The sequence below is a fragment of the Leucopleurus acutus genome (assembly GCF_964270905.1).
Source record: "Leucopleurus acutus genome assembly, chromosome: 13".
Taxonomy (NCBI): Eukaryota; Metazoa; Chordata; class Mammalia; order Artiodactyla; family Delphinidae; genus Leucopleurus; species Leucopleurus acutus.
Genome location: NC_139155.1, coordinates 20,473,133 through 20,617,311, shown reverse-complemented (window position 1 = coordinate 20,617,311; position 144,179 = coordinate 20,473,133). Strand labels below are relative to the sequence as shown.

The 144,179-nt window shown below is 39.9% G+C and overlaps 1 protein-coding gene across 1 annotated transcript; it reads right to left on the bottom strand.

Annotated features, from left to right (window-relative positions):
- Positions 1 to 34,176: 34,176 nt before the first annotated feature.
- Positions 34,177 to 111,097, bottom strand: MBD2 (methyl-CpG binding domain protein 2). The gene is made up of 7 exons (XM_082853163.1): positions 110,561 to 111,097; positions 95,539 to 95,698; positions 69,513 to 69,650; positions 44,383 to 44,473; positions 42,897 to 43,074; positions 38,657 to 38,795; positions 34,177 to 34,981 (listed from the first exon to the last, which is right to left on the bottom strand). The coding sequence occupies exons 1-6, from the start codon at positions 111,094 to 111,096 to the stop codon at positions 38,669 to 38,671; spliced, it is 1,230 nt and encodes a 409-aa protein (XP_082709289.1). The 5' UTR covers position 111,097; the 3' UTR covers positions 34,177 to 34,981; positions 38,657 to 38,668.
- Positions 111,098 to 144,179: the final 33,082 nt, after the last annotated feature.

Below are 144,179 nucleotides of genomic sequence, written 5' to 3'. Positions count from 1 at the left end.
AAGAAATTAAAGATGATACAAATAGATGGAGAGATATACCATGTTCTTGAATGTGAAGAATCAACATTGTGAAAATGACTCTACTACCCAAAGCAATCTACAGATTCAATGCAATCCCTATCAAACTACCAATGGCATTTTTCACAGAACTAGAACAAAAAAATTCACAATTTGTATGGAAACACAAAAGACCCCCAATAGCCAAAGCAATCTTCAGAACGAAAAATGGATCTGGAGGAATCAGGCTCCCAGACTTTAGACTCTACTACAAAGCTACAGTAATCAAGACAGTATGGTACTGGCACAAAAACAGAAATATAGATCAGTGGAAGAGGAAAGAAAGCCCAGAGATAAACCCATGCACATATGGTCACCTTGTTTTTGATAAAGGAGGCAATAATACACAGCGGAGAAAAGACAGCCTCTTCAATAAATGGTGCTGGGAAAACTGGACAGGTACACGTAAAAAAATGATATTAGAACACTCCCTAATACCATACACAAAAATAAACTCTAAATGGATTAAAGGCCTAAATGTAAGGCCATACGCTATAAAACTCTTAGAGGAAAACTTAGGCAGAACACTCTATGACATAAATCACAGCAAGAACTTTTTTGACCAACCTCGAGAAATGGAAATAAAGACAAAAATAAACAAATGAGACCTAATGAAACTTAAAACGTTTTGCACGGCAAAGGAAACCATAAATAAGATGAAAGGACAACCCTCAGAATGGGAGAAAATATTTGCAAATGAAGCAACTGACAAAGGATTAATCTCCAAAATTTACAAGCTGCACATGCAGTTCCATGTCAAAAAAACAAACAACCCAATCCAAAAATGGGCAGAAGACCTAAACAGACATTTCTCCAAAGAAGATATACAGATTGCCAACAAACACACGAAAGAATGCTCAACATCACTAATCATTAGAGAAATGCAAATCAAAACTACAAAGAGATATCATCTCAGACTGGTCAGAAATAGTTCTATGCCGTTGTTCAGGGTTCTGCAGGAACGTATCTGCTTTCCCTTTGCAGGATTTTACTACCAGAGAGGATTACAGGCTCAAACCAAGCATAATATCACTATTACTATTCATCACACTAAAGGGTTATTTTTCTGGGATTCATCTTTAGGTGTCTTCTCTGCTAATTCAATCCTGGTGAAGTCTTTGACTTCATAGGGATGTGAAGTGATAGATTTATATGAGTTGGTAGATGAATAAAAAGAAGTCATTCCAGATTATAGACTTAAAGAAATTAGAATGAAATGGAGAAAAGAAATGAAATGGGTGGTCAACAGCTCTTTCAGAAATGTATTAATAAGGTGCCCCAAACTACTATCTGTGCAATCATGTCTCAATTTATGTATTACATGCCATCTCAGAAATTGGACTGTAAATCAACACTTGAGTCAAATCCTATTTGAAATGTACCCCAGGGCAATTTAAAGAAATAATTTAGTAAATCTCCTTCTAAAGCAGAGACTCTTACAATGTGAATAATCACTTCCTCATTTTATGTCTTGTAAGTTGGAGTTTTGTCAAGTTTACTTAATGCAAGGCAAACCGCACCTTGTAGTTTATGTAAAAAAAAAAAAAATACTATGAAGGAAATGGCAGGACACTGGCCGACTTTATCTCCATATGCATTCTAGTCACTAGGTTCATGAGATCAGTTGTTCTAGTTTTTAAATCACTTGTACCAGGTAGATGAGTATCCCAGGACAGAGGCAGAATAGGAAGAGGAAAACTGAGTTGCAGACAACAAAGGTAAGGAAAGGAAAGGAAAGGAAAAGAGAGGAGAGGAGAGGAGAGGAGAGGAGAGGAGAGGGGAGGGGAGGAGGGGAGAGGAGAGGAGGGGAGAAGAAAGGGGAGGGGGGGGAGGAGAGGGGAGGGGAGGGGAGGGGAGGGGAGGGGAGAGGGGAGAGGAGGGGAGGGGAGGGGAGGGGAGGAGAGGAGAGGGGAGGGGAGGGGAGGGGAGGGGAGGGGAGGAGAGGAGAGGAGAGGGGAGGGGTGGGGAGGAGAGGAGGGGAGAGGAGAGGAGGGGAGAGGAAAGGGGAGGGGAGGGGAGGAGAGGGGAGGAGGGGAAGGGAAGGGAAGGGAGAGGAAAGGAGAGGAAAGGAAAGGAAAGGAAGGGGAAAGAAGGGAAAGGAAGGGAAGGGAAGGGAGAAAAAGAAAGAAAGGAAGGAAGAAAGAGAGAGAGAGAAAGAAAGGAAGAAAGAAAGAGGGAGGGAAGAAGAAGAGGGAGGAAGGAAGGAGGGAGGGAAGGAGGGAGGAAGAAAGAAAGGGAGAGAAAGAGGGAAAGAGGAAGGAAAAAGGGATTATCTAAGCCATCACTTATCAAAATTTAATGCACATGTGAGTCACCTGTATTTTGTTAAAATGCAGATTCTGATTCAGGGGTCTGGGGTGAGGCACAGAGGTTCTGCTTTCTAACAAGTTTCTGGGTGATGCCAACGCTGCTGGTCCATGAACCATACTTTAAGTAGCAAGGGTCTAAACTGAGTCTCTAAAATAATGGTTAGAAGGATACCTTATACTATGCAGTTTACCAGCAACTTGAACATCCAGGCAAAATGACTTTGAGGTCTTCATATCAGTGAGGGGAAAAGATCAAGAGAAAAAGGAACTCACTGAGACAATATTTCCTGTTCCTCATTTTTTTTTTCTATTGCACTTCCAACCCCACCCTCACTTTTGCTGGGGAGGGCTTTATTTGAAGCAGGAATTCAGCTACCATAACACTTTTCAGAGGAGTCTTCATAGTATTTCATAACAGCAATGAAAAGGCAGGGCATAGTGGGGCTGGTCAAAGGTTTTAGCTTTGATCTCACGCAATATCATTTCATTGAGCCACCCAAGCTCACTCTCCGAGCAAAATTAAGGCAGTGTCTTTTACTCTGGCTCTCTCCCCCTCCTGAGATGTCTCCGGAACAATAGTGCTATATAAGTAAAGTTTTTCCTTTGAACTAAGGCAAAGGGAGTACATAAGCCCCAGAACACCTTTGGGTTCCAAGCACTGTATCAACTTTGAAACTAACTATGAGACTATAGCTCTACATTTTTAGGAACACATATTTACTGAAAAATTGTAGGTATGCTATTGCACCAGTTTTTTTAAAAGCCTTGGCCCAAATAAAAGCTTATAAAGAACTTCCCCTTATCAGGGCCTCAGGATAATTTCTACACCTTGATTTTCTCAACAGCCAAAGAGAAATACATAATTAGTTGTACCTCACATTGCCATTATAAGGCTTCCATTTCTACATGGTTTAGAGAATTCCCTAAAACCACAAATCAGTCATAACATTCACCAGGATTTAACTTCCTACATAGTAGAAGTAAATTGGCAAAAAGGATACTCAGAATCAAAATAGTCCCACTTAGAAATTGCACATAGCTCTTCTCCAAGCTGATGAAAAAATATCTTGAAGTAGAAATAAATCAGTATATCAGAATTGTTATTTCAAATATATATCAGGCAAAACTAGGATATGACCGCAAATGTTCTTGCAAAATGGCATGCCATGCCAATTAGTTCAACATTTATTTCTTCTTAAAATCTCCTGCGATGTATGTTCTATGCTTCAAAGGAAATCTGGGGTAACACAAACCAATTTCTATTGCTAACTACCCTTTCCAGGTCCATAAAAGGTCCATAAAACCACTATAAGTGAAAGTATAAGTAAAACCACCATAAGACTATACATATTCACTTAGGATAGATATCAGTGTTATACATACTAATATACCCTATAGAAGCTTATAAATATTAAAGATATACAGAGAAAGATACAGGAACATAATTTTTATGTTACATTTTTTATTAACCTGGTCTTTCTTTATTGCAAAACACACGCTGAGTGTTTCAATAGCTATGACATATCTGCCCTCTGGTGGAAAGATGGGTTTAGCATGTCAGGCACCACTGTTGTGGATCCTGCAACAGAAATTTGCCTGCAACAAGAGGGACATCTTTATTGAACCAGCAGAAGAGTATAATTCCATCCTGACTTGACGTTAAAGACACATCTAGGGATGTCTTTCAGAATAATCAAGTCAGCTCTGCAGGGATATAGTTACATGAGAAATGGAGAAACCCTGGGTAAGAAAGAGCAAATCCTACAGGAAGCCAGCAGACCCTTATACTTGGTTGCATGACAGTGTCCTAGAATCTGAGGGGAGGAAGAATTTTGAGTACGGCAGGTATCCTTCACTCAGAAGGTCCTGTGTTAGGGTCTTAGAAAGCTAAGGGCTGCTTACAAAAACTGAAAGATCTATTTTCAGTATTATTTGGGGAGCAGAAGGTAGCACTGCCTTGGAACCAAGAGGATGCGGCAGAAAGCTAGGGAAAGGATGTCCCCTCACTTCATCTGTCCATGAAGCATGGTACTGTCGCATCAAGGGGGCTCGGCATCAAATGGCTTCAGCAGCATCAGTGCTTTAGCACAAGGCAACACTGCAGGGCCCCTTGGGGTTGGCACAGCACAACTTCAGGGGCATCAGCAGATGTTGGTACCCAGAGCAGCTCTGCCAGCAGCATCACCGGAACCAAGAGCATCGCCTTGGCAGAAAATGTCCGGATGTGTCGTCAAAGAGAAGAGACATGAGGATGCCTTGCAGGGGCTGAAAAGGATTCTATTCATGAGCAAAGTGAGATTCTCAGAAGACCCTTAGAAATAACTGGCTGTTGGAGGTTTTGAAATTGGAGGAGAGGAAAGAGCCAGAAGAGTAGTATTTACTATTATCGTCAGCATCTTTTTAAGCTCAAACTGATGTGGCCTGATAAAGTTACAACAGTCTTGCTGTGTACAGTTGAGAACCTTTAGACGATGTCATAGAATTAGCCTTGTCACGACTCACTGATATTCAACATAAATACTGTTGCTGATAAAAGAACAACAGTTCTTATGAGTGAACGTAGATCAAGAATGAAGGAAACAGAAGAAGGCTGGGAGAAACTAGTTTAGTTAAGGATGGAACAACCCAGTCTTCACAGAGAATAAACCCTAGAGAATCTTTAGTTGTATAAACTTCAAACATACAAGCAACCTGTCAGCATCTTCATTGTATTTAATTGTTCCCACCACTGGAATTCATGTTTGGTGAGTATATTTCAATAGGGCCTTTCATTCAGGTATCTGATTTCTCCGTTCTGTAAACTCTATCACAATTCCTGTTATACTGGTCCCATGAGTTTCCACCTGTAAATCTTTCCTTGCTCCTTCTTAATGTCATTTCCTCCACAGTGCCTGGCACAGAGTAAGGGACCAATAAGTTTTAAACAAGCACATTTTTATGAGTGAAATATTTTTTAAGACACAGAAGGCAAACCATTTGAAAAACTCCCATAGAAATCAGGTCTACCTTCACCCCTCCTGCTGTTCCACCTATTTCTTTAGAATTAATAGGCCATCAGGAATATCCCAGGAATGGGACGCGTCAAAATCACAAGATGCTGAAATCCTCTTCCATAATTCCTGCATTACCCAGGTTTTCGAAAGTAAGCATGTAGTTACTCTTAACATCAAAAGCAAATGCATTTCAAATTCTCCCAGCTTAATTATTTTCCCCCAAACCATTTCCATCTACTTTTTTATTCTCTGTTAACTTGGGGCCACCGCCCTCCCAGTCACCTACTGTCAAAACCTCAACTTTCCCTGGATCCTCCCTCTTTCCATTGCTTGCCTCCCCTATGCAAAAAAGTCTTCAGATTTCATTTGTTTTTTTCCCCTCCACAAAGTCTCTTGCAAACATCTTTCTTTCCATTCCTCTGCCACTCAACATCCTTATGACCTAATCTAGACTCTAGCTCCATCCTGAAAAAACTGCCAAGTCAACCTTAATTTAAATATATATGTATACATATTTGCTTTGTTTTGAGCAAATCACTTCACTCAAAACTGTCACTGCCTTGAGTAAGAAATCCAAATGTTCTAGCCTGACAGCTTGGCTTTCACCTTCCCCTCTGGCTTCTACACCCAACCACTCCACCCCGAGAATCACCACCTTCTGGGAACCCTCTGATCCAGGCAGATGGATCTGCTCTTGGCTCCTTTATACAAACCCTCGGTTCTTCCCTCATTATATTCACTATCACCCCCTTTTCCACACGTCAACATTTTCTCCCACCTCCTCTCACCAAATCCTTCCCTTTCTCCCCTTTCTTCAACTCCTAGAACAAGGTGCCCCTCCCCAGAGATTCTGTGACCCCCTCACCTCCTAATGATTGCGTTCTCCTCTGAAACTATGACATTTATAGTTCACGTTAAACATCTGACAGTTTTCCTTAGCGTGACCGTATGTCCCGGTGTGTGTGGGACACTCCTATTTTGCATCTATATTTCTGGTGATATACTTAATAGCGCCCCCTTTCATGCTCAAAAATGTTTCCGTCCAGATGACAAAACATGATCACCCTACTTATCAAACCCAGCTTTGCGAGAATCTTGCCTCCAGAGCAGGATTGTCCACGACTCAGTGACGAGAACTTTATCGCATTCCTCTGACACCTCTGCACGTGCTGCACATTTGCCCAAAGTAGCAGCTCAGACAGCCCTTGAAAATCAGCTGGTCTTATTTGACAGTGGGCAAGCCAGGAATGCTTATTTTGCTTATCAACAGTCTGCCCAACAGATAATTCTATGGGGAATTACCTACGCTACTCCTCACTACCGTCCCCTACACACACACACTCACACGCACACACACTCACAGTCTGGCCAGAGTACATGTCTGAGCTCCTTCCACAGACACTATCTTTACCGTGAGCCTCATTCCAGGTGGGTGGGGCTAGGGGCGCCTTTGTGTCTTGCAAAACCCAGAACTTCTAGATTGTAAATATCTTTACTAAGGATTGGTCTGAAACATAATCTTAACAGTCTGTCGCTGATGACACTCATTTCCTGTTTTAGCACAACCACTGGCTCCTTCATTCACAAAACAATTGATGGTCATCTGCCACGTGCTAGACACCATGCAAGGTGCTGCGGACTCCAAAAATAAGCAGACGTCCTTCCCTGTAGGAACTTAGAATTTTGGTGGCCAAAAAGACACCCAATCAGGATTCTGCACAGCACGTGCTACTGAGAAATGTATAATATCATATGCTAAGGGGACACAGAGCAGAGAATACCTAATTCTGATTGGCTACTTGGATGAGTTGGAGAAGGTTCCACAGAAGTGACCTTTGAGCTGGGGGACCAAACAGAGAATTATGAAGAAAAGCTACACCAGCAGATAGCTGTAAGAACAATGTCCTGCACGGAAAGGGGAAGGGTAAGCTGGGACGAAGTGAGAGAGTGGCATGGACATATATACACTACCAAATGTAAAACAGATAGCTAGTGGGATGCAGCCGCATAGCACAGGGAGATCAGCTCAGTGCTTTGTGACCACCTAGAGGGGTGGGATAGGGAGGGCGGGAGGGAGACGCAAGAGGGAAGAGATATGGGGATATATGTGTACGTATAGCTGATTCACTTTGTTATACAGCAGTAACTAACACACCATTGTAAAGCAATTATACTTAAATAAAGATGTTTAAAAAAAGTGTCCTGGAAACATGAACTAATTCAGTGTATAACGAACATGCCAGGCATGAGGGCTGGATGTGAAGGGGGGAAAGGGCAGAAAATATGGCTGAAAATGTGGACTGAAGCCAGGCAGAGTCTCGGATAACATGCCCAGAGTTTTGGGCTTTACCGTACAGGCAAAGAGAAACCAGTAAAGGTTTATTAAGTTGGGGAATGGTGTGATTAGATTTATGCTTTCTTGCAGAGAACTCCAGAATTCACATACAAGAGGTTAAGGGCTGCTTTTCTGTAAGGAGAGGTTGGATAAGTATACTTAGAGTGTATGTTTTCAGGGTATGACTGGTTGGGAGCAGTGGTTTAATAAAGACTATGGAGAAGCTAAAGCCCTTCCCACCAAATAATTACGCATTTGTCATTTATCATATAGAGTCTTTGTTACTGGGTGGATTTTGAGGGGAAAGCAGTAGTGATGTGGGGAGTAGGAATGGGGTGGGGAGAGATTGAAAAAAAAGAAGAGAAGCTTCTAGCTTGGGCGACTAGATGGATTATGATGCCGTTAACAAAGTTGGAGAATACAGCAGACCCAGATTTGGGAGGTATGATGACGAGCTGGGTTTGGGACATGCTGAATTAGAAGCACTCGTAGGCATTCCAGATGGGAAAATTTAATAGGTTATAGAACTATCAGTGTTAGGGGTCGGGGGAAGATGTGTTCTGGAGATAGAGATTGGGGTGTTTTCAGCATATGAGTACTCATTGGAACTGTGGGAAGGGATGATGTCATCCAGGGAAAGGATGGATGTCAAAACGAAATGGAATCAAGGATTGTAGGAGAGGCACAATTAAGGCAGGCTGAACGGGAGGTATCATCCATCCTGCCCACTTTGATCAACTGGCAGTGTCTGCTTGGAGCCCCAAGAGAGCATGCTAGGGCCACAAACAGGTGCCAGGATGGATTCACAAGGTCGTTAGTGGGCAACGAAGTGGAGACACCGGTGCCATGAGGCTACCATGCCAGGTTTAGGAGGTTGTGAAATGCAAAAGTGCAGAAGGCCAACAAGAAAGCACGTCGGAAAGAAATGTTCAACACGAGCAAGTGCCCCAGGGAGAGCTAATAGAATTAAGGGCTGAAAAAGGGATGCTGGAATTTGGACCTTTGTGATTGGAGAGTTGTCTCAGTGATGTAGTGGGGGCAGAACTGAAGAAGGTTGAGGAGTAAACGGGAGGAGTTGAAACTACTTCAATAAGGAGAGACTACGGCTCAAGAAATTCCCAGCATCCTTCACACGCTACAGTGCCTGCCCAGGGATCTCAAGTTCTCCATCGCCACCTGCCGTTTCAGTGTGTCCTGTGGCTGTTTATCGTTCTCTCCCCCAACACTTCCACACCATCTCCACTGCGCCCTAAAACTGAAATATCCTTTGGTAGCACAACAAAAGAAATTAGGACTTTTCAACGTTGAAAAACAAAGGCCAAAATGACATATGTATACAAAAGGGGACACGCACACAGACACACACACGGGTTCTTTTACTACGAGGGAAAAAAGGGGGAGTTAAAGTGAGGTGAAAAGGCAACAGGCTTCTGCCCACCCTGGGGGTGAAGCTTTGAAAGGACAGTGGGCAACCTTCCAGGTTCAAACAGAACAGGTGAAAAGCAACATATTTGAAAACAGCACAAACAGTCCTGAATTTCAAATTAGAGCTGCCTTTGATTGTACATGTTTAAAGTTACATTAAAGGAAAATGGCCATCTGGGGGATTGTTCTGGAGCCAGCCTCGGCAGGAAGTAATGGGACGGGTCCCTCATTATGATGAAATAGGGACAAAGCTGTGATTGAAATCTCTGGGATTCAGCTCAGCTGCGAGCCTTGGCCATGTTTTACGTTGCACTGACCCCTAGAGGTTCTTCATTTCCTTCAGAACATGCTAGGCGTTTGGCTCAGGGGAAAAGAAAGAAAGTATGGGAAAATGTTGCTTCGCTTTCTTAAAATCAGAAAGGGTGTGGAGAGTAGCGGTAAAGCAGAGAGCGGGATCTCACTGCCAAGTGCCATCGATGAAAACCGCCTTAGTAGGAGCAAACTTCATCAGCGTATTTCTCACGACCCGAGCGCCAGCAGTTAAGCTTGCTGCTGTATTAGTCAGACCGATTGGAAACAAGTGCTTGCATTTTAAATGTGCAACTTTGATTTCCTGCCCCGTGTAGCAGCTGAGACCCTAGGCCAGCTGCCAACCACTCCAGTCCCTCCCAACACAGGGAAGGCAACCGGGAGCTGTGTCCCTGCGTGGAGGCCCCGGGCTGCCTGGGATGCGGCATCACTCGCGTCACCCCTTGCCTTGCTTCATTCCTCATCGAGAAGAGAAGGTTGAGTCACACTAGATGGAAATACCAGCGCTGCCACGGAGGCTGGGGGCGCGGCGGACACAAGTTGCAGCACTGCCACCGAGTGGGGGGGAAAACAGCTGTGGCGTGTCAGCTTCTCCCAAGAATCTTAATGACACACTTCTGGCAACTGAAATTTTGATTTGTAATACACAGATCACCCAGAGATCTGTCCCCATATACAGGGGGGATTGAAGGAAAAGAAGCACATGGAACACTGAGGGAGCTGAGATTCCGAGTCTGCAAGTCTAACTTTGAGGGATGGGCGATTTGGGGGGTGCATTCTAGGGTTGCAATAAGGAATGAACCCCCCTAGGGGCAGACAGCCCACGTCAATCAGTCCGGAAGAAGCTGGGATTGTACTCTGAAATTCAAATGATCCGGAGTTATGGTCAGGGAATCTACATAGTGTCACAAATAGGGACAAAGGAAAAATATAAGGAACTTTGGAAACAGCTCCAAAACCATAGCTCGATCACCCTCTAAACGTCATGTAAAGCCTCTTTATCCTTGAAGCAGTCCAGACCTACCTAAAGGGGCCCTCCCCTTCCACGACATCTCTGGTTGAAAGCGGCTTTGTTTGCACCTGGTTGTACACCGGGGCTCAGGGCTACGTGATTGGAACTGGAGGATGCTCCCCAAAGGGATTGCCAACTAACCTGGAGAGGTCATTGCAGTCCATGGGTGAAGCAACATGGTGTCCACTCCTCGGTCCTCGATTGTCTTGGTCTGAGCAGGCAAGAGTTCGGATGAGGTTTCTAATCTATTTTCCTCTGGGCAATAATACTCTCACCTACAAGATCGCTACCCTAAAGCTCCTCTCCTCAGCAGTGGTAATCGTTAACATCTCAAACAAAGCCAGCCTCTCCAGAGCATACACCTGGGAAGAGGCTGAATCTATTGAAAAATGGTGAGTCTGAGAAATATAATCGCAGATAAATCTCTTTATCCCTATGAACTGTGGAAGAAGGAATTTTAAGCCGGTATATACGTAGGTGATTTTTTTTCTTTTTAAAAATGAATACCTGGTGGGGGGAGGGGGGATGACTTCTCATCTAGACACTTGATTTGACACCAAAATTAGAAACATAGGGCTACCCTGGTGGCGCAGTGGTTGAGAGTCCGCCTGACAATGCAGGGGACCCGGGTTCGTGCCCCGGTCCAGGAAGATCCCACATGCCGCGGAGCGGCTGGGCCCGTGAGCCATGGCCGCTGAGCCTGCGTGTCCGGAGCCTGTGCTCTGCAACGGGAGAGGCCACAACAGTAAGAGGCCCGCGTACCGCAAAAAACAAAAAATGAGAAACATAGACGGTAATTAAACAACTCGTGTCTTGTGGCTAAACCAGTTACCCATTTCATGAAAATAACAACTGTTAGTGTCACTATCCTTGATGTTATCCATTTGGAATTTCAGGCTGTCTTTACTACTGCTACTCTAATAATTGATCAGGCAGTGATCTGATTTGATGGGGGACTAGCTGAAATAATTGGATTGACAGTTTCCACAGATGAGGGGCTTACACACCATCTTTTGCCCATTAGGATCTCATGCATTCCCTTCAGTAGATCCACAGAGCATCATAACTATTCACAAAATTTTCCAGCGCCCCACTGCAGTTGTCACTTAAAAAGTATGTCCAGAAACCAAGGAAAAGAAATACATAAGTATGTGAGCATTTATCAAATGTTTCCACCTTACTGCCAGTCTAAGGGGTTCCCACTTTCATATACAAGGAATCCTGATGCAGTCAGTCCTAAGACTTATAGCACTGATTGTGCCTTCAAATATATCCCTTTTCCCCATGTGGAGTTTGAGTTCTAAAAAAGTATCAGAGCAAGCACTTGCTACCAACTTGTAAGCCTTCACAGTTACGTCTATAATTTCTAAAAAAAAACCTGGGAGAATACCAATCTTCCCAAATTACAAGAAGATGTGATTTATACTTATTTTCCTTTTCAATTGTGTTTTGTTAGTTAAGCACCTTTTGCCCAAGGGAATGAGGCATTTCTAGTTGTCCTCTGGGCTTGGAAGGTAGAAGAAAGTAGAAAATACAGCAGCTAAGTAGGCGGAAAAAGCAAGTGCTAGTTGGCTAACTCCTGTACCCACCCCAGTCCAAGGATGCAATTTCTCCTTTAATTTCATCTTTTGGACTAGAAATGATAGAATGTTGTTTGGTTTGCATTCTCAGGAGTTCCCCTGGTGAAATTCAAAACCGGCCCCAGTATGCAGAGGACAAGGAGTGACCATAGGCAGGCCACTCCAGATTGGTAAGTGGCAGGTGTAACAAGCAAGAGAACTTACCTACAAGGCTTGTCTTGGGCCGCTGCAAGATGAGTAACTCTCCACACCTGCGCACCAGAATCTTAAGTTTATATAAAGCCCTTAATGGAGTTCAGTCACATACATGGTCCAGGTGGTCTCAACCAGACATTACTCTCTCAAGACTTGTTCCTTGCAACTGATGCTAATATGAGAACAGTGGACGGGTGGAACATACACCCCAAGGACAGGGGACGGGGTGAGGAGCCTCTGATGTCATGGTCAACTGGTGGCCATATCCTCTCTGTGACCTCCTCCAATTGTATTTAAAGAAGCCTAATGCATGCACATGTATACACTACCAAATGTAAAATAGCTAGTGGGAAGCAGCCGCATAGCACAGGGAGATCAGCTCGGTGCTTTGGGACCACCTAGAGGGGTGGGATAGGGAGGGTGGGAGGGAGACGTGATAGGGAGGAGATGTGGGGATATATGTATATGTATAGCTGATTCACTTTGTTACACAGCAGAAACTAACACACCATTGTAAAGCAATTATACTCCAATAAAGATGTTAAAAAATATATATTACCTTCCTCTCAGTGTCCCTGTGAGGATTAACTGAGTCCATATGTGGGGCATTTGAAAGAGCGTTGGGTATGTTATAAGGGCTGTACAATGTTGCGTATGCGTGTGTTGAATGTGGAGACAAAATGTAGAGTGCTTGTTATTTATGGGAAAGGTATTCTAACAACACCACCCATATGTCAACCACTAGACCCTAGCATTTTTTGCACTACAAACGCATTAAGAGTCTGATGGAAGTGTGCTCATAATGTAGGACACAAGTTTTGCTTTATGATTTCAGCATGTGTATGGGCCCCAAGTAGTCCATGGGCTCCAGATAAGAAGCCTCGCCTTATGCTGAAATCAGGTTTACAGTGAAAACATGATGGCACAATGAGCATTAAGATATTTTTAAAACTTCAACATCTAAGATGTGGTATCAAGGATGTAGAGAGTTATGGACTGAAATGTGCCCCCCCACCAAATTCATGTCCATAAGTCTAGTCATAGCCCCCGGTACCTAAGAAAGTGACTCATTTGGAGACAGGGTCTTAAAGAGGTAAATGACTTAAAATGAGGTCATCTGAGATGACCCTAATCCAATCTGATTGGTGTCATTATAAGAAGAAACTGGACTCAGCCATATAGAGAAGGAAAATGATGGGAAGACACAAGGAGAAGATGGCCATGTACAAGTCAAGGAGAGAGGCCTCAGGAGAAATCAAACCTGCTGACAGCTTGATCTTGGACATCTAAGCTCCAGAAGTGTGGGAAAAAAACATTCTGTTGTGTCAGCGCCCCCACTTTGGGGTGCTTTCTAATGGCAGCCCTGGCAAACTAACACACAGGGTAATAGAAATAGTGACAGCATTGGGGTGTGCTGAACCGAAGAGCTGAAAAAGTTGCAAAGAAGAGGGGGAACACTTATTCCTTTGCATTTAGATGTGTGAATATGGAAAAGAGGTGAAGAAAAACAGTTGCGATTATGAATTTTACTGAGACATTGTTTGAAATACTACATCCTTGTTTTGAAATTCTCAAACTGTTATCCCACGTGAGACTCTATGAGACTGTCCGAATGAACCAACAATAAATACAAAACCTTTGTATCCGGATGAACTTAATTACGTGGCAAGAGGAAAAGATTCCATAGGCAAGTGTATGCAAGCATGGATGATGTAGATGCAGATGTTATATTTCTGAGAGGGGGAAAACTGTCGCTGTCCTTTGTCAAAACGCTAATCACGTTTGGCCAGAGAGCAGAGATTGAAATCTCCCTGTACAATACTCAAGCTACGGCCATGCATAATTGAAGGTAATGGTAGGGCTGCTACTGCAAGCAGAAAGGACATGAATGTTAGCACCAAATGTTGCTTCTAGGAAAATAAGAGCCCAAGTCTGTGAGCCAGGTTGTTTTTCTCTTTTAGAACGGGTCCTGAAACAAAGCCCTGCATGCCGTGGTGATGGATAAAGAGAGGGAAAGGGAAGAGGAGAGAAAAAGCAAAGAAGGAAGAGCAGCCCCATCACGTCAAGGCTTCCCTTCGATCCAGCCTGGGCAAGAATTGCCTATTAGCTCTGGAAAAGACTCAGGACAAAATTCTGAAAGAGTGTGGTAAATGGAACCTCAGAAGAGTTCTCTTGGAAACTCAGCACTGACTTATCAGCACGTGCTTCTCGGAGCACATTTCATTGTAAGTAATTCGTGGACATTGATGCGTGAGCTGGCAATGCTCCTCTTAAATTTTCTTGAATAAAAACAATTCAGGAACTAGCTTGCATACATTTTGTATATGCTTTTTAGAAAGAATGTAGCATTCAGGAAATATATTATGTTGATGACTTATTCCCAAGAGTACAGAAAGTTTTCCATTTACCCTGCCTGGGTCATTACCTCGGCTTGGCCTATCTGAACCTGAGCTATCTCGACAGCCAGTAAAAAATAAAGGTAATGAGGCTGCCTCTCCAACCAAAGGCTAGGAAAAGTGAAGCATTAAAGAAATAAAGCATGTCATTTGAGTGAAGATGCAAAATGCTAAAGAAGCAACATTTTCTAAAATATCTAAATGTGGCTTCTTTCAACATGGGGCTCTTGATCCTGTTTTCTTTCCGATTTTTTATTATTTGTATTTGCAGTACGCGGGCCTCTCACTGTTGTGGCCTCTCCCGTTGCGGAGCACAGGCTCCGGAAGCGCAGGCCCAGTGGCCATGGCTCACGGGCCCAGCCGCTCCGCAGCATGTGGGATCCTCCCGGGCTGGGGCACGAACCCATGTCCCCTGCATCGGCAGGTGGACTCTCAACCACTGCGCCACCAGGGAAGCCCTCTTTCATATTTTGACACAGGCTTTTTCTTTACAATTTTCTTTACCATTCCCTGTTTAAATATATATATATATATTATTGAATATGAATTAATATATATATATATATTTCTATTTCAAGTCATATTTTCTCAACTTTTCTCATTCCCAGGTCCACTACTCCACTCAGATATCCCTACTTTCCATTCACTTGAGTTCATGCCATTTCTCTCAGTTCTGGGGTTTTTACAGAAATGTTGCCAAAAAGGTTGTTCTCCCACTTTAACATAATCCATTCCTCTCTAGAATTGGGGCACTCCCTCATTCTGTTCTTTCTGTGAATATGCTAACCCGATCCACAGAGACAGAATGGAGAGGTGAAAATGGTGTCCTGAATGGACTCTGGCACCAGCTGGGTGGCCTTGATGAAGGTCCTCTAAGACTCAGTTTCCTTATCTGCAAAATGGGGATAGTAATGTCTTTCTTGCAGGGGATATTGTGAGTCTAAAATGAGTGTATGTAGACATCTGTCATTATTATATGTTATCTCATAAGCTATTTTCTGGGAGTTCTCCAACTCAGAACTGATAAGCCTTTTCATGGAAAGAAAAATGGATTGTAATAGGAAACAGAGTAATGCTTCTCCTGGAAGTGTTTGGTCTGTGTCACTTCCCTCTGTGCCAGCAGAACCACATGGAAGAAGGTCCAGTCACTGCAAAGATCATCTCCCTTCCTTACGTGACATCTTAATGTGATCACAAGGGTGACCCTGGGCTTATGCCCCATGGATCCTTACCCCCGCTCATTTGTATCTTCATACACAGTTCTAAACAAATTGGATCTTTTGAAAGCCCATCATTGGGTCAAACTGAAAGTTAATTATTAAGTTCACTAGTCCAGCCTGCCAATTTTCCATTAAACCCCACCATAGAGTGTGAAGTCAGAAGTCAGCATTTTTCTTCAGGAGTTAACCAAAACCGCCACCAAAACCATCCAACAAAAGAAAGAAACTGGTCACAAGGAAGGAAAGAAATTAAAAACTGAAATTTACAATAAGGGAGATGCTATGGTAACATAAGTTCCATATTTGACAACTGCTGACCAAGATCCATCTGCAAAGTCTGCCTCTTCACGGAGATTCAGGAGGGTCACACACTGATAGATGAGAAAGGCAACACACTCCTTTCCAGCCAGATCAGCTGGATCCACCCTCTGGATCTACCCACTGGATTAGCATCTCCTATAGGAGATGTTGCAGCCAGAAAGCCCTCCTATCCATGTTTGTTTAGTACTAGAGCAGCCAAAGAAATTCTGATTGCCAAGGGTGAAAGTAGCTAAAACAAGAAAAAGGTCACTCAAAATACTTGGTAGGGAAATGTTCAGGTGCATATACAGTTATGATTCCAAAAGAATATCATTAAGGTTATATAATAGTGTTTTTTCTTTTCCTCTTTAGACCCACAATGACTGTGACTACCAAGCAAACAGCATTCCCGTATTATGCTGGGTTAGGCCAGAGGACAAAGATGGTGTCTAACTCATGTGCTGCATTTGGAGAGTATTTTGTACTTTCTTTACTGTATCCAGCACAATCCCGAGCATATATTAAAGTGCAACTCTCTGAAACAAAAAGCAGAATGATTAAAAACAGAGCAATTGTCTCCTATTTGAATTTGACTTACATTGAATTTGGAAGTTCACTATGCATAGAATATGATGCTGCTCTTTTGTTTGAACCTCTCAGCCATAAGATGTGTTAAGATGATCAAGTTTTGATCCTAAAACAAAGTGGAGTAATGTCCTTCAACAGATGAATGGATAACCATGGATAAACAAACCTCCACAGCAATAAAAGAATGAACTTTCAATACATGACTTATTCTCAGATGTATTATGCTAGGTGAAAGAAGTCAGTCCTGTAAGGCTACATACTACATGATTCCATTCATATGACATTCTGGAAACAGCAAAAGGCTATGGACATGGAGAACAGATCAGTGGTTGACAAGGGTTTAGGGTAGGGAAGTGGTTAACAACAAAGGAATTAGGAAGGGTGATGATGATAGAACATTTCCATATCAACTACGGTGGTGGACATATGACTTTCTTCCTTTGTCAATACTCACAGGCCTGCACATCAAAAATTTTAGTGTATATAATTTTTAAAATAAATATTTTTTAAAACCAAAATTATATGAAATCCTCCAGGCAGACAGCAGCACTTTAGAATTCTCTACCCACCCACCCATCTACCAACCCCAATTCACATCTAGAGAGCGACATTTACTTGAAAGGCAAAATGCTCCAATATATCTACATTTTGACCATATGTATTTTGGAACCTCAGGACCCCCCAGAGATCATGACTCTATTGGAGAAATAATGTGTCAAGACTTGTTCTCCTGTCCTATAACCTCACTCATTGGTTTATCCCTTTTACTAGATTTTTATGCCTAGCATCATAAGATTAGCATCAAGAAAGTTCTAATGTGATATAGATGAAAGGATGGATTTTTTAAAAGGTCTAAACAATATTGAATTAGAGGTAGGAAAGACCTATGACTTTGTAATTGCTGCAATAATTATTACTGTTAAAGTTTAATGGAGATTATTGCTTTTTCTTTCTAGGAGGTAAAGTGTTTGCATGATTACTCAGTCTGTGGCCTTGTTGTTATTCCTACACCATTTATTTGCTCCAGATTGAGAAAAAAGAAAGCAATTATGTCTTAATTATCTTATATAACTTGTGAAGAAAAAGCAACAGAGAGATACTCTTGCTTAGTTTACATTACAAGTGCAAGGAATTATTCCTGTATAATAAGAGCAAAGTTGAAAAATAAGGTTTTAGTGGAATGGCACAAAATGCTAATTGCTGTTTAAGTATGATCATTCTATAGCATATCTAAATATTAATTTGATTATCACAGTTCATTGCTGAAGGCTCTAGTAATAACCAGGTTAGTATTTGTTATTACTAAAATACTTACCATGAAGTGTGTAGTAAAGAATTTGGCCTTGCCTAGAGAAAAGAGTGGCCATTGCCCTTGGCTTCTGGGAGGTAATCTATGTATACCTGAAGGGAGTCTCTCTTTTTATGGGAAGGCCTGGTCACAATAGATTTTAGAATGAGGCTGACCATGCCACACTGTCTTATGGGGAGAGGGGCTAGCCACACCAGAAAGAACCAACCGTGTGAATTGGGTAGAGGCTTTGGGTCAAGCAGTATCGTGGAGACTGAGTTTGACCATGTGGGCAATCAATCAATCAGCCATGCCTAGATAGTGAAGCCCCAATGAAACAATGAACCCTGAAGCTCAGGTGAGCTCTCTGGGTTGGCAATACCCAGTGCATTTTATCACGTTGATGCTGGGAAGGTAGTGTGTCCTAACTCAGCAGGGAGAGGAAAATGGGGATTTTGCAATTAATGCCAGGTATTAAACTGACAAACTCACCCCCAAATTCACTGCTCACATCCTGGAGGAACTTAACACCTAGTTAAGATGAGAAACATTTGAGGAATGCGCCATATGGAGTCAAGGGTGTGTCAGACAGTGTGTCAGACAGAGTCATGCTATCTGCAAGGGACAGATTGGAGGGAGGGATGCATGAGAAGCACTGCGGAAAGCAACGCGATGTTCTCGGGCTTAAAGGAAATATAGGACTTGGATGATTGTGAGAAAAACAAGCTAGTTTTTACAAAGAAACAAGTAAAACTGAAAGCACAAATGTGGGGAAAGCATGACACAGAAGTATAGTGAGTCGTTTGAAGCAGGTATTGTGGTTGACTCCTAACAGCCATGTCACTCCGATATGATTAATCTAAGCCATTTGGGGTAATTCCAACCCCCTTCTTCAGTGACTAGTTTAGGAATGGGCAGGTACCCAGATCCAGCCAGTGAAGTAGGGAGGAAAGTGTGTGGGGCTTTTAAAATGCAGACGTAGGAAGAAACAGTCTGTCTTCTTCCTCTGGCCACTGTCATGTCTAAACATGTCATCTGGAGCCATCCTGCTACTGAGATGAGGATGTAGCTAATACGTGGAGGGGAGGCCAGAAACAGAAGACTACGCAGAAGCAAAGCTGGGGGGCAGCGCTGATGGTGTGCCCTGGGTGTCTGTCCTCCACTAGGATTGTCTTTAACATACATTTAATATTTAAACCACCGAAGTCTGATTTTTCTGTTACTTGTAGCTAGCAGTATGTGACAGACAGAATGGCTCCTTCAAAATGTCCATGCTCTAATTCTTAGTAGCATCAGTATATTAGGTTCCATGGCAAAAGGGATTTTGCAGATGCAGTTAAAGTTGCAGACCTTAAAATAGGAAAAATTATCCTGGATTATCTGGGTGGACTCAGTCTAATCAAATGAGCTCTTAAAAGCAGAGAACTTTCTCTGGCTGGAGTTGGAGACATGAGGCAGAAGGGGAGATGAGAGAGATATAAAGCGTAGAATGGATTTGACCTGCTTTTACTGGCTTTCAAGATGAAGGGAGTCATGAGCCAGGGAAGGCGGGCAGCCTCTAGAAGTTGAGAATGATCCCTGGCTAACAGTCATCAAGGGGGACCTCAGTCCTATACTGCATGTACCTGAATTCTGCGGACAACCTGAATGCACCCGGAAGCAGATCTCCCCCAGAGCCTCCAGATAAAATCTCAGACCAGCCAACACCTCCATTTCAACCATAATACTCTGAGCAGAGAACCAGCTTGTCACACTGTGCTGGGATTTCTGACCCACAGAAACTATGAGATGATAAAGAGATGCTGTTTTAAGTTTCTAAAACTTTAGTAATTTGTTACCCCAGCAGCAGAAAACGAATACACAGTGTCTGAGCTGATTAAGGGGTTTAGTTGGGAGTATCCTCACTCAGGTAAGGTGTGTCGACCAAGGGCCAGATGTCATTTGAGGAATACACACCTGGTTCAGAAGGACAGAAGCCCACTGTACACATGACCGAGAACATCAGATTATCTAAGAGGTATAGGTGAAACATCTGGCAGCAATAGACAAAATGGAATGGAGCTGGAAAAACTAGAGGCAGGGACAGCAGATAGAAGCCACTGCAGGAATCCAGACAGGGGTTAACAAAAGCATACGAAACCATGAGAATGAGAAGGGAAACTGGGTGGGGCTTCCAGTGACTAACTGAATATGAGTGTTCAAAGCTGAGTCTAAAGTTTGGGTACGTACTAATTAGCAATGGCTGCTGAAGATCTAGGCATCCGATCTGAATTAGGAGCGTAAGTGTGGCACCAGTACATCTGTGAATGGCTATCGGGTCAGCCAACCTTCTCTGTCTGCCACACATCACATGGTTAAATAACCAAATAAGGGGTTTCCCTTTTTTGGGACTTCCCTGGTGGTCCAATGGCTAAGACTCTGCGCTCCCAATGCAGGGGGCCCGGATTCGATCCCTGATCAGGCAACTAGATCCCACATGCCGCAACTAAGAGTTCTCATGTCACGACTAAAGATCCTGCGTGCAGCAACGAATCCCGCATGCTGCAACTAAGACCAGGCACAGCCTAAATAAATAAATTTTTTTTTTTTAAAAAAAAGAAGTTTCCCTTTTTATTTGAGAATATGAGCCAAGATTTTTATAGATATTTAAATAAGCGAGTACTAAGTGGACATATTTGTGAGAGTGTACATTTCTTCACTGTCACATTTGTTTCTTCCCCAAATGTCCTCTGCGATATCTCTGTGCCAGGTAGAAATCTCCTTGAGTGGTTTGAGTTATCTCCATACTTTACCTCTCACCTGTATTTCCTCTTGCCTCTCAATTGGTCTTTAAGGATATGGCAATGGAGTCTATCGGATTTCATTAAAAAAAAATTCAGGGCTTCCCTGGTGGCACAGTGGTTGAGAGTCCGCCTGCCGATGCAGGGGACACGGGTTCGTGCCCTGGTCCGGGAGGATCCCACGTGCCGCGGAGCGGCTGGGCCCGTGAGCCATGGCCACTGAGCCTGCGCATCCGGAAACAGGAGAGGCCACAGCAGTGAGAGACCCGCGTACCGCAAAAAAAAAAAAAAAAAAAAAATTCAGAAGAACAAAGATTGTGATCATTCTTTGAATGAATTTAAAGTTCCAGGAAAGTTGTACGTGTTTTTGACTCACTGAATAATACTGCATTTCTCCCCAGCGTTAAGTGTTTTCAGGGTTAGGTGACTAATCCATCCCCTTCTCACAGCAGACTCTGATAAACTAAAATCTGGCTTGCTACAAAGAGCCACAATGTTATTTTTTTACAAATAACAGTCATAGCTGTAAGCCTGTGGTTTTCTCATTTACAACATTATACTAAGTGACTTTAGGTTTTGGGGCTGACAGAAGAAAGAAAGGCTTTAAAAGAAGGCATTTATTCCTTTCATAAATAGAACATTCTACCATGCTGCTATTCATATCGTTCCCTTTAAGTTTCCAAATGTTTCTATTTTCACACAACTAGCTATTGTTGGGTCCAAGGCTCTTCAGTGTAAATCATGCTGCGATCAACAAGGCACTCTGACAGCTGGGCACCAACCTCCCACCAACACACCCAACTCCCCACTTTGGCTCTCTCTTGCACCAAGAGGTATCTGTCAAGTCAGCAAAATTCAGGATAACTCCCCCCAAAGCAGATTCAATCCTGAAAAAATCATCGGGGTGTTTTTTGAGGGAAGGGGTTGGTACCATTTATGAAATACGGAAACTGTGATATGTATTCCCTATTGAGAATTTTATGGAAGCTCTGGATACCAGCCCAGGAGAAGGGCACATTGCCACAAAACTTTGCACTTGATGGCAAAAGGTTAGTGGGCTCCTTGACTCTGGGGTACATGAACCACAGATGACGAGTCCTGCACTGGAGTAGTGGTCTCAAAACTCTTTTATTTTTTTTTTAACATCTTTACTGGAGTATAATTGCTTTACAATGGCGTGTTAGTTTCTGTTTCATAACAAAGTGAATCAGTTATACATATACATATATCCCCATATCTCCCCCCTCTTGTATCTCCCTCCCTCCCACCCTCCCTATCCCACCCCTCTGGGTGGTCACAAAGCACCGAGCTGATCTCCCTGTGCTATGCAGCTGCTTCCCACTAGCTATCTATTTTACGTTTGGTAGTGTACATATGTCCATGCCACTCACTCACTTTGTCACAGCTTACCCTTCCCCCTCCCTATATCCTCAAGTCTATGCTCTAGTAGGTCTGTGTCTTTATTCCCGTCTTACCCCTAGGTTCTTCATGACATTTTCTTTTTTATTTCTTAGATTCCATATATATGTGTTAGCTTACGGTATTTGTTTTTCTTTTTCTGACTTACTTCACTCTGTATGACAGACTCTATGTCCAACCACCTCATTACAAATAACTCAATTTCGTTTCTTTTTATGGCTCAGTAATATTCCATTGTATATATGTGCCACATCTTCTTTATCCATTCAGCTGCTGATGGACACTTAGGTTGCTTCCATGTGCTGGTTATTGTAAATAGAGCTGCAATGAACATTCTGGTGCATGACTCTTTTTGAATTATGGTATTCTCAGGGTATATCCCCAGTAGTGGGATTGCTGGGTCATATGGTAGTTCTATTCGTAGTTTTTTAAGGAACCTCCATACTGTTCTTCACAGTAGCTGTATCAATTTATATTCCCATCAACAGTGCAAGAGGGTTCCCTTTTCTCCACACCCTCTCCAGCATTTATTGTTTGTAGATTTTTTGATGATAGCCATTCTGACCGGTGTGAGATGATATCTCATTGTAGTTTTGATTTGCATTTCTCTAAAGATTAATGATATAGAGCATCCTTTCATGTGTTTGTTGACAACCTGTATATCTTCTTTGGAGAAATGTCTATTTACGTCTTCTGCCCATTTTTGGATTGAGTTGTTTTTTGTTATTGAGCTGCATGAGCTGCTTCTAAATTTTGGAGATTAATCCTTTGTCAGTTGCTTCATTTGCAAATATTTTCTCCCATTCTCACGGTTGTCTTTTGGTCTTGTTTATGGTTTCCTTTGCTGTGCAAAAGCTTTTAAGTTTCATTAGGTCCCATTTGTTTATTTTTGTTTTTATTTCCATTTCTCTAGGAGGTGGGTCAAAAAAGATCTTCCTGTGATTTATGTCATAGAGTGTTCTGCCTATGTTTTCCTCTAAGAGTTTGATAGTGTCTGGCCTTACATTTAGGTCTTTAATCCATTTTGAGTTTATTTTTGTGTATGGTGTTACAGAGTGTTCTAATTTCATACTTTTACATGTACCTGTCCAGTTTTCCCAACATCACTTATTGAAGAGGCTGTCTTTTCTCCAGTGTATATTCTTGCCTACTTTATCAAAGATAAGGTGACCATATGTGAGTGGGTTTATCTCTGGGCTTTCTATTCTGTTCCATTGATCTATATTTCTGTTTTTGTGCCAGTACCATACTGTCTTGATTACTGTAGCTTTGTAGTAGAGTCGGAAGTCAGGGAGCCTGATTCCTCCAGCTCCGTTTTTCGTTCTCAAGATTGCTTTGGCTATTCGGGGTCTTTTGTGTTTCCATACAAATTGTGAAATTTTTTTCTTCTAATTCTGTGGAAAATGCCAGTGGTAGTTTGATTCAGATTGCATCGAATCTGTAGATTGCTTTGGGTAGTAGAGTCATTTTCACAATGTTGATTCTTCCAATCCAAGAACATGGTATATCTCTCCATCTATTTGTATCATCTTTAATTTCTTTCATCAGTGTCTTATAATTTTCTGTATACAGGTCTTTTGTCTCCTTAGGTAGGTTTATTCCTAGATATTTTATTCTTTTTGTTGAAGTGGTATACGGGAGTGTTTTCTTAATTTCTCTTTCACATTTTTCATCACTAGTGTATAAGAATGCCAGAGATTTCTGTGCATTAATTTTGTACCCTTCTACTTTACCAAATTCATTGATTAGCTCTAGTAGTTTTCTGGTAGCATCTTTAGGTTTCTCTATGTAGAGTATCATGTCATCTGAAAACAGTGACAGCTTTACTTCTCTTTTACAATTTGGATTCCTTTTATTTCTTTTTCTTCTCTGATTGCTGTGGCTAAAACTTCCAAAACTATGTTGAATAAGAGTTGTGAGAGTGGGCAACCTTGTCTTGTTCCTGATCTTAGTGGAAATGGTTTCAGTTTTTCACCATTGAGAACGATGTTGGCTGTGGGTTTGTCATATATGGCCTTTATTATGTTGAGGAAAGTTCCCTCTATGCCTATTTTCTGCAGGGTTTTTATCATAAATGGGTGTTGAATTTTTTCGAAAGCTTTCTCTGCATCTATTGAGATAATCATATGGTTTTTCTCCTTCAATTTGTTAATATGGTGTATCAGGTTGATTGCTTTGCCTATATGGAAGAATCCTTGCATTCCTGGAATAAACCCCACTTGATCATGGTGTATGATCCTTTTCATGTGCTGTTGGATTCTGTTTGCTAGTATTTTGTTGAGGATTTTTGCATCTGTGTTCATCAGTGATATTGGCCTGTAGTTTTCTTTCTTTGTGACGTCTTTGTCTGGTTTTGGTATCAGGGTGATGGTGGCCTCATAGAATGAGTTTGGGAGTGTTCCTCCCTCTGCTATATGTTGGAAGAGTTTGAGAAGGATAGGTGTTAGCTCTTCTCAAATGTTTGACAGATTTCGCCTGTGAAGCCATCTGGTCCTGGGCTTTTGTTTGTTGGAAGATTTTAAATCACAGTTTCAATTTCAGTGCTTGTGATTGGTCTGTTCATATTTTCTATTTCTTCCTGGTTCTGTCTCGGCAGGTTGTGCATTTCTAAGAATTTGTCCATTTCTTCCAAGTTGTCCATTTTATTGGCATAGAGTTGCTTGTAGTAATCTCTCATGATCCTTTGTATTTCTGCAGTGTCAGTTGTTACTTCTCCTTATTCATTTCTAATTCTATTGATTTGAGTCTTCTCCCTTTTTTTCTTGATGAGTCTGGCTAATGGTTTATCAATTTTGTTTATCTTCTCAAAGAACCAGCTTTTAATTTTATTGATCTTTGCTATCGTTTCCTTCATTTCTTTTTCATTTATTTCTGATCTGATCTTTATGATTTCTTTCCTTCTAATAACTCTGGGGTTTTTTTGTTCTTCTTTCTCAAATTGCTTTAGGTGCAAGGTTAGGTTGTTTATTTGAGATGTTTCATGTTTCTTAAGGTAGGATTATAATGCTATAAACTTCCCTCTGAGAAACGCTTTTGCTGCATCCCATAGGTTTTGGGTCGTCGTGTCTGCATTGTCATTTGTTTCTAGTTATTTTTCGATTTCCTCTTTGATTTCTTCAGTGATCACTTCGTTATTAAGTAGTGTACTGTTTAGCCTCCATGTGTTTTTTTGTTTTTTTTTTTTTCTGCTGTACGCGGGCCTCTACTGTTGTGGCCTCTCCCGCTGTGGAGCACAGGCTCCAGATGCACAGGCCCAGTGACCATGGCTCACAGGGCCAGCCGCTCCGCGGCATGTGGGATCCTCCTGGACCAGGGCACGAACCCGTGCCCCCTGCATCAGCAGGCGGACTCCCAACCACTGCGCCACCAGGGAAGCTGGTTTGTATTTTTTACAGATCTTTTCCTGTAATTGATATCTAGTCTCATAGCGTTGTGGTCGGAAAAGATACTTGATATGATTTCAATTTTCTTAAATTTACCAAGGCTAGATTTGTGACTGAAGATGTGATATATCCTGGAGAATGTTCCATGATCACTTGAGAATAATGTGTATTCTGTTGTTTTTGTATGGAATGTCCTATAAATAGTAATTAAATCTGTCTTGTTTAATGTATCATTTAAAGCTTGTGTTTCCTTATTTATTTTCATTTTGGATGATCTGTCCATTGGTGAAAGTGGGGTGTTAAAGTCCCCTACTACGATTGTGTTACTGTCGATTTCCCCTTTTATGGCTGTATTTGCCTTATGTATTGAGGTGCTCCTATGTTGGGTGCATAAATATTTACAATTGTTATATCTTCTCCTTGGATCAATCCCTTGGTCATTATGTAGTGTCCTTCTTTGTCTCTTCTCATAGTCTTTATTTTAAAGTCTATTTTGTCTGATATGAGAATTGCTACTCCAGCTTTCTTCTGATTTCCATTTGCATGGAATATCTTTTTCCATCTCCTCACTTTAAGTCTGTATGTGTCCCTAGGTCTGAAATGGGTCTCTTGTAGACAGCATATATATGGGTCTTGTTTTTATATCCATTCAGCCAGTCTGTGTCTTTTGGTGGGAGCATTTAATCCATTAACATTAAAGGTAATTATCGATATGTATGTTCCTATTCCTATTTTCTTAATTGTTTTGTGTTTGTTATTGTAGGTCTTTTCCTTCTCTTGTGTTTCTTGTCTAGAGAAGTTCCTTTAGCATTTGTTGTAAAGCTGGTTTGGTGGTGCTGTACTCTCTCAGCTTTTGCTTGTCTGTAAAGGTTTTAATTTCTCCATCAAATGAATGAGATCCTTGCTGTGTAGAGTAATCTTGGTTGTAGGTTCTTCTCCTTCATCACTTTAAATATGTCCTGCCACTCCCTTCTGGCTTGCAGAGTTTCTGCTGAAAGATCAGCTGTTAACCTTATGGGGATTCCCTTCTGTGTTATTTGTTGTTTTTCCCTTGCTGCTTTTAATGTTTTCTTTGTATTTAATTTTTGACAGTTTGATTTATATGTGTCTTGGTGTGTTTCTCCTTCGATTTATCCTGTATGGGACTCTCTGTGCTTCCTGGACTTGATTAACTATTTCCTTTCCCATATTAGGGAATTTTCAACTATGATCTCTTCAAATATTTTCTCAGTCCCATTCTTTTTCTCTTCTTCTTCTGGGACCCCTATAATTCGAATGTTGGTGCATTTAATGTTGTCCCAGAAGTCTCTGAGACTGTCCTCAGTTCTCTTCATTCTTTTTTCTTTATTCTTCTCTGCAGTAGTTATTTCCACTATTTTATCTTCCAGGTCACTTATCCGTTCTTCTGCCTCAGTTATTCTGTTACTGATACCTTCTAGAGTATTTTTAATTTCATTTATTGTGTTGTTCATCATTGCTTGTTTCCTCTTTAGTTCTTCTAGGTCCTTGTTAAATGTTTCTTGCATTTTCTCTATTCCATTTCCAAGATGTTGGATCATCTTTACTATCATTATTCTGAATTATTTTTCAGGTAGACTGCCTATTTCCTCTTCATTTTTTAGGTCTGGTGGGTTTTTGCTTTGCTCCTTCATCTGCTGTGTGTTTCTGTCTTTTCATTTTGCTTATCTTACTGTCTTTGGGGTCTCCTTTTCGCAGGCTACAGGTTCGTAGTTCCCGTTGTTTTTGGTGACTGTCCCCAGTGGCTAAGGTTGGTTCAGTGGGTTGTGTAGGTTTCCTGATCGAGGGGACTAGTGCCTATGTTCTGGTGGATGAGGCTGGATCTTGTCTTTCTGGTGGGCAGGTCCACGTCTGATGGTGTGTTTTGGGGTGTCTGTGGCCTTATTATGATTTTAGGCAACCTCTCTGCTAATGGATGGGGCTGTGTTCCTGTCTTGCTAGTTCTTTGGCATAGGGTGTCCAGCACTGTAGCTTGCTGGTCGTTGAGTGAAGCTGGGTGTTGGTGTTGAGATGGAGATCTCTGGGAGATTTTCACTGTTTGATATTACATGGAGCTGGGAGGTCTCTTGTTGACCAGCGTCCTGAAGTTGGCTCTCCCACCTCAGAGGCACAGCCCTGCCGCCTGGCTGGAGCACCAAGAGACTATCCTCCACATGACTCAGAATAAAAGGGAGAAAGAAAGAGAGGGAGGGAGGGAGGGAGGAAGAAAAGAAAGAAAAGAAAGAAAGAAAGAAAGAAAGAAAGAAAGAAAGAAAGAAAGAAAGAAAGAAAGAAAAGGGATAAAATAAAGATAAAATAAAATAAAGTTATTAAAATAAAAAGTATTTATTAAGAAAAAAATTTCAGGCCTTCTCTGGTGGCCCAGTGGTTGAGAGTTCGCCTGCCAATGCAGGGGACACGGGTTCATGCCCCGGTCCGGGAAGATCCCACATGCTGCGGAGTGGTTGGGCCCGTGAGCCATGGCTGCTGAGCCAGCGCGTCCGGAGCCTGTGCTCCGCGACGGGAGAGGCCACATAGTGAGAGGCCCCCGTACCGGAAAAACAAAAAACAAAAAACGGACGGACTGAACCCTAGGACAAATGGTGAAAGCAAAGCTATACAGACAAAATCTCACACAGAAGCATACACATACACACTCACAAAAAGAGGAAAAGGGGAAAAAAATAATATATCTTGCTCCCAAAGTCCACCTCCTCGATTTGGGATGATTCATTGTCTATTCAGGTATTCCACAGATGCAGGTACATCAAGTTGATTGTGGAGCTTTAATCCGCTGCTCCTGAGGCTGCTGGGAGGGATTTCCCTTTCTCTTCTTTGTTCGCACAGCTCCCGGGGTTCAGCTTTGGATGTGGCCCCGCCTCTGTGTGTAGGTCACCTGAGGGCGTCTGTTCTTCGCTCAGCAGGACGGGGTTAAAGGAGCCGCTGATTCGCGGGCTCTGGCTCACTCAGGCCGGGGGGAGGGAGGGGTACGGACGCGGGGCGAGCCTGCAGCGGCAGAGGCCAGTATAACGTTGCACCAGCCTGAGGCCTACCGTGCGTTCTCCCGGGGAAGTTGTCCCTGGATCCCGGGAACCCGGCAGTGACCGGCTGCACCGGCTCCCCGGAAGGGGGGTGTGGATAGTGACCTGTGCTCGCACACAGGCTTCTTGGAGGCGGCAGCAGCAGCCTTAGCGTCTCATGCCCGTCTCTGGGGTCCGCGCTCATAGCCGCGGCTCGTGCCCGTCTCTGGAGCTCCTTTAAGCTCTTAATCCACTCTCCTCGCACACCAGGAAAGAAAGAGGGAAGAAAAAGTCTCTTACCTTTTCAGCAGTTCCAGGCTTTTCCCCGGACTCCCTCCCGGCCAGCTGTGGTGCACTAGCCCCCTTCAGGCTGTGTTCACACCACCAGTCCTCTCCCTGCGCTCCGACCAAATCCCGAGCCTCAGCTCGCAGCCCCGCCCGCCCCGGCGGGTGAGCAGACAAGCCTCTCGGGCTGGTGAGTGCCGGTCGGCACCGATCCTCTGTGCAGGAATCCCTCCGCTTTGCGCGAAGCACCCCTGTGGCTGCGCTCTCTTCCGCGGCGCCGAAGCTCCCCCCACCACCACCCACAGTCTCCGCCCGCGAAGGGGCTTCTAGTGTGTGGAAAACTTTCCTCCTCACAGCTAACTCGCACTGGTGCGGGTCCCGTCCCCATCCTTTTGTCTCTGTTTTTTCTTTTTTCTTTTGCCCTACGCAGGTACGTGGGGACTTTCTTGCCTTTTGGGAGGTCTGAGGTCTTATGCCAGCGTTTAGTAGGTGTTCTGTAGGAGTTGTTCCACATGTGGATGTATTTCTGGTGTATCTGTGGGGAGGAAGGTGATCTCCGCGTCTTGCTCTTCCGCCATCTTCTCCTCCCTCAAAACTCTTTTAATAGTAAGAGTTTAATAACAAACCCTTTCAATAATAATAAGCCCTTTCAAAAACAAAAGTATATGTCTCCAATTTATGGATATTTACTTATAAATCATATACATGTACTACTCTCCTAATGTATTATATCTTTAATTAAATACTCATTAAAATCTCAAACAGATGAGATGAAAACAAATATTAAAAGGTCAGATATTTTCCTGTAACTGAGCAGGACCCTTTGGGGCTTTCCTGGGACAGACCCCTCCTCCATATCCTCGGCTGCAGCTCCTCTGTGAAATACCTAGAAAATAGTATCTGATGCAGATTTCCTGAGTTTTTCAGATGCTAAAACCACCACCAAATGGAAGAAATTAACTACTTGATGATCATGAGCATGTAGCCCCCAGACCTACTGGCACCTAAGGATTGATAATGTTAACCCTTGTGACACTGCCCTGTCACCTGTTTTGAGCACTAGCTTCCCTAGACTCCTTGTCTAGCACCCTGCAATAAACACTGCACTTTGCCTCACCAAGACCCAGTGTCAGTAGATTGGCTTTACTGCGCTCGGGTGGGCAGACCCAAGTTTGGTTCGGTAACATTCCCACCCCCATTGAATGCTTTTACACAAGCCCTAGATGCACGTGCCCCACTTTGCAGCCCCTTCCCCAGGCCCTGCGGTCCAGCTGCATCTTGATGCCAGACTTCTCACAGCATCAAGCTCATGAAGCACAAAATAGAAAGTGCTACAGCAGAAAGAAAATGCTAACCCCTCAGGTAAAAATAACTCCCAACATTCTGCGACTGAGAAGCTGCACCTCTTCCCACCTCTTATAAAGGATTAATCTTAGTAAAGATTTCTCAGCAGAAGAATTCAATGGAAAAGCTTTGACTATTCAGACTGAAAAGAACTAAGTTTCCCATAAAGAGTCACTCTGCCCTGTGTAAGCTTTCAGGCTACAGTCACACTGTACTTGATAAACCAAACTGTTTCGTTCTCTGCCACAGAGAGAAAGGCAGCTTCAGATGTGAGTGGAGAAGAGTGTTGGAAGGTTGCATGGCATTCTAGAAACAGAAGACCTCTGCATTCAAATGCCCCTCTCTGTAGCTTACCGCTTGAGTCAGTCAGTCATTTAACCTGTCTGCTTCTTAGATTCCTCAGCTCTTAAATGGGAGTAACAGCATGTGTATATGACATGGCTTATATGTAGCTTGCAATTCAAACATGACCTTCATGGAGGTAAACGTGCTCTATAAATCATAAAATGCTATATAAATGAGAGGAAATAAAAACTTGTGTCCTCCTGTCGTAAACAGAAAAGCCGAATAATTGACAGAGTAACTTACATGTGCCCTTTTGGAAAAATCAGTATGCAACTGGAAATCTTAAAGTCCACCCCAGACCCTTTGAGACATGCAGGTTTGATAAGCCACTGCTGTGATTCGCAATCCCATAGCTAATGCTATTTTGACTGATGTGATGACTCCACCTGTGGATTTGGTAGCCACGGAAGTAGATTTCGTATACGGGTCATATATGCATCCCAGCAGTGAAGGCGGGCAGGACAAGGGAGCTATGACTGTCTTAGTGGAGGTTCGGAGGCTATGGCCTCACGAGGTCAAGTGTGGCCACCACCTGATTCTGTGGAGAACCCTTCCAGACCTTTCTGTTCACTGGACATGCCAGCAGCATGACTGAGCACTTTGTCTCAGTAACAAATGAAAGCAGTATCACTGGATAAGCTTGAAAGCTTAGGGGCCCTAACCCCAGTCTGAAGCCCCTATGTCTGGGAAACACAGGTCCTAGATGTTCTCCATAGATTAAGTCATTGAAGATAACTTACACAAACACTTTTAAAGCTTCAAAATTTATTGCTGTACATTTTCGCATAGCATTTACTATGGAAATACTAATAGTGCAAATATTTATTTTGGACTTCGTAGCATTTGAGGGATCACAAAGCTTTTTGATATCTTTTGCAATCATTTATGAAGATCTATATTGTTCAACTTATTTTGGAAATTCAAACAAGTTATCTTCTATTCAAAGAGATTACATAATGCTTTCTAGATCTCCTCTCTAGCACAAAAAACTACCCCGGAAGCCGCCAGGGGCATCCCTTTCTGTAATAATACATACGTCTTGCAAGATTTTTCCAACTGCAAGACGCTTTGTTCACTAATTCATTCAACAAGTATTTATTGACAAACTGTTATATGCCAGGCACAGCGCTAGGCTCTGGGGACATGAGGATGAAAAGATGCAATCTCTGCCTTCACTGTGCTTACAGTCTAAAAGTAGAAACAGACATCCAAACAATTTACAATACAATACAGTAAAGTGCTTCCGTGGAGGTATTGACAAAGTGCAGTGGGAATTTGGAAGGGGGGGAAAAGAACATCTGCCTGGAGAAACCAGGGACAGCTTCAGAGGAGGGAGCTGTGACTTGACCAGTGCTCAGGAACTGGCCATGTAGACAGGCAGGCAAAGGGAACGACAGGTGCAAAGACACAGAGGCCCAAGGGGCACTTCAAAGGAGCAGGTGATGTGGTTTTTCTTGAGCCGAAGGTGCAGCGGAGACAGTGGCAGGATGAGCTAGACAAGGAGGCAGGCATCAGATCGTGAAGAGGCTTTTGATCATTTGTCCATTTATTCAACACGCACTTACTGAGTGCTCACTGTGTGCCAAGCACTAGGCTAAGCGCTGGGGTTATAACAGGGAACAAGACAGACACATCCTTGCCCTCAGGGAGCTTACATTCTAGTAGATAGACAGACAAAAAGTCAACAAATAAATAAAATACAGATTTAGAAGATTTCTACAAAGGAAATAAACAGAGTGCCAAGGCAGAAAATAAAGTATCGCGGGTATTTATAAAGTGGAGGGTAGTTCGGGTTACCAGCGAGTGCCTCTTGGAAGTGACATAAAATGACACCTGCAGAGATAACAGCGAGAGCGCCCGCTCCAACGATGCGCCAGGCACTGTGCTAACACTTGACAAACAGTATCTCCTTTAGTCCTCACAACGACTCTATGAGGTAGGTATTATTATTCCTATTTCACTGAGGAGGAACAGGCTCAAAGACATTAAGTAACCTGGCAAGTCACACAAATGGCAAAACCAGGGTTCGGACACAGGTTCTCTCCATTTCAAAGTGCTCCTTCTTAAGCATGATTCTAAACTGCATACACGGAGAAGTGAGGAGTTTCGAGCAGGGAAATGATAAGGTCACATTTGCTTCCAGGACCATTCTGATGACTACATGGAGGAAAAGAAGGAGGGATGGAGAGGGAAGAAGGGGAAAGGGACAGGTGAAAAATAAAAGGAAGCCGCTGAAAGAGCAGAGGAGAGGAAAGGAGGCAGTGGGTGCAGGAACGGAGAAGAGAGTAGATGAAGGTGTGAGAAATATGGTTAACAATTCTAACAGGATTGATGGGCTATTGGAGGCAAGGGGAAGAGTGGCATCTGGGATCACTCCTGGGCTTCTGCCTTGGGCAACTGGATCAGAAGATTTGCTTTTACACAAGTTAGGGAATGCAAGATGGTGGTAGGTCTGGGGGATAAGAGGATGCATTTATTTTTGGACATGTCCCGCGGGTATACTGGGAACACCTGGACTTATGGGATAGTTCCCAGCTAGACACCATGTAACGGCTTTCAAACCTTGTTCTCTACCTGAGCAATGTATATAAGGACAAAAATCAAAGTTTTGTACGTGTGTGTTTTTCCTTTTACAAAATTTGTTTATAAAGGCATGTACGTCTTGGTTGGGATGCTTTGTGAAAAGAACATATGATCACCAAGGTGAAGTTACCCCAAGCTTGATTACAAATGAAGACTCGTGAACTTTGAGGAGTCTAAGCAAAGCCTTTGGACATTCATTCTAACTAGTCATAATAGCTCTTAAAAAGAAATCAATATTATTGTTAACTTCCCACTGCCACCCCAACGGGGACAGTGGGGAGGGCCCAGAGCGGGCACCCTCTGCCACTTGTCTTCCCAGAGTCTGCAAGTATCTCTGCTTCTTTGCCAGCAGGATTACTCTGTGGAAATAGGTGGCCTAAAGCCCAGAGATCAAAGTTGCATGGAAATCAGGAATTCCAAGGTGATATCTATGTAGTTTTGCATAAGGTCCAGAGAGACAGCAGCTCAAACCTAGCCAGTCATATTGCTTTCACTGTTTTCTTTTCTTTCCCCTCCTCGGAAACCGGAAGGGTGCTGGAGGTAGTGATAAAAAAATGTACAAGTGACGTTTAGAGGGGTTTGGTCACGTCCTTGATCACATCACATCTGATTTTGAAAGAACGCAGAGTTAAGAAGTGCATAAACCCTTCGTACAGAAAGAAAACATGTTTGCTCTATTTCTCAAAATGTACTTAAATTTGCTTATAACAACTCCTTCCTTTCTTTGGCATCAGATTACCTTAAGTATGTTTTGATTTTTAAAACTCATTTCTCAATGCTATGCCAGTTTTAGTAATTAGATATCAAGGAATTTAACTGGTAATGAAGTTAACGCTTGTGAGTTTCAACAGAAAAAAAGATGTTAATACTTTGGAGGCCGGGTAGTAATTAGCAAAGTATTACAATCTGGTTCATTAAGCAACTCTGCCCAGAAAAATGCCTCTCTTTGTGGCAAAGGGTCTGACCTGCACCTATTAACTCTGTAAGCCAGTAGACACTGGAAAATGTAAAATGTTCTAGAAAAACAGACATGGACTTCCAGTAACATCTGAAGCGCACCTGTGTACCTAACTCATGCCCAAGGGAAGAAAATGCCTTATTTTTATAGAACCAACAAAAGTACTCGTTACAGGCAAGGGGAAAAAAATTACCCATGCTACACAACAACTTATAATTCTGCTGAAAGCAGCGCAATTGTCATGATATCCAGAGGCACACTGCAAATGTATGAACTACCTCCATTTCAAACCTAAGTCCCAGGGATCACAGTTGAATGTGAACCAGGAATCCTAAGGAGGGGCTATGTATTGTTGCTCCTTAACAGAAAGAATTCCAATCAGTCTGTGAATAGAATCATTTATTTGTCTTTACAGTGATGATGGAAGAATGTACAGGTGTCCTCTTTCAATAAAGTATAAAAATCTGTTTATATACAGTGAAGTCACGATAAGCTTTCATTGGGAAATTTATTTGGTAACTCCTGATCCGTTCATATTAAAATTGCGGGGGAGACGAATATTTCACGTTAAGTGCTACATTTCCAGTAGATTGCACCTGGCATGAAAAGCTCAGCTTCATCTTCAGGGTCCTGCTTGACAGATATTACAAAAGGCTAATTTTAAGTCCTGGGACTCAAAATAAACATCATTTTTGAATAATAGATATATACATCAAAAATACATCTAAAAAGGCATTGGTTAGTGCTATTAAAAAGCTCTATGTGCTTGGGTGCATTTTTTTCTTACAGGCGAAACCCAGTGGAAACGTTTTTGTTCAATTCTAGGAATTTTCTCTTGGGGAAAGTCGGTCGAAAGTTACCTGTAAGAAAAAACAAACAAACTTAAGTAATTCAGTGATTTCTCAGGTAAGGTCAGCAAAACGTGGAAAAGCAGTTAGAGGCCAAATTTCACTTGGAACAGGATTTTTAGAGCCTGATAGCATTTAGTTACAGCACTTTGTACATAAAAAGTGCTCAACATTTCCCTTCATTGTTTCAAGTGTTTTATTTTGAAAATAATCCTTAATACTCACTTCATTTTCAAATAAATCATATGTATCCCTTTGTATGCTTATGAAAATATTTTCTATCATTAATTAAATCAGCATAAAAAGAGAAATCACAGGGCATACAAATGAAGAAAACATAACAGACGTAGCCAAATCCAAACATACCTTTTTAGGAAAATTTCTAACAATGATTTATTTTATTTCACAATAATTTATTTTACTTCTCAGAATTTACAGATGATAGAAATGTACTGAAGTTTTATTACTGCTTAACTTGGGTGAAATGGTACTGTGCAACTGCCAATTCAACTGCTTATGTATGTGATACTCTAGCTCATTTATAGCTAAACGTTTTAACACTTTTGTTCTTATAGTTTTCTTCTTCTTGCAGTCACTCCTAAAATGTTTGATAAGCTGGGCACTCCTCTTGAGTGTAAAATCTTAAGTGACACAGCAAACCTCAACGTGCTATTGACAGTGTGTGTGTACATACACCCCCCCCCACACACACACACGGGCACACGCACGCACACGCACGCACGCACGCCTGCTCGCCCTGACCAATAACAGCCTCAGCTCCGTTCTCCCTGACGGGCTCATGTGTTCCGGCAATCTCTGGAGCAGATTCTGGCAGGAGGAACACACGCAGAGGTGGGCTGAAACCACAACTGAGCCCCAGGGGCTGTGTGACTAAGGAAGCAGAGCTGAAATCTCTCCTTGCGACTGCACGAAACTTGGAGTTACACCTCCGCTGACAGCTTCCTAAACTCTGCGCCTGCCAAATATATATATACATACAAATTAAGGTCCATTTTGCTAATAAGGACCGTCAGAAAGAGCATCCATGTCATAATGCGGTGAACAGACCTAAATAGAACCGCATGTTACAGGTTCCATCTCTTGGCAGCCATGTGAACTTGACCATGTCCCACCTTTAGTCAAGCTAAGTCCTACCTACTCCACAGGTTATTATGAACACCTAATTAAGTCATGTGGCAGTGCTCTGGTTTATTAAACACTTTAGGTGTACGTGGGGGGCTAAATTAGTGATTTAGGTAAATTTAATTTTGATAATTAAGAAGTACATCTAAATCTTCCATAACCTACAAGTCTAATGGCCTGGTCTAATAATACCATTCTCAAGTTTAGAATATGATACACGTAATGCAGATCTCCCCCTAGCACCATGCCAAAGTGATGGCTACTCTTAAAACTTTAATCCCTCAACTTTAATTAGTTTATTCATGCATTAACCACAGGCTCGCTTACATAGATTAGGGTGCTGCCCTGACGTCAACCTGCAAAGTAATCTGCAAAGTAAGTGAGGGTCCCGTAAAACCTCAACTACATGACCCTTGATTATTCTAAATTGTTTTCAGGAAAAAAGTCTGAAAAACAACAAAAAGCTCTGGAGAAGAAGAGGGCTTTCCCAGAGTCGGTTCTGATGTGGTGCAGGCGCAATGGTCCAGATTCCCACACTGCACTGAAGTCTCTGGAGAAAAGAAACATGTTGCAGACTTGCCTCTGAGAGACTTTACACACATTAAGTATGCTCATCAAAGTCCATAAAACACATCCTGATCGGAGTGGAAAACAAGATTCAGTGTCAACATGGCATCTTCCTGTCCTCAATATGGAAAACAAAACCAAACCACTTAAAATAGCACTGAACTCGATTTAAAAGGAAAGGTTCTGCGTGGTCAGGAAACTGTGAGACCGAAATGTTGCCGCTGTCCCTGACTATGTAAATGGAAGACACTGTGATTATTACCTGATCTGTGTCACTGTGGCATGGGCCACTCCCTGAATTAAGACAAGGCACTGAGGGGAAGGAAAGACTGTGTTAACAATGAATTCATCCCCCCTGCATGCAACACCCTCAGTATGACCCTCTGAACAGGACCCCGCCCCATCCATCCAGTGGCTCCGATAAAACACCTGGAGTCATTCGTCCCACTCTCTCACCCTCACTAACAGTCACCCAGTCAAGTCGATTCTACCTCCAGATACACCTCAAATTGGCCTTTTCCTCTTTTTCGCCACACCCGCTGCCGAGACCCTCGTGAAGCCACCATCACCTCTTGCGGGACCACGGCAGCCTCCTAACTGGTCTCCCCGCTTCTAAGCTTTCCTTAGAAAGGACATCCTTTTTCAGGCAGCAGCCGTAGGGACCTTATAAATAAGCACATCTAATCGCTTTACGCAGCCTTCAGGGGGTTCCCAGTGGTTTCAATGACGAAGCTCAGAATCCTTAACAAGAATCCACAAGGCTCACCAGGATTTGATTCGTCTCCACACTTTCTAACTCTCCCCAGAATTCCTACATGCCAACCACAGTGACCTTTCCTTTGCTCCTTAAAGGAACTGAGTTGTCCCTGCTATTTCTTTGGATGAGAACCGTTTCCCCCTAACTTCTCCTGCTCACTCCTACCCGCCTTTCAGGCTCACTGTAAATGCCACATCCCCAAATTCTTTTTGGCCCTCACATCGCATTAGCTCCCCTGCCAGCGGCTCTCCCAGCACCTTCATTTTCCCTTTATCGCACTGATCACAGTTGGTGATCATACAGCTATGTGAGCATCTGTTTCATACAACTGTATGGTAAGCTCTGTGAGCGCGGGGGTGTCCCCAGGACCCAGCACTGAATGCAGGACCGACTATGAGGACGAGGTGTGAGGGGCAGAGACGGGCTCGAAGGGCGCCACGGGATGAGACTCCCACTCGCTCCGCTCGCTCTGCTTCTCGGCCCATCCCTTTCTCCTTCCCTCCCAACACCACCACCCACCGTTCAGTTTTGCCTTCAGAGGATGCAAATAAGTAATTGGCTTGGGGGTGGCAGAAAGACATGGCCCCCAAAACGAAGCAGGATAGAAGTTGGGAAGCAAGATGCCACATAAACCCTTGGAGACGGGAGTGTAATCATCTGAAGAGAATATGTACCCGATGGAACAGAGACTGTGAGACTCCTACGTGAGTTCAGGACCGGTTCATAATTTGTACTTTTTAAGGTAAATTATTTATCCTACTTTAAAATGTCCTTCTCATTCTCCCTGCACCAAGTCTGTGCTAGAGAGAACAGAAACGGAGGGAAAAAAGGAGGGATTTTGGCCTACTTTGTGACCATAATTTTACAGAGGGGACAACAGACCCCAGAGAGCTACTGTGGTAGAGGTGATGGCGCCTTCATCTCCTGCAGCTGCTTCTCCCTCCCTGGCAGAGTCCTTTCCTCCCCCTTCTGCTTTTCTCTAGTGACACCTTGGAGACCAGATCCCTTGCAAGTGGCTGCAGGGGTGTGAACATCTTCACATAATGAGAACAAAAGGATGCCACGCTTATATGGTCCTTCAATATAGAGGGGCCAAACAACAGCACATGCACAGGATTTGCAGACGAGAAGGCTTTGTGGGCACTGCTGAATCAGGCGACAAGGGCAAAAGCGAGGAAATAAAAGACCTTAAGTTCCACGTCTCTCCGGTGTTGCTTTACCTGATGCTAATCTTAGGCTTCATCTCCACTGTCCATTTCAATGCCCATCTCCTCCGTATCAGCAGCTCGTGACAAGATGTCTGCCATCAGAGCTTCTTCCAATTTCTTACGCACTTGTTGTACTCGCTCTTCCTGTTTCCTTTTTAAAAACAGAGTAAAAAGATACTAATAATTTGGCCAGTACTGGAACAATGAAGCTGCCGAAATGGTTTATCTTTACTTCAAAGTCATGAAAATTCCTGAGAAACATACATTTCCTTCTCCTTAGACTTTGCAAAAGTTGCTTATACCCTCACAAAACCAAGTCACATGGGGAATGAACTCTGTCAAAAAGAGGGACATTCAGACAGGCAGATAGCCCTCATCTCACAGAGAATTCTGGCAGGAGTAGATTTATTTCAGTGACCTTTTCTACAACTTCACAAACTTCAAATATGTGAAGATTCAGGGTTATTCCTATAAAGGATAATTAGAAATAATTTAAAAGCAGGGAAGGAATACAGAAAATAAAGAAGGAGAAGAGATTTGCTCAGTGAAGCACTGAGAAAGACAGAGGAGGTGGAGGCATGATGAGCTGGGATCTCGCTGCCACTCTCTGCTGTGTCAGGGGAAAGGTAATTGGAGTTCTCCCTGGGTTCCCCGGCCTGCTGGGAGCAGGCCATCAGGAAGGAACCAAGACCACGTGATCCTGTACACCAAGGACAGGGAATGAAAAGACTCTGGAACTGAGATGAGCTGAGTAGGTTAAGAACATGCCACAAGTCTCCCTGTGTCTTGGGGACTCTAAAGGAACCTCAAAAGTGAGAGTTAATAACACCTAGTCATAAAAAAGTTCAGAACCATTAGGTGAAAAACAAAGCACAGGAAGAAAGGCTATTGTATACAATTCATCTTAAAAAAGCAGGAAAAAACGGAGACCAGCTCCTTGACAGGGCAAGAGAGGGATTCCTAAAACAGTTCTAGCAAATGAAGACGGTAAATAGAAATTCGCCTCCAGAACCCAGTGGAGAGGCAATGATTGAAGTTCACAAGGGAAGGGACAAGACTGGCTAAGTAAAAGACTTAGAAAAAAGCAAGAAAGAGAGAGAGGCAAAGGCCCAGCTGGGAGGATGAGCCTTGATTAGAAAACAGGACGAGTCACCTCCTGAGACCAAAGGAAAGGTGGTTAGAATGGATACAGATGGGAGACGGAGCAGCCCGGGGACAAATAAGAGATGCAACAAGGAATACTGATGGCTCTACTGAAAGAAGTGATTTTCTCCATCAACAGTTGAGGAAGACAAATTGTAACAATGCCCCAAACCTGGGAAAGCAGAAGGGTAGAGGAGCAATGTTCCAGAAGACTCCACTAAGATGCCCTGAGTATTCACCCCTTGGGCACTCAACCAGTTGTAAAGTCGTGTTTACTGTAGTCTAGTCCCCACGTCTCTCTATCTCATGAGACCATGTCCAAGGTAGTAAGATTAACATATACTGTGTAAACACAGAAACTTTAGATGTCATCTTTACTAAACTCTAAAAATAGCACGAAGAGATAAAAGGTTTGGACTTATACATTTTAAATGAATTTTCAAAAAGAGGGGATCTGTCACTGAATTAATCGAGCTCTGTAGCCTCAATCATATTAACAGAAACTGAAGTTCAACCGATTTTCATACAGTGGAGCAGAGTCATAAAGAACACAATGTTTAGTTCTTATACAGTTAGCCCTGCCACCGGCTCAGTGACTCCAGCTTTATGATAAACGGCTTATCAGTCTCCTGGCAGTCTCTCATGCCTAGTAACAGAGTATGAGAGTCTACACAACTGCCCTAAAGTCACCCCATCAGGAAGACAAAGAAAATGGAAGGAATGGTGCTTTTGGCTAGAGAAGTATGTCTGAAACTCTTGACATTGGCCACTGTTTCTCTTTTGTCTTGAGCACTGCTCCCCACATTTATGAAAACTGAAATTAAAGCATCTGCTGGATGTGGTAGGCAGAATTCTAACACAGTCCCCAAGATGTCCCCACCTGCCCCTGCTTACGTTCCTAGTACAATTCTCTCCCCTAAGGGCAGGCAGAACTTATGAATATGACTGAGCTATCATTCTATGATTAGGTTACTAATAACTGACCTTGAGTTAATCAAAAGGGATTATCATAGAGGGCCTGATCTAATAAGAAGAGGCTTTAAAAGGGGCTGGGCCCTTCCAGAAAGAAGCAGGAGAGGGGATATTAAGGGAGCCATGGGGCAAGGAAATGCTGGCAGCCTTTAACTGCTGTGAACGGCCTCATCCCACAGCCAACAAGAGAACAGGGGCCTCATTCTTACAACTACAAAGAAATGAATTCTGCAACAAACTTAGGAGGAGCCCAAGCTCCAGAAGGCCTGCAGTTCTACCAACGCTTGGATTTCAGCTTTGTAAGACCCCGGGAAGGGAATCCAGTCTTGCCTGTCCCAGACTTCTGACTGACTGAACTGAGAGCTATAAATAGGTATTGTTTTAAGCTGTGAGGTTTGTGAGAACTTGTTACTCAGTATTAGAAAACAAATACACCCGTGGGTGAAAACAGTATCAAGACTGATGAAAATATATATGCTTAACGTTGAGATTCTTAGTTGAAGGTTTAATACAGACAGATGATTGGCTACCCAATTGGAGAAAGGGTAACAATTCCATTTGCAGTCATGTATTTTGAACCTGTACTAATTCAACAAGAAATGTTTGCTTAATAATTTCTGTTATGACAATGAAATCAAATGGACAATTTGCTAGACAAGTTTACCCTAAAAGGAAAGCATCCAGATTTGGCTTTGAGACAGCTTCCTCCACTGTCAAAAGATCTGGTGTTGAAGCCATCAGCATTCCCAAGACATCACTCAGAGAACCTCAGTCAACCCCCATAATGACCTGGAGGAATCCCTGCTGATTAACTGGGCACTCATTCCAAGACAGATAGGAACTTGTCTCCTGAGTAATTTCCTTCCTCAAAGGTAAGAATTGTCCAAAGAGCAAGTTGATTCCCTTCCTTGACTTTACATTTTGTTTTTCTTAAAAAATAACACTGATCGTAAATTCTATGTAATAAAGGCATCTGAATGCAACTTTGAACCATTCTACATCTTTGCAAAAGGAACCACTTTAAAACCCAGGAAAGGCTTTCCAATTATAAACCTAGCTAGACTCAGGCATTTAAAAACATTCTCATGCCAACTTTCATGGATTTACAAAAAAAATACAAATATAATACATATTTTTTAATTCAAAAGTGCCTTCTGCCGGTTTGGTCTAGGAATAATACTCCAGTAAAGCTTTCTGGTTTATATTCAGAGGATAGAAATAGTGAAGTGTACACACTGCCCTATATTTAAAGAGAATACAGTATACTACACAATCATTCTAGAGTAATAATACTGAAGTTCATAAATCCCATATAAGAATTTCTTTGTGGTCTTAAATATCTGGAATAGTTTTGTTTCTCTTGAGCAATGGTTTGCTTATACTCCTTGGGCATTATCAATCTGAGCTATATGTCTTCCTTTCAAAATTTGCTACTAAAAACCTAATTTGTGGCCCAGCCTCAGAAAGAGTAAAAAATGTTAAAAGATGCACCTTGTGTCCACTCCTCATTTGCTTTGTCTTTCTTCTCATTTGCTTCTTATCTGGCTTCACTGTGTGTGTGTGTGTGTGTGTGTGTGTGTGTGTGTGTGTGTGTGTGTGTGTGTGTGTGTGTGTGTGTGTGTGTGTGTGTCTTTGGAGTCACCTTAAATTTTTACTTGAAACAGGTTTAAGTAGAGATAAATAAATCTCTAAATTGAGCTTAAGTGAGGTAAATATAATCAAGATGAGTAAACTGAATTTTGAAAACACAGCTGAACTTAAAGTAGCACGGCAATGGACTGCTACTGCAGACAAACCCATGCAGTCAGCAATCACAAAAGGCATAACTGAATGAAGGGGTTCTTAGAGCAGAAAGGCAGAACCCCAGATTTCATAAGACACTGCAAAAATGATGTGGAGAGAGTACAACTGATCTGTCCTTTGGACATCATCGTGATGATATGCCTTATACACAGCACTGCTACCTTTTTCAAGCATGTATTTGTTTTAAATGTTCTCTATCAACCTTTCATTAGTTTCACAAAAGCTCCTTCTGATTGATTCATCACTTACTAGGTGTGCCACGGAACCTAACAGGCAGTATAAAATGTAACAAGGGTAAAAGGCAAGCTTTTGAAGCCATGTTAAGCTGCCTTACCTAATGTCTTCATCTGTGACAATGAAAGCCTTGCAGAGGGGTTGAGACGTGTTAAGCCAAACAGCGGGGTTCTTTTCCACAGCAGCGGAGACTTGCCCTGTGATCGGTGCAGAGCTTGTGTGCAAAGCACTGGCAACAGCAGATAAAAGGGTCTCATCATTACTACCTGGACCAACTCCTGCAATTAGAAACATATATGAGTTAAAGGAAATTTCTAGATGTGCTGAGCAAACCTTATGTAACCTAAGACAACTGATATCTTTATATTCATTTGGGATCAGCTATTTAAAACTGACACAAGCCAAAGCAGCAAAGGATAATGGTGTATCTATTTAGTTACTATACACCAAAGAATTAACATTAAAGAAACAGTAACAAAATACCTGAGTATTGTAATAAAACTTTAACATAACTTAAAAATACATATTCCAAAGTATTAAACTTTTTAAAAGTTGGCTACATTTCCACAAGCAAGTTCAATTATTTTAATATCTAAGTCCCTTCTAAGGTCATATTACACTCCAGTATCCCTATTAATGTGTCCCTAGGATCCTGGAATAGTTTCCCCTGTAGCTGTTTAACATTCATTTCTAGCCATATCTCAAAACTTATCTTTCTTGTGCAGGGATTTCAAAGGAAAAGCCAATGCAAGTACGCTGTACCTGCACCTTTAACAGCGTTTTCAAATACCTAACAAAATATCAAAATTAACAGAATTAAAACTGCACACCTTGACTACATGTAGGAGACTGGAACCATGGCTACATTTAAGTGCATTGCTTAAAGTCCTAAACTTGTTAAACCAGTTAAAGCAATAATTTCCAAGAGCATAGAGGGATGAGACAATATTCTAACCATGAATTATGAGGATTTTTGAGCAATCCACAATGTATCAAGTTTTAGAAGCCAAAGTTCCAATACTTGAAAAATAATGCTTCTCTAGAAGTTGGAATTAACATATGATATGACAAGCACACCAGCAGCTGAGCTCTCCACCCCAGATCCCACTCACTCCTGTCACTGGACCAACGGGCATCTGCTCCCACTGCTACTTGCAGCAGCAGTTTGTGGAGGGAGAGGCAGAAGGAGAGCTGTTGGCTGCTCTTTTGATAAGAGGAGGACAGAAAGAGCATGTGCTGGGGCCAGATGCTGCTTTGAGCAGGAAGCTTGGGACATCCTATCATTCAGCTACATTTGGTTCTAAAAGCAGAACATGCGTTAATTTACATGATGAACCTAACTAACTTAAAGCCAAAATGTACACGCAGAAAAAAATCTTAAGTAAGACACTGCCCTGATGCATCCCTGCAACATACAAGCTTTTGAGGTACATTTCCTCTGGGTTTACTAAAACCCAAGAGGTACCTCATCCAGCAAGGCATACAGTCCCCAAAGCAAAGACTTGTCTCAATCATGTCTGACTCCACTGCACCTAACACAGAGCCTGGCACATAGTAGGTACTTCTCAACTGAACTTGGATAATACCTTGAAGACCTTTAGGTAGTTCCATGGTTTTTATAATTTGTTCAGTTACATCTGATGCACTAAGTCCTTGTAGCCTCTTCTCCCAGAAAAGCTGTAAGGCAAAACATCACTGTTAATAGATACATTCTTGGGACAAGAAAGTAGCGCATCGATGCTGTTGAATAATGAAATTGAAATCATTTCAGTAGTTTCCTAATTTCCCCACTTTTTCCTTACAAAAAGCTAAATGATATTCCAAACATGACTTCAACACATCATAATTCTTTCAAGTTATATTACTCAAAAACTTTTGTTATTCTATGCAACCTATTCACTTGTTACATACAATAGATACTTATGTGCTATGTACTATATATAGTCCTTTATAAGGTATCTTCCAAAGAGTATAACTTGAATTTTTTAAAGATTCATTTGGCATGAAAATTTAATGTTATAATTTACCAGGAAAGAAAAAAACTATATGATGTAATACCTCTTAATCCAATATTGTTTGGGAAATAACTCCTCCATCTATGTGATTTTTCCAAGACACTGAAGTTTAGCCCTTTAGCATACTTTAAGGGGAAAAGGCCATTTTTTAATGGAAACTTGCCTAAAATGTCTTACATACTTCCTTGCTTTTTAAACAGGATGTAATGTTCATGAGTGACTCTCTTCCTGTTGCACAAAGCCTGGGTCCCCTTAGCCACTCGGGGGCCCCAGGTCATCCTTCTGGCACCAGTGAGCACACTGAAGTCTCTTCACACCCTCTGGGGCTAGTGAGGTATGCAATTGCTTATTCAAACACTAAATGGTCCAGGACAGTTCTGTTTGATTTTATACCCTTCCTACACTTCGTTCTCTCTCCTAGTTGGCTATTACTTCTCACTAATATCATTCATCCATTCGACATGTATTTATTGAGCTCCTACTATGTGCTGTGCTTGTCCTGTGGATGCAACAGTAGATAAGATAGACAGTGTCTTTGTCCTTAAGCCTCATCTCTTTTCTAGTCTGCTTCATATTTACTACAGCCCAAAAAACAGATAAAGGAATTCCTCAGGATTCGATATACCTGTCTTTAACCCTGGATACCCAGGGCCTGTCATGTGGTAAATACTGAAAAAATATTTGTGTGAATGACTGAATGTGGGAGTAAATGGACTCAGAATCAGGATCTTGAGGGACACACGAACCCAAGTTGAGAGCCCAGCTATAGATGTATGACCCTGGACAAGTTCTATAACCTCCAGAGTTTCAATTTCCTCTTCTGTAAAATGTGGCAGCAATGACTATCACATAAGATTACTGTGGAGATTAAATAAAGCAATATATGTAAACACCTGTCACAGAGTAGGAATAAGGTTCATTACATTTACTTTTAACAAATTTTGACCACTCTGAGGGCTCTTCAGGCTTATATTCTAACTTCAGGATATATGAAAAGTATCAAATAATCGCCTTCCAGACAAATGAAAAGATACAGTAAAATACTTCTATTTATGGCAGAACAATAATATGTTAGATTATATAATAACCACAATGCTAGCACCAAGAGTAACCTGCTTCACTGTCCTTTGAAGACCTCTGGTATATGGTTCACAGCTCCTTGTATCTCCACACAAATTACATCAGCAGCAGAATATATGGCCAACACATATGAGGACATGAATATATCAACCGTCATGAGAAAAATAGTTAGGGGAAGGTAATAATTAATGAATGTGATAAATGTCTCAAGAAAGTCTGCCTGCTTTTCCTCTTTGGGGAAATAACAATCATCTATGCTTTGAATATCACAACTACAGGAAAAAAACAAGAAAAACGAAAGTGCAGTTAATTCCTAATGAAAAAGCATACAGAGGGAGTCAGTGAATATGAGATTAGTAAGTGCTTTTATAATAAAATTATATATATATATATATAATTTGTAAAAATAACACTGCCAAAAACCAAGTTTGAAAACCTTGTACAGAGATGATTACTAACAAATTACACCTAAAAATTCCAATTCTAGATAGCAAAAGTTAAATTGTTTACCCTCTATAATTTTTAATGTTTAAATTCCTATTTATTTGAAGGAAAAAAAATTTAGAAAGAAAAATTTTGCAGAATAAATCTTGGATTGAGAAACAAGTGTACAGCTCTAGATTACAAATCCTGGTACCACTACGCGTCATCTGATAGCCCTCAACTAAATGCGAAGTTGAAACTGAAAGGTTGATGAGCTCTTTAAAATGAAATGCTTATGCCATGAAAATGGAGATACGTGTATTTATGAATGTGTAAGTGTGTATGTGTGTATTTCTCCCTGCCCCTACCCACCCTGAGAAGTGGGGAGGTAGTGGGAAAGTTCAGAGCAGGAAAGGAGGCTAGTTTGAGAAAAGAAAATATTTAACTGGTCAGGGGTACCACTGCCCTCCTCTCCATCCTGTCCACCATGCGTTCAAAGCTAACAAGCTTGCCTAGGTTCCATGAGGACTGGAACTATCTTCATGAGCTAGATGTCTGTTTATATTTCAATATGTCCCTAACTCACTTTCTCTACACCCATCTTCTCAGGTTCCTGCTTGTTTTGTTTTGGAGAGGGGGGATTCTTTGTACTTTAAAATATGTTTAAAATTTATACTGAGCAGGCATTATGCTAAGTTAAGTAGTCCAGTCTTTTACATATTGTATGATTGAATTTATATGACATCCTAAAAAAGAAAAAACTATAGGGATGGTTGCCAGGGATTAGGGGTGGAGGGAGGGTTTCACTGCAAGGGGTTAGCACAAGGGAATTCCTTGGGGTGCTGGAATTGTACTCTCTGTTTTTTTTTTTTATAAACATAAACTTTATCCCGCTGATAAAATTACCATTTTTTTTTCCCAAGCCAATTGCTCAAGGAATGATCAACATGCACTATCTCCATTCTCCCAGGCCCAGTTCAACTTTATTACCTCACCCCATATTCCATGAATTTCCATTAAATTTACTGTTAAAACTTAGTCAGCTCCTCTCACCAAGTTCAGTGGCCTTTTCTTGTTATCTCTGGTCACTTTATAGCCCTGAATGCTTTGGAGGGGTGCAGCGAAAGGGAGAGGTCTTCCTCTGCCTGAAATTAAAATTTCTGATCTACTCATTTATGTATTCCATATGTTTACTAGGTGATTAACTGTGGTAATCTAGAGTTCTTTTTATTGAATTTCCAGTAGAAATCTAAAGACGGAAATATCGAAAAGATGAATCTCCCTAAATTTGTAAGGAGTCCCCCACTAGGACAGCTGTCTTCTCCACCATACTTTCATGAACACTATTGCTTTCATAAATCCTAATCTACCCAATGAAAATCTGATTTCACCTGCCAAATCCAATAGTTTTCATGGCTTAACCTTGCTGCCTTGTGTGAGGTCAAATAATCAATGTAAGACTTTTAAGGATCTAATATTTGGAGAAACTCCCTAATGTGCTATCCCTCTCAGTTATTACATAACTAATCGCCACTAATCAGACCCTCCTCTGATATCATGTTTTCTTTGTCACCCTCCAGTATATAAGAGAACTGGATAGCTCCCATGTGTGCATCACTTTATATTGCTAACGATCTGGGCAATGCCCTATCCAACAGCCAGTTGATAGAGAAGCACAGGACGTGATTAAAAGTTGTCCCAAACGAAAAAGAGTGCCTAAAATATCACTGACAGCGACAGTGCAGCTTTGGAGAAACCATCTTACTAGAAAGTGGAGTCCATCTCTACACCTTTGCTCCTCACATGAATGTAGGAAACACCTCTATGACATCAGTGGAAGCAAAGCTGCAAGTACTTTATCTTAGAGTCCCAGAGGACAAGCATGATGATGTGTTATAACTAGGACTTTGGCAGACTCTTTCAACATGCCTTACAAATGATATCCAAAGATGAGGGTGAGGAAGAAATGGGGGTGTCAAACAATTGCTCATATCATACACAAACACACATCCCAATTCTGATGTGCTGGGATATAAGGCTGATCATGTTTATTAGGACTGTCCTCCATCACCCTGAGCTTAATAATACGTACTCTGAAGGGATCTGTGCTCTTCGGAGGAAGTCAGAACAGAAGGTTTTATTGGAAAAAAGTAGTAGAGAATCCATCCAAATTAGATACTCTTTTAGTGCCCATTATACACAAAGCACTTTGCTGGGCACCAGGGATAGTTATTAGGATAACTGGCAATCAGGCAATCACTGCCCTCTGGCTGCTTACTGTTTGGTGAAAAACTAGCGAAACTCTATGAGGTAGACTGTAATAATTGCAATAATGAAGATACAAAATTAACTTCCAATTTGGGAGAATCTGGAAGGACTTTTAGGAAGAGTTAGCATTCGAAAAATGTATAAGAATTCTATAGAAGAGGAAAGACTACTCCAAGCCAAGGAAATAGCTTAAGCAAAGGCAGGGGAGTGAGACAGAGAGTGTGGGCCAGTATTTCTAAATGGTTTTTATACCCAAGAATAACCAGGGTGGCTTATTTTATATGCATGTTCTAAGACCTCAGCCCCAGAGATTCTGTTCAGTAGGTCTGGGGTTAGAGAGCTGGCTTTTATTTTATTTTTTTAACCAGTGTCTTAGGTGATTCTGATGCAGGCCGGGGATCTCAGTTTGAAAAAGGCTGGTCTGGTCTGTGCTGAGAGAATGGCAGTACACACACAGGGCTGTGTACACTGATCACCGAGACCCCCGAGTTATTCCTGATTCTACCAGAAGATAAAAAACACATCATGCTATCCTCTCCTCACAGAGAACAGGAGGAAGATATTTGCCTTTCTATTTTTCACTGCAGGAGGACGTGTGTCGAAGTATATTTAAGAGTATACCAAATTATTTAGGTGTAAACAGAAAAAGGGCTTGCCCAAAGTTCTGTTTGTGCCCAGGCATATCCTCTTGGTGGAATAAGAGGAGGAGGATGACAACTCCCACTTACCCACTGAACCCTTTCCTTCAGCCTGGCACTGTGCTCAGGGCTTTACATACAGTAATTCGGTCTTTCCTACAGCATTTTGAAGAAGACATCATTGGTCCCACCTACAGTAACTCACCAAAGGTGCACAACTAGTCAGCGGTGCAGCTGGAATTAAAACTCAGGTCAGTGTGATTAAACAGTCCTGGTCTTAACAGTAAAAGCTCTGGAAGAACACTTACATGCATGGCTCTGTGCTAATAGTAACAGGCCTGAGACCCTTGTAGTCATGAAATCAAAGGCAGATGAAAGATCAGTAACTGCTAAGAAAATTGTCAAGTTGCTCTTAATCCATTTACCAACTAAGTAATGCTGTGTAAATTGCCCACTGTAGGTGACTGGTGCCGACACCTGCCTCCTCCTCATGTAGAATTAAGAGGCCTGGCCGTGTAATGTATTTTGGCTAAAGCTGGCACAGGGTTTCAAGATGATATCAAGGGACATCCCTGGTGGTGCAGTGGCTAAGACTCTGCGCTCCCAATGCAGGGGGCCCGGGTTCGATCCCTGGTCAGGGAACTAGATTCCACATGCATGCCACAACTAAGAGTTCTCATGCCACAACTAAGGAGCTGATGAGCCGCAACTAAGGAGCCCGCCTGCCGCAACTAAGACCCAGTGCATCCAAATAAATAAATATATATATATATATATATAAAAAAATTTATTTATTTATTTTTGGCTGCGTTGGGTCTTTGTTGCTGCACATGGGATTTCTCTAGTTGCAGCGAGCGGGGGCTACTCTTCAATGTGGTGCACAGGCTTCTCATTGCAGTGGCTTCTCTTGTTGAGGAGCATGGGCTCTAGGCACGCAGGCTCAGTAGTTGTGGCTCACGGGCTTCAGTACTTGTGGCTCATGAGCTCTAGAGCACAGGCTCAGTAGTTGTAGCGCACGAGCTTAGTTGCTCCACAGCATGTAGGATCTTCCCAGACCAGGCCTCGAACCCATGTCTCCTGCACTGGAGGACGGATTCCTAACCACTGTGCCACCAGGGAAGTCCCCAAAATAAATAAATATTTTTAAAAAAATATGTGGGGTAGCTCACATGATAAAAGCCAAAGAATTGGTATAAAATATATTCTCTACAAATTACTTTCTTAGAATTAATCGCAAATATCAATGACATTGAACAACACATTTTTTATTTGGTGGATAAAAATTAAAGACAGAAACCCCGTACTCCAAGAAAATTCCTTCAGATAAGTCACATTAACAATGGAGTGTTAGCTCCAGTGGATGTTTCATAAAACAGGAGAGATGGAGTGATTTATGAAGCTTATAGAATGGAAGACTTTTGAGTTTTTTTCTGTAAGAGTACTTTTTTAGGTTACTTATGCGAATACCTATTTCTCATGAACACAAGGAAAAGCATCTAGATCAAATACACATTTTCATCCACCATTATATTTAATTTGAAAAGCACTGTGTAGTGTTTTAAAAGAATTCACTGATTAAAAGAAATTGACCTCCTATGTATACTCATGACCTCAACTTGAGAGTCAACTGGACAGTAGGAAGACTGAACTTCTGAGTAGCTGAGTGAACGGGACTGGCCTTCAGAGTCAGACGGACCTAGGTTCAAATACATTCTTTGCCATTTACTAGCTTTATAAACTCAGACAAGTAACATAGCCCGTTTCAGTTTCCTACCCTATGGAATGGGACAATAAAAACAATCTCAAATGGTTATGGACACTACATGAGGAGGTTTTATAAATACTTGAAGATAACCCATAGAGCAAGTATCAGTTTACTACTTAGTTTTACCCACGGCGTCTAGCACACTGTTCATCACACAACAGTACCTAGTAAGTAACTGGTCACCTTACTAAAATTAACAAATATAAACACAGCAAAAAGAGCTCGGAAAGGTGCGTATTTACAAAGGAAGACTGAGACATGCATTCCGGTCTGCCAGTCCCGCCCAGATTTTCAGCGGGGGGCCTTCTTGCTACTCTAAGTATCTTAAAACCCTTCCCCTTCCTTTTCTCATCCAAGCCAGTCTGTGCCCCTCCTGGGCCCAAGGTTGGCTGGGAGAACTCTGGTAAGCTACACAGTTTGCAAGGCCCAGTACAAAATGAAAATGTGAGGCTCTTGTTCCGAAAGTTATTAAGATTATTTCATGATGACAGCACAGCATTTGACCAGGCATGGGCCCTAGTAAGGAACTGCTCAGGTCACATGCCCAGGAAGCCAGAGGGATGGTAACTACCGTGCCGGGTGGAAAGGAGGAGAGACCAGCAGAGACAGGAGACCCCCGTGCCGTGTAGCAGTACTTAGGGAAACGCTGTGGTATAATCTCATTCTGTGAATTCCTTAAAAGTAGCAGGGCAATAGAAAATTGTTCTGGCTGGATCTACGCAATAACAAAGGAAACTTCCCCTCACTCCGCGTCAAAACAGCCCAAGGATTTCTCTTCCCTCTTGTCACTCCTCATTTGGAGGACTGGAGAGAGGACCCCTGCCAAAGCCTCTGCGACTGAGCTGTACGGTAGGAAGAAGGGAAGCCCAGGGAATGAGGAAACCATAATGGGGAAGAAGGACAGAAGCCTAAAGAGGGATGAGAATTTTGTTCTATTTAAAGTACAGTGAGTGGATAACATGGAAGCTTTTCATTAAGATTTCCTGAAACTGTAATTTTCTTGTTATTTTTACTCCATCTACTTCCATCTTGTGATGATAGTAGAGCCCTTAGAGAAACCTCAAAAGGCTATGAGCTTGTTTCAAGAACAGAAGGTAGAAAAGAATCTGGAAACAAACGACATTTCTGTTCCTCAGTGAAGCAAGAAGGCAAAAAACTCAAACCAGTGGCAGTAGCCTAGAGCTGAGTTTCTCAATCTTGGCATTACTGACGTGTCAAGTTGGATAATTCTTGGTTCTCAATGTTTAGCGACATCCTTGGTCTACACCCACTAGATACGAGTAGCACCACCCCAGTTATAACAGCCAAAATGTCTCTGGACACTGCCAAACTTCCCCAGGTATTTGGGGTTGGGGCGGGAGGACAAAATCAGGTCTGGCTAAGAACCAGGGGTCCAGAGAAAGAGAAAGGGGACAGGAGACAGGAGGTTTACAGTGGCAGGGGCCCAGATCTCACAGCTGAGACAGAAGGGAGACCCTCCCCTGGCATATGCATCACCACACCAGCCCCTTTCTTGACTTTCAAAGAGTCTCTATCCCAGCTCTCCATTCCCGGGTCTTACCAGAACCACACTAAGTGGCCTGGAGCTGGGTGCCTCTTTCGTCACTGCCAGACAGCCAGGGGGTGAATAAGATAAAGCAGAAGTGGGAGAAACACTTCTTACATTAAGAGTTGAAATTGAACACACTTCCTGATAGAAACATGGTTATAAACAGTAATTATTTTTAATAATTCAGACACACTTTAGTAATTTAATCGTCTTTTATGGGCTGGTCTAGGACACTAGAACCATTTATAATATTTCTATTGGAAGATGTGGAGTTCCAAATGACTGAAACACGACATCTTATATCCCAACCTGTAAGTTGAAAAGCATCTGTGTGTACAGATTTTAGAGGGAGTTCTCTATTATTACCACAGGATCAGAGACCATATGTATGTGCAAAGATGTCACTGACTACTGAGAAAAACACAGCTCCATTCAGAATGACTTCAGGTGTTCAAATATAGGTATGGTAACAAAATAGAACCATGGGTTGATCTTGAACCTTTTAACTTCCACAAATTCTTAGTATGTAGCTATCAGTGGGGCCTGGCCAATATTAAATTAAAAGTCCAGGGAAAAAGCATCCTGCCAAACTGAGCCATACAAAAACTTAGATCTTCATATAATTTTCATATCTTGTCTTAAATTACATCTTCCCTTCCCTTTTGAAATTATAATCTCCATTAGAAAAAATCAAACTGACTATATAGAACACACTGAGATTTCAATAATGAAACTAAATTCATCTAAAACTGCTATATATCCAAACTTCTATTTCTTATTGCTCATTTTAAACACCACAAGCTGAATATTAGCTCCTACGCCAAGAAGCCTGTAATAATTGACTCCACAGCTGACTAGAAACGCCAGCAACTGAAGCCTAAAGGCCCCGAATTTCTTCAGTTACCCTCCCTGCCCCGCAGATCGCCCCTGGACCATTTCGCCCTTCCTTTACTTTTCTCCTGTCTCAGAGGAATAAGTGTCCTGCTGTCTTTCCGACAGCTTCTCTACAATGATGCTTGGTCATATCTTCTCCTGCCTCCTTCTGATCCCGCCCATCAATTTAAAAAGTCCTCCTCTCACACTTTCCATTTTACCCCTTCCTCTCCTTGGAATTCTTCCCCTGAAGTGACAGATACACTGGAACATGGCTAACATAAAAAGTGTCCTTATTTAACTACATCTCCCTCAAACCATCTGTCTTCCTCCTTCCACCAGGAGAGAAACTTTCTTATTTCCTCACCTTCCATTCATTCTTTCCTTCTAACCTCGACTCTACTCCTACTATTATATTAACACTGACCTGCCCAAAGTCACAGTAACCTTCTAATTACCAAATCCAATTCCTGATTCAAGTCTCCTTTGCCCTACTTCACTGTTGCCACTGCCTGCTGTCAGAAGACTTATGGAAGTCTGCCTTTTATGATGCTTCTCTGTATGTTTCTGTATTTTCTATTACTGTTAGGCAACAGATTGACAAAAGACTTCTAACAAAACAAAAGACTTCTAACAGTAATTATCAAAGAAATAAGACTATAAGCAATTTTTCTAATAAAAACAAATATTTAAAATGTATGAGATGAAATATACCAGGACTCCCCTGGTGGCGCAGTGGTTAAGACTTCGCACTCCCAATGCAGGGGGCCCAGGTTCAATCCCTGGTAAGGGAACTAGATCCCACATGCATGCTGCAAGTAAGAGTTCACACGCCACAACTAAGAGTTCGCATTCCACAACTAAGGAGCCCGCCCGTGTGCCGCAACTAAGGAGCCAGCAAGCCACACCTAAGGAGCCCTTGAGCTGCAACTAAGGAGCCTGCCTGACACAACTAAGATCTGGCGCAACCAAATAAATAAATAAATATTTAAAACAAAACAGAACAAAACAAAATAATTATCAACATTAAAAAAAAAAGATGTAGGGCTTCCCTGGTGGCGCAGTGGTTGAGAGTCCGCCTGCCGATGCAGGGGACATGGGTTCGTGCCCCGGGCCGGGAAGATCCCACATGCCGTGGAGTGGCTGGGCCCGTGAGCCATGGCCGCTGAGCCTGCGCGTCCGGAGCCTGTGCTCCGCAACGGGAGAGGCCACAGCAGTGAGAGGCCCGCGTACCGCAAAAAAAAAAAAAAAAAAAAAAGATGTAATATACCTTTTAAAGTATTTGAGCACAGAAGTGTTAATACTTTGCAAAGTAGAAGAATCAAAAGCTACCTTTAAAATTTAACCATTTTATGAATTTTAACTTGCACAGTCTTCATCTCTGTCAAGAGCATGATGTGAGACACTCAAATTTCATGGGATGAATTTGTGGCTAAGTACAGGGAATACAGGGTAACAGGAAAACCACTGGTTTGGAAGTTTAATGCTTTGGTCCTGACTCAACCATTAAATAGATGTGCTGTCTTAGGGAAGTCACTTAATCGCCTTTGGATGTATCTTCACTAGTAAAATAGAAGTACTAATAACTGCCTTATCTACCTCAGAAGATAAACACTGATATAAAACGAGGAAGTTCTTTGAAAACATAAAAATTTTATTGTATTGTTTAGAATATTTTCCAATGTTAGGATTTCATAAATTCGATGAATATCTTATTCACTTTTCTAAGGCTTTTGCTAAATCTAATCAAAGAACAAAGGATCTTGTCATGTATTTGTAGACTAAACCAAAACCCCAAAAATGTACACTTTATATTCAGTGATTCATGAAAAGCTAAATATGCAAGACACTGGGTTAGGGCTACACAGAAGAACAATGTTTCCTGCCCAGAAGGAATTTGCTGTCCAGCTTATAAACTGCTCTATTTCAAATCAACCCCACATGATATCTGAGTTGCTAGTTTTGGTCAGCAAAAACAACAACTTAACTTAAATACCATGGCCTGCAAACATCAAAAGACAAACATGAGATACTCTTTTATTTTGGGGTAGTGGGCTAGGAAGAAAGGGCTAGATAATGACAAGAAAATTATTATGTAAATCAAGGAAAAGCCTGACTCATGTGGCTGTGCAAACTACAGTGAGATCACTTGTGAAGGCAAAAGATAACAATTTGAGCTGGAGAGGATGGAAGGATGAAGCAAGAGGCAGTAGAGCTGAGGAGGATGGAGGTGCAGTAACCGTCCGCTGCAGCTGCTCGTCTGAACTCTGTCATGAACGCCACTTCACTTACACAAAGTTGGTAGGTAACACTTGCCAAGTACCTGAAAAGGTACTGTTACCCTAAGATAACCATGGAATAAGAATTCTTGCTCATGAGGCCTTTAAGTTTTTCATGTGTTACTCCCACAGGAAAAGTTGTAACAATTTTCTTATTAATATGTAAGTCCATATAAGGATGTAGCTATGTTCCTTTACTTCTTGTATGTCACATTTCCACACAGTTGAAATTATTTGTTCAGTGTTTGTTTCCCTTATTAGATTGAAAGTTTTATAAGGAGAGGATGCATGACTGATTTGTGTGTTTGTACAGCACCTGTAATAGAAGTAACAATATACTCTGTTTAATAAATGAATTAATGATTTCAAAACCCACTCAAGTGCAAGAACTTTAATCTCTGATAGAGAGCTATCACTAGTTGTCTATCAGAAGAGAGGCCCTTCAGAAGAGCTTCCCTGAAACTAATTTCAATAGTATAAAGTAATTCCTCATTTTTATAGTGGGACATTAATAGATACTATTTCCTTTTTAATATCAGTAAATCAAGAAATAGAAGTACATACATACTATTTAAAACATGACATTGAGCAATGACTAGAACTAAAATCAGGTTACAAATCCTAAAAATTATCAGAAGTATGAATTTAAGTGGAAAACCCAGACCTCAGAACAAAAATATTAATATCAGAAAATGACAATAAAATATTAAAAACAGTATATAAATAGAATGATAGAATCAAGACCAAACATATCTATAAAATCAATAAATATAATGGTCAACTCAGCTATAAAAGAAAAAAAGACCCTCAGATCAGATAGGAAAAAAAAATTTCTAAAAATAAAGGGACTCAAAAAGCTGACAATAAAGAGTAAAGAAATAGAAAGCAAATATAGACAATGAGAAAACAAAGGTTCCAATATTACTAGAAAATTACTTCAAGGCAGTAAGTGTCAAATAAGACAAAGCTTAACCCATTATAATTAACTAACTTCCATAAAATAAATATTATCATAATACATTTGATGATAAAAGTAGGAGTTTGGTTTTCCATGGGGAAATGTGCATGTATAAACTGAGTTCAAAACTTGTTAAGAAAGCTCTCCCCAATACTTCATTCCACCTTTCACCTAGATACTACCAACATCAGAGAAAAGAGGGTATCACAGATACTACAAACATTAAAAATATTACTAGAAAATATTATGAACATCCTTATATCATTAACTTGAAAATTCCTAGAAAAACATGTTCTCAAAGTTGGTATAGGAACTACGAATATTCATCCATGTACTCATTAAATAAACTGAATCTGCAATTTCAAGGCCTCCCACTTAAAAACAACAACAACAAATTAGGCTGAGATGACTTCACAATTAAGTCTTCCAAACATTTAAAGAAAAGTACCAATCTTCCACAAATTCTTCCAGAGAATATTAAAAGAGAGATCACCTCCCAGCTTATTTTACAAGGCCAGCAAAACCTTGATACTAAAGCTTGAGAAGAAAATTATGAGAAAAGAAAAATGCACATCAATCTCTCTTGTGACTATAAATGCAAAAAATCCTAAACAAAATAACACCAAATCTAAACAGTGATAACACAACATGACCACGCTGAGCTTAATCCAGGAATTCAAGGTATGTTTAAAGGTTTTTCCATCTAAAAAAATCAAGTCTTACAATTTACCACATCAACCAATCACTGTAATTCACCCTATTAACATAAAAGAGATCATTATATCATTTAATTAGGTAGGGAAAATAATTTGATAAAATTCAATACCCATTCATGAAAAATATTCTTAGTAAACCAGGAATATAGTGAATTTCCTTAATTTGACAAAGGGTATTTACCAAAAAACCTACAGCAAGCATCATATTTAATGGAGAATCATTAAAAACGTTCCCTGGTATTACAATAACAGACAAGGATGTCTGCTATCACTTTTATTCAAGATCGTATTAGCATTCCAAGCCAGTGAAATAAGACACGGAAAAAAAGAAATCAAAGGTTTAAGGATTGACAAGGAAGAAATAAAACTCTCATTTGCAGATGATATGTTTGTTCATGTGCAAAGTTGGAGAAACTCACTAATAAATGAATTTAGGAAGGTAAATGAATACATAGTCAATATACAAAATTCAGCTTATTTCTTCATATTAGCAACAGATAACTAGAAAAAATTTATACGTAATCAGAATAGCATCAAAAAACATCGAATATCTAGAAATCAATTAAAGATGTAAGATGTCTAGACTGAAAACTATAAAATCTTAATGGTGGGATATACCAGGTTAGTGAATTGTAAGACTTAATATTGTAAAAATGTTAATTCTCCCCCAAATTGATCTATAGATTTAAATCCTGGCAGGTTTTGAAGAAGACTGGACAAGCTGAGTCTAAAGTGTATGTGGGGGACTTCCCTGGTGGTCCAGTAGTTAAGACTTCACCTTCCAATGCAGGGGGTACGGGTTTGATCCCTGGTCAGGGAGCTAAGATCCCACATGCCTCGTGGCCAAAAAAAACCAGAACATAAAACAGAAGCAATATTGTAACAAATTCAATAAAGACTTTAAAAATAGTCCACATCGGGCTTCCCTGGTGGCGCAGTGGTTGACGGTCCACCTGCCGATGCAGGCGACACGGGTTCGTGCCCCGGTCCGGGAAGATCCCACATGCCGCGGAGCAGCTGGGCCCGTAAGCCATGACCGCTAAGCCTGCGCGTCCGGAGCCCGTGCTCGGCAACGGGAGAGGCCACAGCAGTGAGAGGCCCGAAAACCACACACACACAAAAAGGTCCACATCAAAAAAAAAAACTTTAAATAAATGAATAAACAAATAAAATAAAATGTATGTGGAAATGCCAACAGCCAAGACTAACCAAGATAATCTTAAATGAAGAATAAGAAAGCTGGAAAACTTACACTACCAGATATCAAGACTTTTTATAAAACTACAGCAATTAAAAGAGTGCAGTACTGAGAAACAACAAACAGACCAATGAAATAAAAGAGTGTAGAAACAGATTCACATGTACAAATAGGGCAAAGGAGCAGAACAGACCAAAAACAGACTTTCACAAGACTTTCACACTTACACATTTCATTTATGACAGAGGTGACAACACAAAGCAACAGAAAAAGAATGGTCTTTCAGTAAATGGTGCTGGATCAATTGGATATCCATATGGGAAAAAAATAAGTCTACCTCACATCATACACAAAAGTCAATTCCAGATGGATCATAGACCCAAATGCAAAAGTAAAACAAAGCTTTCAGAAGATGACATGGGGAATATATTGATAACCTTGGGGTAAGCAAAAATTTCTTAAACACGTCACAGAAATAAAAGGAAGAGACTGATAAAGTATATCCTTTACTTTTTGTAAATCATCATTGAAGTATTACATACAGAAAAGTGTAAAAAAAACATAAGTATACAGCTCACTGGAGTTTCATAAAGTAAACACTCATGTAACTACCATGCAGATCAAGAAACAGAATATCACTAGCACCCCAGAAGCCCCCACCCCACACTCTCCCAGGCTCTATCCCACCTCCCAACTCTCTTAAAATTATGAACTTACACTTAAAACGCCATTAAGGAAGTGGATAAGGTAAGTCACAAACTGGAAGAAGATATGCGTGATAGATATATCTGACAAAGTACTGATACTCAGAATATACAAAGAACTCCCACAAGTCAATGAAAAAAAGATAAACAACATAACAAAACAATGCATAAAAGAGTAGGCACTTCAAAAGAAAGGACATCTATGCAGCCAATAGACATACAAACAGTGCACAGTATCATTAAATACCAAGGAAATGCAAGTTAAAATGGTAACAAATACACCTAAACACATACCAGAATGTTCAAATTTTTAAAGACTGATAATACCAAGTGCTGACAAGAATTTGAAGCAACTGCGCACTACTGGTAGAAGGGTGACTTTGTATAATCACTTTGGAAAACTATATGGTAGCATCTAATAAAGCTGAACATATGCATACTCTATGACCCAGCGCTTCTACTCCTCTATAAGCTCAAAACCAAAAACACATACTACAATAGTCACTGAAAAATATCCATAACAGCCAACAAGAAAGACAGAAACTAAAACAACAGCAACAGAATGGCCAATGCAGGGAACAGAGAAAGAGCAAATATCATACAAATAAAAAATGTCCCTATAATTAATAGATTCAGAGAGGAAAGAGTAGAGGTTGTATCCATAAAACAAGAACAGCAAAATCTTATATACAAAAGCCAAGAAACAGCTGCTGGAAATTAAAAATATGATCACCAAAATAAAAAAAATCAAAAAAAGGACTAAAAGTAAAATCAAGAAAATAGCCCAGAAAGTAAAACAACAATAATAAGACGGAAAATACAAAAGTAGAAATAGTAGAAAAAGTAGAAATAGATGGCTAATACACAACTCATACAAAGAGAGAATGGAAAGTTAGGTGATTCAGGAGAAAATGGGAAAAAATGACACAGGAAAATTTCCCACGCAAAGGATAGTAGTCACGTCTATCACCTACTAAGTGCCTTGTGAATGAAAAAAGGCCTACAGGCACATATCAGTGAATTTTTAAAAATCATAAATATACTAAACTTCTTAAGAGACAAAAAAGAAGACCATAAAAGAGGAACAGAGATTGAGCATGGCACTGAATTTCTCTTTGGCAACTCTAAAACTAGAGAACAATGAAGCAACGCCTTCAAAACTTCAGGGAAAATGATTCTCAATCTAAGATTTCATACCCAGACAAACTTGGTTGTGTCCAGCTGGAATAAAGTTTATTTCCAATGTGCAGGTTCTCAACTTTACCTCCCATTTTATTTTATTAGAAAGCTACTAGAGGATTTGTTACAAATGGAAGGCATCTACTGAGACAGAGGAGGACAGAATTCCAGAAAACAAACTCCCCACACAGAAGCACAGTAAAGAAAATCCTCAGAGCTACAGCTACACAGCAATACCAGAGAATGCATTCAGACTGAAGAGGAGGAGAGGTGATTCCAGGAAAGACACAAGAAGGAACGCCACGGATTTCAGCATAAGGAAAGTATTATTGATGGGCATGTGGCAGAAACAAGCATGAGGAAAGATTAACTCTGTTATAAAGAAAACGTGGCATACAATTCTTAAGACTGACAACAATAAAGAATTCTGATGCTGATGATAAAAGACATTACTTGCCATAACCATGAATAACTTTCAGTCATAAAAATGTAAACCCTGACTATTTAACCTATTTAACTAAAAGTGTGATATAACTATGTTGGGAGCATGGAGCAGAGAGAGAACTATGTATTCATGTACCATTGTGGGAAGTCAAGAAATAATGTCTAAAATTAATAAATAAAGAAATAGGATAATAAGTTTATTCTTCAGAAATACAGAGGTAATTATAAAGGGAAGTGACCAGAATTGAGATTAAATGCTTCTGGAAATGGAACTAAAGACACAAAAAGTAGGAAACTACTGTTATGAAACACAAGTTTTTAAGCATTGATTTTTTTTTCATCTATATTCCTACGTTTCTTAGAGAAATACAAAAATCTCAAAAAATGCCATGGATCTACCCATATCGGTGAAATATTTTTAAGTGATCTAGAAAAATATATGATGATTAAAGGTCACTATGAATGAAAAATCTATGGATTCATTATTTTTTTAAAAAAAATTCACATATAATCTTTCAGCTGCAACTCTCACCCCCATAAAGCTGACGAGTCACCAAAGCAGCTTTCTCTGTAGGGCTCCAACCCAGCATCCTTTGCCTGGATCTCTTACTTCCCACAACCTCTTTAAGAGTATACATTTTCTATCTCTGTAGGGCTCCAACCCAGCATCCTTTGCTTGGATCTCTTACTTCCACAGCTGCTTTAAGAGTATACATTTTCTAATACTTATATTCATATTTTATTATTTAAAAAACATTTCCACATTTCAGTCAACGACATTGTTTTCCCAGTTACGTTAAATTTTAAAACTCTCCTCATAGGCACAGCTGATTCATAGATAAATTTTGTCAATTATTTTATGACCAGCATGAAACCAGTCTTATCATCTATGCCCTAGCTTCCTATACTTTCTTCAACGGTCTCCTGGCCTTAAGTCAGTTATCATATTACATACAAGAGCCAGATTAAAACCTCTATCTAGGGACTTCCCCAGTGGAGCAGTAGTTAAGAATCTGCTTGCCAATGCAGGGGACACGGGTTCGAGTCCTGGTCTGGGAAGATCCCACATGCCACGGAGCAACTAAGCCCATGAACCACAACTACTGAGCCTGCACTCTAGAGCCCATGTGCCACAACTACTGAAGCCCATGCTCCTAGAGCCCATGCTCCGCAACAAGAAAAGCTACCACAATGAGAAGCCCGCGCACCGCAACCAAGAGTAGCCCCCGCTCGCCGCAACTAGAGAAAGCCCGTGTGCAGCAACAAAGACCCAACACAGCCAAAAATAAAATAAATAAATTTAAACCTCTGTCTAGAATGTCCTACCCATACTTCTCTTCTTTCAAAGACCATATATTCTCTCACTCCTCTGCTTTTTGTTTTCATTGCATTTACCATGCCATGACACATTATATATGTATTTATCTGTTTGTCTCTCTCCCTATCACTCTAGAAAGTAAGTTCCATGAGAGCAGGGACTTGGTTTCGCTCACTGCAGTATTCCCACAACTTAGAAAAGTGCCTGGCACAAGTTGAGGGCTCAATTCATGATTTTTGAATTAAAAAAAAAATTCATTCATTCATTACTTCGACAAATATGTGTTAAGCACTGACGTAATGGAGACACTATGGATAAAGCAATGAACAGCTAATACAGTTATGATCAGAAAAGGAGAAAGGAGAAGCACTAAGGAGGGTCTCTAAACCTAGACTTCATGAATCAGGTTTCCTGAACAGATGAAGTGATATCTAAGTTCAGACTTGAGGGATGAGCAGGAAATAGCTAATTAAAGTGGGAAAGAAAGCAGCATGAAATATGATCAGGGAATGCAAGGGCAGGGTGCAGAGGGGGAGATGAATAGCACATTCAAAAATCTACAGTTGCACATGATTCAGTTGTAGAACAAGGCAAGAATGTGAGGCCAGAGAGATACACAAAAGCCAAATCATGAAGGACTTTGTAAGTTATGTTAGGTGTTTTGACTTTAAAAGTCATGTTTGGTTTTTTTTTTTTTTGACCTAAAAACTAACACGAATCATCAAAACGTTTTCAGCAGAATAACACTATTAGATCATTATGTCAAACAGATCTTCAGGATGCAATATGAAGAAAGAACTGAAGAAAATAAGACAAGAAGCAGAGAGATGAAATGATTGTTCCTTGGTAGAGAGATGGAGCAAGTGAATATTTAGGAGGCAGAGTCAACAGGACTTGTTGGCTAATTAGATTTGGGGGTAAGAGATGGGAAGAGTCAAGGATGATGCTCACGTTTCTGGCTTAGGCGGCCAAGTGGACAGTGGTACATACAGTGAGATAAAGCATATAGAAGAAGGAGCTGGTTTGAAAGGATGATGATGAAGTTTGGGAAGATGAATTAGAGATACTGGTGAGACGTCTAAGCAAACAATGTTAGTAGATTGAGTGATACAAACAAATGAAGCTCAGGATAAAGATGTAAATTTGGAAATCATTAACATATAGATGATAACTGAGGCCATGACAATGAGTGAAATCATCCATGAAGGGTTTACCTACAGAGAAGAATGCACAGTATTCCCTAGGAAACCCCACCATTTTGAAAGATAGACACAGAAGGAACACAGGATGGGGATTGAGAAAAAACAAAGGAGGAAAACCAAGAGACTACAGTGTCACAGAATAAAAGACAATATTTCAGAAGGCAGATGTAGTCAAGAGTGCCTAATACTAAAACACGTCAAGTAATGTAAGGACTGAAGTTTGCTCAACCAATTTAATTAGGATCATCAATAATCTTGATGAGAACAGTTCAAGTGGCATAGTGAGAACAAAAGCAGTATTTCAGAGATATAAAAACTAAGAGGTAAAGTAGATAGTAAATACACACAACTCCAAGAAGTTTGACTGTAAAGGGAAAAGAAAGAAAATGAATTCTAAAGGAGACACAGAGTAAAATAAATAAATTTTTAAGATAGGGAAGATTTGAATATATTTAAATGCTTTGGGGAAGAAGCCAGTTTAGAAAGAAGTTGAAGATGAAAGGTAGCTGACATAATCCATTGAGTGAGCTGTCTGAGAAGGTAAGAGGGAATGTATCTGGGAAGCACAGATATTGGTATTACCTTTAGGTCACAAGATATGGTCAAGTTCAGTTCAGAGGGGTAATAAAAAAGCTACTTCCTTGTTCAGATCCTTTAATCATTTCTCATTTGCAAATTTAAACACAAATGCTTTAGTCTGTTCAACTTCACAAATATTCAGATAAGTGCAAATTTAAAATGAAATCGTTTTTATACAATGAACTACCAAGAAGAAGAAATATTGATAATAATACCATAGAAGGTAAGCTGAAACTGAACTGCACATAATTTGTCAATAGACTTTTAATTTGGTACAAGTCTTTGGAAATCAACTTGCCAGTATGTATCAAAAATCATAAATATTCATACTAATTATATTTCTGGGAATCTAGCCCAAGGAAATATTGAAAAATATAGGAAGGAACTTACTACATAAGGATACTCACTTGAGTACTACCCATAATGGTGAAAAACTGGAAATAATATGGAAATTATAAAGTAAATTGTATGCCAGTACAATGCACAGTTTTTGGAATAATATACAGTTAATTATAAAATTATAGCACACAAATTATATAAAACATGGATTAAATGTGTATAATACAATGTTAGGTGAAATGTTTTAAAAGTATGTGTATATACATGGCATCTTTCCAACATCACCCAGAATAATGCTTTTAAATAATACTGGACAACATATCATCTATTTCTTCTGCCCAGGCAGCCAATTTATCTGTCTAGAGACAAGGAATATAATATCCTCCATGGAACTCTCTGCTTTAGCTTATCTATTTCTTAATCATAAAAGCATTATACTAAAGACTAAACTAGAAGTAACAGTCAGGGGTTAGGAAGGAGTAAATGTTAAAATGCCTGGAATGAACAGCAATTTTCAGGGTTATAATAACTGAATACTAAAATATTTTATAAACTTTTCACACACAATGTCTTTAAAGTGCACATTTTTAAAATTTACCTTTCACCTAAAAAGTTTCTTCTAACATGTAAAAATAGTCACTCTCGGTTATTATCAAAAAGATGAGATTTAAGTGCTGGCAAGGATGTAGAGAAAAGGGAACCCTCATTCACTATTGGTAAGAATGTAAATCGGTACAGCCATGATGGAAAACATTTGAAGGTTCCTCAAGAAATTAGAAATAGAACTACCATATGATCCAGCAATCCCACTTCCGGCTATATATCCAAAGGAAATGAAATCAACATCTCAAAGAGATATCTGTACCCCCATATTCACTGCAACTTTATTCACAATAACCAAGTTATAGAAACAAACTAAGTGTCCATCGATGGATGAATGGATAATGTGCGTGTGTGTATATATATACATACATATATTTATGTATATACACACACACAATGGAATATTATCATCCATAAAAAAGAAAGAAATCCTGCCATTTGTGATAACATAGATGAAACTTGAGGTGATTATGCTAAGTGAAATAAGTCAAACAGAGAAAGCAAACACTGTGTGATCTTGCTTATATGTGGAATCTCAAAAAACCAAACTCATAGAAACACAGAGTAGAATGGTGATTGCCAGGGGCTGAAGGTGGGGAAAATGGGGAGATGTTGATCAAAACATACGAACTTCCAGTTGTAAGATGAATAAGTTCTGGGGATCTAATGTACAGCATGGTGACTATAGTTAACAATACTGTATTATACACCTGAAAGTTGTTAAGAGGGATCTTAAATGTTCTCACAATCACCACCACAACAAAAAAATGGTAATTATGTAAGGTAATAGATGTATTAACTAACTTTTTCCTGGTAATCATTTTGCAATGTATACACGTATCAAATTGTCACACTGTACACCTTAAATTTACACGATGTTATATGTCAATTACATCTCAATAAAGCTGGAAAAAAATCATTAAAAAAAGACATTTCTGGAACGGAGTAAAGGCAAGTTTCATATCCTTTGAACAAAGAATTAGCTAACAAAATAAAAGGAAAAAAATCTAGGATCAAATGGAAGATTTAAATCCACTTCTTCGGTGATTTAAATGTTTACTTTTCGGTAAAAAAAGAATATTCTGTAAGAAATGTAATTAATATTCAAAGACTATCAGAAACACCTAAAGCCTATAGGCTTTAATTAAAAGGAAAAAGTAATGGCTCAAAAGCTGAAGTTTCTTTGATTTGAGGATAAAAAAAGAGAAAAAGCAAGAGACCATAAAGTGTCAAAGATGACAGCATTAAAGAAATAAGAAAGAAACAGCTATGTGAGTTCTTCACATACTGAAAGAAGGAAGCTAGGAAAGACACCCTTGACAGCAAAATCACTATTCAATTAGATTAAAAAGAATTAGGGGCATGTTTTACATATCTGGCCAAATAAGGATAGTTCAAAGATCTTACTGTTTGGGATAAGAGTCTTATAACTGGTAGAATTCCCTCCACCCCAGTCAAGATTTCTTTTTAATCTAATGACAAGACAAGTACATGTTAAATATGCCAATAGTATATATAAAACTGGATGGCTACTTACCCTATCATAACCAGATTTTACAAATGCCATCTCTACCTTATCATTTTAATTGTAGGCAGAAATCACTGGTGAATTCTGTTTAATGCACTTTTGTTTACATACCTTAATTTGCCCTTTTAAAACTAAGGCATTTTCAAGGAGTCAGTACATTAGAATTTCATAATTTATATATTTTATAGAACTCAAATTAGACTGCCATATTAGACAGAACTAGGCATATGATGTTTGTTATATAAAAACAGAATTATGAATTTCTATGATTGCTTCACATCTAAACTAATCACTTCAAACCGATTCAAGGTAAAAGATCTAAAAATCAAATCCTAGTTCTAGGTCTCAAAATTCAACACTCCGAAAGGAATTACAATACCACTAGCTTGAATACCTTATTAAAAGAATGTGATACAGTTAAGATAAAAACATATCTGCAGGAACCTCAAAAAAATAGAAACCTCACTGTCTAATTTATTTACTCTATGATCAGAATAACTTCTCCAAATGAAGTATTTGGCAATTTATATTACTAATCTAGTTCAATGAAGCTATGCAAAAGGTAGCAAAATTGGAAGAATCATTTTTGCCTATGTATTTTATGCCAACTATCTCAACAAGAATAGCTCACTAGCAGTCATCTGCCATATGTATGTCAAAATATAATTAAATCAACATCTTTCCTTTACTTAAAAACCTGAATCTAAACTGGAATAGTCAGGATGACAGATCATGATTTCAAAAAACATTAATACCAAAGTTGTCTCTTTACTATTTTCCTGCATTTACTCAATGCACAGTCCTATATTTTGAAATCCTGTTAGTGAGACAGTAGTCAAATATTATCTCAATTCTTACGTTCAGGATAAAGAAGGTGGAGAGACAACTAATGTCTTAGTGTAATCAAAAACATCCAGCAAAAATTGTCAGGTGACAAGAGGATAATGTGAAAAACAGTGCAAACATTTGGAGAAGTAACCTCCAAAATAATTTTAACACTTCCTGTCTCTGAAAGCTAGAAGGAAGATAAAAACCCTCAAAAGATCTGGGTTAAAATGACATAAGTGGGGTTTTTTTTGGTGGGGGCAGGAGATGATTTAGCTTTTTTGACATATTCTTTTCACTTGAGAACAATCTCATAAACGTTAATTAAAGAAGGAAAACTTACAACTACTCAACATACCAAAGAATAAGAAGCAACTAATCTGGTTACTTCAGCTTTAAAAATCTAGGTTGCCAATATCTCTACAACCAGATAAACACCCAGTAAATATAATTACTACTGTTTTTAAAATCTGTGACTGAACTTAAGTGCAGAAAACAATTAAATTCCTGTTAAAATGACCATAATTTGCTACTCGGCTTGTCTTTAACCAAAATATTTGTTCACAGACTATATTGAGAATGATTTGACAAGGAAAAGATGAGGATAAAATTTACTAAATACTATCTGTTCTCAATGAGACAACTCAAATTTTCAACATGGAACTAATATTATTAGTTATTCCACTTTCTTTATCTTTTGGGCTTTTTGAAGCAAACTGTCTTACCCAATTACATACTTTCAAATTTTTCAATTAATAAAAACCTTTACAAGGAAGCGATTTTAAAATCACCAAAAAGCCAAAGGACAAGATGTTCAAGACTTTCGACAGTATCTAAGAAAGAACACAATCAGGGAATGGCTTTGTCAAGGTGGGCAAAGCTCAGAATGGCAGAATTCCTTCCCTATTGGAATGAATATACTAAAACTGCCGGTGGTTTGGTGGCTATCACTGGGTGCAGTAGTAAAACAGAAGGGAAAAGCCTGGCACAGAAAGCTGAATGGCCCAAAGAAAACCTAAGTGGTGACAAGAGCCTAAAGGCACATGCAGGTACGCATCTTTTATATTGGATGTGATACACTTACATGGCCCCTGTTGAATCTCTTGGGGACCAACAGTAAAGCAAGTTTAGAACTTCAAATCTTGAGACATCTATAGCAAGATGCTGATCCAATGTGGCTCCAAATATCTTCTGTTTTCCTGGCTCACCTGAAGAGGAAAAAACACTACAGAGGATGTGGGAACTGAATTTCTTTATGTAGTTTCTTCTAGAGCAACTGTCTGAAAGTTTTGGCCCAATCCTTTTTGAAGTCTGGAGATGAGACACTTGAGGGACTAGTGAAAAACAAAATTCACATGAAAAGGTGGAGTGAGACATCTAAAAGGGGAATACGAGAGCAAAAGATACTGGTCGTAGGTAAATCAGTGTTTCTAATCCTTAAGTGGGAGGAGGCAGAGAAAGGAGAGAAAAAATGCACCGATGTTTCTCCCTCCGCTCCCTCACCCCAATTGCTACTAAAATTTCACAAAGTACCTAAACTTTTTGACCGCAATTAGGGAGTGAGTGAGCAAGACTACTTGGAAAGTTTAAGCGTTTTGTCAAGTCTCCCTCCCCTGGCTAAGCGGCATTATTAAGCAGCAGGGAGGCCTTTCAGATAATACTTTTTTTCTAAGAAAAGATTCTGGTGGAATACAGCTTGAAACAATAAAGGAAGAGAAAAATAAATGCAATTTATACAAAAATGGAAGTCACAGGACAATATACCATATTGACAAAGTTTATTTACTTCTGTTTTTCCAAAGGGGAGGGCTGCTTTCTTGTAATAAGAAATCAGAACAAAAAGTAGTTTCCAAATAATATAAAATATTTTTAAACTAGGCAACACGAACTGCATGCTTCATCCCCTTAGGAAATATTACCCCTGGAAAGATAATCTTTAAAAAACTAAGAAGAGCAGAACCAAGTCTGATGTACATTACAACACAAAAGCATAAAAGTGGAGTCCATAAAATTAATTTTAGATTTTTTAATTAACTTAATTTTTTTCTTAAAACATTTTACCTAAATGTTGTCTTATCAGAGTTATTCTCCAGCATTCATGTAATAGCCTAGGATATAAAACAATTTTCTTTCCAAATATATTCCATTTTAACCAGAGTTTACTTGAACTATATCTGGTAAAGATACCAGAATTTTCTGAAAAATAAGATTGGAGAACCAATTAGATCCTTACCTGACGTGGCTGTTCATTCATTCGTTGTGGATCTGATTTCACTTTATTACTAGGATGATTTGTGACTTTGGTTACCGGTTGTTTGAAAATTGATGCTGTTTGTCTAATTGGCAATGTTGTATTCAAGTCTGGCTTACCCTGTGGATATAAGTGCGTTTTAATTAATAAATATTATATATAAATACAATTAGATAAATTTTTATTAATTCAATATGTATTACTTTAACTTGGATTATTCCAAACTTCTCAATCTCAGCATTTTAAATACTCTGAAGTACACTTTAATCACTTTATTATGTAAGACGTGCAAAGTTTTCTCATAATAAAAAGCTTTTTGTATTCTTTTAAATGTAAGAAAATTCTCTAAATTAAAATTCATAATTAATTTGATTAGCAAGATACTAGGAACTTCTAGGTGAACAAATATGTTTAAGGTTAGGTTACACAAAAGGAAGGAGGGTTTTCAGGACAATAATCGGAAAGCAGTCATTTCTACATTCTGAAAATGGAGGAAACTAATAGCGCACTTGGCCATTAAAATAGAAATAACCTCATGAGCTGTCAGGGGGCCAGGCTTACGTAAAACCACAAAGGTTAACCTTCCCTTTTATATTAAAAAAAAAGATAATTAGAAATGAAAGTTGTAATTCCACAAACAGAGCTCAATTTAGAAAAATGTAATAAAATAAGGAAATATCCGTTATCTTTAATATTTTATAGCACATTTAATGCTTTTTTAAAAAAACTTAAAATTGAAGTTTCAGAAGGGCAAGCAACATACTTATTTTTAATCAACCAGTAAAAAAATTAAGTTATGTTCTAATGAAAAGCAAATGTGGCACAGAATTGCTATTAAGCTCATTTGAAATACTCTAACATCAGGTGGGGCAGAGGCGAGGAAAAAGAGGAAGAAAAAGAACAAAATGTGATTTAATCACTGTGTATTCTGAGTCTGGCAAAACCCATAAAGCTCCAATACACCTGAAAGCAACACACATCAGATAATTTTAGTATACAAGTATACCTGATAAATCATCTACAGGATGTTCAATGAACTTTTATCTTTATAACTATCTCCACAACTTTGAGACTCCAGAACAGCAGTTCTCAACCTTGAGCATGCATCAGAGTCACCCAGAGGGCTGATGAAAGCACAGGTTATTGGGCCTCACTCCCAGAAATTCTGATTCAGGAGGTCTGAGGTAGGACCTGGGAAACTGCATTTCTATTAAGGGCCAGGTGATGTTGATGCTGGTACAGCGACCACACTTGGACAACGACTGTTCTAAAACAAAGACTGCGAGTTGGTGGCGGGGAGACCAGGTCTAACCCATAGATAGATGTGTTTTGTTCAGTTTTTAGTTCCTTTAGTAAATTAAGCCAACATCTACAAATAAAATTCACATAAAATGCAGAATTCTAGGCTGCTTAAAGGAGCTCCAGAGACGGGTGCGAGCCACGGCTAACAGCGCGGACCCCAGAGACGGATATGAGACGCTAAGGCTGTAGCTGCCGCCACCAAGAAGCCTGTGTGCGAGCACAGGTCACTCTCCACACCTCCCTTCCGGGGAGCCTGTGCAGCCCGCCACTGCCAGGGTCCCGGGATCCAGGGACAACTTCCCCGGGAGAACGCACGGCGCGCCTCAGGCCGGTGCAATGTCACGCTGGCCTCTGCCACCGCATCCGTACCCCACCCTCCCCCCCGGCCTGAGTGAGCCAGAGTCCCCGAATCAGCGGCTCCTTTAACCCCGTCCTGTCTGAGCAAAGAACAGACGCCCTCCGGCGACCTACACACAGAGGTGGGGCCAAATCCAAAGCTGAACCCCAGGAGCTGTGTGAACAAAGAAGAGAAAAGGAAATCTCTCCCAGCAGCCTCAGGAGCAGCAGATTAAATCTCCACAATCAACTTGATGTACCTGCATCTGTGGAATACCTGAATAGACAACGAATCATCCCAAACTGAGGAGGTGGACTTTGAGAGCAAGATTTATTATTTTTTCCCCTTTTCCTCTTTTTGTGAGTGTGTATGTGTAGGCCTCTGTGTGACATTTTGTCTGTATAGCTTTGCTTCCATCATTTGTCCTAGGGTGTCATCCGTCTGTTTTTTTTTTAAATTTTTTTTCTTAATAATTATTCTAAAAACTTTATTTTACCTTACTTTATTTTATTTTATCCTCTTTCTTTCTTTCTACTTTTTCTCTCTTTTATTCTGAGCCGTGTGGATGAAAGGCTCTTGGTGCTGCAGCCAGGAGTCAGTGATGTGCCTCTGAGGTGGGAGAGCCAACTTCAGGACACTGGTCCACAAGAGGCCTCCCAGCTGCACATAATATCAAACGGCGAACATCTCCCAGAGATCTCCATCTCAACACCAACACCCAGCTTCACTCAACGACAGCAAGCTACAGTGCTGGACACCCTATGCCAAACAACTAGCAAGACAGGAACAGAACCCCACCCATTAGCAGAAAGGCTGCCTAAAAGCATAATAAGTCCACAGACACCCAACACACACCACAAGACAGGGACCTGCCCACCAGAAAGACAAGATCCAGCCTCATCCACCAGAACACAGGCACTAGTCCCCTCCACCAGGAAGCCTACACAACCCACTGAACCAACTTTAGCCACTGGGGACAGACACCAAAAACAACAGGAACTACGAGCCTTCAGCCTGCAAAACGGAGACCCCAAAGACAGTAAGATAAGCAAAATGAGAAGACAGAAAAACACACAGCAGATGAAGGAGCAAGATAAAAACCCACCAGACCTAACAAATGAAGAGGAAATAGGCAATCTACCTGAAAAAGAATTCAGAATAATGATAGTAAAGATGATCCAAAATCTTGGAAATAGAGAAAATGCAAGAAACATTTAACAAGGAACTAGAAGAACTAAAAAGGAAACAAGCAACAATGAACAACACAATAAATGAAATTAAAAATACTCTAGATGGGATCAACAGCAGAATAACTGAGGCAGAAGAACGGATAAGTGACCTGGAAGATAAAGTAGTGGAAATAACTACTGCAGAGAAGAATAAAGAAAAAAGAATTAAGAGAACTGAGGACAGTCTCAGAGACCTCTGGGACAACATTAAATGCACCAACATTTGAATTATAGGGTTCCAGAAGAAGAAGAGAAAAAGAAAGGGACTAAGAAAATATTTGAAGAGATCATAGTTGAAAACTTCCCTAATATGGGAAAAGAAATAGTTAATCAAGTCCAGGAAGCACAGAGAGTCCCATACAGGATAAATCCAAGGAGAAACACACCAAGACACATATTAATCAAACTGTCAAAAATTAAATACAAAGAAAACATATTAAAAGCAGCAAGGGAAAAACAACAAGTAACACACACAGGAATCCCCATTAGGTTCACAGCTGATCTTTCAGCAGAAACTCTGCAAGCCAGAAGGGATTGTCAGGACATATTTAAAGTGATGAAGGAGGAAAACCCACAACCAAGATTACTCTACACAGCAAGGATCTCATTCAGATTTGATGGAGAAATTAAAACCTTTACAGACAAGCAAAAGCTGAGAGAGTTCAGCACCACCAAACCAGCTTTACAACAAATGTTAAAGAATCTTCTCTAGGCAAGAAACACAAGTGAAGAAAAACACCTACAATAACAAACCCAAAACAATTAAGAAAATGGGAATAGGAACATACATATCGATAATTACCTTTAATGTAACTGGATTAAATGCTCCCACCAAAAGACACACACTGGCTGAATGGATACAAAAACAAGACCCATATATATGCTGTCTACAAGAGACCCACTTCAGACCTAGAGACACATACAGACTGAAAGTGAGGGGATGGAAAAAGATATTCCATGCAAATGGAAACCAAAAGAAAGCTGAGGTAGCAATTCTCATATCAGACAAAACAGACTTTACAATGAAGACTATTAGAAGAGACAAAGAAGGACACTACATAATGATCAAGGATCGATCCAAGAAGAAGATAAAACAACTGTAAATATTTATGCACCCAACATAAGAGCACCTCAATACATAAGGCAAATACTAACAGCCATAAAAGGGGAAATCGACAGTAACACATTCATAGTAGGGGACTTTAACACCCCACTTTCACCAATGGACAGATCATCCAAAATTAAAATAAATAAGGAAACACAAGCTTTAAATGATACATTAAACAAGATGGACTTAATTGATATTTATAGGACATTCCATACAAAAACAACAGAATACACAATTTTCTCAAGTGCTCATGGAACATTCTCCAGGATAGATCATATCTTGGGTCACAAATCAAGCCTTGGTAAATTTAAGAAAATTGAAATCGCATCATGTATCTTTTCCAACCACAAGGCTATGAGACTAGATATCAATTACAGGAAAAGATCTGTAAAAAATACAAACACATGGAGGCCAAACAATACACTACTTAATAACAAAGTGATCACTGAAGAAATCAAAGAGGAAATCAAAATATACCTAGAAACAAATGACAATGGAGACACTATGACCCAAAACCTATGGGATGCAGCAAAAGCAGTTCTAAAGGGAAGTTTATAGCAATACAATCCTACCTTAAGAAACAGGAAACATCTCGAATAAACAACCTAAGCTTGCAACTAAAGCAATTCGAGAAAGAAGAACCAAAAAACCCAAAGTTAGCAGAAGGAAAGAAATCATAAAGATCAGATCAGAAATAAATGAAAAAGAAATGAAGCAAACGATAGCAAAGATCAATAAAACTAAAAGCTGGTTCTTTGAGAAGATAAACAAAATTGATAAACCATTAGCCAGACTCATCAAGAAAAAAAGGGAGAAGACTCAAATCAATAGAAATGAAAAAGGAGAAGTAACAACTGACACTGCAGAAATACAAAAGATCATGAGAGGTTACTACAAGCAACTCTATGCCAATAAAATGGACAACCTGGAAGAAATGGACAAATTCTTAGAAATGCACAACCTGCCAAGACTGAATCAGGAAGAAATAGAAAATATGAACAGACCAATCACAAGCACTGAAATTGAAACTGTGATTAAAAATCTTCCAACAAATAAAAGCCCAGGACCAGATGGCTTCACAGGCAAATTCTTTCAAACATTTAGAGAAGAGCTAACACCTATCCTTCTCAAACTCTTCCAACATATAGCAGAGGGAGGAACACTCCAATCTCATTCTACAAGGCCACCATCACCCTGATACCAAAACCAGACAAGGATGTCACAAAGAAAGAAAACTACAGGCCAATATCACTGATGAACACAGATGCAAAATTCCTCAACAAAATACTAGCAAACAGAATCCAACAGCACATTAAGAGGATCATACACCATGATCAAGTGGGGTTTATTCCAGGAATGCAAGGATTCTTCAATATATGCAAATCAATCAACGTCATACACCACATTAACAAACTGAAGGTGAAAAACCATATGGTCACCTCAATAGATGCAGAGAAAGCTTTCGACTAAATTCAACATCCATTTATGATAAAAACCCTCCAGAAAGTAGGCATAGAGGGAACTTTACTCAACATGATAAAGGCCATATACGACAAACCCACACCCAACATCATCCTCAATGGTGAAATACTGAAAGCATTTCCACTAAGATCAGAAACAAGACAAGGTTGACCACTCTCACGACTCTTATTCAACATAGTTTTGGAAGTTTTAGCCACAGCAATCAAAGAAAGGAAATAAAAGGAATCCAAATCAGAAAAGAAGTAAAGCTGTCACTGTTTGCAGATGACATGATACTGTACCTAGAGAATCCTAAAGATGCTACCAGAAAACTACTAGAGCTAATCAATGAATTTGGTAAAGTAGCAGGATACAAAATTAATGTACAGAAATCTCTGCATTCCTACACACGAATGATGAAAAATCTGAAAGTGAAATCAAGAAAACACTCCCATTTACCATTGCAACAAAAAGAATAGAATATCCAGGAATAAATCTACCTAAGGAGACAAGACCTGTATGCAGAAAATTATAAGACACAGATGAAACAAATTAAAGATGATACAAATAGATGGAGAGATATACCATGTTCTTGGATTGGAAGAATCAACATTGTGAAAATGACCATACTACCCAAAGCAATCTACAGATTCAATGCAATCCCTGTCAAACTACCACTGGCATTCTTCACAGAACTAGAACAAAAAATTTCACAATTTGCATGGAAACACAAAAGACCCCGAATAGCCAGAGCAATCTTGAGAACAAAAAACGGAGCTGGGGCTTCCCTGGTGGGACAGCGGTTGAGAGTCCGCCTGCCGATGCAGGGGACACAGGTTCGTGCCCCAGTCCGGGAAGATCCCACATGCCGCGGAGCAGCTAGGCCCGTGAGCCATGGCCGCTGAGCCTGTGCTCTGCAACGGGAGAGGCCACAACAGTGAGAGGCCCGTGTACGGCAAAAAAAAAACCAAAACAACGGAGCTGGAGGAATCAGGCTCCCTGACTTCAGACTATACTACAAAGCTACAGTAATCAAGACAGTATGGTACTGGCACAAAAACAGAAATATAGATCAATGGAACAGGATAGAAAGCCCAGAGATAAACCCACGCACATACGGACACCTTATCTTTGATAAAGCAGGTAGGAATGTATACAGTGGAGAAAGGATAGCCTCTTCAATAAGTGGTGCTGGAAAACTGGACAGGTACATGTAAAAGTATGAGATTAGATCACTCCCTAACACCATACACAAAAATAAGCTCAAAATGGATTAAAGACCTAAATGTAAGGCCAGGAACTATCAAAATCTTAGAGGAAAACATAGACAGAACACTCTATGACATAAATCACAGCAAGATCCTTTTTGACCCACCTCCTAGAGAAATGGACATAAAAACAAAAATAAACAAATGGGACCCAATGAAACTTCAACGCTTTTGCACAGCAAAGGAAACCATACATAAGACCAAAAGACAACCCTCAGAATGGGAGAAAATATTTGCAAATGAAGCAACTGACAAAGGATTAATCTCCAAAATTTACAAGCAGCTCATGCAGCTCAATAACAAAAAAACAAACAACCCAATCCAAAAATGGGCACAAGACCTAAATAGACATTTCTCCAAAGAAGATATACAGACTGCTAACAAACACATGAAAGAGTGCTCAACATCATTAATCATTAGAGAAATGCAAATCAAAACTACAATGAGGGCCTCCCTGGTGGTGCAGTGGTTGAGAGTCCGCCTGCCAATGCAGGGGACACGGGTTCGTGCCCCGGTCCAGGAAGATCCCATGTGCCGCGGAGCGTCTGGGCCCGTGAGCCATGGCCACTGGGCCTGTGCATCCGGAGCCTGTGCTTCGCAACGGGAGAGGCCACAACAGTGAGAGGCCCGCGTACCGCCAAAAAAAAAAAAAAAAAAAAAAGACTACAATGAGATATCATCTCACACCAGTCAGAATGGCCATTATCAAAAAATCTAGAAACAATAAATGCTGGAGACGGTGTGGAGAAAAGGAACACTCTTGCACTGCTGGTGGGAATGTGAATTGGTACAGCCACTATGGAGAACAATATGGAGGTTCCTTAAAAAACTACAAATAGAACTACCGTATGACCCAGCAATCCCACTACTGGGCATATACCCAGAGAAAACCATAATTCAAAAAGAGTCATGTACCAAAATGTTCACTGCAGCTCTATTTACAATAGCCAGGAGATGGAAACAACCCAAGTGTCCATCATCGGATGAATGGATAAAGAAGATGTGGCACATATATACAATGGAATATTACTCAGCCATAAAAAGAAACGAAATTGAGCTATTTGTAATGAGGTGGATAGACCTAGAGTCTATCATACAGAGTGAAGTAAGTCAGAAAGAAAAAGACAAATACCGTATGCTAACACATATATATGGAATTTAAGAAAAAAAAAATGTCATGAAGAACCTAGGGGTAAGGCAGGAATAAAGACGCAGACCTCCTAGAGAACGGACTTGAGGATATGCGGACGGGGAAGGGTAAGCTGTGACAAAGTGAGAGAGTGGCATGGACATATATACACTACCAAACGTAAAACAGATAGCTAGTGGGAAGCAGCCGCATAGCACAAGGAAATCAGCTTGGTGCTTTGTGACCACCCAGAGGGGTGGGATAGGGAGGGTGGGAGGGAGGGAGACGCAAGAGGGAAGAGATATGGGAACATATGTATATGTATGACTGATTCACTTTGTTATAAAGCAGAAACTAACACACCATTGTAAAGCAATTATACTCCAATAAAGATGTAAAAAAAAAGAAAAAAAAAGAGAGAAGAAAATGCGGAATTCTAGCTTCTCTTAAAAACTCAAAGATCTAGAAATACTGGACTGATGTGGCCAAAGCAGGCCATTATTGATTAGTAATGGCTGCCACTAGAGGTGTCAAGTTTTGTTCTTTTGCAAAAGTCTTCAATTCACATTTGCAAAGCTGTCTGAGCCCTACAGGTACTGAGTTTGTGATCTCTGCTTAAAGAATATCAGGATGACTAGAAAGGTAAGGATCACAATAGATTAATCTGATCATTATTACAATTACAGTATTATTTGGACTCACTATTAAATATACCTCTACCCCCAGCCCCAAACACACACACACGCACACACACACACTGATCTTCTGTACCTACTGGGCATGCTTGTCATTTCTTGCACTCAATTTTCTCCCCATGTATGTGCTTACCTTTACGAGACATATTCATCTTTAATAACTCTTAATATTATTTCTCAGGCATTTCACTTTCTTATCTTTATGGTTTTCCAAAAAACTTAGAGGTGTGGAAATTTGACCAACAGGCTGCAAAATAACCACTTAGGATGCCATCTCTGAAAAGTGTGAGGCCCAGAAATGTGTATTTTTTAAAGCTCTCCTGGTAATTCTGTGATGCACCGGTTTGGATCCCTCTGATTTATGACACCTAGAGCATCCTGAGGTCCTAAGTGAAGCCATCCAACCTATAACATAGTCAATAGTCAATCCTAAGGAAGTTTAACACATAAATGCTTATGAAGAACTTATCCTGTCACTGATTAGTTATAATTAGTATCTTCCACTAAACAATATCTTGTTTGGTTTTTAATGTTTTTGTTCTTTAATAAAGAACAATAAACTCTGCTGGTATTATAATGAAGATGGCATCAGTAGACAAAGAAGTATATAACAACTGTTTGTATGAGCAAACACAGTCGAGCCTGTAAGATTCTCATTGTTACAAAGAATGACTGGAGAAAGCACAGACTAGCCTAAACTATTCAAAACTATAAAATCCTGAATCCACACAGACTGGAAGGAAGCATGGAACATGTAAAACGACCTGTGCTACAATGGTTAGATTGATATTTTTTTCATTAACTTATGTTTGTGGTACAATTAATAAAAATTTATTTACTGGCTAAAAGTATTCAAAATACACCATTAACTTCCATTGTCTGATAATGAGACAATTCATTTCCCAGTGGCATGGAATGAGATTATTCAAGAGTGTGCTGCCTTGCTCCTCTTTTATCTTATTTTGGTTTCTATTATTTTTTCTCTTTTAAACTGGCCTGAAAGCTCTGAAGACAGAAAGAATTTTTTACTAATTAATTTTGTATTCTACAGCAGTATCGTGTAGAATAATCTGAGAAGCTGGACGAACTGGTTTTCCCAGGAACTGTCAAAAAAACAGTAAATTTTATTACCATTCTCCCCTGAGGACTGTCAAAGAGCCACTGTTAATTCACGCCCAGTTGTTGTCTGAGTTTTTCTAAATAACTACCAATCTGCCATGAACTTAGCAGTTATAAAGCCAACACTTTTTTTATGGGACAAGTCAAAGCTATTCATGTATTTGAAATCTTCCCTTTCAATACAAGAAAAAGTAAAATAGAAGTTCCTTATATCATAAAACTAAACCGACAGGGCTTCCCTGGTGGCGCAGTGGTTGAGAGTCCGCCTGCCGATGCAGGAGACACAGGTTCGCGTCCCGGTCCGGGAAGATCCCACATGCCGCGGGGCGGCTAGGGCCGTGAGCCATGGCCGCTGAGCCTGCGCGTCCGGAGCCTGTGCTCCGCAAAGGGAGAGGCCACAACAGTGAGAGGCCCGCGTGCCGCAAAAAAAAAAAAACAAACCTAATTTGACAAACACACACATTCTAATAAAGTTTCCAACCTTTGATAAATCTTCTCAGTATACAGGGTAGCGCTCAAATCAAAATTTAATGTATTTTATAATAATGTGTATATTAAGCTGGAAGTATTCAAATAACTCAAATAATTGTTGAGGGTTCATTCTATCCCTCTGGGATGAATACAAAAATAAATCTTTAAAAAAATTTTTTAAATTTTTACTTAATCTCTTTCCAATAAATATCTGAGATGGCTCTTAAAACTCACAAAGGACAAATACGCAATAAAAATTAATTTTAAAATTAATTTTTAAAAATCAAGGAGAAAACAAATTTCCTTTTGAAAAGGTTAACAGTGATTGATACTAGAGCTGAGCATCAAATGTGGATCTGAACTTTCTAGGGGTGTGGATGAAAAAAAGAAATATTAAATTACATAGATATCACACTCAGAAGGGAGGAAGCATACCAATTAATGAGGAAAACAAAAGCTGTCCTGGTATTAAACCTAGAAAAAAAATTAAAGACACAACATCACAACAAATATTTAGCAGATTTCAAATGCTTTTTCTTTTTCCAATGACCTTCCATAAAAGCCAAGAACATATTTAAAGGACAACTCAGTGAAGATGATTCTGAAAAGAACTAAACCAGAGTGTTCGGATTACTGTGTAAACTTTCGGTGATCTAGTGTGATTAAGGCTAGAAAAGAGGATAACTAAAGAGGTGATGCAGAGCATGTTTCATAAACCGGTCATTTTCAAATACTGTTTCATTCCTACCCTTAAAAATTTTTTGCAAATATATATACCCCACCTACATTTTGAAGTATTTCACATTTTAATGTAAAGAGTTGGGGAGCGGGGGTGGGGGATGAATTGGGAGATTGGGATTGACATGTATACACTAATATGTATAAAGTAGATGACTAATAAGAACCTGCTGTATAAAAAAGTAAATAAAATTAAATTTAAAAAAAGAGTTGGGGAGGATGAGCTAAGGTATTTTAAATACTGACACTTTAATAATAAACTGTTACATCATGTTAAAATGCAGCTAACAGAATCTAATTATACCCGCCATCAGCCATGTATACATAAACAAAATCTTCAGTAGTAATACATTTATTATACTCCTTTTTCCCTTTGAACAATTCCATTCCCAGAATTATTTATTTTAAACTTGAAAACCTTTAATTAATCATTTATACATCATAAAGTTATTTTTTTTACTTTCTGTGACCTTAAAGTTCTTAGTGATAAAAAAAAATTTTTTCTGGTTTATTACAATTATTAGTATATAACTGACCAAAAACAGTAAATTATACATTTTAATAAATAATTATTAAATATAAGAGATAAAAACTATACATGAAAATAATTTATTTAAAAATTAACTCCATAGCCTTAGATGAGTAGTCCCAATTGCTAGAACATTTAAGATTTAACACCGATTCTATTTCTATTCTTCATTTTTTGATAGATATAACACTAAGAAACCTTGTTCACATAAATGAATAGTTTTAGTCTGTCTGTCAATTTTTTGGACTTCTTTTGAGTTATATGTGAAAATATCACATAGCAAACGATCAAAAATTTCAATAATTCACATCTACATTAAGTCCTCTGTAAATTTTATTGTGGGCAAAGAACTGTACTAGTAGAAAGATTTGACAATTACCAAGTCATTCATTTTCTCAGTATCAACACCAATATTTCAAATTGTCCCTTTACTGGAGGTCAAACATTTTATACCATAGTAAAACTGCACACAAGCGAGAAGAGTATTATATACTCTTCTATAAAATGGGAGAGAGTTGACTATGGAAGAGGAACTGGGGAAAAAAGAACCTGTACCTCTATCTCAGGTACATTCTCAGAACCTAAGGACACAGAAATAATTCCTTTAAAACCACCCATGCTGTGTATACCATGTTAAGCCTCCACATAGCATAGTTTGAACAGCAGGAACTTAAACTATATATTCTAAATACCACTTTCCTCAGCCTAGCTTTGAAACAGTATGATAGTTCAGAACTGTGCATATTCTATAACAAGCGCCTAGGGGATTCATTTTATCTTTAAAATGCATGCAAATTTTGCATTTTATTTTAGAAATTAGCCACGTTTGTTTTAATGTAAAAATGTTGCTCTCTTACCCAAAATGCTTCAACAAAACTGGACACCTCCAATGGAATACTACTCAGCCATAAAAGAATGAAATTTTGCCATGTGCAGCAACATGGATGGACTTGGAGGGCATTATGCTATGTGAAATAAGTCAGACAGAGAAAGACAAATACTGTATGATATCACTTGTATGTGGAATCCAAAAAATACAACAAACTAGTGAATATAACAAGAAAGAAGCAGACTCACGGATACAGAGAACAAACTAGTGGTTACCAGTGGGGAGAGGGAAGGGGGGAGGGGCAATATAGGGGTAGGGGACTAAGAGGTACAAACTCTTAGGTATAAAATAAGCTACAAGGATATACTGTACAACATGGCGAATATAGCCAATATTTTATAATGGCTATAAATAGGGTAACCTTCAAAAACTGTGAATCATATATTATACACCTGTAACTTTTATAATATTGTACAGCAACTATACTTCAATTTAAAAAAGCAACAACAAACAAAAGGAAAAAAAAGAAAACTGATCATTTAAGTATCATTTTAATTCTGTGGCTCTGCATATCCCCAAGAGATATTCATGCCCCAATTTGAGAAGCAAAGACTTTATTTTTCTAAGGTCACTTTCCTCATCTGTAAATGAGGGTAAATACAATAACTATTCATAAGATTCTTATAAAGATCAAACAAGATAATTCATGTATGATAATGAAAGCTCATGCAGCTTTCATTCAGTCACTGAACAAACACTGAGTGCCTGCCATCTGCCAGGTACTGACCGTACGCTGGGTATAGTATCACTCACAAAACACCAAAATCCCTCAGAGCTTACATTCTCAGGGTAGGGATAAGATGACAATTAACAAAATAGGTGTAGAGTTTATCGTCATGTTGGCACATGAATTCTGAAGAAAGAGGAGCTATTTTTATTATCAGCACTAACATGTTATTGAACATGCTACTAAAATTTAGAAACTTGACCTATTAAGCTTTCCCATAAGGGAAGCCATCTGCTGCTTCACACAAAGAGGAGCCTGAGTGGTATCTTCAGGTCGAAACAAGATTATCCTCAAAATGTAATTTCGGACTTTCTCCAGAATATGCACAGTAGCCAACAGCTAATGCGTTTCCACAAAAATCAAAAGCCAACAATACAAAGTGCTTTACAATCCTTCAGTTTTTTATATAATTCACACACCATAAAATTCACCATTTTAAAGTATACAACTCAGTGGGTTTTAGTAGATGCAGAAGGTTGTGCAAGCTTCATAGGTTTCTGCAAAAAGTAAAGAAAAATATACCTGGGATCTATGATTTTGTACTGAAAATCCACTTCATGTAATATCCTAAATGAGGAATAAGATATTACCTTTTTAAGGAGATCAACGGAATATTAAAAAAATAATGAAATGGGTGTACTATACTTTGAGCTCATTAAAAAAGGACATATACTTGTAGTTAACTGAAGAAGTGGAGGTTTGAAATTCATCATTGAAATCAAGTTTTGAAGAGTTCTGTTTGAAAAAATAACTTCTTGGAGCTTTAGTTAATATGGGGTCATTAAAGGACAGATGGCAAAAGATTAATGAGTTTCAACCAGAACAGCTCTACTCAAACTAAGGCATCAATTGCATGGAATTCATTATCTCCTTTACATCTGTGTTGGCACTAGCTGAGTACACATCCCTAGAATTATGGAAACAGTCACCCAAATCGTTTTCTGTAGGGCTTCATTCTCTCGCTGACCTAGAGTCTACAAAGTCAGCTAACTCTTCAAGACCTATAAAACCTGGTGAAATTCACTCAATTGTTGACAGAAAACCAAGCATCCAAAATAAATCTTGACAAAACCATACCATGGGCACCTATGTCCCCAAGTCTACCTTCACTATTAGCACAAAGGCCAAGCCAGACCCTCCCAAAAGGTCTATTGTACTTTGATACCTTTGAGGTACTAACTTATAACATGCTAAACCTGCTCTCATACTGAACAGTATACTCTCATCAGCAAGTCTATTGCTAACATGGCTAAAGTTCTTCTGTTCACTTTCTGCTTCCTAGCAATCTTTATACAATCCATACCTAAATACCTACCTCAAATCAGCCAAAACATGGACCAGTGCTGTTAGTTGTTAATAACTTGTTCATTATCTTCATTCATCAGCTAAAGATAAATATCCTTTATTTATTTATTAAGGATATTTCTGCATATGAGAAAATTAGAAGTTCTCTGGAATACTAAATACAGTTGACCTTTGAACGACGCAGTTTAGGCGTCAACCCTCCGCACAAATGAAAATTGGCATATAACTTATAGTCAGCCCTCTGGATCCATGGTCCTGCATCCATGGATTTAACCAACTGCTGATCGTGTAGTACTGCAGTATTTACTATGGAAAAAAATCTGCATATAAGTGGATGCATGCAGTTCAAATGTGTTGTTCAAAGGTCAACTGTAGTTCTAGTGTCTCTTGCTACATCTTACTCTTTCTTTATTCATTAAACGACCACTGTCCAAGGCATCATCATCCCAGCCTGGGTAAATAGCCTCCTGCTATAACTGGCCCGCAGCTCCCACTTCTACACCTCTACAGTATATTCTCCACACAGCAGCCAGAGAGCGTATCACTCCCTACATAAAGTCCACAAATAAGCATTCCATACCACTCCTTACGGTGGCCTCCCAAGTCCTGTCATTAGGTTTGTCTTCTTCCTTGACCTCACCAAGTACCCCTTTCCCACTCACTAACCTCCAGCCACCATGGCCTACTTTCTCCCCTCATATGCTAAATGTATCCGGCCTTGAGGATTTTGCACTGGCTATTCCCTCTGCTTAGAACACTTTTCCCTCGGGGGTTTATTTTTTGTTTTGTTTTGTTTTGGTTTTTGCGGTACGCGGGCCTCTCACTGTTGTGGCCTCTCCTGTTGCGGAGCACAGGCTCCAGACGCGCAGACTCAGCGGCCATGGCTCACGGGCCCAGCCACTCCGCGGCATGTGGGATCTTCCCGGACCGGGGCACGAACCCGCGTCTCCTGCATCGGCAGGCGGACTCTCAACCACTGCGCCACCAAGGAAGCCCTTCCCTCTGGTTTTTATAGAGCTGACTCCTTCTCATTCAGATCTTGGCCAAAAATCACACCCTCCAAAAAGCTTTCCTGATCACTCAGCCTAAAATAGCCACCTAGTCAATCTCAACCATTCTTACTTAATTTACTGTGTAGCATTTAATACTTAAATTGTGTATTAGTTTGTCATACCACTAGAATAATAAGCTCCACAAACACATAATCTTCCTCTACTATATTTCCAGAATCTGGAATAATGTCTGAGCACACAGAATGTGCTAAATATTTTTTGTGGAATAAATGATGCATAAAATGTCTGTTACATGTAAGGTCTTGTGTTATGCAGCCCTTACTCCTGAATACTCATTGTCAGCCTGAAACGTACCCACGCTACTACGTTAAGTGGAAATTATTAACTCAACATGGTCTATGATATCCATGTCAAAATTATTAAGCATAGTCATCTGTATTATATACCTCAAGATTACCAATGTAAAATAATCCCCAGACTTGTTCCATTTATTAGTATTTAACATGAAGTTATGCTTATAGATACACAGCCAGTCCTACACAAACATCCCATGGGAAAATAAATCCTCAGATGGTGTTTTTGGCAAAGTCACTGTCAATTATAGTGATGTTATACCATGAAATAATGGGAAATAAAGAGTACAAAAAACTTATAACTCAGCAGACTGCCAACATGAGATTAAGACATCAAAACAAACTATACATTGACAGAAAGCATGCCATATTGCTCCTAGAGAGCCACGGTTTAGGAAAAATGTTCTTCATTATGGATCTGAAAACTTCGATCATCTCACTATAACTTACTGGCCATAACAACTTCTCATCTGTATAGTAAAATAACCTAAAATTTAGCAGTGGTCTAGATAAAGGAGACTGGTATGGAGATTAAAACCTTGGGCCAAAGTGTAAGGTTAACAGGATGTCAACAGGTAAGTTATAGAGATGAGACAGGTTATATCTTGGTTGTTACACCAACTCAAAGTTGGCGTAACTTTAATTGGTAATAATAATAGGACTTCCCTGGTGGCGGAGTGGTTAAGAATCTGCCTGCCAATGCAAGGGACACGGGTTCGATCCCTGGTCCAGGAACATCCCACATGCTGCGGAGTAACTAAGCCTGTGCGCCACCACTACTGGGCCTGCACTCTAGAGCCCACGAGCCACAACCACTGAGCCTGCATGCTGCAACTACTGAGGCCCGCACGCCTAGAGCCTGTGCTCCGCAGCCAGAGAAGCCACCACAATGAGAAGCCCACTCTCCGCAACTAGACAAAGCTCTCGCGCAGCAATGAAGACCCAACACAGCCAAAAAAAAAAAAGAAGAAGAATATTAACCTGGAGGTAAACAGAGTTAATCAACTTGAATCCTAAAAAGTTTAGTGAGAATTCAGCCTGTCCCAAATGGTAAAACTATCCTCTCTTAGGGAGGTAAGCAAAGGTGTTTAAGGAGCCCATACTGTGCTGAGTAGTCCTGTAGCAGATCACTCATGTAGGAGGCTGGGAACTAAGGCAGGAATAAAGCCTGTTCTTTTGGGGCTCAGAGTTCCAGACAGGTCCTACCTGCCTAAGAAAGTTCTTCTGAGTTCACTTACAATAGTTATCTGGCAGAGGTACATGTACCTCCTTTCTAAAAAGTCAGGACAATAATATTTCAAATGTTTGTATACTCTGCTCTAGCAATTATCAAAATTAATCCCATCACACCCCACATCCTATCTTCATAATAACCAAACGGCCAAGTCCCCCAGATCATAGGTCATCACCCAGTACTCATCTCCAAAATTTTCTGTACATCCACGTCATAGTTCAATGGCTCTCAAACTTTTTTGACTTTAACTAAGAGTAGAAATATATACTTTACATCATGACTTAGTATACACAAGGGTGTGTATCACAAAAGTCACCTAAAATACTTATCCTTACTAAGTGGGATGGACACTATTTTCTATCCTATTGCATTTCATATCTTAAAAATTCCAGTCATGAACAATTACATTGATTTAACCATCTGACGTTTGAAAACCAACCCCCCACCTTACCCATCCCACCCCCCCAGTCCTTGCACTGTACACTCGAGTGACTGATCAGCAGGCTCTTCTATACCCTCAATATTTTCTTTAAACATTCTTTCAAGATGCTGGGCTTACTGAAACTTGGCTGTCCCTCAAAGATCCTATCTCCCCTAAAGTTCTTTCAAATTTAAAGAGAAAGAGTTTTTTCTCTCTCTCTTACAACTATATATCTGAGGGTCAGGAAGTGGTAATTGCCTCCTTTCTCCCCATCTTTCTCAAATCATCTATTTTTCCTCCTCCAAAAACAGGAGCTCCTCTGAAGCTCATAGGATCTGACTATACTACTGTCTACCCTTTGTCCCTGCTTTCTCCTTATTCACTAAAGACTTTAGTTTCTGTTTCACGTTTTCCTCTCCACCCCAACTCTTGTCATTCTTAAAGGCCTCACTACCCATGTGGATATTCCACCCAACATCCTGAGTCCTCTGACCTATTTGTCCACCCAACCTCGCCCACCTAACACTACAGGCACAGGCTTCCCAACACTAGTAACTACACCATCTCCAATATCTCAATCAAGCGTCCAACTCTCCAATTTCTACTTCCTATCCTTGTAACTCACAGAGGACTTACTCTCTGCATTCCTTGAACCCATCAATATTTCCCATCCACTGACTGATCATATTTCTTCCTCTTCCATGACCTCTTTCACATTCCTCCCTACCCAGTATAGATTCCATGGTCCATCATCATTGTTATTACACTGCAAATATGCTTAACTTTCTTGCCCTCTGTGGTTTTTCCACTTGTGCTATAGACCCCATTCTTATCCTTTTGACAATCATTAAAATGGGAGATTACCCAAATCAGCATCCCTTTCATCTACTATCTAGTGATTCTCCTTCCTAGCCAAGAAAATTTATTGAAAGAATTGTCCATGCTGACAATTTTAACTCTCATTCACCTTCAGCCCAATCCAATCTAGCTTCTCTTCCCACTGAAACTACTGCTATCAAGGTTATTAATAACCTTCATGCTGCCAAACTCAATGGAAATTTCTGTCTTCCTCCATTCAAACTTTCAGCAACAATCAATGTAACAGACCACTCTCTTTTCTGAAACCTTCTCCTCTTCTATGTCTCTCCTACCTTACTAGCCATTCTTTCACAATCCACTTTGCTGATTCCTTCTACTCTAACCCAGTTTTAATTACCAGACTTTCTCAGAGCTTTGTTCTGGATCCTTCTATCTATCTATCTACCTATCTATAAACTCCAGTCCCATTACTTGGAACACTACTTACGTGCTAATGACTTTCCAGCTCAGACCTCTCAATTAGTATACACACATGACATGACATGTCCATTTGGATGTTTAATAAGCATCTCAAACTCTGCATATTCGAGGTTGAAATTATTGTATTCACCCATATAAATTCTTTCCTAAGGCAATCTCAGTAGATGGCAATCCAATCCACCTAGTCACTCAATCTATCTAAAATCTAAGGGCTCACACTTTGAGTCTTCTCTGTCATCTTTCTCAACCAATTCATGAGTAAATTCTGTCAATTCTATATTCACAACAGAACTAGGGTCTATTCACTTCTATCAGCACATGTGTCTAGGCCATCGTCGTTCCTCATTGTGCTACTGTTAACAGCTACTTGCTCCTCACTTCCGCTTCTGTCAATTTCATTTCCAATTAACAGAAACCTGTTCTCAAGAGTGGCCCACACTTAAGTGAGATGCCAGTAATCCCCTGTAAGGACTTCGAGGCCTAGAAATGCTGGATTCATCAGCTGTAATCTACTCTCTCCTCCTTCCACCCCCAACTATATCCAGCAGAGACAGACCAAAAGACACTCTGTTCAGCAAGGGCTTAACACAGTGATGAAAAAAGCACCAGCATCTTTGGGAAAGATTTTACTTTCCCGATAGGCCAGGAATGTTGATATAAGGAATGAGGTCTCTGTTTTCAGTTTGGATGGAAAGATTCTAGGAAGGTAGAAGCCAAGGGGTACTTCTTACCACAATACCAGGAGTTGGTAATCAGACTGATCCTACCACAGGGCCCTTTAGTGCTGGTTGACAATGGGGTCCCTAGGACAGAAATAAATCACCCCTCTAAGGCGCTACTTCAGTAACTGAAAAATTCCTAATCAGTTAAACAAATGCCTAATTTGAGCTACAGCAAATGAGCTGGTCTTTTAACATCTTCTGCCAAAGCCTTGCTCCCTCTTCCTGTCTGTAAAACAGTAGTTATTAACTTTTTCGGCTACAGTCTCCTTTAAGAAGTTGATGAAGATAGACTTTTTCCTTAAAAAATTCATAACAGGGGCTTCCCTGGTGGCGGAGTGGTTAAGAATCTGCCTGCCAATGCAGGGGACATGGGTTCGAGCCCTGGTCCGGGAAGGTCCCACATGCCACGAAGCAACTAAGCCCGTGCACCACAACTACTGAGCCTGCGCTCTAGAGCCCGTGAGCCACAACTACTGAAGCCCGCACGCCTAGAGCTCGCGCTCTGCAACAAGAGAAGCCACCGCAGTGAGAAGCCTGTGCACCGCAACGAAGAGCAGTCCCCACTCACTGCAACTAGAGAAAGCCCACATGCATGCAGCAACAAAGACCCAACGCAGTCAAAAATAAATTAATTTTTAAAAATTCATAACAGAAAGTATTACACACATTACAAAGGTTCCTGAAGAGCATCCTGAAACGTGGACTCTCAGATTAGACACCTCCCTAACTCTACTGGTTCCTGCCAAGTTGGCCTCTTTCAACTTTTACAGGAAAAATAATAATAATAATAATGTTCCTTGATGGTGCATTCTCTTCTGAATATTGTCCTCTTTCCTCTACCTCTCATTCAAGCTTCACAAGAGTAGTCTAACCATTTTATGGGGAGATGAAGAAATGCACATACGCGTACATGTTTGTAAATGCACAGAAGCTCTGAAAGGACATACCAAAAAAAACCCAACTGGTTAACAACAGTTTCCTCTAGGGAAGAGGCTGAGCTTGAGAGACTGAAAGAGGAGAGAGATGTTTCTCACTGAATATCCTTTCTACCATGTGTGCAAATCCTAATCAAATAATAATATCAAATAAAATTTTTTTAAACTTTTAAAACAGCAGGCTACATTTTTGCTTCTAATACCTCATTTCCCAGAAACTTTCTGGCATTCTAAATATGACTTCTGGTCCTTCTATCCCTCAAAAGCTGGTTATATCAAAGTCACAAGGTGACTTCTAATTTGAAAATCCAATGAATACTACAAAGTCTTTATCCTCCTTGATCTCTCCAAGGCATCTAACCAAAAATCTTTCCTAGGCTTTTATAACACCACGTTCTCTTCATTCTCCTACTACCTTTCTGGAAGTTCCTTCTTACTCCCCACACAACTAATTTATTCACTGCCTACAGTGTGACAAGATACTTTTCTGTTTGCCCCTATGTTGGGCGATCTCAATATGTTTTAGCAAACCACTATGACAGGAGTTCTCGAAGTGTGACCTGGGAAACCCTGGCGGTCCACAATTTCTTTTCAGACGTCCAAGAAACAAAAGTATTTTAACTCAATCTTCCTCACCAACCCCCTCCCCAAACCTGCTCTTCTTGTCCTACTTCCTACTGACCCCTGTCCCAAGTGACTCAAGCCAGAATTGTAGCTAGCATCAACAATTCCCTCTCTCTACAATCATCAGGTACTCATATCTACTAATTTCTGTTGACTGAGTCTCACACCTTTTCATACCTCCTAATACAGCATTAATTCAAGCCATCATTATTTTTCTGGACTAAAACAACTCAAACTGCTCTCCCTACTTCAAGTCTCCCCTTTTCCCAAATCACACCTACTGGATATTCACCTATCCAATACCCAATCTGACTTCCACCATTACCACCAGCTCACTTAAGTTTCTCAACTTGCACCAATATTGCTCCCAAGATACATTAGCTCTCTACAAGAATTTGTTATTATTTTGTTGAAGATAATTAAAGCAAACACCTGCTAGATGGTTTGATTAAGTACTTAGGACACAACCATACAGAAACCAATGCTGTGTTTATAATCGCAATAGCACAGTACCATAAACCAAGGTAATTCATGAGAAAATAATGGCAGACTTATACAATTAATTCCTTCAAGAGAACATAATGCTCTTTATTTCCAAATGTTTCCAATGTGTGAAATGTGATGAAAGAACTGAGTCTTTCCAAGGTATTAGCAGAGTTGACAAGTCAGGCTAAAATACAATTTGTTCCACACCATATTCATATTGTGAGCAAGCTGTAAAATATATCCACGTTAATGTTAGGGAACTGGAATTTTACTAGTTTTGTAGATTTAATTCATAAACATTTCAGTATTGTTAAGAGCTAGAAACACAAGGAATTCAGTTTAATATTTACACATCTGAAACATTAAAATAAATTCCTAGCAAGAAAACCAAGCTGCTCAAGTTCCTTAAACATATCCTGTGCTGAGAAACACCGTACTCTTCTTTACCCAATCTTAAGACTGTTCTCTAATTCTTAAAGAAATGTATCTTTTTAAGAAATTAACTTCCTTCATAAAATGTTGAGGATCATATCTCTAAAACACTGAAACATCTCCTCTTTGAAAAAGCAAAGCCTGCATAAATACCTAGACAATATTCAGCTTTCGAAGCAAAAGTTGTATTGAGAGGCATAGCTCTAGAACTGTGCAGTCCAATACGGTAGGCCCTAGGCACATATGGCTACTTAACCTTTAAATAAAACTAAAAGTTCAGGGCTTCCCTGGTGGCGCAGTGGTTGAGAGTCCGCCTGCCGGTGCAGGGGACACAGGTTCGTGCCCCGGTCCGGGAGGATCCCACATGCTGCGGAGCAGCTGGGCCCGTAAGCCATAGCCGCTGAGCCTGCGCGTCCGGAGCCTGTGCTCCGCAACGGGAGAGGCCACAGCAGTGAGAGGCCCGCGTACCGCAAAAGAAAATCCTAAAAGTTCAGTTATTCAATCACACTAGCCACATTTCAAGTACTCAGCAGCCAAATGTGGCTGGTGGCTAAAACGTCTCCATCATCACAGAAACTGCTATTGATGGTGCTGCTCTACAACTTCTCCCTCTGAGTAAGCTTTGAGAAAGCTGCTCATGACTTCAAATATCAGCTCTAGGTTGATGACTTCCAAATCTGTCTCTAGTCTTTTTCCATTAACCTAATGGAATATCTTTAGTAACATACTCGATATTTCAATTCTGCTTTATCAGCTGAAGAGACGGAAGTAGCGGCTGGAAATAATCAAGGCAGTAGCAAGAAAATCAATAAGGTACAATGTGATCAATAATGGAACAGATTTTCAGGGTAAGGTTAAGACTGAGTTTGAGACAAACGGGAATAGATACTGCAAAAACCTTAGTAAGTATCAATCGAAAGATAATGTCCACTCCATTGTACCCACCAGTCCTAAAAGAATTAAAAACCATTTTGCAAAGATCTTCGAAAGATATTTTTCCAAACACACCTGAAGATATTCACCCAGTAAATTCCCCTTTGATATAAAAGATACATTAAAATCACAGTTTATAATCAGTCAATATAAACAATTTAGCCTGTTTCAAAGTTTATTTTGTTCATTACATTTCTAATTCTTTAAAGATACGAGTCTTTAAAAAAATTTCACTCCTAGGTATACAGCCGAAGAAAACGAAAGCACTAATTTGAAAAGATACATGCACCCCAATGTTCACAAGCAGCATTTACAATAGCCAAGATATGGAAGCAACCTAAGCATCCATCAACAGATGAATGGATAAAGAAGATGTGATATATAAAGATACAGATACACACACACGCACACACACACCCCTGAATACTACTCAGCCATAAAAAAAGAATGAGATTTTGCCATTTGCAACAATATGGATGGACCTGGAGGGTATTATGCTAAATGAAATAAGTCAGACAGAGAAAGACAAATACTGTATGTTATCATTTACATGTGGAATCTCAAAAAATAAAACAAACCAGTGAATACTAAGAAATAATAATACAATTAATAAAGCACTTCAGCCAGGTTCACAACTACATAGCAAAACACTACTTCAGATTCCTGTTTATCACTTTAAATCTCTCAATTTTCTCTATACTGTATTATTATAAAAAAATACCTAATATAGTTATTATTAATTACCCACAAACATGTTTTCTGCTTTATAGAGATATTTAATGTTGACGTTACTCCAAAAGAGAGCGTACTTGAAAGAAAAAAAAAAAAAGGAAAAATTCCATCTTCTGTCTACTCAACTAAAATAAAATCAGATACAAAAATAAATCAGGCCCCCCAAAATTCAGACAGAGAGCTTCAGAAAACAATGATAATAAAAGGCATTTCCAAAATATGCATGGTATATTAATTTATTCAGTAAACATTTATGACCACTATAAACTTCTGGAATGAGGTGAATAATACACAAACATTCAGCAAACATTTATTAAGTACCTACCGTATGCTAGGCTTTGGACTAAATATACCAAAACAAAACAAAAGACACGGACCCTGCCCTCACGGAGCTCACACTCTAGCTGAAGCCGACAAGTGATCACAAATACAACGGCCAAGCACCAGGGAGGCATTATGGAAGGAAGGACTGGTTCTGCCTGGAGGGTGCAGAGCGGGCTTCACAGAGACGGAGACAGTGGAGCTGGGCCTTGGACGAGGAGCAGTCCAGCAGATGGAGGGGAAGGGGGAAGCACACTCCAAGCAGAGGAAACAGCACATGAGCAAGCAGAATCTTGAAAGCACATGCCACGGTGCAGGATGATGAGCAGTCCAGCGCAGCTAGAGCGGAAAGGTGCATACAAACTAAAGAGACGAATTAGTTTTAGGTTTTTAGTGAATCATAACTACCAGGAAGTATATCTTCATATTACACTTAGCGCAGCTTAACTGTGATTCTGGTAACAACAGAGTAGTTTGAAAGCATTCCATTCATTTCATAAATATTTAAGCCCGTTCAAAAGACATCCAGCACTGTTCAGAGTTTTAAAAAGGCAGTTTCAGAAAAATAAATAGTGATTTTCCTCCGTACATCTAAGCAGCAAAATAAGCCCAGAATAAAGACTTTCTTAAGCTGAAATCACCCAGCTTCGCCTCGACACACTCAAGGTCCCAACCTGAGCACCCCCCGACTCCTACCACTACCTCATACCCTCCTTAACACCTTCAGAACCATCAACCCACAGTAACACCATAGTTAAGCGATACAGAGGCAATTCCAGCCTTCCCTTCCCACTCTGCCTCTAAACATGGTACTTGCTGATGCCCCTTTGGAAACCATGCCAGGTAACTAATGCAGTATGTGAGGAAACAGTGCATTCTCACCTCCACACCATTTTTTTGGAAATCAAACTATTGTTTAAAAAAAAAAAAAGACAACTGTTAAGCTGAATTCTGAAAAAAAAGAGGGATATGAAGCAGAGATCCCATATTCTCCAGGAAAAGTAAAAGGTGAGGAGGAAGAGAGCTCAGGTCAGAAAAGTTTCCTACACTGGCCACCAGGCAACACTGTTCACTGAGGTAGCTCCCTGCCAGGAAGCTACAACGGGAACAGGAAAGGAACTTGCTAGGTAATTTCACATAAATTCCTGTTTACTCCTCACAACAACTAAAGGAAAGATTTTATTACCTAAATTTTACAAATGAGAAATCTGAGGCCATCAGAGGTTAATAAAGTTGCCCATGACTGCATGAGCTGTTAAGAGGCAGAGCCAGTACATCAAACCATGCCCGCCCCACTCCATACGCCGCCCCAGTTCCTCAAGTGAACGCGGCACTCCCAAGGGGCACACAGGGCTACATCGACCAAATACCTAGAAAGAAAAGCCCTTCCTTTTCCCTCCACCATTTTCATGGTCAGTGTGAGACAACGGTGGTGGCAACACACATACGTGTGTTTCTCTGAAATTTAGAGGGAAAAAAACTGGAAAAAAAAAAAAAGGTTATCTAAGATTAGTTGTTTCGGGGCCGCGGGGAGGTGGGGAGCTTTCTCTGTACAGATAGTGGGTGCTTTAATACAATTAAATTAGCATCAGAATTCAAATGCTACTCATTTAAATTCCTGTACAATAAACCATCAACTAAGCAACTCAGTAAAAATAAGAGCTAATGGAACAATCTCCAATCACAGTATTAGAATGAGAATATTATTCCTAAAGGTCACTATCCTCAACATCATCAAAAAGTCAAAATAAAAACTGCTCTTTCTCAAATCCTAATCCTGAAAATTAACAGGTAAGTATAAACTATGTGGTAGGTAAGGATACTTGTGCCACAATAAAATTTTGCCTCTTTTTGGGCAACAGGAACTATTTTAAGGGGGGGAATAAAGGAGACAATTAACATCAACAAAGAAATCTTTTGTAAATAGTCCCAATGGGCCAAAAGTGTGATGTATGTTGGCCTAGAGAGATACTGAAATGCTGTTTTCAACTGTGCACAATTTTACTTAGGCTATCTCTCTGTAAGCCAACTACCAGAAAATCAATCAGATATATAAGTCAAAATGCTTTGGAGGGGGAGGTGAAAAAAAAACTGGGACATTCAGGCAACCAAAATTCCAGTGACATAGTACAATGTAAGATACTTTTGGGAGAGCTTCTGGAATAGCATTCATTTGCTATAAGTAAATTAACCAACCTTATTTTGATTGAGAGGATCATTCCGCAGTCTCTGTTTGTTCTTCTGTAATTTACTAGGCATCATCTTTCCAGTTCTGAAGTCAAAACTGCTGAGGTCAACAGTATTTCCCAGGTACCTTGCCAACTGAGGTTTGCTTCTGAACTTCTTACCACTTGGACTAGAAGAAAGATAACATTAATTGTACAAAAGACAACAATATTTACCCTAGATCACTACATAACCCTTTTCTTCATGCCTTCTTTTCTGCTCCCAATTACTATCACATCACGATTTTACATATTTTTTTTCAAAGAAATATTAGAAGTTTTAAAGGAACTTAATTAGAACTTTTTATCTCCTGTAAAAAGAGATAATGTGTCACCTAATATAATACTCCACTAGGTACACCCCTGGAGCACATAACAGATGTGAATACCGATTATCCCACTGGTCACTCACCCAGCAACCATTAACAGAATCCCAACCCAAACAGCATGCACAACACAATGTGCACACTGCAAACGTCTTCAATCTTACAAATTTTCCAAACTGATTTTTGAAATCTTTTTTTCTGTATTACACATACACAATGCCAACAGTAATCACAAAGAACTTCAAAACAAATTGTTCTAAAGTCAACAACTCTTGTTAACAACACATTTACACAACACTTGGAACCCATATAATCTTTGCGCTACCGATTTGAACTCATAACATTCACAACAGAAAAAAAAATGTGTTGAATTTCTGACAATATTTAAATGCTCCCTAACGTTACTGAAAGAAAACTAAGGCAAACATTTGCAAATGTGTTTGTATGATGCTGACATAACTTTTGTTAGCCTAACTTTTATCTGAGAGAAGGATATCAAGAATAACTCATTTCCTGTAAGAAAAACTGTCGAAGCTGGAAAATGACAGAAGTGCCGTAATTATATAGAGGGCTAAACTAAACTAGTCTTTCCTAAAAAAATTTTCCCCATATTGCACTGAAATGTAAGAAAAATTTTATAGGAAGAATACCCCAAAGTCTCATCTAATAAATTTTCTGAACCAAATGTGCTAGAATAAACTGCAGTGGGATATGTCACCAGAAGAGAATTGTGAGAATTCTCAAATACCTCTCAAAGAAGCCAACATGTCATATTGAGAACTTAACCTTGCACCAGCTGACTACAATAAAAGAAAAATAATTCAACAGGAAGACAAAAGAGAAAAGGCTGGAAAACCAAGCAATTTACGTTTCCCTGGAACAGCAAAACTTCTCTCTGGGTCAAGTCCAAATCAACACACCCCAGTCTGTCACAAATTCCATGGTATTCTGCCACCACAGCCTTCAACACAACTGAAGATCGTATCAACATTCTTTTTCCACAATCACATGACATAGCTATTCCTGAAACACAATTCAAGGTATAGAATTCAGCCTACAGATGAAGATAACAACCAGTTAAGACCAGAATGTAACAGAATAGAAAGAAGCAAACAACAACCAGAACACAGCACAGGAAAGAATATAGAATTATGTAGAAACAAACCTCAACTCCCATTCTAATCCAGATTTCCAAATATGCTCAGTATCACAAAATAAAATAGCACGTAACCCTCAATACTGTTTAAAACTTGAATCATTTCTGCTCACTGCAAACTTCCACCCCCAAACCTGATCTTCTTGTGTTGCCCTCTACTGTAGCATTATTGTCTACTTAGCAACTACTCTTCAAGCTAGGAGGCCAAACACAATGTTCAATGCTCCATCCCTCAGCCCACACATCCAATACCAAGTTCTAAATGTTCAGAGACTCCCCAATGCTGACAAAATAGTTTTGCCTCCTTAACAGAACATCAAAAACCTTCCATCTGTTCAGGTTTTTTTTTTTTTTTCCTGACTTTTTCCCACCAGCCTTGAACACACCTCACGTTCTAAACTCAACATCACCAAAATATGCCATGTACCTTTGCCTTCCAGCCATGTCTTTCCAGGTGGAAGGTTGAGCATAAGCAATATCCTGTCTATCATAAAACTATTAAATCTGGGCTTCCCTGGTGGTACAGTGGTTGAGAGTCCGCCTGCTGATGCAGGGGACACGGGTTCGGGCCCCTGTCCGGGAAGATCCCACATGCCGTGGAGCGGCTGGGCCCGTGAGCCATGGCCGCTGAGCCTGCGCATCCGGAGCCTATGCTCCGCAACGGGAGTGGCCACAACAGTGAGAGGCCCGCATACCGCAAAAAAAACAAAACAAAACAAAAACTATTAAATCCTCCAAGCCCAGCTAAAATATCACTGCATCTATGAAGTTGTCTGTGATTCTGAAAGCCCACTTAGAAATAATTCGACTATCCCTCAATTCTACTTCATTACAATTCTAAACATTCCCTTGATTAGTAAACAACCAAAAATTACGATTTCCCTTATTAAAACCCTCAAACATAACGTATACAGCCTAGTACTGAACAAAGTAACTTCTGAGAGCAAAAAAAAAAACCTCTCAGTTGAATAGTTAAGAACATGGTTTTCATTTGCAGACACAATGGAACAGAAAAGTCTATGCTTATATAAAACTTACATTGTCTGGAATTTAAAAACTGAACTGGAAAATATTTTCATGGTTAATCTTATACTACATAAAAAGTATTACTAAAAAACCCAAGTTAATGAAAAATTGGTAAAGAGTACCCTGTTATTATATCCTTATATAATTATGAATAATTTTAATTAAGCTAAAATAGGCATATAGTCCTTATAATCAGATATTCCAGTTACTGGTAAATAAGATTCTGATAAACTACTTGATATACAGATACAAGCATCTGTAATGCACAGCTACAAGTACTGGTCATACACACTGTTGCCTTCAGAACGTGCTACAAGTCATTTTCTTCTCCGTAACTGCTATAGCTTGTGCTTGGTGCTTTAAGGAAAGCCAACCTGGCTGCCCCAGGGGATTTTAAGACCAGGGACCTTCCTCTGCAGGAGATGAAGGCAAGCATATTAGAAAGGCAAGGCCCATGGGAATGGTTAAGCAGAAATTCTGTCCATAGGGACCACTGAACAACGGCAAAATGACTCTGGAAGTGGTGGCCGAGGAAGTCAGTGCTAGATAAACAAAACAACTGTATGTCACTAAAGTGACTAAGTTATCATCTGTCTGCCCTCTAAGATGGCTGCTGTTAGGTAACAGTCTCAGACACACCAGGACTTAATGTGACTAAGCTTTTATTCTAAAAGCATCAAGTTGTAACTCAGGGAAATTATTTTTTTTTAAACTCTAGTAGACTAGTGAAGGATATTAGTCACTTTCAGTTTTCTCTGCCCAAAGCGATTACTTCTAATCCTGGTAATGAAATACTAATATTTCACTTTCAACCACAAAAAATTTCCCTACCAACTGCCCCCTAGATCTGCCTATCCTGAGCCAACCTGTGATCTCACCTTTAACTTGTCCTCCCCACTAAATACCCTGAAGAAAAGTAACTATTAAATGAAAATCAAAAGCATGAGTTACATTTTTCTGGTTCATATTAGAACATTTCATCACTTGAACTATGTCTTTGCTTGCCTTCATTTTGATTAAGCTGTTTAAAGCAACTTTTTTTTTAATTGAAGTATAGTTGATTTAAAGCACTTTTTAAACCTAACTCTACCTTAGAGGTTTCTAACTATAGATTATCAAAAGGAAAGAAATTTTATTTGGCATCTGACTTTCAAATCTAAGAAAAAACTTTATTGAGATACCAGAAAGACTTAAATAACGGTCACCTTAACTTAGTAGTATTCCCATTATGTCACTCTATGAACTCATCTGTAAACGGCATTACTGGAGCTAGACAACTGTAATATGCCCTGCCAGTCTATGATATGAAAATTAACTCTCTGAAGACCGCTGCTTGCATGTGAAACTGCACTCTGAAAATGAGTAGTAGAGCAAACGTATTTTTTCATGTTACTTTGGTAAAATGGATAATCATGATGTCCAGTCAAGCCATCATGAGGAGACCAGAGGTCTGAGCAAACACAAGTATAACTTCAAACCAGTTTCTAACAGGATGAACTGTGGGGGTGGTGACAACCAGAGTGGAAGAAGATGGACCGGCCTATCAGCAGGAAGGAGCATCGTGGACGGCAGATGGTTAGGTCTATGTCTCAAGGGTAAGTTCTAAGGTGTATGGCTCTCCAACAACATCAGGAAGTGCTTTGTGGGGAATAATAAAAATTCCAGAAGCTACAGCACTGGAAAAGTTTGGGAATAAAGAAATGTCAACTTTCTATTTTTTCTATCCCTCTAAGTGTTAAAGTTTACTTGTTACTTACAAGAGTGTTAAGTATTGAAAGATTTCTCTACCTTTCAATAACAATTGTCTCCAGAAATCAAATTTTAGCTGAGACTAAAAATCTGAAATTAACATTATCTTTTTGTACCTTAGTACAATCAGAAAACTGCCAAACCAATTAATTCGAAGAAATATATACCAATTTTTTCAAAACTACATGACATACACACAGGAAAATCCATCTAAAAGTCAGCTCCCAGTCCCCCTTAACCCCTTTCCTCCCAAACTTTAAATGTAGGCCTTTCCTAAAATGAACATCCTCAGCCCTCCTCTATAGTTTGTCCCAGGCAGAATTTATCTACTCTTATCTTACTATCTCCCATCTCTGATCAATTACGAAATCCAGTTCCTTCATAATCACCTTTGAATCCATCCTTCCTTTCCATTTCCATTGCCACCGCCTAAATCAAATCTTTATCACCTCAAGTCTCAATCACCACAATAGGCTGATTTTCTATTTGCTAGCCTCTTTGCATCCTAAACTAGCCAGACTGCTCTTCCTCAAACACCACTATTACCAAAGTGCCAGTTTAAATGCCTTCAACAGACTTCAACCCATTAGCAAAAGGGAGCCAAACATTTTAGCCCTGCATTTAGGATTCTCTGTCATCTAGTCTTCTCTTAACCTTTCAACCCTATTTTCCACTCCTCTTACCCAGTGACTTCTGCCATATTGGTTTATTCAAGTCTATTCTGAATCAATAGGCTGAATGATTTCCCTCTTCAGCCCTATGCAAACCATGTATTTTACTTGGTCCAGCATGCGTGTCTCCACCCGCAATCCCCAAGAGCCCAGAAACACTAATCCATCTTATACCTCTTCCATAAAGCCTTAACAGAACAAAGTAATAGGAATTATGTAAATAATCATGAACCGCCTGTTGGCATCTCTTTTAGTTTGAAACACTGAGTTCCGTATGGCTGTAAAACTTCTACAAGTTCAAATCTTATCTTCACAAATAGCATACTGAAGTATAGTTATTAATGAATGAAATGATAGGACGTCAAATGTGCTTCAAAATAATGAAGGCTGAGTCAGGGTAGTAGATGTGGGTATGGATGAAATAAGGCTGTCAACTGTTGAACCGGATACTTGGTAGTTCTTTATATAATTCTACTTTTGTATATATGTTTGAAATGTTCTATAATAAAATTCTTAAAATATAAACATTAAAGTATGCAAGCTATTTCCCCATGAAAACTGAAAACTAGTTTTTTTTAAATATGAAGAGTTTGGGCAAGTAAATTGGAGCATGAAAGAATTTCCTTAGCAGCTGGGGTGGGGGCTGGGGTGGAGAATTATTTTTAAAGTATCAACAAGAAAAAAAGTGTATTTACAATTTGGCTACTGATAAGATAGGACAGCATTCCACCTTTTCCCTCGACTTAAATGTTTAAGGAATCACCACACAATTTTAAATGGTATGAAAGACCTTTAGTAGAATTCAAATTCTGTACCAATCATCCTTATTCCATAAACTAGCATTTATTTAACAAAAATGATATGCAAAGAGTATATTATTGGCAGCAAATTCTATTATCTCTATATCATGGTTACGAATATGGTTAAAAATTCAGGGTGACCCACTAAAAAATAAAAAATGAATGAACATAGAATTCTAACTAATCTCATCCCACTGCCACAAGCACTCACCTTCTGAAAAAGCAAAAACACTGGTTATTTTGGTTGAATTGGAGACTGAACACTGCTATGGAAATGTCAGAAATTAAGCATGTCTGCAAATTATTTCAAAATATAACGGGAGAGGTGGGAAGGGGACTGCATATTGATGAAACGAGACTGGCCAGGAGTCAATAATTGTTAAAACTGGTAGACAAGTACAGGAGGAATTCATTACACTTTTCTAACTACTTTTGTTTTTGCATATGTTTGAACTTTTCCATAATAAAAAAACATACACATAGATAGATAAGAACACCCAAAAAACAAACTATATTTCTTAAAAAGAGGCTAGGGGTCTCTGGAAAAGGCCTTTTTAAAGAAATGCATACATCACTGCACACATGTTAAAAAGAATTTTAAATTCATTCATCCTTGCTTTAATCTATGGATTCCTCCAGTATGAAAAGAACTATGAAAGAACATATACACATATGTGTTGGGGTGTGTGTATATGTGTGTGCACAGACAAATATATTCAGAAAACAGAATGGAAGACAATGTATCAAAATATTAACAGTGATTCTCTTTAGAACTATATAAGGATTGTCATTTCTCTTTATGTACTCTTCTCTATTTTCCCAATTTTCCACACTGAGCATGGGTTATTTTTATAATCAGGGAAAAAATGAAATATTTTTTAAACCTCTGATGAACGTGTATAACCTAAGCTCTACCCTAAACACATTTCAAAATACAACAAAATATTGCAAATCCTCACATAATTAACAAGCACATGTGTCTATTTATGTTGGGTAATTAAGTGAAGAGAAAGGAACAAAGATTTTACTGATCTATTGACCATCTACTACACGCCGAATGCCTTACATGTATTTTCATTTAATCTCACAAAATTCCATGAAGTAGAATTCCTACCCGATTTACACTTGAGAAATCGGAAGCTTACAGAAGTTTAAGAATCTGTCCAAGTTAAAATAGTAAAGCAAGATTCAAGTCCCAATCTTCTGACTCAGAGTCCCTATTTTTATTCTAAACCAGTGCTATGCAAGTATAGTTTACGGACAGACTTACTTCAAACAAGGTCTTCAAATAAGTACAGAAATGGAGAGAAAGCATTTAGAAACTGCTATGGCAATATGACATGGCAAATTTATGACTTTTGTAGCATCTAACAATAAAAAGTTGCAATGTGTATTTCATATATCCACTTTTGTATTATATTGCCCACTTCTGCTAGGGGCCTCCAGGAAAGATCTTTCTTTTTTAAAGAGATGCATACATCACTGCATACACATTAAAAAGAATTCTAAGGACATTCATTTTTGCTTTAATCTATGGATTCTTTCAGTATAGACAGAAGAGGAAAAGAATACCAAGATACAGTAGTCAGAAATCAACAAGAGGATGATGTTCTTCTTCCGCACATTTGTAAATCACTAATAATTGTTCCTGACAAATGCTAAGTGTTCTATTTTTAAGATCTAATTTTAAATTATATTTACTATCATTTGCATTTACACACTGCCTATGTAGTCAAGTTCCCAAACAAACGAGTTTGAATTTATACTCTAATAAGATAAGGCAAAATCATAAGATCCACATATATTATTCAAATTTCACCCTATTTCATACTTCTACTTCCTTGAGAAGTTTTAGTTTTTAGAAGTTCTGACAAAATTAAGTAAAACTTTATTTGTCAATTTGTCTAGTTATTTCTTAGTGGAAATGGCAAACAACAGTAAAAGATCAACAAACAAGAGCTGCAAGTAATACCTATCAAGTCAAACAGTAAATCCATGAAATAAGAGTCGATGACTTATTTCTTTCTTTTTTTTTTTTTTTTTGCGGTACGCGGGCCTCTCACTGTTGTGGCGTCTCCCGTTGCGGAGCACAGGCTCTGGGCACGCAAGCTCAGTGGCCATGGCTCACGGGCCTAGCCGCCCTGCAGCATGTGGGATCCTCCCGGACCGGGGCACGAACCCGTGTCGGCAGGTGGACTCTCAACCACTGCGCCACCAGGGAAGCCCTTGATGACTTATTTCTAATTCATCATGCTGGGCTAACAAATCTCAAACACAAGCTAAACATTATGAATCTCTGTTAGTCCCACTATAAAGTGTAAAACAAAAACAAAGCAAAAAGAGTCATCATCAACTTCACAAATCATCTGCTTCTGTTCCACTAATTAAAGTTAAATTACGAAAACTTACATTGTGACTCTATATCTCACAAATGAAATTTTAAAAGCAATTCGAAAAAAATCATACATCAGTTTCTGTTGGAGATTATTTTTAGAATGTACGTGTATCAGTTCCTTTTGAACTATGTATTTCCTCTACTACAGGTATTATGCGTGTTCTGGCAGGTGAGACTTTGCATGTCAAACTCTAAAAATCGGATGTAGGACAGATGGCAATGTTGCAACCTAACAGAAATCCCTCTAGCACATCACAAAAAGATGTGATGGTACAGTTGAGAAAAGAATTATCAGAGCACAATTTCCACCACACCTATGTCTTTTATTTCTGGATTCAGGCTTTAATCAGGCATCATCAAGAAAAGAGACTAAAAGCAAGTTAAACTTTCAATTACGCAATAAGAATTTAATAAATATTGTATTTTTTCCCTTTCTCCAACTAAAGGGATTTTTTTTTAAACTGGTCTGTAGGATACATTTCAACTATATCTTAACTCTGAAAGAAACATATAAAGCTTTTCCCAGGAACCATATAAAACTATCTCATAAGCTGCATTTAGCCTGCAAGTTACAATGTGATTTCTTCTAATTTAAGTGAAAGCTTTTAAAATGAAGAAGATCTATATAGCTTGCTCCTCAGTGAAAGTGTTGCCTATCTGAATATCTGATAAATAAGAGGGGCAATCCTAGGATAAACAAGAAAAAGAGAAAGAGAGATATTTCTGAACAAAATGGTCACTTCTGTTACCCAGAGAAAAACTGCTTTAATTATGTTAATTTACCACAATTTTTCCATTTTCTTCCCCCTTCAATATTACATAGAACTGGAAGATCATCTTTTGGTACAACAGCTTCACTGCGAAATAGGATTTAAAACGTACCCCTTGTCAACTTCAGGATGCAAGCATAACAGTACATAATTACATTATTTTAGTGGTACACCAAGCTTAATAAAGTAGACTAGGCAAGAGATGTTGCAATATTTCAGAATATAACTAGAGATCTCTATGTGAGGCAGCAGCAGAGCAGGGTAGCTAAGAGTTGTGGGGTTAAACCACCTGCATCAGGATTCTAACTCTGCACCTACTAGCAGTACAACCTCAAGCCTATTACTTAACTTCCCTGTCCTAACTCCCCACCTATAAAATGGAGATAATTGTACAGCACAACATCACAGGTAATATAAAGCAAAGGCTAAGAGGTCATTTAATCCCTGTTTTACAAAATTTTACATGCCATACATCAAACACTTATCTAGTATCTGTGTGTTCAGCACTGTGTCTGGCGGGAGGAAGACAGCTAGGTGAGAAAGCCACCGGTCCTAGGGGAATGAACAACAGAGTAATACAGGAGACACCACGTTTAACTACACAGGGATGACCAGAAAGAAAATATTATGGAGAAAGACCGTTTACTGAACGTCAACGAGACTTCAATTAAGTAGTGTGACCCTTACAACTATACTCCAATAAAAATTATTTTTTAAAAAAAAGAACAGTGACCCTTGGTCCACTGAGCTAGTTTTTTCCAACAAAGACTACAAGGGAGAGTCTATTATTTTTAAACCAAAAAAAAAAGAGGGAAAGAGCCTAGTTGAACTTTGACATCCTCAATGATTCAGAATTCATGCCCTCAAAGACCATACCAGCCTTTCATAACAAATGAGATATGCCTACAGATTTTTTTAAACCTATTTATATGTTCAGTCCATACAACTTGAGTTATTTAATGAACTGTTTTCCTTAGTTAGTCCTTAAACATATCCAAAGCTTTAAGGGATCTACATATTTATTTTGGTGTTCTAGAATTGAAACCTTATAGCACTATGAGGTACAGGTACAATCATACCCGCTTTACAAACAGAGAAACCACAGCACTGGGAAGTGTAAATGACATGCTCGAGGCTGCACCACTGGTAAATGCAGAGGTAGAATACCAATTCCAGACCTTAACCCCCTGTGCCCTGCTGCTTTCCCTAGAGACTCCTACTTTTATCATCTCACTCATGATTTAAAGCCCTCAATTATATTGCCTCTGAGTCCTCTTCTTAATGAAATCTCTTTAGTCTCTCATCATGCATCTGCTCCTTAATGATTATTTTAATTGTTCTCTGGCTCCATTTTATCTTTTCAGAGAAGTGATCAGGTGTGAATGCATCATAATTTGATAAAAGAGTCAAAAATGGTTACTATTATGTTTCCAATACCCAACCAGATGATATTTTATGGCAGCAGCTGTAGCAGTTTACCATGACTCCCAGGCCTTTAATCCAGTTATAACCAGAAGTCTAGAACCCAACAAGACATCGATACAGAGCTCACACCAAGGTTAAGCATAGACTTGATTTTAAAAAAGGCATAAGACAGCTACTAAAGGTTCCTCTGCAGAGGAAAACAGTATTTCAAAAATATCAATCTGCAAGTGTAAGAACCAAAAACTAGAAATGACAGGAGTCAAGTAGACCGGTAAGAAAAGTATTGTTCAAATAATGGGCTCATATGATGGCAATGAACTTTTTCAGAAACTATACCAATGGATCCAACGCTTGATCAAACCACACCCTTTTAAAAAAGAAACTTTGGATGATCATATACAAACTGCCACAGTACTATCAGTAATCCTGACAGAAGGCATAATTATATTGCTTAACTAGCAACCAGAGGCATACCTTCCTATTAGAACTTGGCAATCTCAGGAAACAGCAAGAAAAGAAAAAAATTCTACCAAAATCTGAGGCTTTCTCAATGAGCTTAATTTAAGTCCAATTAATAAGTGTAAAGGCTTCCCTGGTGGCGCAGTGGTTGAGAGTCCGCCTGCCGATGCAGGGGACACAGGTTCGTGCCCCGGTCCGGGAAGATCCCACATGCCACGAAGCGGCTGGGCCCGTGAGCCATGGCCACTGAGCCTGCGCGTCCAGAGCCTGTGCTCCGCAACAGGAGAGGCCACAACAGTGAGAGGCCCACGTACCACAAAAAAATTAAAAAAATTTAAAAAAAATAAGTGTAAGACACACCCTGCATTAACAGGCACAGATTTGTTTAGATTAATCTTCCCATGGGCAAGCTAAATCAGGAGTTAGCATTATTAGAATCTATGTGCACACAACTGTGTGCAGGTGTTCACATTACCAACAGAAGAGTTGACTCTTAACCCACCTATTAACAGATATGGCTAGTATTTTGTGAGCTACTGGTTTTTAATGAGTGGCAGGTATACAGGGATGCTAATATGCAAAGTAGTGACACTGCGGATTGAAAACTAGTGTGTTCACCTCTAATACGAGTAGGTGACTTGCAGCATTCATCACTGAAAGCAGAAGTCAAACTTAGAGTAACTACTATATCACAAGTATCACATCACACTCTATGCGTCCTCCTGTCTCAGAATGTAACCTCTCAGAATGAAATCAAGACTGGATGTTACAATCTTGTACAGTAACTAAGCTTTGTAGGTGGACAACAATAGACAACAGTCCCTCCAGCCCTGAGCTAAGCACATGTAGCACAACTCTGTTCAATGTGTCTTTTCATTTGGCATAAACAAGTAAAAAGCAAATCATGTTGCTCTGTCTCATAAAAAGACTTTAAGGGACTTCCCTGGTGGCTCAGTGGTTAAGAATCTGCCTGCCAACTCAGGGGACACAGGTTCGAGCCCTGGTCCAGGAAGATCCCACACGGCATGGAAAGCCCGTGCGCCACAAATACTGAGCCTGCACTCTAGAGCCCGCGAGCCACAACTGCTGAGCCCTCGTGCCACAACTACTGAAGCCTGAACGCCTAGAGCCCGTGCTCCACAACAAGGGAAGCCACCGCAATGAGTAGCACGCACACCGCAATGAAGAGTAGCCCCCGCTCGCCGCAACCAGAGAAAGCTGGCGCGCAGCAATAAAGACCCAGTGCAGCCAATAATAAAATAAATAAATTAATTAATTTTTTAAAAAGACTTTAATTTTATAAATTTATTAAATAAATTTATTTTTAAGACTTTAATTTTATAAATTTATTTATTAAATAAATTTATTTTTAAAAAGACTTTAGGGGCTTCCCTGGTGGCGCAGTGGTTGGGAGTCCGCCTGCCGATGTGGGGGACGCAGGTTCGTGCCCCGGTCCGGGAGGGTCCCACATGCCGCGGAGCGGCTGGGCCCGTGAGCCATGGCCGCTGAGCCTGCGCGTCCGGAGCCTGTGCTCTGCAATGGGAGAGGCCACAGCAGTGAGAGGCCCGCGTACCGCAAAAACAAAAAACAAAACAAAACAAAAAAAGACTTTAATTTTATAAATTAAAAGCCCGGTGCGTGGGCTTCTCATTGCAGTGGCTTTTCTTGTTGCGGAGCATGGGCTCTAGGCACGCAGGCTTCAGTAGTTGTGGCACGTGGGCTCAGTAGCTGTGGCTCGTGGGCTCTAGAGGGCAGGCTCAGTAGCTGTGGCGCACAGGCTTAGCTGCTCCACAGCATGTGGGATCTTCCTGGACCAGGGCTCGAACCCGTGTCCCGTGAACTGGCAGGCGGACTCTTAACCACTGGGCCACCAGGGAAGCCCAAGACTTTAATTTTAGAGAGTAATTATTACTATACTGGTTTGTGATTCTTCACAGGATGAATTTAAGGAAGTTTTAGATTGATTACATCAGTTTTTCTACCATAAAATAATCTATTGGGCTTGTATAAAAAAGGTAACATCGAAAATTTACAACACATTAAAAAAAAAAAAAAAAGGTGACCACACATCAGAATGAGCGCTACAGCAATCTGCCTTTTTAAAATAACTTTTCCAGGTACTGAAAGAAGAAGAGCAAGAAAAAAGCTTTGCAGCAACCAAAGTAAGTTCCAACAAATACATCATCCCAAAACCAAACAAACCATATCCCAGGAGAAATGCCACAGGGAGTGAAATTCAAAGTTAAAGATGCTCTACTGAGAATAGACTAGTCACTTATTCCTCAAGGAGTTCAATCCCAGACACAGAATGTTCTTGTCACGTATAACTGGCTAAAAGACATAATACAGAGTTCACATAAAGGTTATGCATACTACTTGCTTAAAAAGAAAACAGAAGGAGCTGTTAACAAAAGAATATGCAAAAATGAACAATTGTGAAAAGCACTAAATGAAACAAGTGAACTTGAGAGTAACCATTTGTTCCACAATAACTTTCTTAGTATTACTGAAACAAATTTAATATGTAATGATGGGGAAATACAAAACAAGATTATCACCTTTGTATGTTTAAAGTAAGTTTTCTAATTATCATTTAAGATTTCAAAATGAGTGGTCTCGGATTAAGTGACAAAATAAGTTCTAGTGCAACACCACTTTCATTTTTTTTTTTTTACTTCAATAGGTGAAATAACTTCACCGAAACTACTCTTCTATATATTTGAGCAACTATCAGGAATATGTTCATATTTACATGTTATACCAGTAGTGATCACATTCTTGTGTATATGTATATATGTACATACTTATATACACGTATCTTTTTAACCTCTTAAATCTATTTAAGAGTATTTCCTTTCTTTTCCTTTCTTTTTTTGCGGTGTGTGGGCCTCTCACTGTTGTGGCCTCTGCTGTTGCGGAGCACAGGCTCTGGACACGCAGGCTCAGAGGCCATGGCTCACAGGTCCAGCAGCTCCGCGGCATGTGGGATCTTCCCAGACCGGGGCACGAACCCGTGTCCCCTGCAGTGGCAGGCGGACTCTCAACCACTGCGCCACCAGGGAACCCCAACAGTATTTTCAATTCATAAACATTGTATTGTGTGTGTGTGTGTGTGTGTGTGTGTGTGTGTGTGTGTACTTTTACCCAGGAGTAATGTATGGAAAAAAGGAAATCCTTCCTACAATACTCCAATGGCTAAATGGCAGACGACATCTACTCCAACACCCATATATCGTCCCTGAAAATGATTAAATTAGCCCACAAACATGGCCCTCCAAGCCACTGAGTATAACATGTTTATATTTATACTCTCTGAGAAATGGGACTGTTTATAAGAAAAGTTAGTAAATTTGTTGTTAAGAAAATTCCATTGGTATCAACAGCCAAAGACATTTCCCTGAGCTTACTGGGTCGGACAGCATGATTACAGGATTCACCATCAAGCTGAAAACCTGTTATCATTCAGACCAAGTTTTCTCAATCCAGCACTTGTGACACCTGGGGCCAGATAATCCTTTGCTGTGAGGGCTGTCCTGTGCATCGTAGAATGTTCAGCAGCATCTCTGGCCTCTACCCGCTAGATGCCAGTAGCACCCCCTTCCAAGGTGTGACAACCAAAAATGTCCCCAGACATTATCAAATATGCCCGGAGGACAAATTTTGGTCTAGGAGTCTAACAACGTATTACAGTGTTTGGTTTCAAAAGGGAGTAAATTCTGCAACACCAAGAAACTACAGGCATTCTAAGTGGCTACTTCATAAGAAACTTTCGTGGATCCCACAAAGCAACTGAAACCTTGTTACTGCAGATACCTTTCTTCCACATGTGCATGATTAAACACTCTTGTGATGATGAATCTGGGACAGGAGCCAACAGTGACTGGTTTTATAGTTTCGATGAATTACACCTTCTTTTAACCCTTCAGAGGAATAATCATCCCTGCCAGAGTAACCCTTCTTTCCACAAACCATTTTCCCCAACACTTTACCCATAAGAGGCCCTCCTATGGGCTCTCACCATTCAGACACTGTGACTGTCACTGCACTGGGGTCAACTCTCACCCAAGGGCTCGGGCACCTTCTACTACAAGGCCAGTCTGTCTCTGCCACTCCCCTCTGGCCCCTGCTCTCCTCTTGACATCCCCTACCCAGGTCAGCTCTCGACCCTTGACCCCGGCCTGACCCTGCCGCCCCCTCCCCGCCCCCAAGGCGGTACCTGAAGTAGTAGACATCGCTCTTGCCGGCACTGAGCCCAGATTTTCGGATCACTTCCTCCTTCTTCCATCCGGGGGGGAGGGCCGGGCAATCCATCCTCTTCCCGCTCTCCGTGGCCCGGGGTCCCCTGGGCCCCGGTCCCGCGCTCCCCGACGGGAAAGGGACCGGCTCCCGCCGGGGGGCGCCGCCGCCACCGCTGCCGCCGCAGCCGCCGCCGTCGCCGCCAAGGCCGCTGCCGCCACTCTGGGGACGGCCGCGGCCCCGGCCCCGGCCCCGGCCCCGTCCCCGGCCACGGCCCCTGCCCCGGCCACGGCCACAGACGCCGCCGCCCCGGCCCGCCTGCTTCCACCGCCCCCGGCCACGGCCGCCGCCCCGAGCGCCTTCCCTGCGCACGCCGCTCACCGGGGACGGGGCGAGCGCGCAGCCCTGGCCCCCCTGCTCTATGGCGGAGTCGCCGCCAGCGCCGCTGCCGCCCGCCGCACTCTCCCCCTCCTCCTGCTCCGGGCAGCAGCGGCCTCCCCCCGGGTGCGCGCGCATCCAGCCCCCTCCCCAGCCGGCGCTGCGCTTCTTCCGTAACCGAGCCCTTGGAATCCCGGAGACCCGCCCCGCCCGCAGAGCGGCGCGCGGGGGACGCGCGCAAGCATCATAGAGCGGGCGCGCACAGAGAGGCCCTCCCGCCCGGGGCGTGGCCCCAGCCACCGCCTCTTAGGTCCTCCAAGCGGTCAGGGCGGCCATCTTGTCTCCGCCTCCTCGAGGACACGCCCCCCAGCCGCACCCGCTCCGCCCCCGGCCGCGCCCTTCCGGCCCCCACCCCCACGAGGCGGGCGGTTTGGGCCCAGAGTCACTTGTAGAGAAATGTCAGGACTGCGGTTTATTTGTTTTAAACTGGGTTAACCTCTCTCACTGTATGATTTTACCTACGTTTGCTTCCCAATTAAAGAGCAACAAACAAAATGTATCTCATATTTTATGTTTACTATATAAATATGAGACTATGCATTTAAAGGCATAGAAGATACCCCTTTTTGTGCCTCGACATCGTAGCTTGCCAGGGAGCTCAGATTGATGGATTGAGTCGAAGTGTCCCCATAGAGGAGTATCACTATACTCCAGAGTCTGGCTTCCGGGCCTTAGGACCCTGGACTGATTATTCTCTTAGAACTTTGTAAGGCTACAGGAAGGTAAGTGACAACTTGGAAAGTTCCCTCCAGTTCTACAGGTTTTACCGCTAAATTCCCCATAAAATGACCAGAATTCCTGAATCCACCTAGAATTTACCAAATTTCTCAGGATCTTTTCTTAATTTATACTTCCTTGTCTAATGACCTTTGACAAATATCAATGGCCTTTGACTTGGTAAATACACCTTTATGTTGAAAGACCAATTTTACCCATTGTCACCAGCCTTTAGGAATCTGGATGGAATTCACTTGGACCTGCCAACTCATTGTTCAGGAGTGATTTTTAAAGAATAAAACCAAATTGATTAAGAAAACTGATTTCCATTTCGGAGGAGCACAGTTTCTATATCTTTTTTTAACCTTTTGAAATTTAAGATGATATATTATGAAATGTTTGGAATACTGAAAATAGTGTTCAATTATCTTCAGTTTTTGCATATGTAGGACCTAAAAGTTGAGGGCCAAGTTTAATGGATAGAAAATATTGATTAATATACAATAATGGAAAATCTAAATTTATTTGATTTGCCTTTGCAGCATATTCAAACACCAGCTCAAACACACAAACTTGTCAATCTCTGAGCTTGATCTTAGACTTCTTTTAATGTCCTTGAGTTGAGATACGCTAAGCTATAGCTTCCTCCATGAAATCTGTCTAGAAATGTGTCTAGCAAAGAGTTGGAAAGTCAAGTTCTCAGGAGAGAGGTCAGTGCTGGAGACATGCATTTAGAAGTCATCTTGTGAAAGTGACAATTGAAGGAAACCCTGCAATAAGATTGCCAGGGAAGAGTATGCATGGTAAAATAATCAATTAATTAATTAATTAAAATCTTTAAAATAATAATTAAAAAAAGAAAGAGGAACCAAGAACTGAATCTTAAGGAACACCTACGTTTAAGGCTCAGGTGAAGGAGTAAAAGTCAGAGAATTATGAGATCAAAGTTTGGATAACAGGGAATTCCCTGCTGGTCCCGAGGTTAGGACTCCATGCGTCCACTGCTGGGGGCCCAGGTTCAATCCCAGGTCCAGGAGCTAAGATCCCACAAGCCACGCAGTTCGCAAAAAACAAAAAAACAAAAAAACAAAAGAAAAACAGAAAAAAAACCACCTCTGTAAGAGGAAGGGCTTTGACATTCACACCTAATTAAAATCAAAAGGATAAATGTGAGCAAAAATCTCAGTAGAAATGGTAGTTGAGATAAGAGATGGGAAAAGATATACTTTTGGAAATTTTTACCTTTCCATGCTGTGTCTGACAAGGCTATAGATCAAATGATGTAATGGATATAAAAGCATGTTTAAAAGAATAAATCACTATCATTTTAAGGTAATTACTTTGACTTCTATTAACAGATTCTATATGCTAAATCCCACTAGACATAGTGGAATGTTCCCTCTGTTAAGAAAAGCTCATTTAGAGCATTTCAGAAGATTTCTGGTCACATTTGAATTTTTCTGTTGTGATACCATAAACCAAAGTATAAAAACAAACAAACAAAAAACATTTATTCTCCCACTAAAAGAAGAAAATAGTGTAATTAACTAAACATTAAATTCTCACAGGGATTAGATTGACACCTAAAAGTATTGAGGATAGATGCTAAATACCTAAGAGATAGGTTCTTTTGTTTCCCTTAAAATACTGGACAAATAATAACCCTTTTCTAATTCTGGGAAAGTGCATTTTGTATGACTCCTTGAAGAATAGCAACATTGTTTTTCTCAGGCAGGACAGCTGTGACCAAACTTTTCAATTTTATCTCTCTTACAGTGGAAAAGGTCTTGCTGGCTTCACCTAATGGAAAAAGTGAAAGACAAGAGAGAACTATGTATGAAATCTGGCCCATTAAGCAAACAGAGATTTAACCACTTCTGATCTCTTACTCCCAGGTGTAAAAGCAGGTGCTGAAACACCAACTGTCACCCCTGGAAGACTACCTATTCTTTAAAATATTTTCGCTTTGTTATTTCCAGGAAAAACTGAGTTTAAGCCACTACAGAAAATGCAGTTTTCAAGAAAAATAGGTGTTAGTTTGGATTTTTATTAAGAAAAATAGAACAAATTCAGGGAATGAAACTTAAAAGAACGTGAAGTAGTGGCTGGTTTTGAGATCTGTATATTAATTAACAAATACATACCCTGCATTTGAATTTTCGAGTGTGATAAGATACTAAGTAAATGAAGGATTTAAATGTTGGAAATTCTTCTTGTTTCTAATGAGCATATTTGCATCAAGTGATAACAGGGGTATAACTTTCCCTCTCTTAACAGAGTCCAAGCAGTATGGTCAGAATTCATCAAGACATTAAATAAGAGTGAGGGCATAGCCAAAAACCATTTTCCAGCTCTACTTAGCAGGTTTTATGATTCACTGAGTTGGCCCAACTACCGTTCACCTAATTCCCAACTAAAACAAAATGCTGCTGGCATGGCATGTCAGGAAACCAAATGACACTTTCAAGTATATGCAGTATAAATAAAGTTTTTTTTATTTTTATTTTTTTGTTTTTTTTACCTGCCGCTTGGAATGACTCCAGAGGAATCTTACACTGCATAGTTCAAACTAAAAAGAGAAGAGTTAATTACCTGAAAGGCAAGAGAAAACAAGGAAAGGTAAGTTTTATACCAAGGGAAATTATTTCAGAAGATAGTGTCTGGTATTTTTTTTAATTTTCTGCTGGTTGTTACATTAGCCATAGGTAAGTGGCTGGTATTAAGTGTTTAGGATTAAGGGGTGGAGAGATGCTTATTTGATTTAACATCCTAAAAAATAGAAAACACAGTACTAGGAGTAGAAAGAAAACCACATTTAGGTTTCAGAGTCCTAAGATACCAATTAACACGCCAAACAGTGGGGTTTTTTAACTTAATTCTGGCTACAAAACACCAGAATGCTCAAGCCCAAGTTCCTAAAGGGTGGCAACTGCAAACCTCGGGGGACTTGCCTACATTGCTCACCCCAACCTCGGGAAACGTGCTCGTGCCCACATCGCCAAGGGTCTCAGGCTCTGCCGGCCAAAGTCGCAGGCCAAGGCTCAAACCAAGGCCAAGCCAACTGCAGCTGTGGCTCCAGCTCCGGCTCCAGCTCAGGCTTAGGCTCCCAAAGATGCCCAGGCCCTCACAAAGGCTCCAGAGTAGAGGCCTTTGTGAGGACAGAATGTCTTGATGAATTCCGCCAATATGAGGACAGAGGACCAGTGTGACCCCTGGGCTGCATGGGGCTGGTGTCCTCCTGTGCTATTTGTACAAATAAACCTGAGGCAGACAAAAACAAAAAACAAAAAACCACCGGAATGCTAGGACACGTGATCCAGAGAAATAAGGGCTGACAATGGCTGCTGTTCACGAGACGTAGAGGAGTAGTAACTGAATCAATCAGAAAACGCATCTTGCCAGGAGATTTTGTGCCGTTAAGTGGCTTTCCCAATGTCTCACGTATGTCTCAGATGTAGCAGAGCTAGGGCTAGACCCCAATCCTCCTGACTCCCAAGTTTAGAGCTTTGTCTGCTTAGCTGCTTTCAAACTGCCCCGTTGTCTCTGGTTGTCTCACCCTTGAACTTGTTCCTACTTCAGAGTGGAAAAAGCTCCTTTGCTTCTGCCCCCACTCCCACCCCAGCACCTGTCTTTGGCTAATTCCTATTTATCCCTTAGGTCTCACCTTAGACATCACTTCCCCCAAGGAGCCTTTTCTGACCTCCCCTAACCCTCCTCTCCTGCACCCCCCCTGGGTTGTGTGCTGGATGCCACACTGTCCTTAAGTATTTCCCCCATCCATTTATTGTACTTTATTGTAATTTGTTATTTGTCTTTCTTCCCCTACCAGCCTAGAAGGCCATTCTTCATGTTCACCATTGCATCCCCAGTACCTATGACTGGGCTTGCCTGGAACATGGGAGAGGTTATTAGATACTTGATGAATAAATCAAATTAATGCATTTTGTAAAAATTGTGCACTCTCAAAATAATGGGTAGCATATTTTATTCTTAATGGAAATATATAATCACATGGATTATGTGAAATCAGAGGATTAACAGCTGTTCTTATCTTAGAAAATATGAATAGGTTTCCATGTCCCAAGAGTTATTTAACAATAAATTTGACTTAATTAAAAATGAGGCTTAAATTTATTTTACAAACATGTTTAATTATAAAACAGTTATAAGATTTTTTTAGGGTAGTCGCTCCTACATGAATTGAAAGTAACTATTCATCGGTTCCTCAAAAATTTTGAGGAATATATATCATAAAAGAATCACAAGATAAGAGTCTACTTCTAAACAACCATTCCTGAATTGGTATATTTATCTACATTTGTTTCTCCTCTTTGACTTCGAATAACTTGACTCCTCCTAATAGTCTGAGATTATATGCACACATATATTTCAATGTCTTTTTGTTTATTTTGGAATCTTTTACAAAATTCTCAGAGTGTTTTTTGTTTGTTTTTGAGTTGCTAATTTCTGCCTTACCCCTAATCTGTGGTACTTCTTAGCATAGCTTATAAAAACTAAGAGCAAGCCCATGATTTGGCCTTTTGATTCCATTCTGAAATACTTTCAGATTTGTGATTAACTTGTTGGGGAGTCGAGGTAGTTGAAAGGTTGGGATATAAATTGTACAGACAATCTTGAGTCCTCATATTGCTTATCTCCAAGCATCTATTATTAATGTCACTTATTCTTCTACACAGCCTGGAAGTCTGTCCTCTGAGATGGAAGGTGGGAACAGCAGTGATCCAGCAGCTGTCTGTCACCATCTGTGGCAGACACATTGGTTGATCTAATGCAACACCCACTACCAATCTCCCTTGCCTGCTTCTATTATAAAGACTAAAAAAATCTAAGTGCTAACTATCCCAGTGTAGTTTAAATGAGAACAGGGAAGAACTGGCAGTGGTTCTGAGAAAGTCTTTACTTCTCTATTAAAGCAAAACAAAAACATGATTGGCACTACCCTCGTCCCTTTGTCCCTGCCTTAAACATGGACATGATTTCTGAAGCCTTGACAGCCACTTGCAACTGTGAAGCAAAAAACAGAAAGATAGACAGCAGACATCCTAAGAACAGTGAAGCCAGAGGATGAAGCCTGAATGGCCTTATTGAGCAGCTGAACCAAATCTTGCAAACTCTTATCACCAGACCTTTGTGTTATTTGAGAAACTAAACCATGTTTGGATTAAACCACTTTTGGGTTTTTGGATAACTGAAGTAGAAAGCATTCTTTACTGAGATATGGTTCCTACCTTCAATGAAGTGTGTGTATCTTGCTGGAAATTGGGCAGCTCCCAAGCTTAAGATCACTGGGTAAGAGATTGCAAAGGGTAAGGGAGAGAGTCAGCGAGAAGGGAAGAGAGAAAGCAAAGGAGAATGGATGGTAGGCTTTGCCCCTAACAGTAGCAAACCAAGAAAGGCCTCCCTTTCATACTCTGATAGAAGGAAAAGCATTCCAAGAGATCCCCACTACTTCGGCTCTAATTTGTATCCCCTTGCTTCACACAATGACAGGTCCAGCTCCAGAGAGTATCTGGAGTTCAAGTTGTCTTTGAACTTGATCATTTCATTGCAACTGTCATCTGAGCCCCGAGTAGAGTAATAAGTATGGGGAGGGAGAGCCTAGTCAGTGTTTCTACAGCTGAAAATTCCATTTCAAGAGAATCTTTTGTTTAAAAAAAAATCCCTAACGTAAGAATAAACACCTGGTGTCTGAGTCACGCCACCTTATTTCACTGCCCAAGATTCATCTAGTTGGTAACAGTGCTGTTTTGAATGACATTGACTAATGACAAAGGGAGGGACAGTTGCCAACTTAATATGTGAATGATGAGGTTGTGCCGTATGAAAGCCAAATAACTTCAGGGCACAACGAATAAAAAGTTTTGCTCTCTTTCAATGAGAGAAAAGCGGTGGGAAAGCTTGTTACTTGACGAATACAGTGGTGTTCATAGGCCAAAACCCAAACTATCTGACTAGTGGCAAGAAGTGCCATGTTCACATGAAGTCAGTAATTTGGCTTCAGGGAGGGGGAACGGACTTTGGAGGGTTTGGGAATCATCCACAATAGTAAACTGAGTTAATTTGATAATTTTACTTATATTTAACTTATAAATTTGTTTATTTTTAATTATATAAGAACCATAAGCATAATGAGGTTAAAACAAGTTTCATATTTTTACATATTTAAGTAACATCAGAACAATAATTTAACTCAACACAGGGAGGGGAGGGTCCTCAAGAATTTTTTCCTTGTAAAAGAAATATGTGTATTTCTGAAGGTTAAGGAAAAGGGCCCTAATTTGCAGTCTCCTAGTCATATCCTTTCTTCCTAAGCAAAGAGATTTCTGAGAAATTGATATTCGTCTCTGGTGACCTCCTACTGCTTGAAATTCTGTCCTTCCTTGACTTATGAGACATCATACTCCTCTGTTTTCATTCTATCACTTTCCACTTGCCTGTGGTATAGCTTCTTTCTTGAATAGTTCCTTAGATAACGGTATTCTTTGAGGTCCTTCTTTAGGTGACTTGTCTTCTCATTCTACATGCTCTCCCTTGGCAATGTCACCTACTCACCAGATTTAGCCACAGGAGCTGACCCCTGTCCTCTGATGCCGACATGGCTTAGGCAGCAGTGCTAAGATCATCCCACTATAGATACCGGATAACAGTTTTCCAGGTGAAAAGGGAACCACACTCATTGGCTTCTGGTGAGGCCTTGAAAGGCCCAAAGCCTGGAACCTCTCTATCACTCTTGAGTAGTGAATCTAATAAAGAAATAAGAAAAGGAACAAGAAAGATGATGTCCAAAATAACTCCTTTCTCACTGAGAAAAGCTTGGCTAGAGGACAGAGCATAGTGTGACAGCTGAATGGGCTTAACACAGAACCCCAAAATTTAATAGACGAACCTGCCTGGTTAGGACTAGACTATATAGGGGCTCTCCCTCCACCCCCAGGGGCCTGGTTTTTAATTTTAATCTTTATAACCTGGCCAAGAACAATCAAGAACAAATGGGCTGGACAGGCATCAAAATGCCAGAGAGGGGGCTTCCCTGGTGGCACAGTGGTTGAGAGTCCGCCTGCCGATGCAGGGGACACGGGTTCGTGCCCCGGTCCGGGAAGATCCCACATGCCGCAGAGCAGCTGGGCCCGTGAGCCATGGCCGCTGAGCCTGCGCGTCCGGAGCCTGTGCTCTGCAACAGGAGAGGCCACAACAGTGAGGCCCACGTACCGCAAAATACAAAACAAACAAACAAACAAACAAAAAAAACCAAAAAAATAATTTTGGAAGAAACAGAGCAATGAGAAGAACTGAATAAACTTTAAAAAATTCTAATTAATATACTCAGAGATTAACATATTCAGAAGATGTTTCAGGATGAACAAGATGATATTAAAAAGAAACAATCAGAGAATAAGAAAGAGCTCTTAGAAATGTAACTAAGATAGCAAAATTTAAAAATCAATAGAAGTATTAGAAAATTAAGAAAATCCCCCAGAAAAAAGATTGAAAAAAACCTAGGAATTCCAATATCTGACCAATAAAAGTATCAGAAATAAAGAATAGAAAAAGCAAAGAGGAGTAAATTATCAAAAAAAAAATTAAGGAATATTGATATTCCTTAAATTCCTTAAATTCCTCCAGATTGATAGGCCCACTGAGACCCCAGCATAATGAAGAAAAAGACAAATTCTCCCCTAGATATAGCATCATGAGATTTCAGAACATCATAGTTAAAAGAGAGATCCTGAACTTCCAGAGAGAAAAAAATTCACATATGAAGCACTGGCAATAACAACACCATTGAACTCTGGAGAATTCACATACAAAGAGCTGGCAGTAAGAATACCACTGAACTTCTCACCAACACTTAAAGCTACAAGGCAAAGAAACAATGCCTTAAATTTTTTTAAAAATGCTATTTTTAAACTAGAATTTTACACTCCATCAACAATCAATTTCAGAACTGCAAGGTAGGTCTCAAAAGTGAACCTTCTAAGGGGTCTTTCCCAGGAGGCTGCTAAAAGATGTTCTTTACCAAAACATGGGGGTAAAACAAGATTGAGGAATATGGGGGGATCCAGGAAAGGGCGATTCCAATAACACTGGAGAGAGGCAAAGGAATGCCCAGGGTGATGGGGAAAAGAGCTCCTCAGAGATGTGCAGTAGGCCCAGGGAGCAATATTTGGGCGAAAAGGACAAAGGTTATATGAGGCAAATTTCTAGGAAAAAAAAAAGAGGACCATTTATCTATGCTGATGCCTATGCAGAAAATTATAGTAGAAAGCTCTTGGAGGGACTTCCCTGGTGGCGCAGTGGTTAAGAATCCACCTACCAATGCAGGGGACACAGGTTCGAGCCCTGGTCTGGGAAGATCCCACATGCCACGGAGCAACTAAGCCCATGCGCCACAACTTCTGAGCCTGCGCTCTAGAGCCCGCGAGCCACAACTACTGAGCCCGTGTGCCACAACTACTTAGTTAACAATAAAAAGAAGTTAGGGTTATAAATTGATTTCTTTTAGTATCTAAACTTAAGTTAGAAAGAAATGGTTTTCCAGTTGTATACCTTTTATTGTTTACACTAAAATAACATTGGAACATCCATGGTGGATTTGCTATTAGCCCCTACAACTTGTAGAATACTGTAATTAACTGATTCTAAAAAATAAATAGCACTGGAGGATGCATAAGGAAAAAAAATCCCAAACTAAATTACATTTTGGAGAGAAATGGAGAATTAGTGGATGCTTGAAAATATGAGAAGAGAAATTTGTACTTATTTTAGCAAACATCTCCTGCAAATTTTTCAGACTCTATGATTATATGAATCATGACCTAATCACAAAGGGAAAAAAATTAAACAATTAGTGAAACCACAAAAGAGAAAAATGATAAATTATGCAGTTTTTAAAATAAATAGAAAAGTATATGGTTGCCATATAGATGAGAGGTAGTTTTATTTAACATGGTGTTATATTTGGAAAAAATAAACCAAAGCCTTTTAAAAACAGTGCTCCCTGAGAAGTACTTTAGGGGTTGCCCAGACGCATCATTTCTTAAATGTCCAAGTATGTAGTTTTTTGTGTACTTTTTTTTTTTTTTTTTTTTTTTGCGGTCCGCGGGCCTCTCACTGTTGTGGCCTCTCCCGTTGCGGAGCACAGGCTCCAGACGCGCAGGCTCAGCGGCCATGGCTCACGGGCCCAGCCACTCTGCGGCATGTGGGATCTTCCCGGACCAGGCCACGAACCCGTGTCCCCTGCATCAGCAGGCAGACTCTCAACCACTGCGCCACCAGGGAAGCCCTGTGTACCTTTTATTTTAAAACAATCTCAAACTTACAAAAAAATTTAAAGAACATCTTTTTCCTGACCATTTGAAACTAAATTGCAAACATGATGTCTTATAACCCCAAATACTTTAATGTGTAATTCTTACAAACAAGGACATTCTCCTCCAAAACAATAGCGGTAAAACCAATCAATCGAAATTAACATTTATATATATCATGATCCTCAGACCCCATTCAAGTTCCGCCAGTTGTCTTAACAATATTCTTTATAGCAAAAGAATCTTTTCCAGAATCATAACAGGGCATTTGGTTTTCATGTCTTTTTAGTCTCCTACAATTGTGGAACAAGTCTTCAGTCTTTCGTTGATTTTCATGACCTTAAAGCTTTTGGAGATTACAGGTTGGTTATTTTGTAGAACGTCCTTCAGTTTGGGTTTGTCTGATGTTTCCTTGTGATTAAATGCAGATAATGTGCAACTTTGGCAGGAACACCACAGAAGCGATGCTGTGTTCTCATTACATCCTATTAGCAGACACAGGATTTCTATTTGGCCCATTACTGGTCATGTTAACTTTGATCACCTGAGGGTGGTGTCTAGCAAGCTCCTCCACTGTAAGGTTACATTTTTTACTTTTGTAATTTGTACGTATTTTAGTATATAGGCTAAAAAAGTTTTAATCATGGTAAAACATACTAGAATATCTTATAAATCAACTTTTAACACCTTGGAGGACATTTCAAGTTGTTGCCTTAACTTATGTTTGCATAGAGCCTAGCCTGTTGCTTACTGTCTTTCTCAGGTTCTTACAATATAATTTTGCATGATTCTTTATAGCGTTTTCTCTTTAGCTGAGCTGAATTTTCTGAGCTAATCTGAAATCACTCTCAGCTATATCTCTGAGCTTAAAGAATTTTTAACACTGAATGACAGCCCTGAAGTGCTCACAGGATTTATTTGCCTGGGAATAAAGCATCTGTATTCATTTTTCTATTGCAGGATAACAAATTACCACAAATTTCGCCTTTTAAAACAACACCTATTTATTATCACACAGTTTCCACGGATCAGGAGTCTGGGCATGGTTTTCCAGGTCCTCTGATTTTGAGAATATTCCAGGCGTTGACTGGGGCCAGGGTCTCAATCCGAAGCCCAGTCTTCTTTCAAGCCCACGTGCTTGTTGGCAGTATTCATTCCTTGTAGCCATAGTACTCACAGTGGCCTATTTCTTCAGGACCCACAAAAGGGTCTCTGGCTTCTGCTTCTGATCTCAGGACCCTCTTTGAAAGGGTTCACCTGGTTAAGTCAGGCTACAAGGATAATCTCCCTTTTGATCAGCTCAGTGTAAACTAATCAGGCACATTAATTACACCTTGCAAAACCTCTTCACCTTTGCCATCCAAGTCAGATGCTTGAGCCTCTTGCACTGCTTTACTAGCGACTGAGTTTGTCACTCGGTTCTGACTCAGCCTTTTCTTTTCTCAATCTTAATTTAAGTTTTTGCCTGTCTGAACACATAAAACTGTACAAGTAAAGACACTGTTACAGCCTGTGTGCACCATTGTGAAATATCAGGCGAGGCTCGGGTACGTCTGCTTTATGTGTGCTTACCATGAAGTTGTGCAATGAGAGTAAATGCACAGCCCCTGGGGTTGTGATCCTTTCCTGTTAAGCGATTTTAACACTTATTGTAAATCTTTTGTGCTTTTTGCCTGCCTTTTTTTTTTTTTTTTTTTGGTAAGGAATGAAATCAGTTGTTAGGTATTATTGGGAATTCCACTCAGGGGCAAACCTTTATTAACATCCTCTTAAGCTTCTGGAACAGTTTAATTGAAGAGTTTTCCAGGAGCGCTGATAACAAAATACCACTTGAAATTCCTTATCTGTATGAATCTGGAATTTCTGAAAACTCGGCAATCCCAACAAGATATAGAAACGGATGCTGAGGTAGATAAATCAGCAACGATCATCCAAGCCTGTGTTTTATTCTCTAGTTACATTATACTCGTTGATAAGGATTTTAAAATGTAACCTTATAAAATAAACATGACTTATGGTCATAAGTTTCTGCTTTTATCTACAGCAGGGGCAGTGATTGAGGTGGGTGTTCTGAGTGAGGTTTTGCTTGATTAAGGAGTCTATTGCTTTAAAAAGATTTGAAAGCCACAGAAGAGTTTGAACAAGATAGTATTGGGAAGACTGGATCTTCAGCTAGCAAATGAATCTAGGAAATTCAGGAGCTTAATCAAGTTAATAATTTAATTCAATTCTTTCTTGAATAGGACAAATGGAGCTTTTATATAATTTGATCATTTGTATATCCACCCAGTCTGATTACAGGACTACTGACATCACCTCCTCTAGCTAAGGTTTGTTGAACCTGATCAAGACCCCATTCATTCTCTGCTGCAGAGATATACAATAGCCTTTCTTTTGTCGCTGAGTAAGCCTTAAATCTGAATAAGTAAGTCTCCTACCACTAAGATCTGACTAGTCGCATTGTACCAGACAAGGTCAGTTCTTTCAACTGTCAGCTGAAGTTTTAGTTAACTGTAGGCTGCCTAAAATCCATAATACAATTTTCCAAACACAGTGTATTCCTTGGTCTGTGCCTCCTATGGGACAAAAACTTCAGCTCCTGGACTGGGGTCAGGAAAGGGCTAAATCTAAATGTCCTAAAGTGTTAGGTTTCTCAGGGGATTTCCCCCTGAATCTTATTCAGGTACAGTTGAAACGTACCAAACCACACACATCTGGAGAGTACAATTTGATCCATCTTAACATATGCACACCACAGTCAACATAATGAACCCTTCCATCAGCTTCAAAAGTTTCCATTGCCTCTTTGTAATCCTTCCCTGCCTCCACTCCCTCCCCCAGAGAACCAGTACTCTGCTTTCTGTTATCACAGATTAATTAACATTTTCTGAAATTAAATGGTATCATCCACTATGTCTTCTTCTTTTGCCTGGCTTCTTTCACTCAGCTAACTCATTTTCACTTGCATCCTTGTGGTGAACATCAACTGTCCATTCCTCTTTATTGCTGAGTGTACGGATGTACCACATTTGTTTATCCATCAATACTTTTTCCTTTTTTTAATTTTTATTTTATTTTTTTTATTTTTTAGGGGATATATATATATATTTTAAACACCTTTATTGGAGTATAATTGCTTTACAATGGTGTGTTAGTTTCTGCTTTATAACAAAGTGAATCAGCTATACGTATACATATATCTCCTCCCTCTTGCATCTCCCTCCCACCGTCCCTATCCCACCCCTCTAGGTGGTCACAAAGCACCAAGCTGATCTCCCTGTGCTATGCGGCTGCTTCCCACTAGATATCTATTTTACATTTGGTAGTGTATATATGTCCATGCCACTCTCTCACTTCGTCCCAGCTTACCCTTCCCCCTCCCTGTGTCCTCAAGTCCATTCTCTATGTCTGCGTCTTTATTCCTGTCCTGCCCCTAGGTTCTTCAGAACCATTTTTTTTTCTAGATTCCATATATATGTGTTAGCATACAGTATTTGTTTTTCTTTTTCTGACTTACTTCACTCTGTATAACAGACTCTAGATCAATCCTTCACTACAAATAACTCAATTTCATTTCTTTTTATGGATGAGTAATATTCCATTGTATATATGTGCCACATCTTCTTTATCCATTCATCTGTCGATGGACACCTAGGTTGCTTCCATGTCCTGGCTGTTGTAAATAGAGCTGCAGTGAACATTGTGGTACATGACCCTTTTTAAATTATGGTTTTCTCAGGGTATATGCCCAGTAGTTGGATTGCTCAGTCGTCTGGTAGTTCTATTTTTAGTTTTTTAAGGAACCTCCATATTGTTCTCCATAGTGGCTGAATTTACATTCCCACCAACAATGCAAGAGGGTTCCCTTTTCTCCACACCTTCTCCAGCATTTATTGTTGGTAGATTTTTTGATGATGGCCATTCTGATATGCATTCAATATTGATGGACATTTGGGTTGTTTCCAATTTTGGACTATTACAAATAAACCTGATATGAACTTTCACGTACAAGTCTTTATGTGGGCATACATTTTAATTTTTCTAGGGTATATAGCTAGGAATGGAATTGGCATATGGTAGGTGTTATGTTTAACTTTTTAAGAAACTGCTACATTGCTTTCCAAAGTCACTGCACCATTGTGCATTCCCATGAAAAATGTATGAGAGTTCTAGTCGCTCTACAGCCTCATCCACACTTGGTACTGTTTTTAGAAGATTAGTCTTTCTAATGGGTGTGTAGTGGTCTTAAGTTACATTTCCCCAATGACTAATGATGTTAAGGATCTTTTAGTGTGAGGTGTTCAGACCTTTTGCCCATTTTCTTCCTGGGTTGTCCAATGTGTTTTTTAGTGTGTCTGGGAAATATTTGGCATTCAAATAATCCATTTCCTCAGGTTGAACATTTTGGCTCAGAAAATGATAAGCTAACCACTTTGATCTCTACCAAACTTGAGGGGACTTATACTTTCCTCTCTGTCTAATAAGAATCTGTTCTGGACTGCTCAATCTGATCACCTAGTATGTTGGATGTCCCCTACCTCTATAGTTAGATCTTTCCTGCCAGGGCATGTGCTGCTTGTTACAATTTGGTGCCCTCTTTATTTCACATACCTTGTGGTAGATATTAGTATTGGAGACATGAGCACTAGAATTAGTGCAGGGGCTGTTGAAAGCCTCCTTGCAATCAATGTAGAGTGGAAGAAAGTTTTTTTTTGTGTGTGTTTTTGTTTCTATGGTTATCCTTCTAGGGAGAGAATGTCAACTGAAACGGAAAATTTTCTCTAACTATCAATTAGTAAATGAGATATTGCCAGTAGAAATCTAGGTTATACTTTTTAAATAACTCATATTTACCCTTAGACTTAGAATTTTCTATTTAAAACGAGAGAGGCAAATTGAAAAACAATTAAGCTCTCGTTGCTCTCTCCCATGCTCAGGGTAGATTCTTTGGACTCTATAGATGGTGACATATCTCCTTACTCTAAATCTTGAATAGCTGTCTCTGAGCTGAGTTGTGTGCATACTTAGACTTTGAAATCTGTACTACCTGCTAAAACAAAATACAGATAAAAAAGATGGAGTCCCATCCAAAATAATAGCAGTGACCTATTTTTCACACTATTGCAGATGTGTATATGGGGGTGGTTTGTTAAAGATTTGCTCTTAACATTTTAATAATGAAGAGGACTTCTGCTCTGCTCTCCCAGAGGCGGTGTATTTACTTTCCTTCTCTCTTTTACTCTCTTCATCCTCTCCTTTGTCTTCCCCAAGGCAAGAACAGTTATTTATTTAATTAGTGGGGAGAGCCTGACAATCCTAAAGCCAGGTAGGCTCAGCCTTTAGAATCCTTCCTGGACCGCCTCCCCTGAGGCATTGTGGGTTCACTGTGCTTCCAGGTTCTAATCAGTAAGTTGGCAGGTGTGTTTAGCCTCCTGCAGGCCCTGACAGGCCTCTGTTCTCTGAGAACCAGCTTCTTACCCTGTTCCTGGGTGGAAAAATCAGCGCGGCTGTTCATATTTGGTTGTTTGTCTTCAATTCATGGTGGGTAGGGCAATGTGGGAGGTAGGGGAGGGGCCTCAGAAAAAAGCTTTTTACTTCAAACCTAGTTATACTGCTAATAAAATTTTGAATCAAAATGTCTTCCATCTCCTTGGGGCTGTGTTTGAGTTAGCAGAATCTGGAGGGGATTTGAGCTATGGCCTTTGAGATTCAAAAAAGACCTTGCATTGGCTTATGTGAATGTGTGGTTCCATTCTGTTCCCTTCGTGGAAGTATGGCCCAGAGGTTCATGGCCAGCTCTGTTTTTTGCCCCACCCTCTCTGACATGCCTTCAAAACCAGACTCCCTCCTCTCTCCCCTAATACTTGAATATTGAGATACCTTGTAAAAAGTCTGGGTGTTACCCAAGCATTTGCTGAGACTTGCAAAAAACAAAGGAAAGCATAAGAAAAGAAAACAACAGTAAATTTTAAGGTAGAGAGGGGTGATTCGAAAACATTAAATAGTTATAATCTGATAACATGCTGTTAACTTGTATATCTACCTCAGCAATTTTTCCTGAATAATGGATAAAGGCAACTCAGGAAAAGGGTGACTTACTGGAGGAAATATTTAATGCCAACAAATCTGGTTTCTTTATAAAGCAGATGCCTTCTGCTTTTATTTACTGAGTTAAAAACACGTATCACATTTTTATGATGTGCATTTTTCTCCTCACACTGTATATTTTCGTGTTTAGGATCATAACCACAGTGGTTTTGCCAACCACAGTACTCTTTAGGAATTTAACCTCCATAATTGATAAAGGATTGCCATATTGCTTTTATATTGGGGGAGGGGAGGGAGTTATTAAGTTAAAAAAAGAAGACTTAAATGACCTGGTTGAAAATCATGGGCTTTCAAATTCTATTATTTATTGAAATTTCCCTCTAGATCTCAAAAAACAGATCAATAACAACCTGCAACTGACGTTATCCTTCTCAGGTTTCAACTTACACGATTGTTAAGTCAGAGGCACAATCTGGATGAGGCTATTTGAGAACTCAGTGATTTTCAATCTTATTATAAATGTGCTATCTGTAAAAATATGTGTAAAGTCTTGGGTCTTAGCATTCAAACCTTCGCTGAGAACGGTAGAATAACTCTGATGTGTGAGAGTTTAGAAGCCCGAGCCCTGACAGAAACTTTGGAGGCCTTTCTCAGCTCTAACATCCTAAGATAATTGCTCTGAACTTTGCAGACTGCAGCCTTTTCTCTTGAAACCTAGGAATAACTCTTCATATATTTCACTGGAATAAAAAGTTTGATTTAAATAGGGTACACAGTGAAGACTTTTGCTATCAAAACAGTTCAAAAATCTTCCTAGATTCATGAGCTTCAAACTTTGTCTCCCTTTATACCTTATTAAAAATTCTATCAGTGGGATTCTGTTTGAACAGACACAGAATAGATTCAACCCAATGTCCAGGAGTATATTCTTCCAACACTCAGCACTATCAACATACGAACATGCCTGTTTTGTCTAAAAAGTATGCTAGTAGCCTCTTCAATGAGTGTGTCTCAATTTTTAGAACAATATTGAATTGAGCTTTAGGCAGAATATGCCACTGTTAACCTGTTATACTGTGTTTGCATGCTTGTAATAAAATCAGTGACAAATGAGGATTATTGACAGCTCATATTGGACATTTATTGACCTTGAACTGAGGGCTAATCTGTTCAAGCTTTACATAGATCCTATATGTTGATGCTTTTACAAAGCCTGAACCTCAGTGAGCAAGAATGATTTCTTAACAGATACTTCAAATAATGTCAGATAAAATTCTGTCACCTACCAAAATTCAAAAGGAGTCATGTACCAAAATGTTCATTGCAGCTCTATTTACAATAGCCCAGAGATGGAAACAACCTAAGTGCCCATCATCGGATGAATGGATAAAGAAGATGTGGCACATATATACAATGGAATATTACTCAGCCATAAAAAGAAATGAAATTGAGCTATTTGTAATGAGGTGGATAGACCTAGAGTCTGTCATACAGAGGGATATGCTAAGTCAGAAAGAGAAAGACAAATACCGTATGCTAACACATATATATGGAATTTAAGAAAAATATGTCATGAAGAACCTAGGGGTAAGACAGGAATAAAGACACAGACCTACCGGAGAACGGACTTGAGGATATGGGGAGGGGGAAGGGTGAGCTGTGACAGGGCGAGAGAGAGGCATGGACATATATACACTAACAAACGTAAGGTAGATAGCTAGTGGGAAGCAGCCGCATGGCACAGGGATATGGCTCTGTGCTTTGTGACCGCCTGGAGGGGTGGGATAGGGAGGGTGGGAGGGAGGGAGACGCAAGAGAGAAGAGATATGGGAACCTATGTATATGTATAACTGATTCACTTTGTTATAAAGCAGAAACTAACACACCATTGTAAAGCAATTATACCCCAATAAAGATGTTAAAAAAAAATTCTGTCACCTATAATCCTTGTGCATTTTCTTTAAGTTGTCTCCCTCTTTCTAAACTTGAATTTTTTTTTTTAATACTCTGCACAATTAGCACTTTACAATTTTTTAGCACTTGGGATGGTGTTCTTTACAACCTCAAAGCATAAGCTTGAGCAACCTGAGAGGTAGACTCTGTCTAGGAAGATAGTTTGCTGAGATTAAAAACCACTGGTTTAGGAATTAAGAAGCCTGGCTCTGCCAAACAGCTCAATGACTGTGAACAAGTTATTTAATCTTTCTGATCGTTCATTTCCTCATCTGTAAAATGACCCAGTCATTTTAGTCTCTATCATCCTTTCCAATTCAGAATATTTGAATATATACTGTTTTTAAATACCCTGGCATTTCTCATATAGCCCTTTCACGTACATATCATTTCATCCTCAAAAGAATCATTAGGGCTTCCCTGGTGGTGCAGTGGTTGGGAGTCTGCCTGCCGATGCAGGGGACGCGGGTTCTTGCCCCGGTCCGGGAAGATTCCACATGCCGTGGAGCGGCTGGGCCCGTGAGCCATGGCCGCTGAGCCTGCGTGTCCGGGGCCTGTGCTCCGCGACGGGAGAGGCCACAGTGGCGAGAGGCCCGCGTACCGCAAAAAAAACAAAAACAAAAACAAAAAAATCTTAAAAGAATCATTAAATTTGATAAGGCTGGTCTTTGCAGAACAGATAGAGAAGGTGGGTAACATTTTAACTGTGGTAACGAAGGTTGTGGGAAATTAGGTGATTGGCAAAGATTACCTATCTGATAAATGGCAGAACTGGAACAAGAACTCTGGTCTTTTGACTCCAGCAAATGCCTGTGTAGGCCACCAAATGATGCAAGAGAAAGCATGACAGTTTGGAAACATTAATTGTGTGCATGAATTTCTTCTCCTGGTGATACGCCCTTGAGCTACTTAAACCACACTAAACTCAAAGTAAGTAACAGAAATAAAAGTAACAAAATGACCAGTGCTTTACTGTGATATGAATATGGAGTAATTACGAGGGATTGAAAGATAACAGCTGAGCTCTGGGTGGGTAAGTTTGAGGCTGCAATGTGGAGCAACGTTATGATTCAGTATGGCCACTCCTTACCAGAAATGTAGAGATAAGGTACAGGCGGTAGGGGAACAAAGTCATGAGGAAACACAAGGAACTGGGAAATTCTCACAGCTTAGCTAGGTAAAGTAGGAGAACACATAGACTAAAAATATTTGAAAAACAATGGCACACGAAAATCACAGTGTGTATCATGCTGGAATGAACCAAGACTAGGAAAGGATGTAAACTTGGTTAGACTGCAATAAAAAAATGTTTGTGACTGCAAAATCATATGCCAAAATGTGATAGGATTTAGGAAATGCACACTGAAAAACTAAGGGGTAAAGGGAATGACGTATGGACCCTACTCCCAAATAGTTCAGAAAAAAAATGTATGTGTGTAAATCGAACCAGAAAACTTTCTGCTTTCTGTTGCTCTTTGACACAATTATTACTGTGGGTGGAATAAAACTCCACCCAGTTCCATAAGGATATGGGAGATAAGCAAAGGTTATGGACAGAAGGTATTAGCGGTGTTTATGTCCTGGTACATAGCCCCATTCTTGAGAGGGATATGCTAAACTCCTGTCTTGCTCAAGGTTTCCCTGAAGATCAACTGAGCTAATGAAGGAGAAAGTACTTGGTAATGACAATGGAGTAATAAAAGTGAAAGCATTCCTGAACTGTGGCAATATAACTGTAATGTATACACAGTTGTTACTATTAAGCTAAAAGAAAACCAAGGTTAGCATTGGAAAAAAAATCATCAGATTGGTAGACTTGGTTTTTTGATACTATAAATGCATAATAGACAATTTAGTTGCCCTAATCCTGATAGACACAAATCCACTGCTCTTTTCTCTTCCCAATGACTCATGAAGTATATTAGTTTGCCAGGGTTGCTGTAACAAAGCGTCACAAACTGGGTGGCTTACACAACAGAAATGTAATGTCTCACAGTTCTTAAAGTTGGAGGCCCAATATCAAAGTGTCAGCAGGGTTAGTTCCTTCTGTGAGGGAATGATCTGTTCTAGGCCTTTCTCCTTGACTTGTGGTTGCCTGTTTTCTCCTATGCCTCTTCACCTAGTATTTTTCTACAAGTGTCTGTGCCCAAATTCCCTCTTCTTATAAGGACACCAGTCATATTGGGCTAAGGTCCACTCTAGTGGCCTCATTTTGACTTGATCACTTCTGTAAAGACCTACTCTCCAAATAAGGCCACATCTGAGGTACTGGGGGTTTGGACTTCAACATATGAATTTGGGGGCAAAACAATTCAACCCATAACATGAAGAATGGTTTCTTTTGTGAATGTAGGTCCTTTTCTTAAAGACCAAATTCTTTGATGATCCAATGGGTTCAGTGAGAGATGGTTCTCCCTTCTTTACTTTCTTAGTTTCAAGGCATGTCTCATTTCCACTGCTGAATCTGTCTCATTGAAATGAGGAAGAAGAGATAGGCTTGCCCTCCACAATAGTGCAAAGGATTGGCAGTGAATTCAAAGACCTACCAGGTGGTATTCCAGGCATACCCAATGGGGTGTTCCAGTCTTTCAGTATACAGATCTTTCCCCAAGAATTTAGTAGTAATAGGTGAGAACCCACCTTACTACTTTCTGCAAGAATGTACAAAAAATATTTTTATAATGAACACATCAGTGACAGAACACTTACAAATACCAGATACCAGTACGTTCTGTTGGAGAGCACACTTTTTTTTTTTTTTGCGGTACGCGGGCCTCTCACTGTTGTGGCCTCTCCCATTGTGGGGCACAGGCTCCGGACGCGCAGGCTCAGCGGCCATGGCTCACGGGCCCAGCCGCTTCGCGGCATGTGGGATCTTCCCGGACCGGGGCACGAACCCGTGTCCCCTACATCAGCAGGCGGACTCTCAACCACTGCACCACCAGGGAAGCCCAGAGAGCACACTTTTTAAGACACATGAGGCATTGAAAAAGCCTTTTTTGTGTGTGTGGCCAGAATATCTATAAATCTGAGAATTATCCTATTCATTTATTTTTAACCATTAAACTAAATTTTTTTCTGTTTTAATAAAAGCATTTCAGCTAGAATATTCATTGCAGCAGCCAGCCTTTTCCATTGTTCCCTGAGTGCACCCCCAAAGTTTAAAATATAGTCCTCATTTTCATTTGTCATGTACTAACACGTGCTCTACACCTTAACTGCAGGCAATTACTGAAAATGTCTTTGATGCAGTAAGACAAGCTGTACCTAATTCTCCTCTTCTGACTCTGCATAGTTCAAGGATAAACTCTGGAAGTAAAAGGGGAAAAAAAAGGAAACCCCCAATCTTTTTTATGAAACCTTTCCTCAATTTTTATTCAAACAGTGACCAGTTGACTTCTCCTGCTACCAACAATTGCTAAATAGTGGTGAAAGCTGTGTAAGAAACTATCAGTGAAGCATACCTGAGAAGCTCTGAAATAATCCCTAGAAAAGACTGGAAAATGTGCTGTAGGCTTCGTGTGCAGCAGTGTGTGAGAGTAGAGGCCTGAAACTGAAATCCTCAGTTACCTTTTGCAGTAGTCCGATGTCCAGCCCATGCACTTGTTTATTTTTGAATGCCTTTCCACTGTGTAGGAGCTGAAAGTGTACCTGTTGGGCTTAAACCAACAGTAAGCAATGGTGGTGACAATCACTGAACCCCAGCTGAGTTGAATTATTGGTACAATGAATATAATGAGAAGGAAAGAATCTAGCATTTCCTGAACCCTTACTTGGTGACGAGGTCAGCGCTTGGCCAACTTTAATGTGTGTACGAATCACCCTGAGCATCTTCTTAGCAAACATATTCAGATTCAGCAGGTCTGGGGCAGGGCCTGAGATTCTGCATTTTTAACAAATTCTCAGTGACTACTAGCTTCTGGTCCCCAGACCACAGTTTGTGTAGCAAAAGCCTAGATCCTTCATATTTAATACAATAAATTTGAGAGATAGATATTATTATTTTTTTAAAAGCAGACATTGAAGGAGAGATTAGAAAATTCATAAATGAGGAAAACTGTAATTTGACTTATAACAAAGTTCCTATTCTTTCCAGTACTCTAATAGCATCCAGTAAGAGCAACAAATGCTTTATTTTATTTTTAAAAGTTTGTGTCTCAAGTATGCCTGGTCACCTGTAACATTTGTCTAGATTTCTGATCCTCAGGCCCCACCCCAATCTATTAAATTGAAGTTGCTAGATGGCGTGTCTAGGAAACGGTATTTTAAACTGGTACCTAACTGATTTTTGTGATCAGGAAAGTTTAGGAAACAATGATTACCTAGGTGATACTGTAGTTTTGGAACTGAAATGAGGAACTTTGGTGTTCTAACTTTATTCGAGAGCTTGAGCAGAACATTACCTGCTCAGAACCTTTAATGCATTTCAACTTCACTGAGAAGGGCTGCTGGGGCACCGGAATGAAACTTGTCGGTTTCATGACGTAAGGGATATGTTTAAACCTGTATCTTATAACAGGGTTGTAAAGTATAGTATCAAATTATGCCACTCTTAATTGTAAGGTGAAAACAACAACAGCCACAAAGTTTTCTTTCCCTCTTTATCAGGTAAATGATCTTTGCTACCAATCCAGTTACAATCGGTATTCTAGAATAGAAGCTCATCGGAATAATTTTTCCCGTGTCCAAGCTACATAATTAACTTTTTTCGTAGAAATCTCAATGCGATTAAAGTAAGGTTGGTTATTTATCTCTGCTTTGAAAAGTTTACTTTGCAGCAAGGAGATTACCCATAAATTTTTCACTATAGTTCTGAACAGGAAATGAAGGGCCAAAGTAGACTTTTTAAAGTAAACATTGAGTTACTTCTTTTAGATCACTGATATTCTTTCTGGCTTTTAAAAAACACGCTTAATGTACTGCAATACTATATGTGATTAAAAGGCACTTTAGGATCTTGGTATAGTTAAGTTAATGTACTTTAATTTATTAGCTTGATACATTCTGTTATTAATGGAACCTAATAACTTAATAACTGGAAGACCTTGAATTTCTTATATATTTCTATATTTTTAAGAAAATCTAATTATATATGACCAACTTTCAAATGAAATATCACATTTCCTTTTAAAATTAACAGGGTATTTCAAACATGTCAAAAGACTTGTATACCGAAATCTCACTATGACACAATTCACTAAGGGTGGAATTTGCTGCAGGGAAGTTCAACCAATATAAATATTAGTCATTTGGAGACGCTCAACTTGAATTTCAAACCTAGATTGGGCCAGTTAAGTAGTTTTTCTGAGCCTCCATTTCCTCATCTGTAAAATAGGGACATTTCCTTGCTGAGTTATGTATTAGACTAGAGGTAGACGAATGGGCAAGCATGTGGTAGGTGATTAATGAATGGTAATAATAAAACAGGGCATCATTGCTGAACTGCTGAAAGGACTTCTTTTTACTGATTATCACTTTTATAGTAATCTCAGAGAATGAATTCCATCATTATCTGTTTAACAAAGTTCCTGCGTATGTACTTCCTCCATTGGATTACAATGAAGTCACGTGATATCTACATTATACTTATTCAAATTCAACTACATGCACTTGACATGAAAGAGAAAACATGGAAAGAGGGGAAAAATCCCCCAATTTATAATTGTCTAGGCAATTCAACCCAATATTCCGCTCAATGAGCATAAATATTCTGGTGTAAATATAAGATGAGAAATGTGAATCTTTCTTTCCATTGGTTTTGCTTCCATTGGTTCATGCCTCTCAAAGCGTGAACACTTCACTGTCCAAAGTATAACTCTAGGATCTTGACATATACATTTCTGTACAAAATATTCCTAAAGTGCAGGCCAACAACTGCACTTTATCTGCTGCTAACTGAAGAAAGAATGCTCTCTGTTTCAAAGCTGGAGGGAAAACTGGCTCTATTGGAACTATTGAGAAATACTGTGTCTCTCTTTGAAGTAACAACTTCCTGAGGAGTTTTCCAATGCAATGTTTAAAAATGTCTTATTTTGAAATAATTTTAGACACAGAAGTTACAAAAATAGTTCAGAAAGTTATTGTCTATCCTTCAACCAGTTTCTCTGTGTTAACAACTTTCATCACCGTAGTCTAATTATCAAAAGCAGGAGATAAAAGCCTCATACTACTGAAAATGGACACTGTTGTTCATGGTGTCCATAAATTGTTAATGTGGCTACATTGAGAACACAGGTTTTGCTTCCATCACTGTAATTTTATTGCAGTGGTGACAATGAGACCTGCAACATTTTTTTTTTGGCTAGGCTCATGAGTAAAAATTGGATATAACAAGGCTTTTCAGTACTAGAAAAGATGAAGGAATAAATAGCAACGTACTCTTGCTATATTTAACTTCTAGGGTCCTAAAGTAAATCGCTCGAGGAAATTGGATCCCAAAGATTACAGGTGGGGAATTTTGAAGTGTGTCCATATTCCACTGGAGATCAAAGAAGCCCAACTAAAAGAATTGTGGGCTGACTCACATGACAACTTCTTTTTTGAAAGGGCTATTTTATCTCGAAGATTATGAGTTTGGAGGAACTAAGGTGATTGGCAGTGGAAAGAATCAGAACATGTGAAATTCCTTAAAAACTTACTGACATAATTTTGTCTATGTTACACATAATTAAAATAAAAGAACCCTTTACACTTTGTGCAGAAAAAAAAAATCGGGAGATAAACATATGTACAAAAACTCTTAACCAAACTACAAAGCTTATTCGAATTTTGCCACATTTTCTCCAATGTCCCTTTTCTGTCCCAGAATCTGATCCAGGCTCCTACCTTTCATTTATTTGTTCCATTTTCTTAGTCTCCTCCAAACTGTGATGATTTCTCATTTTTCTTATCTTTCATGACTTTCCTCTGACTCCAGGAAGATAAAGAAAAGTAAATCAAGTCATTTTTAAGAATGTCTGAAGTAGGTATCGATTTCTTAGCTAAAAGATCCTGTGTAAATCCCAAACCAGGATATTTTCTACAGAGGAGTATTTATCAGTTTGTCATTACACAAGTGAATGTACCAGGTGCCATTTACTGGAATGAATATAACTACCTGAGTGACAACAAAAGTAACAAACTGTTCTTGCTTTTGGATACTATTTTAGAGTCGGAGCCATTTCAGGCACTGGTGAAAGAATCTGTTAATGGTTCTCCATTTCTAACCCCTCAGATGGATTGGAGATTCAGCAATTTTGACTTTAGGTGCTTGATTTCTCAATGATCTTTCTGGGGCTTCCCTGCTGGTGCAGCGGATAAGAATCCGCCTGCCAATGCAGGGGACATGGGTTCGAGCCCTGGTCTGGGAAGATCCCACATGCCGCGGAGCAACTAAGCCTGCGAGCCACAACTACCAAGCCCGTGCGCGCGCCTAGAGCCCGTTCTCTGCAACAAGAGAAGCCCCCGCAATGAAAAGCCTGTGCACCGCAACGAAGAGTAGCCCCCGCTGGCTGCAGCTAGAGAAAGACCGCGCGCAGCAACGAAGACCCAACGCAGCCAAAAATAAATTAAAATAAAATAAATAAATTTATTAAAAAAATAATCTTTCTGACTTTATTTAAAAGAAAAATGAGGTAAAATGTATAGATAAGTAAGAATCACCTCATGCAGAAACTTTCTAAGCAGTGATCATTTTAACAGCAGTAATTATCTGTTTGGTGCCAGTATATGCAAAAATATCCTTCAATTATAAACATTAAATGGGCATGAGAGCATCTTTTAGGGAATTTAAAGTATGGTAACAGAAATGGAAAATAATGGTTGAGACCTCAGAGGTTTAAAAGTTTTGTAAACAGAATTCAGAGATTAGTAGTCATCGATCTATATATATATTAACTAATAAAAACATAGATTTTTCATTGCACTTTTGAATATCAGTAGCAACATATAAGACTTTTTTCCTCAACCTTAGTGAGGTATAATTGCAAATAAAAGCTGTATATATTTAGGTTGTAAAACGTGATAATTTAATAAACACACACATAAATGATTACCACAATAAAGTTAATTAACACATCTATCACCTCACAGAGTTATGTGTGTGTGTGTGTGTGTGTGTGTGTGTGTGTGATGAGTCTGGAGGACTTTCTGTTTTCAGTTTTTTGTTCTTTTAGTCTAAGATTTGAAAAAATATTGTGGTTTGTTTAGAGTCTGATTTGTGATTACCTATTTTTTTAAGTAAACTTTTTATTTTCGAATACATTTTGTTTACAGAAACATTGCAAAGATAATCAAGAGAGTTCTTACATAACCCTCGCCAATTTCTGCTGTTGTTAACATCTAACACTACAATGGTACTTTGGTTAAAACTAAGAAACCAGCATAGACACATGTCTTAAACTTGTGATTTTATTTAGATTTCCCCAGTTTTCCCATTAATATCCTCTTTCTGTTCTGGAATCCAATCCAGGGGGCCACATTGCATTTAGTTGTCACGTTTTCTTAGTCTTTGCCAACCGCTGACACTTCCTTTTATCTTGTCTTTAGTGATCTTGACACTTCTGATAGAAACTGGTTAACTGTTCTGTAAAACACCCCTCAGTTTGGGTTTGTCTGAGGTTTCCTTAGGATTACATTGAGGTTACACATTTTTTGGCAAGAATTCCATAGAAGTGACACTGTGCCTTTCTGAGCGCATCCTATCAGGGATGTATGATATCCACATGATAGTTTGGTTAAGTAGTAACTGCCAGGTGTCTCCACTGTAAGTTTACTATCCCTCCCTTTCCATCTTCTATTCTTTGGAAGCAAGTCACTGTCTAGCCCACCTGCAAGAGGGACAAGAATAAGCTCCACCTCCTGGAGGGGGGCTTATCTCCATATATTATTTGGAATTCTTCTACAAGGAAGATTTGTCTACAAAGGACTTCTAAAATCTAACATTACTAAATTATCCAATTGATGTTGAAATAACGCTATTCATTTATTGCACACGTTTTGGGTAGATACCAATAAAGTACAAGGCATGCTAGGCCACTAACCTAATATATCCTAGTAGGAGAGAGAGATTAAAAACAATTAAACAGCAAATGAAAAAATTACACATCGGGATAAGTGTTACAAATGATACTCAGTATGTCACGAGACAATGTGGTAATTCTGAGGTAGGTCACCTGAGAGAGTGCGGTTTGGAAAAGTCAGAGGTGTTGACATTTGAATTGAGAACTGGAGAAAGAGAACAAGCCCATTCTACAAAACCTTTCAAATGATAGAATGGTCTGGAGGCAGGAAATTGTCCTATGACGTTTCATTTCACGTGTCAACTTGACTGGGCCACAGGGTGCCTGGGTATTTGGTTAAATACTATTCTGAGTGTGCCTTTGAGGATGTGTCTGCATGAGACTTACGTTCCAATGGGTAGACTGAGCAAAGCAGATGTGGATGAGCCTTATCCAATCTGTTGAAGGCCTGAACAGAAGCAAAAGGCTGAATGAGGGAGAATTTGCTCTCTCTGCCTGACTGTGTTAGAGCTGGGATATCGGTCTTCTCTTGTTTTCAGAAGAGGACTTGAACTGGAATTTACACCATTGGCTCTCCCGGTTCTTGGGCCTTGGGGCTTAGACTGGAGCCATATCAGCAGTTCTCCTGGGTCTCCAGCTTGCTGACTTCAGACTAACATATGTCCCCAGAACAGAAAGGGGGCTGGGGTGGCCCAAGTACAAGAGAAAAACATAAACTGCTATGAGAAGAAGCAGGGACAGGGAGGAAGAATGATAAACTTCTATGAAGCCTGCCCCAGTGCCGTCTTGAGGACCCTGTGAGAAAGGGGTTTGAATTTTGCTCTAAAGGTTGTGGGAAGCCTTTCAAAGATCCTCAGCAGGAAACTTAAATTATATATTACATTATTTAAAGATCATTCTAGGGCCCACAGATGGTAAAGGGCAGACGCTCTGAGGCCAGCGCTGTAGGCTGAGCTGGAGATGTCTGTGTGTGGCCTGCGCTGTGTCAGCCTGGATGCAGAGAATTGAAGGGGTTCCAGAGAATGTTTGGAGGCAGAAATGACAGGTCCCCTGTATCATGGTGCTCTCTCAAGCGGTTTTTATTAATTTTAAAAAGATAAAGATAACATTCTTACAGAATTTTAGGAGGTTAGATTTGTCCTAGGGAAGGGTGGGATCAAATTCCTGAGGAAGAACACAGAGATATACGTACAAGGATGTTCACTGCAGCAAAAAATCAGAAAGAAGTGTCCATGAATGTGGAATTGGTAAAACAGAACATCCATTAAAAAAGAACACAGTAGATTTTTGTGCATGGAAAAGAAATGATGTTCGAGAGATACTAATTGAAAAAGCATGGTAGAGAAGAGTCTGCATAATGCGACCCCACTGATGTGAATTAGAAGTGATTATCACTATGTCTACTCTATATTAAATATTATAAGAAAAAGTCTGATGAAGTGTATCAATATATGTTAACAGCGGTTAACTCTGTTGACAGTGGTCATGTCACGGTGCAGTGGAGATTATGAGGGAGTTTTACATTATACCTTATACCTTTCTGTCTTACTAGAATATCTTAAAAAATGGATGAGAAAAAAAAATTTTTTTTTAGACGTGGAATTTTCCTTCCTTTCCATATAACTTATCTAATTAAAATATTCATCTTGGTAGTTACCACAAAAAAGTAACATGGAAAATTGTATTTACATTTTGGGACCAAAATACAAATGAAGAGCAAGGTAATACCTTGCTCCTTTCCCTCCCACTTCCCGGAAAGAAAGAAAAAGCCCCAAAGAAACTGCTCATTACACCAAGGATCACAAAGGGTTAATTTGTAATTTGGTGATTTGTATGTAGTGTAGCACGGAAAAAAAAAATTGCACAAGTTTTCACAAATGAGACCGAAGGTTCAACATCATCCTGTGTCTGCTCTGCAGCCATTTCAATAACCCAGGAGAGGCGGTTGTTTAGAAACTCAGTTTTTCTTCTTCCCTCTTCTCACCAAGTCACGTCCCTGATCCAGACACTCTTGGAGGGGACAGGGGAAAATAATTTTTTTAAACCAGAGACACAAGCAGTACTTTTAGGATTAATAGGTACTTTAATGAAGTCTTTGAATCAGCTTTAAGAAATAAGTCCTATAAATATAATTTTCCTTTATAAAGATTATGGATTATACTCAAACCAGGAAAATGGAGGATATTATTAATTAAGTTGACATTATTAATATTTCCAAAATGATGTTGAAAACATGTTTATTCATTTCCTTCAAGTAACATCAAAAACAAATAAGTGTACAAAGATTTTCCTATGTCATTTATTTAGGCAACGGTTTTTGTGGTTTAGTAAAGAAAGAGAAACAGAAGTTTATTTGTGAAATAAAACTGAAGCTTTCTTTTTAAGTTGTGCTTTATGAAAAGACTATTAATGCTTGGTTATCTCTGAGCACCAGATTATGGATTATTATGGATGACTACCATTTTCTTTTTACCTCCTTTTTATATTTTCCAAATTCTCCATAATAATCACAAATCACTTTTGCAATTAAAAAAAAATGTTTCATTAGAGTTAGGTGTCTATAAATGTAACAGTTTATCTGATCAATGTCAATCTGCTTGCACTTTCTACATGGCATCAAGTAGTTCTCTTTTTCTCAAAGACGGAAGTTTGCAGACCTTATTTACAAACTGGGACCAAATGACTTTTATCGTGATCACATTGGTCCCTACCTCTCTCTCTATCCAAAATGACAAGGCAATATCTATTGAGCACACCCTGACAAGCAACTTTTTAAAGGTCATTACTAAAATGACTATGCAGGCCTTTCATCGAATTCTAGAGAACCACAAAGAAAGGTCAAAGCAAAGAGAAGCTGACTGTTAGAAAAACTCCAGCCTCTTACACCTTCTCTTAGCCACAGTCACATGGTATGCAGCAAATATTTTTAGGTTACACTGAGAAAGCTTGAAACTGCAGCTTTGGTGTGCAATGTGCAAAAAAAAAAAAAAAAAAGAGAGAGAGAAGAGGGTTTTTTCATGACAATTGAAAATTTTATGCAAAGGGTGTGAGATCCTTGGATGAGCGTTATTTAGTAAATACTGCACTACATGCACATTGTACAACTGCGTAAAATAATTCTACTTTGCTTTCAACCACCTGAAGCCTTTCGTGCTTTCTGGTTTCAGCTTCTAAGCCGTGTAAATTATTTCTGACTCATTAGCCTTTCACCCTGGGGGCAACTCACAAGCTTCATAAAAGTGTGAATATTTTTCTGAAATCTCTTTTCCAGCCAATGAATTCATTTGCATTTTAGCCTCAGAATGTAAATCCCCATGGTGAAAAGCAACTAAATAATACTTGTCTCCCTCTCTTATATCTTCCCTTCTCTAAAACTGTCCTATTCATAATTAAAAGCACATAACCAAAGACCAATTTTACATTATTAGTTTACAGCTGGGGACCATAAGCTGAGGAGGGAGTTGGCAGCAGGATGATACAAACACTACTAGGCCAGAGTTCCCCAAGCTTGGCCCAACTGACACTTTAGACTGATAATTCTTTATTGTAAAGGGCTGTCCTGTGTATTGTAGCATGTTCAACAATATCCCTGGCCTCTACGCAATAGATGCCAGTAATCAGAGCTGCAACTCCCCAGATGTGAACACCAAGAGTGTCTCCAAAATATTGCCAAATATCTTCTAGGGGACAAAATCGTTGTCTGCAACTGAGAACCACTGTACTAGATCAAAGACTACAGAAAGACTACAACAGGCCCTCTGTTCTCACCAACACAAATTGTTCCTTTGACCCCACGGCCAACCTCTATTTACCTAGCCACCACCAACATAAAATACAGATACTCATAAACGCCCTCACACTCTTCATCTCAAAGCCCTTGAAGAACACCATCTAGAGTTCTCCTGCTGAATAATATGTGGCCAATTTGTCTAGGAGGAGATAAGCAGACGCTGGTAACTTCCCAGCCTTCCCTGACATGGCCGGTCATGCTTGTCACTTTTTTTTTTTTTTGGCTGTGTTGGGTCTTCATTGCTGAGGGCGGGCTTTCTCTAGTTGTGGTGAGCAGGGACTACTCTTAGTTGCGGTGCGCGGGCTTCTCATCACGGTGGCTTCTCTTGTTGGTGAGCACAGGCTCTAGGCACGCAGGCTTTGGTAGTTGTGGCACACAGGCTCAGTAGTTGTGGCTCGTGGGCTTTAGAACACAGGCTCAGTAGTTGTGGCGCACGGGCTTAGTTGCTCCGTGGCATGTGGGATCTTCCCAGACCAGGGCTCGAACCCATGTCCCCTGCATTGGCAGGCGGATTCTTAACCACTGCACCACCAGGGAAGTCCTGTTTGTCACTTTTCAGGTATGTAAGTTCATAATGTCTTGACTTCTGAAGCTCATGAATGCCCCCAGTTTCTTTATCCATTACCTACACTGCAAACCCATGCTCCCCCATGAATATTGTTTCAACCTAATTTCCTTTAATTAAATGTTTATTCTGCCTTGCAATTGTTCTTCTCATTTGGCACTTAAGTACACAGTTATGATCCAGGCTCAAAATATTTATTTCCTGAAATTATCCTAGATTTAGAGCCAATTAATTAAAACTGAGGGATGGGATTTATAGATTAACAAAAAAACACTTTCCCTAATTCATCCCACTACAAAGCAACACATATTAGCTCAAATAAATTTTATTTTTATGCCTCCGAATATATCCAAGTTGTCGTGATTTTTTTTTAATGAGGCAGATGATTCAAAATTCTTTTACTGATAATGAACTGATATGAAACTGAATTTGAATTTACTTAGTTGCAACTTCACTTCTCACTTTAAACAACTCTTTCTCAGTGATTGTCAGTACATAAAAAGCCCCTTTGCTTATAAACAACGCAGCTCCAATACATAACAGGGCCTTGCTTATTCTTACTTGATGCCACGCTTTTGCACATACATGAATAACACTAAAAATCTATTTACGCACTTAGTGGAAACAGCCATACAAGAGTAACTGTAGGATTCCCTTTATATGAAATTCTAGAAAATGCAAACTACAACGTCTACCTGAAGATGGCAAGTCGGGTAGGGTTGGAAGAGAGAGAATACAAACGGGGCAAGGAAGCACCAAGGAAAATGGGCAGAGGGAGTGGTTTCCTCTGTGGAAGAAACATTCTTTTTTTTTTTAAGCATCTTTATTGGAGTATAATTGCTTTTAATTGCTGTATAACAAAGTGAATCAGCTATATGTATACTTATATCCCCACATCCCCTCCCTCTTGCGTCTCCCTCCCACCCTCTCTATCCCACCCCTCTACGTGGTCACAAAGCACCGAGCTGATCTCCCTGTGCTATGCAGCTGCTTCCCACTAGCTATCTATTTTACATTTGGTAGTGTATATATGTCAATGCCACTCTCTCACTTCCTCCCAGCTTACCCTTCCCCCTCCCCGTGTCCTTAAGTCCATTCTCTATGTCTCTGTCTTTATTCCTGTCTCGCCCCTTCAGAACCTTTTTTTTTTTTTTTAGATTCCATATATATATGTGTTAGCATACGGTATTTGTTTTTCTCTTTCTGACTTACTTCACTCTGTATGATAGATTCTAGGTGCATCCACCTCACTACAAATAATTTAATTTTGTTTCTTTTTATGGCTGAGTAATATTCCATTATATATATGTGCCACATCTTCTTTATCCATTCATCTGTTGATGGACACTTAGGTTGTTTCCATGTCCTGGCTATTGTAAATAGTGCTGCAACGAACATTGTGGTACATGACTCTTTTTGAGTTACGGTTTTCTCAGGGTATATGCCCAGTAGTTGGATTGCTGGGTCGTATGGTAGCTCTATTTTTAGTTTTTTAAGGAACCTCCATATTGTTCTCCATAGTGGCTGTATCAATTTACCTTCCCACCAACAGTGTAGGAGGGTTCCCTTTTCTTGTGGAAGAAACATTCTTAATGAATTCTTCTCTATGGAAAACTCTGGAAAGTAGATTTACCATTAATAGATTCATAATCTTGAGTAAGCGTCTTAGTATCTGCTGGCCTGTTTCATCTTTGGTAAAATAAGAATGATGATACCTACCCTCTAAGGCATATTGAATGACATAATCTGTTTTAAGCTCT

What these genes read in the sequence shown, in the direction of transcription:
- MBD2 (XM_082853163.1), bottom strand. Translation starts at nt 111,096, where the DNA reads ATGCGCGCGCACCCGGGGGGAGGCCGCTGCTGCCCGGAGCAGGAGGAG. An exon ending in ACTACCTAAAGGTCTTCAAG is followed by an intron (nt 43,075 to 44,382) that starts GTATTATCCAAG and finishes TTCTAATTGCAG; the next exon opens with GAGTTGGTCCAGGTAGTAAT. An exon ending in GTCACAGATGAAGACATTAG is followed by an intron (nt 38,796 to 42,896) that starts GTAAGGCAGCTT and finishes GTTTTTAAAAAG; the next exon opens with GAAACAGGAAGAGCGAGTAC.